The 144179-nt window shown below is 38.2% G+C and overlaps 3 protein-coding genes, 1 non-coding gene and 2 pseudogenes across 4 annotated transcripts; 1 reads left to right on the top strand and 5 right to left on the bottom strand.

Annotated features, from left to right (window-relative positions):
• Positions 1-35657: 35657 nt before the first annotated feature.
• Positions 35658-36766, bottom strand: LOC127095989 (uncharacterized). Its single transcript, XM_051034621.1, has 6 exons — positions 36703-36766; positions 36547-36638; positions 36385-36463; positions 36194-36288; positions 35875-35970; positions 35658-35786 (listed from the first exon to the last, which is right to left on the bottom strand). The coding sequence occupies exons 1-6, from the start codon at positions 36764-36766 to the stop codon at positions 35709-35711; spliced, it is 504 nt and encodes a 167-aa protein (XP_050890578.1). The 3' UTR covers positions 35658-35708.
• Positions 36767-38958: 2192 nt separating this feature from the next.
• LOC127092704 (GDP-fucose transporter 1-like) lies at positions 38959-40382 on the bottom strand. Its single transcript, XM_051031590.1, has one exon. It carries the CDS (start codon positions 40241-40243, stop codon positions 39302-39304), a length of 942 nt encoding a protein of 313 aa, XP_050887547.1. The 5' UTR covers positions 40244-40382; the 3' UTR covers positions 38959-39301.
• A 21808-nt stretch (positions 40383-62190) lies between these two features.
• Positions 62191-64222, bottom strand: LOC127095988 (protein unc-13 homolog; annotated as a pseudogene).
• A 190-nt stretch (positions 64223-64412) lies between these two features.
• LOC127095987 (uncharacterized) lies at positions 64413-95248 on the bottom strand. Its single transcript, XM_051034620.1, has 4 exons — positions 95075-95248; positions 94339-94909; positions 93566-94182; positions 64413-64595 (listed from the first exon to the last, which is right to left on the bottom strand). The coding sequence occupies exons 1-4, from the start codon at positions 95246-95248 to the stop codon at positions 64413-64415; spliced, it is 1545 nt and encodes a 514-aa protein (XP_050890577.1).
• A 7411-nt stretch (positions 95249-102659) lies between these two features.
• LOC127095986 (protein unc-13 homolog) lies at positions 102660-123991 on the bottom strand (annotated as a pseudogene).
• LOC127099807 (small nucleolar RNA R71) lies at positions 116450-116556 on the top strand. Its single transcript, XR_007794275.1, has one exon. It is a non-coding gene; the product is annotated as a small nucleolar RNA R71 (small nucleolar RNA).
• Positions 123992-144179: the final 20188 nt, after the last annotated feature.

The following is a 144179-nucleotide window of genomic DNA, read 5'->3' as shown; positions in this document are numbered from 1 at the left end:
TTTGATCCAAAGCTCCAAATTGAGTGCCTCTTTTTGCATTATGCTCCTCATGACATATAATTTCCAAATCCATCATTACATTGCATGAAATTTCATCACATGACCATTTTCTCATTCATGAACATTTTGGAGGGAAATTTGGAAATTTGAATTTGGTGCATCATATGAACAAAATACCATTGCCAACATGTGCATGAGATGATTTTGAATGATTTTGAGCATCCATACAACACTGTTCACGTCCAAATTTGCATGGCACCTCACATTTTCCAATTTTGGTCATACACCTTATTTTTCTTAATCTCAATTAACCAATGCAAATGTGGATTAGCAATGTGATTAGGACAGAGTATAAATGCCAAATCATAACAGAATTTCGAGGTTTTGAACATTCTAGATCCAAATTTTTTTTCCCTCCATTTTTGCTCTCAATTGAAACTTCAAATTTTTCCACATAGCACATGAATTTTATTGGATATTCTTGTTCTCTAATCATCATTGAGTGCAGATCAAGCTTTGATTTGAAGAATTCGAGCAGAAATCAAGCTGTGCCAGCTCAAGAACATGAAGATGGAAGTTGAAATCTGATCAAGATCTAGTACGTTTCAAGCCTCAATTTCTACATCAAGCTTCATAACAAGAGTAAGAGAGAAGATCTGGACGCTTTTGGCACTTGAATCGCTTGCTTTCTCATACTGCTCTTCAAGAGGTTAGAATTTCGAACCTCTTAATTCTTCAAATCATTGCCATGTTTAAGTAGATCTCATCACGCTGAGAATTCTGATGGTTATAGAATTGAAATTGGTTGTGTATTGAGCAAGATATGGTGATTTGAATGTTTGAATGCATAAAATGTTTTGTTGGATTCTCATGATTCACGAAGAATTAAGCCTAGATAATGATCGATATGTGTTCCTCATGTGATAACCTTTCGAATGATGTATGATTTGCCTGTTTCTGCAAAAAAATTCATGCACGTGCACTGTAGCACCACCGTCTTCATGAAGAAGACGGTGGAAACCACCACTGCCGCCGCCGTCTGTAACAGATTGAGCTGGCTAGGGTTTTTGTCCACACATGCTGCCACGCCTACGCTTACATGTCCAAACCATTGGTTGTTGTTCTGTTGACTCATCCACACGTTTCCTTGACCGCTGACTGGGCGCCAACTCATTTAATTGAGCGCGGCGTTTTGATACGCTACACACTTCGATTCCTGGCTGATGCAACTTTGGATTTTATTTTGGTTCAGCGCTTGATTTTTTGCCATACACAGTTCGATTCCAGCTTCCAGCATTTTTCAAATTTACTTCATATTTTTCCATTTCCCTCCATATTTTCATGTACATGATCCATTTTATTTCATTATTTTCTTCCAACTTTGAAAAATCATAACAAATTGAAAACTAATCCAAATCACCTCCAATTTTTTGCTACATGTTCATATGGATGTCTATTATTTTGTGATGCTGATTTCATGATTTTATCATTTCTGGAATTTTAAATGTGTTGGCTTCATTGGACATGTATGCAAATGTACCATGCTTCATTCATTCTATTGTGAAATGCTCATACATTGGCCAATTGCTTTGAAATTTGGTATGCTGATTCCCAACATGTTGCATGATTTTTGAGGCTTGGTTGTGCATTTTTAGCATTTTTTTCATCTCTGTTTTAGACACATGATTGCATGGTGTGACAATGTGTGTCACACAATTTGATGTCATACTTGTGCATTTTCATTCCTAGGTCAAATGAGCTCTTCTGATTACAATTTTTGGCATGATGATTATGTTTGACTTGTTGTGTGCACATAAAAATTTTCATGAGTGTTTGATTCATTTCTTTCATTCTTGATGACCAATTGTGTGCTTTGTAATTGCCTTTGCTTTCTCTTACTCATTAGATGGATTTGCTTGATGATTTGGATTTGGTCCTTTTTTGGACATGTTCTTGCTTGATTAAATGTGCTTTATGTTGAATATTGGTTGCTGTTTTGACTTTTTGCTTTGCCTTTGACCCTAGGCTTTGCCCTAGGGGTTTGTACTCACAATTTGAGCTTTGCATTTTAGGTTCAAGCAATTAGCTCTAATGATTGATGTGATCTCATTACTTGAGATGCAAGTTACCTTGGTTAACTAACCTTGCTGTTTTGTAGGTCATTTGAATGATGAAACAATTTGAATTGCTTGCACTTTGTGCTTTGCTTGGTGTAACACTGTTGATTGGTTTTGTCTGTTTTCTGTTTATCTGTCTGGGTTACTAATTGACTAGCCTTTTGTACAGGTACTTTAGCCGCTTTAGCTCATTATTTGAGCTTTGCTTTGCTTGTGGTTGGCATACCACTTAGGTAATTTCTCTAACTCCATGTAGTCTGGAAGCCTCGTCGTTTATGTTTGGCAGGCATTTGGCTGAAGTCCTCCTTAAGAGGCAATGACTGTGTTTGTTTATATTTGTGTCATGTACTTCAAGTCCTCCTAAGTGAAGAGGCAATTGGCAGATAGAAGGGATTTGCAATCAATCCCCTGCTATTCAGTTGAGTCTTTCATCTTGCTCGCACTACGTGCTGATGCATTTGAATAAACACCCAATATCATTGTATATAGAGTCAGTCATGTGGAATAGAGTTCCTCATTCTGGACTCCCACACCTTCTTTGATTCAAGCTCACCCAGGCCCGGGTCAAGAGCTATGAGGTCTAACCCTCATCTCCCATTTCATCTGCTCAACCTGACGGTCAATGTCAGTGGTTAAGAGCCTCAGACACCCCTTCCAGTATTTGGCTTGTTTGTCAAGGTCTATATGACCCCTTGACTAAAGCCCAGTCTTGTATGAGCCTCTTGGTTGTGTATAGCGTGTGATAATTGATTGCTTGTTTGCTTATTTGTGCATCATTCATATGTTTGTTTTGCATTTGTTATGTGTTTTCTTTTGAGGAGTCAGATGTAAGACCATTGATTGGCTATCTGTTTCCTGTTCCTTTTGGGGAGCTGGATATAAGACCATTGATTGGCACTCCATTTCCTGTTTTATTTCTTTTGTGGAGTCAGATGTAAGACCAGTGATTGGCTATCTGTTTCCTATCTTGTTTGCTTTTGTGGAGTCAGACGTAAGACCATTGATTGGCTATCTGTTTCCCATGTTGCTTTGTGGAGTTGGACATAAGACCATTTATTGGCACTCCGTTTCCCATCTCTTTTCGGAGTTGGATGTAAGACCATTTATTGGCAATCCATTTCCAGTTTTGTTGCTTCTTTGAGCTTGCTTCTTTGAGCTTGCTTATTTGCTTATTGCTTTGTGTTGCCTAATTCCAAAGGAACTTACTTGGATCATTTCTATGATCTTGAGAAAGGAATTCCTGTTTGGGGCTTTGTCCCTTAACCTTAACCTTCACCTTGCATGCTTAACCTTGATTCCTCCACTTGCATTTTAACCCAAACCAGAAACTTTGTGCAAACATTTTGACTTGTTTTCAAAACTAGAAACCTAGGCCTTATGCCTTTGATTTTTAAACTTCATTTTCACAATACTTCTTCTGAATTGAACTTAATGCCAACTTTGACCATCTTTGTGAATACTTCTAATTGATTAATTTCACTCACTCAATTGCTTTTGTAGCCCTTGTCCACTTCTTAATCAAATTTTCATGCATTAGCCATAGATCTGAATTATCTTAGTGGTTGATATAAATCTCACCTCATCCTTAGTGATCGAATCGCAAGTCTTCCATACTGATGACAGGGTTAACCCCTCTAGTATGCCGAAGCTATTCTCACATGGTGGATTGTTGACTCAGGTTGAGTGTTCTCCCTTTGATAATGAAAGACCTTAAGGCTTTTGTTTAAAATCAATCCACTCACTTTTTGGAAATCTTTTAGCCGAACTACGGCGTTTTGATCCTTATCTTTCATGAAAAGGTACGTAGGCAATGGGTTCATCCATTCAAACACAAAAATAACTAACTTGTACATTCTTCTCTCATCCCTTCAATCAATGTTTGCACAAAAAATACATTCATAAATAAATAATAATACAACAGTTGTGAAAAGAGGTTCCCTAGGAGTACCTAGGATGTTGTGGGTGCCTAACACCTTCCCACAACATAATTACCCCCTTACCCAGATCTCTGACCTTTTATTAGTTTTCTTTGCAAAACTTCTTAGGCTTTTGTTCGCTTTCTAGCCATTCCTTTGGATAAATAGAAGTGCGGTGGCGACTCTATCTTTGTATGCTTTGCTTTTGATTTAGTCAATAAATATAAAGGTAATGAATACACCGCTACAGAAAAGTGGCGACTCTGCTGGGGAGAACGAATCAATCCCTAGTGGGTTTGCCTACTTTTCACACTTGTTGTGTTATATTTGTTTATGACATATTTTTGGTGCAATTTGGGATTACTATATTGATTGTAATGTTTGAATTGCTTGATATATCAATTGCTTGCATTGCTTGGTGATCTCTGTGAGATGAGTTCTATACCCGAACTCGAGTGCACCTTATGATAGGAGAATGGCATAGTCTCGTCGACTTGTGTGGAGTTATTCCTTAGCAAGTTGACTTGCGAGTCCATTCACTTGGTGGAGGTCATGTTGGATTAATAATGTAACACAAGTTATTTGTGGTTAGGCATTATCTTTCCAATATGTGCCTTAGAAGCCAAGGACCTTAGTTTACCAAGCCCATCATGGCCTATTTCTAGAACGTAGTGCGGAGGTCGTTCAAATGTCAGATTTGATGCGATTGTTACGCAATACTACACTCATAAGAGTTTCTCTTGAGAATATTTTTGGAATACGAGTATTTGTTCCTCCGATAATATTCGAAAGATGGGATGATGACTATGGGAACCTCTTGTAGAACATGTTCGGCAGGTTTAAACCATAGTACACTCCCTTTGGGTGGTTCTTAACCGAGACTCCATGCTCGTGACTCACAACAAACCCGTGATTCATGGTTGATCCATTCAGACATCCTTAATATCAATGGAACTTGGGTGTTGATAAGGTGTAAACCATAATCCACCAAAATGGATGATTGATATTAAGGATGGTTGAACCGTTCATATATTGTTAATATCAATGGAACTTGGGTGTCGATAAGGTGAAAACCATAATCCACCAAAATGGATGATTGATATTAAGGATAATACGAGCTATCCCATGACCTTTGTCTGGTGTGCTTTGCTTGATCCTTGAGTGTGATTGTTGCATTCATGCATTCATGCATTCATATGCATCCATATCATCAGAAAAAAGAAAATTTTCAAGGAACTTAAGGGGTTTATTTGCAAAATTTTCAGATATGGAAAGACAAAAAAGGCATACAAAGAAGTACAGCTTCAGACAACCCGATCTGAAAGAGTTAAGGAATTTGACATCCTATGTATTAGATCCCTTGGGTTTCAAAGCTCGTTATGGGAAGCTTCTGCCTCTTCTGACTACTCAGGTTGACGAAGGGTTGATGGGTACTTTGGTGCAGTTCTATGATCCTCTGTATCACTGCTTCACTTTTCCAGACTTTCAGTTGTTGCCTACCCTTGAGGAGTATGCTCATCTTGTGGGCATTCCAATTCTGGATCAGTTGCCGTTCAGTGGCTTGGAGAGTATTCCTACTTCTCAAGAGATAGCTGACATGTTGCACATAGATGAATCCTTGGTTAAAGCTCATATGACTACCAAAGGTGGAATTCAAGGTCTTCCTTCTGATTTCCTCATCGCTCAAGCTACCGTTTATGGGAAGGCCATGAGTGAGGATGCCTTTGAGGCCATATTCATGCTTCTCATCTATGGATTGGTATTGTTCCCCAACATCGACAAATTTGTGGATGTGAACGCTATTAGGATCTTCTCTGTTCTTAATCTCGTTCCTACTCTGTTGGGTGATACCTATGTCTCTTTGCACCTGAGGAATGCAAAGGGTGGTGGCGCTATTGTGTGCTATTTGCCGCTGTTGTATAAGTGGTTTATTTCTCACTTACCTCAGACGGTCGCTTTCAAGGAGAACAAGGGATGTCTACGGTGGTCCACGAGACTCATGTCTCTCACTAATGACGATATCTCTTGGTATGATCGTGTATATGACACTGTGCAGATTATTGATTCTTGTGGTGAATTCTCCAATGTGCCTCTTCTTGGTACATGTGGTGGGATTAGCTACAACCCCGTGTTAGCACGTCGTCAGCTTGGGTTCCCCCTAAAGGATAAACCTAATAGCATTCTGTTAGAAGGTGTGGTCTTTCAGGAGGGTAAAGATCCCCAAGGCTTGAAAGCAAGAATGGTTCGCGCTTGGCGCAAGATTCACAAGAAGGGTAGAAGTGAGTTGGGTCCGAAGAACTGCATAGCTTTGGAGCCATATACTACCTGTGGTTGTGGCTGGGCCTTCAACCCTCCCTAACCAAGGCGTAGAGGAGTTGAGGGACGAAGACCTTTCACGTGCCTGGATCCGTGAAAGAGAAGAGTTACTTCAACAGCTTAAGGAGAAGGATGCTCTGATCGAATTCCTCGAGCATCAGGTCATTGATGATCCGAACGATGCATGGACTTCTCTACTTCCTCAGTCTTCCAAGTTCTGGAAAAGGAGGTATGACAGACTCGCCAAAGAGAAGGCGGATATGGAAGCAGCATATGAGAGAGAGATTAAGAGGCTTCGTGCAGCTTATCTTCCGGCATCCCGAGCTTCTAGGGATCCATAGGATGTTTATTTTCCTTTTCTCTTGTAATGATTGACAATGCTGTACTTCTTTCTCAAATATATTTGATGAGATATTTTCCATATGCGATCAAATGCTTAATATTCAAAATTTGCAAATAATACCCTAAAAGTTCCTTTGAAATAAAAATAAATCATGTGCACGAGCATTGCATGCATCATTTGCATAAGCAGGTGTTGTTCTCAGCCTCTGATCTTGTGGTCTAACTCTGTGCTCTTCATTTATTTTGAAGACAAGCTGACTCATCGGTACTACACCAGAGCCAACTCTTCTAGATTGATGGATCATCTTGAGAAAGAGAATCGTGAGCTCAAAGAGGAAGTCGCCAGACTGAGTGCTTTGATGGAGTCTTTACTGGCAGCCCAGAATCAACCGTCTCCAACACCTGCAACTCCTCCCCAGAGGACTGTTATTTCTGAGGTTGTTTCTTCTACAGTGCCAGCTGCTAGTGCCCACTTCGTGCCAACAGCCATGCCAGCCGGGTTTCCGTGGGGTATGCCTCCTGGTTTTATGCCTGACATTCCTGCTCCAACGTTTGCTTCCATGCCGGCATCTAGCCCGGTCCTTGCTATGCCTCCTCCTGTCGTGCATACCGTTCCCAGGGTAGACGACACCATCTATCATTCTGAGCCGTCTGAGGGCCCAGATTTTCATGAGAAGATGGATGCGATGAATGACCAATTTCTTGAGCTCCGCAAGGAATTGAAGAATCTTCGAGGAAAGGACCTCTTTGGCAAATCTGCTGTTGAGCTTTGTCTAGTTCCCGGTGTGAAAATACCTGTCAAATTCAAGGTCCCAGACTTTGAGAAATACAAGGGGAACACCTGCCCTCTCAGCCACCTGGTTATGTATGCCAGGAAAATGTCTACTCAAACGGATAATGATCAGCTACTCATTCATTATTTCCAGAACAGCCTGTCCGGTGTTGCACTGCGATGGTATATGAGTTTGGACAGTGCAAACATTCGTTCCTTCAATGATCTTGGCGAAGCCTTCGTCAAGCAATACAAATATAACGTGGATATGGCTCCCGATCGGGATCAGCTTAGGGCCATGTCCCAGAAGGACAAAGAGACATTTAAAGAGTACGCCCAGAGGTGGCGAGAGCTGGCAGCTCAGATTGTGCCTCCGCTGGAAGAGAAGGAAATGACCAAGATCTTTCTGAAGACCTTGAGCTCATTTTATTACGAGCGGATGATTGCTAGTGCTCCTTCTGACTTCACCGAGATGGTGAACATGGGGATGCGACTAGAAGAAGGAGTCCGTGAAGGACGTCTGACCAAGGATGAAGGCTCTTCTAGCAAGCGATATGGGGCGTTTGCGAAGAAGAAAGATGGAGAGGCACATGCTGTGCAATCCCATGTCAAACCCAGAAGACCCTCCGTGAGGAGGAAGCCTGTGCATTCAGCCAGCAATCAGCATCAGGTGGCTCACATAGCACCTGTCTTTAGAGATAATCAACAATATCATCATCAGCAACACAACAATCAACAACCATCTCAGCAGTATCAACAACAGCATCGTCCTCAACAGCAGGCTTACCAGCCTCGTAACAACAGTAATCAAGCTAGTACGAGTTATGAGAGGAAGAAGATCACTTTCGATCCTATTCCTATATCATATGCAGAGCTGTATCCCTCTTTGATAGAGCGGAAATTAATTACTCCAAGAGACCCGCCAGCTATACCGGTCAACCCTCAGTGGTGGTATAAGCCTGATTTGCACTGTGTCTATCATTCGGGTGCTTCTGGCCACGATGTGGAGAACTGCTTTCATCTGAAGACTAAGGTTCAAGACCTTATGAGATGCGGTATTCTAAGCTTTGAGGATGCAAGTCCTAATGTTAAGAAGAACCCACTGCCCGAGCATGGGAAGTCAGTTAACATGGTCCAGGATTGCCCTGGCAAATACAAGGTCAAATATGTTAGCCATATTCGACAGTCATTGGTTGAGTTGCATCGCCTACTGTGTGATTACAGTCATCTGGAGCACGACTATGACAAATGTCGTATCTGCTCTGTCAATCGTCTAGGCTGTCGCCAAGTGCGGAAAGATCTACAAGAATTGATGGATGATGGGACCATCGAGATCCTTCAAAACAGAAATGTTGATGAAGATGAACCTGAGGTTAATGTGATTTCTCCTGTGTTCAGGATCCCTGAGCCTGTTGTCATTCGATATGATGGTAGCAAGCAGAAGGTTTCTCCTGCCCTGATTATCAAGCCTGCCGGTCCTGTGCCTTATTCATCTGATAAAGCAATTCCATTCCGCTATAATGCTATTGCTGTGGAAGATGGGAAAAAAGTGCCCTTGCCTTCTCCATCTGTTGTGAACATTGCTGATGTCAGTGGGTTGACCCGTAGCGGTCGTGTGTTTTCTGCACCCCCGAAGCCTCAGGCTGTTGCTGACTCTGTTGAGCATCCGGTTGGGAATGCAATGAATCCTCCGAACCCGACACTTGTTGTTAAACCCTTCTCTGTACAAAAGACTCTTACTTCTTCTGTTGGCCCTAGTGGCGTTGTGAATGAAGACTGTGATGAGATGCTGAGGCTCATCAAGAAGAGTGAGTACAGTGTTGTAGATCAACTTCTACAAACGCCGTCCAAGATCTCCGTGTTATCGTTGCTTCTGAATTCAGAACCGCATAGAGAGGCTCTGCAGAAAGTCTTGGATGTAGCTTATGTTGATCATGATGTCACTATCGAACAGTTTGACAGCATTGTTGCAAACATTACTGCTTGTAACACTTTGAGTTTCTGTGACTCTGATCTCCCTGAGGAGGGAAGAGACCACAACCTGGCATTACACATTTCGATGAGTTGCAAAGACGATGCCATGTCCAACGTACTGGTGGACACTGGGTCATCTCTGAACGTATTGCCAAAATCCACTCTCTCTAGGTTGTCATTTCAAGGGCCTCCCATGAGGCAGAGTGGTGTTGTTGTGAAAGCTTTTGATGGGTCGCGTAAGACTGTGATTGGGGAAGTTGATCTCCCAATCAAGATTGGACCAAGTGATTTCCAGATCACCTTTGAGGTTATGGATATCCACCCATCTTATAGCTGTCTCCTTGGTAGACCATGGATTCACGAGGCTGGCGCCGTGACATCCACCCTACACCAGAAGCTGAAATTCGTTAAGAACAAGAAACTGGTTGTGGTAGGGGGAGAAAAGGCTCTCCTGGTTAGCCACCTGTCTTCCTTCTCATACATTGATGCTGAGGATGAAGTTGGAACGCCTTTCCAAGCTTTATCTATAGCCGAGCCTGTTGAGAAAAGGTCTCCTTCATTTGCTTCCTATCGAGATGCGAAACTGGCCATTGAATGTGGTGCAGTTGTTGGTCTAGGAAAAATGATTGAGCTTGAAGACAACAAGTCCCGGGCTGGCATTGGCTATTCTTCTGGGGTCTTCAACGATAAAGGGCTGTTCAAGAGTGGAGGTTTCATCCACGCCGATCAGAGCGAGGAAGCTGCTGCTATTCTGGAAGAAGATGCAGAGGACTCTAATAACTTTGTCATCCCTGGAGGGATCTGCCACAATTGGGTCGCTGTAGATGTTCCTACAGTCATTCATAAGTCAAAGTAAAGCTTCACTTTGTTTAAAACCCTTCTCCCATGCCAAAAGGAGAAGTGATGACATTGTTGGCAACATTTATACAATGATATTTCATTCAATAAATTCATGTTAAATGTTTGTTTTTCCATTGTTTTCACTTTTTGCTTTTTGCATGAAATTGGTGATCACAAAAAACCCTAAAAAACAAGAATAAAAGCAATCTTTTCATCTACATAATGATTGCCTTGTTTGATTTCTAAAAAATCTTTTCATATTCAAAATCATTATACAGGTTGATTCTAAAACCCATTGAACATAATGATCCAACGCCATCTCCTAATTTTGAATTCCCTGTATTCGAAGCAGAGGAAGATGATGTTGAAGGGATTCCTGACGAGATTACCCGTCTTTTTGAGCACGAAGAGAAGATCATTCAGCCGCATCTTGAGAATCTGGAAATAGTCAACTTGGGGTCTGAAGATTGTGTTCGAATAGTGAAGATTGGGGCACTCCTTGAAGAGTCTGTCAAGAAGGGGTTGATCAGTTTGCTACGAGAATATTCCGATATCTTTGCTTGGTCGTACGAAGATATGCCGGGTCTAGATACAGATATTGTGCAACATTTCCTGCCTTTGAAGCCTGAGTGCGTGCCTGTGAAGCAGAAGCTCAGAAGAACTCATCCAGATATGGCAGTGAAGATCAAAGAGGAAGTTCAGAAGCAAATTGATGCGGAGTTTCTGGTGACTTCTACGTATCCTCAATGGGTGGCCAATATTGTGCTTGTGCCTAAGAAAGACGGAAAAGTCCGAATGTGTGTGGATTACAGAGACTTGAATAAAGCTAGTCCTAAAGATGATTTCCCTCTACCACACATTGATATGTTGGTAGACAATACAGCTAAATTCAAAGTCTTTTCGTTTATGGACGGATTTTCCGGATATAATCAAATCAATATGGCACCCGAGGATATGGAGAAGACAACATTCATCACACCTTGGGGAACATTCTGTTATCGAGTGATGCCCTTCGGTTTGAAGAACGCCGGAGCCACGTATCAACGAGCTATGACTACCTTGTTTCATGACATGATGCACAAGGAGATCGAGGTCTATGTCAACGATATGATTGCTAAGTCACGAACGGAAGTTGAACATGTAGAGCATTTGTTGAAGCTTTTTCAGCGTCTGAGGAAGTTCAAGCTTCGTCTGAATCCCAACAAGTGTACATTTGGAGTCCGTTCTGGCAAGTTATTGGGTTTTGTTGTTAGCGAGAGAGGTATTGAGGTTGATCCTGCAAAGGTCAAAGCAATACAAGAGATGCCTGCGCCCAAAACTGAGAAGCAAGTCCGAGGTTTTCTTGGCCACTTGAATTATATTTCCAGATTTATTTCCCACATGACTGCCACATGCGCGCCGATATTCAAGCTCCTCCGGAAAGATCAGTCTCGTGATTGGACCGAGGATTGCCAGAAAGCTTTCGACAGTATCAAAGAGTACCTGTCTGAACCTCCGATCTTGTCTCCGCCTGTAGAAGGAAGACCTTTGATCATGTATCTAACTGTTCTTGAAGACTCAATGGGTTGTGTCCTTGGTCAGCAAGACGAATCAGGAAAGAAAGAATGTGCTATATACTACCTGAGTAAAAAGTTCACCGATTGTGAGTCTCGATACTCAATGCTTGAGAAGACATGCTGGGCTTTGGCTTGGTCCGCTAAGCGTTTACGCCAGTACATGATAAATCATACAACTTGGTTGATATCCAGAATGGATCCGATCAAGTATATCTTCGAGAAGCCTGCTTTAACCGGGAGGATTTCCCGTTGGCAGATGTTGTTATCTGAGTATGATATCGAGTATCGAACTCAGAAAGCTATCAAAGGTAGTATCTTGGCTGACCACTTGGCGCACCAGCCGATTGAAGATCATCAGTCTGTTCAGTACGACTTCCCAGACGAGGAGATTCTGTATTTGAAAATGAAAGATTGTGATGAGCCTACACTTGATGAAGGTCTAGAGCCTGGTTCCAGATGGACGATGGTGTTTGATGGCACTGTAAATCAGTATGGAAATAGAATTGGGGCAGTAATCATTACTCCTCAGGGCACACATATTCCGTTTATAGCAAGGCTAACTTTCAAATGCACGAATAATATGGCTGAGTACGAAGCCTATATTATGGGATTAGAAGAATGCATCGATCTGAGGATCAAGCACCTCGATGTGTATGGTGATTCGACCCTCGTTGTCAATCAGATAAAGGGTGAATGGGAAACGAATCAACCAGGTCTCATTCCGTACAGAGATTATGCGAGGAGAATTTCAACGTTCTTTACAGAAGTTGACTTTCATCATATTCCTCGAGAGGATAATCGAATGGTAGATGCTCTTGCTACACTTGCTTCAATGATTGTGGTCAAGTATTGGAATGAAGTTCCCAATATCACCGTGATGCGCTTGGATAGACCAGCTCACGTGTTTGCAGTTGAAGAAGTGAATGATGACAAGCCTTGGTATTATGACATCAAGAATTTCCTTCAGAACCAGGTTTACCCGCCTGGGGCATCTGTGAAAGATAGGAAAACTTTGAGAAGGTTGTCAGGCAGCTTCTACCTCAGCGGTGAAGTGCTTTACAAGAGAAATTTTGACATGGTTCTGCTCAGATGCGTGGATAGACACGAAGCAGACCTGTTGATGACTGAGGTCCATGAGGGTTCATTTGGTACTCATTCCAATGGATATGCCATGGCTAGAAAGATGCTGAGAGCAGGCTACTATTGGCTGACAATGGAGTCTGACTGCTGCAAATACGTGAAGAAATGCCACAAGTGTCAGATTTATACGGACAAAATTCATATTCCCATGACACTTTTGAATGTGATTTCATCACCATGGCTTTTCTCTATGTGGGGAATCGACATGATCGGCATGATTGAACCGAAAGCGTCCAACAGACACAGGTTTATTCTCGTAGCAATTGACTACTTCACCAAATGGGTTGAAGTTGCGTCGTACGCTAATGTGACCAGGCAGGTGGTCGTGAAGTTTGTCAAGAATCAGCTGATATGCCGTTATGGTGTGCCTGATAAGATCATTACTGATAATGGATCTAACTTGAACAACAAGATGATGGAAGAGCTGTGCGCTGAGTTCAAGATTGCACACCATAACTCCTCTCCCTACAGACCCAAGATGAATGGGGCTGTTGAAGCTGCTAACAAGAATATCAAGAAGATTATCCAGAAGATGACAGTCACGTACAAAGATTGGCATGAGATGCTGCCATTTGCTTTGCATGGATATCGTACATCTGTTCGCACTTCAATAGGGGCAACCCCTTTCTCCCTTGTTTATGGCATGGAGGCTGTTCTCCCAGTAGAGGTGGAGATCCCATCAATGAGAGTCTTGATGGATTCAGAGTCGTTACGACCAGTTGAATCTGATTGAAGAGAAGAGATTGACTGCCATGTGCCATGGTCAGTTATATCAGCAGAGAATGAAGAAAGCATTCGATAAGAAGGTCAAGCCTCGTGTGTTCCGAGAAGGTGACCTTGTGCTCAAGAAAGTCTTGTCTTTCGCGCCCGATTCCATGGGCAAGTGGACTCCAAACTACGAGGGTCCATATGTTGTCAAGCGAGCCTTTTCAGGCGGCGCTTTGATGCTTACAACAATGGATGGGGAGGATTTCACTCGTCCTGTGAATTCAGATGCAGTCAAGAAATAATTCGCCTAAAAAGAAAAACAGAATAGCTCGCTAAGTTGAAAATCCGAAAGGGCGACTTAGGCAAAAATGAGCGTCTCGGTGGAAAACCCGAAAGGGCGATCCAGGCAAAAATTAGAGACATGAAAAAAAAGTATATTTGCATCCCGCTAGATTGAGTACCTCACCCTGGGGCAATCTAGGAAAAAATTAGGGATTTGGCAAGTAACTGCATCTTGACAAGACTGTGTTCTACATCTGTCATCCGCCAGAGATTCTCGATTCGTCGTCAACCGAAGCTTCGAATACATCGGATTCGGAATTGGTGGAGAAATGGTCATTATGTTCAATGTAGCCCTTTCCAATATATATCACCAATTTCAAACTTGTACAGATCTATGGAGTCTTGCCATTTGCAGACCACCATCCCCTCGAATAAATTTGGGCTTTTATCCAATTATTTGCACTCTTATTTGTTTCTACTCAACAAATGTTTTGCATGTTTTTAATTGATAAAAATATCATTGTTTTCAAGATAAACAAATCTTTCACAAAACAGCTTTTAAACAAAGTGAACATTCACAATGATCAAAGGATACTCAGGAGATTCTCAGTGCTCTCCCAAGGGTGGTATGATTTCCAACAAGGTAAGGCATTTGTTCATATCTCGAGATAACTGTATCTTTTTCCTGTAGAACCTTTTATGGTTTCTCCTCAGTGAGGTTGCTCAGTGCAGTGTTGGTTGAAGTTGTTCAGCTTCATTTCCCCGGCAGTACATCATTCTTCCTCCTAGCCTCTACTAGCCCTATGGTGGTTTTCATCCCCAGTGGAGTGCTGTTTTAGCCCTATTGTGGTTTTCATCCCCAGTAGAGTGTTGTTTGAACACTTTTGTGGGTCAGTCCCAAGCAGAGTGTTTGTTGAAGACTTCAACTTTCCTCTCCAGCATTATCCTCTCCCCAGCATGGGTGCTTTTCTGTGGAAGATTCGGTATTTAGTGGGTTGACATCCCAGTACTTCGTCATTTCCTCGGATAGATCCCTAGCGGATTTGTTAGCATGATGAACTTTATCGATGCTATCTATCCCCATCAGAGATCTGGTTGCTTCCTGGCATCTCTGATCCCTAGCGTGAGTTGCTGTAGTGGCGTTTCTACCTGTGCATTGAACACTTTTCTCCGGTTGTGACTGACGATCCCTCAGGAAACCTCTTGAGGCCTTCCTCCCCTATAGAGATTTGGTGATTTCCTGATATCTCTGATCCCCAGTAGAGTTGCTTGTGTGGCAGGATCTACTTGTGTGATCTTTTCTCCCTCAGTGGATTTTTCCCCAGTGGATTTGTTTGGAGTTGCTTTCGTGGCAGTTCTTGCCTTTGCAGCGAGCTCTCTTTCCCAACTGAGATTGATGATCCATCCTTGCAGATGATTTTGTTGTCTCTGATCCCGGCATATTGGATATTCTCCGGTGATCCTGGCTTTCTCTCTCGAGATGTAGTACCGGGCGTTTGATTCCTGGACCTGTTTGTGTTAGATATGTCTGTTTTGTCAGCATTCATCAAACATAAATCAAGCATGTTCATGCATACTTTCAACATTCAGATATTCATGTTGCATCTTTTGTCATATATCTTTTGATTGTTGTCTCCTGCTAATCGGTGATATAGATCTCCCCAGTAGATCTCCTCAAGCAGATGTCGGGTGTCTAATCTCTCAATATAGAGTCAGCCCCTTAAGTAGAAAGCGTCTGCCTTTCCTTCTGCATTTCCCTACTGAGATATATCCTCGTGGATGACGGTTGTTTCCGTTCCCTCCCAACATACATAATGGGATGGGTTTTCCCTTTTGAGTTCTTTCCTCATTAGGATGAGTCTTGATTCAGTTTGCCTTTTCGGATCGTTCCTAAATTGGCTTCTTTGTGGCTGTCTCTTGTGCTTCCCTGTGGTATAAATGAATAGTTGCTTACTAACCGACACTCATTCATCTTATCCTCAGTTGGAACTCGTGGCCTTCTACCTACTAACCGGTAGTCGTAAGTCCTATCTGTGTGGTTTACTGCCTACTAACCGGTAGTTATAAATCCTATTCTTTTATCCCCTAGCAGAGGTAACCTTTGTGGTTCATTCTAGTTTATGGCGGATTTTGTGGTCTTCTACCTACTAACCGGTGGTTGTAAATCCTATTTTCTCGCTTTGTTCCTCAGCGGAATCTTTGGTCTTCTACCCATCATCTTGGTAGTTGTAAACCCTATTTTCTCTCCTTGCAGAGTTAACCTTGTTGTTCATCCCGACCGATGACGGTTACTCTTTCGTGGTTTTCTGCCTACTACCCGGTAGATGTAATCCCCTCTTTGCGGTTATCATTACCTAGTTTGCGGTATTGATATTCCTTCTCCCTTTTGGATATTTGCTTTGATTAAGCAATTTTATCTCCAGCGGGTTTTCCCCCTTCCTTGTGGGTATTTGCTCCGAGTAAGCAATTTTATCCTCAGCGGGTCCTCTTTCATTCACCGTTTGCCGGTAATGTTTGTTGTCCCTTTCAATTGGTCATCATTATACCTAGCTCCGTATCCTGATGCCTTTCTTTTTGGTTGATTTATCCTTTAACAACCTACAACCCGGTTATGGATAATCTTCCATGCGAGTATATTATCTACGTTTCCACGGCTATAGATAATATATCTCATGCACTCTTCGGTTGAAGCCTTTCGGGTTTCCCCAGCCGAAGCTATTCTCACATGGTGGATTGTTGACTCAGGTCGAGTGTTCTCCCTTTGATAATGAAAGACCTTAAGGCTTTTGTTTAAAATCAATCCACTCACTTTTTGGAAATCTTTTAGCCGAACTACGGCGTTTTGATCCTTATCTTTCATGAAAAGGTACGTAGGCAATGGGTTCATCCATTCAAACACAAAAATAACTAACTTGTACATTCTTCTCTCATCCCTTCAATCAATGTTTGCACAAAAAATACTTTCATAAATAAATAATAATACAACAGTTGTGAAAAGAGGTTCCCTAGGAGTACCTAGGATGTTGTGGGTGCCTAACACCTTCCCACAACATAATTACCCCCTTACCCAGATCTCTGACCTTTTATTAGTTTTCTTTGTAAAACTTCTTAGGCTTTTGTTCGCTTTCTAGCCATTCCTTTGGATAAATAGAAGTGCGGTGGCGACTCTATCTTTGTATGCTTTGCTTTTGATTTAGTCAATAAATCTAAAGGTAATGAATACACCGCTACAACTTCCAAATTGCATTCAACACTTCTTTAAAATTATGATTGTGCATTCCAAAACTCTCTTGCCCAAAAATTCTACAAAACTAACAAATATGTGAAATAACTATTCAAAACAAAATAAATTAAACCTAATTGCATTTATACCAAATAGTGAGAATAAAAGTGTGTAATTTCATCAAAACTTGATAAAAGGGACCAATAAAATGATATAAAAAGTAGTACTAATTGGTCCCTAACACCTGCCTGGTCACATTTGCATATGATGCCGCTTCAACCCATTTGGTGAAATAATCAATTGCTACGAGAATAAATCTGTGTCCATTGGACGCTTTCGGCTCTATCATGCCAATCATGTCGATTCCCCACATGGAGAAGGGCCATGGTGACAAAATCACATTCAGAAGTGTCGGAGGAATATGAATCTTATCCGCATAAATCTGAAACTTATGGCATTTCTTCACATATTTGTAGCAGTCAGACTCCATTGTCAGCCAATAGTAGCCTGCCCTCAACAGCTTTCTGGCCATGGCATGTCCATTGGAATGAGTACCAAATGAACCCTCATGGACCTCAGTCATTAACAGGTCTGCTTCGTGTCTATCCACGTATCTGAGCAACACCATATCAAAATTTCTCTTATAAAGCACATCACCATTGAGGTAGAAACTTCCTGATAATCTCCTCAGAGTCTTCTTATCTTTCACAGATGCCCCAGGCGGGTAAATCTGACTTTGTAGGAAACACTTGATGTCATAATACCATGGCTTATCATCTTTTACTTCTTCTACTGCAAATACATGAGCTGGTCTGTCCAAGCGCATCATAGTGATATTGGGAACTTCATTCCAAAGTCTTACCACTATCATCGAAGCAAGTGTAGCAAGATCATCTACCATCCGATTCTCATCTCGAGGAATATGATGGAAGTCAACCTCAATAAAGAACGTTGAAATCCTCCTCGCATAATCTCTATATGGAACGAGGCCAGGCTGATTCGTTTCCCATTCACCCTTAATCTGATTAACAACGAGGGTCAAATCACCATAAACATCAAGATGCTTGATCCTAAGATCAATACATTCTTCCAATCCCATAATACAAGCCTCATACTCAGCCATATTATTCGTGCATTTGAAAGTTAACCTTGCTGTAAAAGGAAAATGTGTGCCCTGAGGAGTAATAATCACTGCCCCAATACCATTTCCATATTGATTCACAGCGCCATCAAATACCATACTCCATCTGGAACTAGGCTCTGGCCCTTCATCGAGTGTAGGTTCATCACAATCTTTCATTTTCAAATACAGAATCTCCTCATCTGGGAAGTCATACTGAACTGACTGATAATCCTCGATCGGCTGATGTGCTAAGTGGTCAGCCAAGATACTACCTTTAATGGCCTTCTGAGCTCAATACTCAATATCATATTCAGATAACAACATCTGCCAACGGGCAATCCTCCCAGTTAAAGCAGGTTTCTCAAAGATATACTTGATCAGATCCATTTTGGATATCAACCAAGTCGTATGATTCAACATATACTGGCGTAAACGCTTAGCAGCCCAAGCCAAAGCATAACATATTTTCTCAAGTACTGAGTATCGAAACTCGCAATCAGTAAACTTCTTACTCAAATAGTAAATGGCATGCTCTTTCTTCCCTGATTCATCCTGCTGGCCAAGGACACAACCCATTGAGTCTTCAAGAACTGTCAGATACATAATCAATGGTCTTCCCTCTACCGGCGGAGACAGGATCGGAGGTTCAGACAAATACTCTTTAATACTGTCAAAAGCTTTCTGGCAATCCTCGGTCCAATCATGAGACTGATCTTTCCGGAGGAGCTTGAATATCGGCACACATGTGGCAGTCATGTGGGATATGAATCTGGAAATGTAATTCAAGCGGCCAAGAAAACCTCAGACTTGCTTCTCAGTTTTGGGCGCAGACATCTCTTGTATTGCTTTGACCTTTGCAGGATCAACCTCAATACCTCTTTCACTAACGATAAATCCCAATAACTTGCCGGAACGGACTCCAAATGTACACTTGTTGGGATTCAGACGAAGCTTGTACTTCCTCAAACGCTGAAAAAGTTTCAACAACTGTTCTACATGTTCAACTTCCGTTCTCGACTTAACAATCATATCATCGACATATACCTCAATCTCCTTATGCATCATATCATGAAACAAGGTAGTCATAACTCGTTGATACATGGCTCCGGCGTTCTTCAAACCGAAGGGCATCACTCGATAACAGAATGTTCCCCAAGGTGTGATGAATGTTGTCTTCTCCATATCCTCGGGTGCCATTTTAATCTGATTATATCCGGAAAATTTGTCCATAAATGAGAAGACCTTGAATTTAACTATATTATCTACCAACATATCAATATGTGGTAGTGGAAAATCATCTTTAGGACTAGCTTTATTCAAGTCTCTATAGTCCACACACATCCGGACTTTTCCATCTTTCTTAGGCACGGGCACAATATTGGCCACCCACTGAGGATACGTAGAAGTCACCAGAAACCCTGCATCAATTTGCTTCTGAACTTCCTCCTTGATCTTCACTGCCATATCGGGATGAGTTCTTGTGAGCTTTTGCTTCACAGGTACACACTCAGGCTTCAGAGGTAGGAAATGTCGCACAATATCAGTATCTAGACCAGACATGTGTTCGTACGACCAGGCAAAGACGTCGACAAATTCTCGTAGTAACTCAATCAACCCCTTCTTAACAGACTCTTCCAGAAGTGCCCCAATCTTCACTTCTCGCACATAATCCTCAGACCCCAGGTTGACTGTTTCCAGATTCTCAAGATACGGCTGAATGATTTTCTCTTCATGCTCGAGTAGACATGTAATCTCATCAGGAATTTCTTCAACATCATCTTCCTCCGCCTCAAATACAGGAAATTCAAAATTGGGAGATGGTGTTGGATCATTATGTTCAATGGGTTTGATTAATCTGCATAATGATTTTGGATATAAAAGAGATTTTAGAACTCAAACAAGGCAAATCATTATGCAGATGAAAAGATTGGTTTTATTCTTATCTTTCGGGTTTTATGTGATCACCAATTTCATGCAAAAAGCAAAAAGGGAAAATAATTGAAAAAACAAACATTTAACATGAATTTATTGAATGAAAATATCATTGCATTTATGCGCCAACAATGTCATCACTCCTCCTTTTGGCATGGGAGAAGGGTTTTTTAAACATAATGAACATTACTTTGACTTATGGATAACTGTTGGAATATCCACAGCGACCCAATTATTGCAGATCCCTCCAGGGATGATGAAATTGGCAGAATCCTCTTCATCCTCTTCCAAAATGGCAGCAGCCTCTTCTTCTTGACTGGTGTGGATAAATCCACCACTCTTGAACAAACCTTGCTTGTTGAAGACCCCAGAAGAATAGCCTATACCAGCCCGGGACTTGTTGTCTTCTAACTTGATCATTTGCCCCAATCCAGCAGTTGCACCATGCTCAATGGCTAACTTCGCATCTTTGTAGAAGCAAATGAGGGAGTTCTCTTCTCAACAGGCTCAACAATAGATAAAGCTTGGAAGGGAGTTCCAACTTCATCCTCAGCATCTATATATGAGAAGAAAGACAAATGGCTAACCAGGAGAGCCTTTTCTCCCCCTACCACCACCAGCTTCTTATTCTTTACAAATTTCAATTTCTGGTGTAGGGTGGATGTCACGGCGCCAGCCTCGTGAATCCATGGTCTGCCTAGGAGACAGCTATACGATGGGTGAATATCCATAACCTGGAAGGTAATCTCGAAATCACTTGGTCCGATTTTGACTGGGAGATCAACCTCACCAATCACAGTTTTGCGAGACCCATCGAAAGCCTTCACAACTACTCCACTCTGCCTCATGGGAGGCCCCTGATATGATAACTTCGCGAGAGTGGTTTTTGGCAATACATTCAACGATGACCCAGTGTCCACCAACACATTGGACATGGCATCGTCTTTGCAGCTCATAGATATATGTAATGCCAAGTTGTGGTCTCTTCCCTCCTCGGGGAGATCAGAGTCACAAAAACTCAAATTGTTACAAGCGGTGATATTTGCAACAATGTTATCAAATTGTTCTAGCGTGACATCGTGATCTATGTATGCCACATCCAACACCTTCTGCAGAGCTTCTCGGTGTGGTTCTGAATTCAAAAGTAGTGATAACACAGATATTTTGGATGGCGTTTGTCGAAACTGGTTTACAACGTTGCACTCGCTTCTTTTGATGAGCCTTAACATCTCATCGCAATCTTCTTTCGTATTGCCACTCGGGCTAACAAAAGCAGGAGTTCTCAACGTAGAGGAGGGCTTAGCAACAAGTGTCAGATTTGGAGTGCTTACAGCATTCCCAATCGGGCGTTCAACAAAATCAACATCAATACTTCCTCGAGCATCAGCTTAAGGCTTCAACGGGGCTGAAAACACACGACCTGAAACCACTATGGACCATAGATGTAGAGTCGATTGCTTTGTTGCTGATCAAACGTTGTCCGTAACTGGATGACCATAAAGACAGTTTATGGGTGCTCCACGAAGCATGCTGAGAGACATGAGTGACCTAGATAGAATTTGCCCATCCTACGTAACAGGATAAATGTCTACGGGCCCAATATTGAACTGGACAAAGATGGCACGGTCTATGCCTTGTGTTCAATATAGACATAGGGGCAAAAAAAGGTAATTGTACACATAAGTATTATCACAAAAGGATTTGTCAGATCACATGACATTTTCGTGTCTTGGGTAGCAGTGATGTGTTGCTAGATATCGCTCACTGTTTATTATATTAAATACGTGATTTAATATAATTGCTAATGTCGCGAAAACCTACAGGGTCACACACAAAAGGACGGATTGATGAGATATAGAGTAACTAAGGAACACCGTAAGGTACAGTGCACTTAAGTGAATTGTAGAACATCGTAAGGTACGGTGTACTTAAGTAGAATACGAAATATGGTAAGGTATCACACACTTAAGTGATTTTGGCATATCATAAGATATGGGCCACATACACTTAAGTGGGCTTTTTAGCTTGCAGACCACACAAATGATTCTATAAATAGAACCCTTTTGTAGAAGCATTTGATTAGATGAAATTTTGCTTCTCTCTCTCTCTCTCTTTCTCTCTCTCTCTTTCTATCTTTCTCTCTCCATCTCTCTCACTCAAAGCCTTCATTCATAGCAGCTAGAACCGAGCTTGAAGGAATCCGCTAGTATGGACTTAGGAGAGGCGTTGTCACCATTCAACGTTCATGATCACTCCTTAGATATGCATTCTCCTTCATACACAACTATAACCATGACAATAACTTATGACACTTTGCATAATATTCTATATAGTATTCTCATAGTAGGTCAATCCAGTATAAATATTACTCCTAATATTCATACCTATGTTTAAGACTTGATAACTCCTTATCCATGATCCATGATATGTGATCATCAGTCTATATACATAATAGTCTTAATGCTTTAATGTTATCCCACTTCACAACAAAGCTCGACTACAAATACTTTAAGAATATTTTCCTTATGTTTAATGGGATCTCATGATTAAGTCACACTTGATACATTAAACGGACTAGCTATTCTAGGGATTTTATTCAACAAACACAATAAAGAAAAAAGCCTTTTTATTATGAATAAATAATTCGATACAAGTACCAAAAGTATTGGCATCTTGGGCTTACACCAACAATATATTGTGATTGTGATAGAATCGTATGGGAATTGTGATATAAACCCACGGTGATTGTGATGTGATTACATGGTGTTTGATGAGAATAATCATGTCGTGGTTGTTGAGAACTAGTCACGTATTTGAAAATTACCCTTGATCGTGCATATCCCTATTGATATGCTTATGTAAAGTAGAATTATGGATGTAGCACCAATGATTTGTGCCTCATAATGGGTTTGAGTCCTAACTATAAATTGGATCCATGGAGGAGAGGTGGACGCCTAAGTGGGTTCGAGTCCCATACAATGAAAGATACTCTAAGTGGTTTGAGTCCCATACAAGTGACAGTTATTGAAGTGGATTCGAGTCCCATGGAGAACCAGAATCAACAAGAAATTCGAATCATATGAACATGAGTTAACTGAGCCTTGCCCTAGACGTATGTCCGGCCGGGGAACAATCTTTTGTGCTTCCGAATGGTGATTCTTTGAGTTTTTGTGAACTCATGTTGTCTGTTTTCCATACGAGGCATAAATTCTCTTAGATGCTTAAGTCATTGTTATATTGTGTAAGTGTACACAAGTAGGATGAAGTTAAATGACTTAAGTTAAGAATTAATAAGAGATCCCTTTAAATACGTGTGGGCCCATAAGATAGGGAACCCACTGAGATTATCATCTCACCCCATTATTATTGTTGCTTTTCAGATGGTTATTTGCAGGTTAAAGGTAAGGATGAGCTTGTATGATTATGTTTCAAAGACTTTTGTTATCGTGATCTTCCGTTGTGGATTATGTGCAATGTGGATATTGTACATAGATCTTAGCTTTTTTATTAGTAACCCATGTATATGTACCATAATTGTATTTTCTTTTGGACATATATATATTATATATATATATATTATATATATATATTATATATATATATTATATATATATAATATATATATTATAATATATATATAATATATATATATATATATATATATATATATATAATGATGTCGTTAGGCACTTGTGTTGTGTCAGTACCAATTAACATTGTGTATAATGTATTTTCTAGATGTATATTATACGAGGTGTTACAATAAATATTCAAGAACTATTTTAGAACCTTGTTTTAGAGAATTGAGTTGAGATCTATGTGTTGAAACTCAAATACTATCAACTTTGAAAATCTTTCTTTCATGTAATCCCATACTTCAATTACATTATCATGATATAAAATTGTTTGATCAATAAAATCATAAACGAAATTTATGATCCAAGAGTGTATTAGATGGTTGCGTCATTCCCAAGATGATATATTGAAATCATCATCATCTGGCACAATTACTGAATGGTCAACCATGGAAAGCTTGTTCTTTGCATCAAGAAATCTTCTCATAGATCTGTTCCAACCAACATAATTGGTGTCATCAAGCTTGGGTGTAACCGTGACTGTATTTGGGTCATCGCTGGTGAACGCAATATACTTAATCAAGTTGAGGTTCAACGAGAACCATATTTGCGTTTCCAGGTGACAATTGAACACAAAAAAGATGAACAATTGAATGAAAAAAAATAGATGAACACTTGAATGAACAACAAAAATGGAAAAGAAAAAACGAAATCATAAACCATCAAGATGAACACTTGAATGAACAACAACAATGGAAAAGAAAAAACGAAATCATAAACCATCAAACTGAATCATTCACACAAATCATCAACCTTGCAGTGGTTGAATGAATCAATTGCAGCTGAATCATTGAATGAAAAATAAAGATCCAAAGATGAAAGAAGAAGAAGTATGAAGAGAAAACTTCTTCATGAAGACTCTGAGTAGGATATTATGGTTAAGTGACAAATTCTTCATTGATGTGAAAATAGAGTACAAAATGTATTTATAGATGAATAAAAGACTATCCTAACTATAATATAGTTGATCATAGATGATAACTTCTCACTTACTAACACTTAACCGTAACTTTTCATAGAAACTTAACGATAAAGAAACTAACTATTGTCTATATTTAGAAATGTGCTGAATTAACTAATGTGTAATAATTTATTGAGCATATACATGTGATACTTCTTCTCAAATTTTTCTAAAACTAGTTGATACTTGGACACAAATATATCAATTTTGTCAACTATTTCTTGGTACTGTTCTTGAATTTTGACTTGAGGTTCATCTAGCAACAATGAGTTGAGTATCAACTTGAAATCTTGAAAGTTTTTAAACACCATGTTGAGTGTCATCTTTATATCATTAAACTGCTTCTCCACCTCCGGTATTACTTCTGCACCTCCTGTATCAATTCTTAGAGCTTTAAAATCGTTCATCACTTTTAAAAACTCATCTTCTGGATCAATTCTCATAGCCTTTAAATCGTTCATCAATTTCAAAACCTCGCCATCTTGAATTTCACCTTTATGACCAGCATTATCACTACAATCCTTCATCGCCAAGACAATTATAATTAACAAAATAATGATTAAGTCGTATTCATTCCGATTCTAAACAAAAAATAAATAAAAAGAAAATAACATTGAAGAGGAGGGACATACCATTTGATTTGAAGATGTGAGATGAGCTTAAGAGAGAAGAGAAGGCTTGATTGCTTGTGTTTCTCAAGTGTAACTATAAACCCTAAATTTGTTACTTACATGTAACCCTATTTTAAATAGTTTTGGATTGAGATTTCAAATAATTTTAAAAGAATCTTATATTTGATCTCTTAAAATTTAAACACATCTCGAGTTATTTTGGGGAAAAAATTAATTAGATTTGTTATTTTAATATTTGAGTAAATAAATTGTTTAAAATTTTTCAAAATATATTTGATAAATATTTTTGGATATTAGATTTAAAATTATAATTGTGATTTAAAAACTACAATATGATAGAAGAATCTATTTTTGATTATAATTCTTAACATTGTATCGGTGAGGTTTGTATTTAGAATATAAATTAATTTTATAATAATGAAAATTATTCATATATATATATATATATATATATATATATATATATAATATATATATTATATATATTATATATATATATATATATATATATATATATATATATAACCTTTCGAATTGAATTAGATAATTATGTTATGAGATATTAAGTTATATTAGAAAACTAACGTACATTAGAAAATTTACAAAATACTCTTAACATTTTATGGTTCATCCAAATCAGGACTTTCCACTAAGTATTTTTTCCTATATAGTATATTATGTCCAGTAGTAATTAGAGTTGTTGTGACATGTTGTTCTTTCGGTGCAACAGAGTCTGAAAAAGTGATAATAGCTGGCTCAGGTGCAACAAAATCATGAATGGTGATAACAACATGCTCTGGGACAATAGGATCATGAACAAAGATAACACATGGTTTAACTTCAACGGGATCATGATCAGGAATAACGACTAAATCTAGCATAGTGTTGATTTTGTTTCCACTTCTTTTCTTGCATCTGAAATTCCATAAGAAGTTGTTCTTTGTCATTTTTAAGTTTTTTTATCTCATCTTTATAATTCCGACTTTTAGATTATGTTAACAGAGCAACCGACACCCGTTGGCCATGAGCACGAATGACTATGAACTTAGATGCGCCTGTGGATATTCTTCATAAGATGCTGTTGATATCTTACAAAATCTTCATTTGCGAATTCTCATTGTTCTTTATCAACTTTTCTAAAGCCCTAGTCAAACCAAAAACTATAACACAGTTCGACAAATAAATTAAAAAACAAACAACAATTACAACAAAAGAGCAAAGTTTATTTTGATAAGCAACTTAAGTGCTTATAGCATAATAATTTATCATATAAGCATTACTGAAAATAAGTTAAAAAGTTATCCCTGATGATCTTGCTAGTGTTTGTGGCGATAGATAAATCCAAATAAATTAATCCAGACATACCCTAAAATATGTTAACAAATTCATGAAGATTAATTATACTAAAGTCTTAAGAAAAGGATATGAATCTCTATTGCGGGAAAAACATTAGAAGCAAAATCAATTTATTTGAAAAGTTAATCTTAAATCAAATGGTTTAAATTACACAACAACAAAAGATTGTGTGTTGAAGTCATTGTCCCAAATTCAAATCCCTAATCAAACAAAAAAACTATAACACAATTTAAGCAATTAAAATTCCTTACGAGGATAATCTAAATTAGCTATTTTAACAAAAAATGTCATGTTTGGATAATCATAATCATGCGCTTTTACCACAAGATATTATCATATAATTTTATGTATAAGTCATTTCAGTAACAAAATATAAAATAAGTGCAAATACTTTTATAATATATTTTATAGAATTTATGAGGATGTCAAGCGCACTTTTCAAAAGTTTTCCTATTCTTTTCATTTATCCATAGAGAAATTTGTTTACAGAGCCCTCATCAAATCAAAAAGCATAACACAATCCTTTCAATCAATCAATTTTTTTTTAATTGTGGTGATTAAAAGGAATTAAACAAACAACATTAACAAAATAACCTATCAAGTTAATAAAAAATCAATAAAAACTATGAAGGAGATTAAATTTGTTTACATAGATGTTAAGAAACTCGCGAAGTTATTATGCTTCAAGAATTTGGACAATAAATTCTTTGAAAAATCAGGTTGATTTCAAACAATTAAACTTTTATTGATAGAACTCCATGAAACAATGTAATCAGTTGAAAGATCATTAAACATCTCATAAGTTTCAAAAAGAAAACGAGGAATAGAATTTGAACTACTCTGACCTCTCTCCATCATAACACAACCTCAAACTCAAAATCAATATAAAAAATATTCCTCAAACACCCTTTAAATAGTAAAAAAAATCTTTTGAAAATTTTCAAAAATAAAAAAATCAGCAGAAATGTACCTTTTTTAAAAAAGATAATTTTTAAATATTGAAAAACAAGGGTCAAATTGTAAAGAGTATAACCAGAACATAGAAATGGTTGTTAGTTTCATCTTCTTCAAAATATTCATTAATTTTTCTTATTCTTATTTGCTAAAATTTTAAAATACTTTGACTACTTTTTGAATTGTATGTTTCATTGAATTTACTCTTTCTAGATAGAATTGTATGTATCATTGAATTTACTCTTTCTAGATAAAATAAAATAACTTATTTTATAAATAATATAATATAATATAATTTTTTTAAACTTATCAACTTGGTGAACAAGTCATAACAAATGGTTATTCAAATACAATTTTTAACAAGAAAATTCTTTTTGTATCAATTTTAATTTATAAAATTTAAAATTTATATCTAAAAAATTAAAAATTTATTTATAAAAATTAAACTTAAAATTTACAAATATATAAATTTATATTATAATTTTTTTTATAAATTATATTATCACAGTCAAAGAAAAGTAATATAGTATTGTGAAAAAGAATAATATTAAATTATTAAAATTAAATAAGGTCTTTTAAAATATCTTTATTCATAGAAGAAAAATTTATTTCTTTCTTTTAAATTTGCTTTATTTTTTTTTACCAAAAAATAAAATAAAATAATTATCCAAAATATTAAATTAAATAAATTTAATTTTTTTTCTCACACTTATCTAATGGAGATTCACAAAAGCATTATATTTATTTAAAATTCAAACAATTTTGATATTTCTTATATTTTTGCACTTATATTTTTGCACTTAAAATTAATACGTGTTCATTTATAAAATATGAAAAATCATCATATTAGAATCTTAGTAAAATTTTAAAGATAAAAAAAATATAAATTTTGAATAGTTAAAAAATAGAAATTTCAACAATTTCTCTGCAAAAATGTGAAATGGAATTGTTATGTTATGGAATCAAAAATGAGTTGAGAAGCGGTGGTGACGACAGATCAAGAATTGTGATGTGGTGGAGTGAGGGAACATGCAATGTTAGCACTCCAACACTCATATTAGTATGAGAATAAGAAGAGTGAAGTAAAGGAATGTACATTCCATCAATTCTCTAAATCCAATGATATTAACTTGACAAAGTCAAATCAACTTTGACTAAGGCCCAACAACAAGAGTCAAACTTATACAAGTCATCACAATAGGTCAACACAATTATTTGGCATTTATTCAAATTAAAAATACTAAAATAGTATATTAAATTAAATATGGTTTGTCAAATTCCTAAAACCTCATCAAAACACCAAAGAAATGGCCATTAAAAATATTAAAATAATACATTAAATTAAATATGACTTTAAAGTATTTTTAAATAATTAAAAACAATCACAAAATCAATTAAATCATGAAAATATTAATATTGATCCAAAAAAATAATTTTAATTCAAAATATGAAAGAGGAAATTATTTAAAATTTTTTGGTGAAACTCTCATATTTTTTAGATCAATATTTAAATCAATATGAATTAATGAAAATAAAAGGAATAAAAGAAAAATCAGAAAATATCAAAAAACGTGGACCACTTGATCTCCGTCATTATTGAGGTGGCAGATCAAGCGGATCAGCGCGCGCGTTCCATGGTGCACTGTAGTCAACGCGACATAGGCTTGGTATTTCAAAGCAACGCACGATATTAAGACATTTCAAACTCATCTAATGGCTCTGAACACTTCCAGCTCATCACCGGAGCCAAAGGTCGGTCATCTTCTCCGATGACCCTGGCCGGACTGGTTCAGTCATCACCACATCATAAATGACAAAAGAGGACATGATCTGAAAGATAAAATGGTGTAGATCATGAATATCACCTTAATTTTAACTAACTCCACAAATATAGAAAGATATGAGGAGTTGAATTTTAAGGTGTGTCAACTGAGTTACTTCGATTTAACCTCTAAGCAACTCAATCTTCTTGCCTACATTGGTAGGACTTCAGACAACCAAAGATCCAAGAGAATTGATGAGAATTGAGTGAGAATCGAAGAGATGAAGTTTTCTGAAAATTACCTTCAATGATGTGTAGAACTTGATGTTGCTTGCTTCAAACACGATCTGATCACACTTGAGAAGCTTTCAGGAAGTGATTAGCAAGGGTGCAAGGCTTTGGATCCTGGAGTTTTTGAATCTCCAACAGTTTAGATTCAAACTCAATTTTCAAATTGAAAATTCTCAATTTTACTTTAGAATGAGAGGGTTTGAATTGGGGGGCAAAGTTGGCGTGCAAGGGGTGTTTGAATTGAGCACAGAGGTCATGTATTTATAACATGAGGGAATGATATTTGCACACTTGAAATTTTGTCTAAATTTAGAAATGTGAATGGCACAAGTGCATGGGCATGTACAGACCCATGAGGTAATGCATTAAGGTCCAAAATCAATCATGTTGAAGTCTGAATGAAGCTTGATTGGCAAGGCAATGTGAAATGAAGTTTGTACATTTGATTTCCTCCAATGATGCAGCTCTGTTAAAGCCATGCGCAACCCTAGCAAACCTCATCCAAAATGCATGAACTTGGGTTCTTTGGAAAGCTTGGATCAAGGGGAACAAGTTTTATGTTCAACACTTTTCATTTGGAGCTTGGATCATGGTGAATTTTGAAGTGGAAGTTTGGAATTTTCAACATGTTGAAAAAATTTCTAAGTGTCAAGCCATATATCTCAATATTCCATGTTACTTAACTTTTTATGTGAACTTCAAATGAGAAACGTGTCTTCATAAAAGTTGTATATCTTTCAAAGACCTTCAAAATGGTCACCAATTTCATGTCATTTGGATTTATAATGATAGAGTTATGCATTTTTGAAGTTTGGAAAAATCACTTGTTCAATGGTATAGGTCAAAAATGACCTATAATGTATCCTCGTATCACATGCTCATAAAAGTTGAATTTGCTTCCACTCCAAACATAAAAGTTGAAGTAGACATACTTAATTTGATTTTTAAACTTGGAAATATTTCATCTCATACAAATTGAGCAAGTTATGGCCTTGGGAAGTTGACTTTCAAATTAGGGTTTAGACAAAATGACCTATAATGTTTCAACATAGAAGATGATTTTCCAATCAAAACTAGATCTAGGTCTAAACATGAAAGTTGTTTGGAATATCATTTATAGTAACGTTTATCTTGGAATCATTTTTATATGGTGAAAATTGTAGGAGATAGGGTCTAGGGAGACCCAGTTTTGATCAGATGAATTCATCTGGCCAACCACCCCCAACCAACTTGCTAACCTTCAATTCTCTTGACTTTCTTGGCTCATGGTAGATCATATATGCATAATATGATGAATTTTGAAGCGTCCCTTGAAAAATTTGATCAATTGGTGAGATAGCTTGTTGGAGAAGTTACTCAAGATACCCAGTCAAACTAGGGTTTCCAAGGCAAATCACCCTCAAACTCTTGAAGAAAACTTGATCAATATGACATGTAGAGATTAATGGAACTCATATATGATGCTCATAACCATTCTTGGATCAATTAATGGTTGTGCTCTTTGTCATGAGGGTCTCAAACCCTAGATATTAACTTGATAGATCAATGGTGATCATGCCCTACCTACAAAAGAGTTAGGCAAATACAAAGATATATTTTTGGTATTTTGGTTAGTAAAATGATAAGATACAATCACATGATGCTTGGTGATCTCTCCCAAAACAAACCCAATGAAAGAGGGGTAAGGAGGATACCAAGGTATGATCTCATTGCTAATGCATATGATGAAATTGCATGAGGGATCTTAGGGTCAAAATTGGGGTCTTACACATATCGATATGTATAATTGTTTTTAGTTCACTATCATTCAGGCTCCAATCATATAACAAAATATTTGTTTTACTTGTACCAAGTATGCCACGAAATTATTGAATTCGTAGCATTTTTACCATTAACACTTACCACTTTGTAAACAAAAATAGTCTGACATCCTAACACTGGTGTTGTGGACTTGTGTTAACATGACCATCATCGTGGTACCTCTAAAATTTCTTGTACTTTTAGTTTAGTAGAGGTGGTTATAGAAGAGGTGTTGGTTATATGAGAGGAGGTGGTTCAATCATCCATCTTTATTTAAATGACAACAACAAAGACAATAAACATTTTACTTAACATAATAACAACACTTCCTAAAAGCACTTCTTAAGTATATTCTCATAACCATTTTACTTAATACAACATTAAAACACTTCCTAAGAATAGCCTCAACAAATACACCTAATGTGAGGTTCATGGTCCATATACTTCATAACATCATAAATAGTTTACTTAACAAAATATCAATAAAATCAACACTAATAAGGAAAAACCTATTTTATTTAACTCATGGTACATATGGACTTTTGTCAACATCAATACTAAAAAGAAAAAATATATTTCTATTTTTATCAAAATAATAAGAATAACGGAATCTATAATAGAAAAAATAACTTTCCTCAACATGATTTATAAGAAATGAGCAATTCACATAGCAAAAATTAATATTTCTAAGTTACCGTGCATGGACAAATTGAGTTATGTACCCAATACGTAATAAATAAGATACGACAATGGTGAAAAATACTTTATTGATATTTTGTTGGCTTTCCTACGTTTCAAGCTACATTGGTGCTTCAATGGTGTTATGGCTTTCGAAGCAGGGAAACATACCTTTGTTTGGAGATGTGATGTTCGAACACTTATGTGTGTTGGAGGAGATGAAGTTTCAAAATCGATTATAAAAAATGGATTTAGATTTAGGGCATTTAGATGGAGAAGATGAAGATGAAATTGTCATGGGTATATTTTCTTAAAAATCTTTCAATTTCTCAAGAGAATAAAGATGAAATAAATGTTGAAAAATAAATGAATAGTTAAAGTCTAGTTCTGAGAAATACATGCAAAAGAGATTTCCTCTCAATTAAACAATTCAACCAAGGGAATATATAATTTTAAAATAAATAAATAAAAAAGATAAAAGCGCCTTGTTAAATAGATAGTTGATATTTCCACTTTGTTAGAAGTCCCAACCGAGGCAATATATAAATTATATATAGGCTTAAATAGTCTTTTTGTCCCTGTAAGTTGGCGTGTTTTTGTTTTTAGACCCCTAAACCATTTTTTTCTTGGAAATAATCCCTGAATGTTAAACATTTTTGGTTTTAATCCTTGAAAACAAAATCCGTAGGAAAATCCGCAGGCTTCAAACTTTCCTATGGATTTAAAATATGCATGTTTCATGTTAATTTTCCTTCGGATTTTTACTATAGAGACTAGAACCAAAATAATTTTAACATTCAAGAATTATTTCCAAGAAAAAATAGTTTAGAGACTTAAAAACAAAAATACGCTAACTTATCGGAACGAAGAGGCTATTTAAGCGTTATAAATAATAATAAAAAATAAGAAATTCTTCATTTTAAAAAATTTAAAAGTAAAAGTGCTAAATCTAGACTACTACAAATAATACATTTTATGACAAAGTTTTCACCTCGACTAATCAAACACCGAAGTATATTTTTTAGGAGCGCCATGATTGAATTTTTAAAAAATATATATACAATCTATTCCCTCATTTTCCCCCAAAATCAAATGAATATATCTACTAGTGACCTTACTTCAAATCCAAATTATTACATTTTTTTCAAATTCCTTAGGGACCAAGCGTTACCATTTCACAGTTGCCTCCCTTTCCTTTTCCTTTTTTTTTAAATTTATTTTGACTTATGAAATTAATATTTTCAATTGTCTTTACTTTTCTTTTCTTTTTTTTATTTTTAAATTTGTATTATCCCTTGGTTACTTTTCTCAACCGAGTGGTAATATCCTTTGTATGAATTTCCTAATATATGGCGCTTTTCTATTATTTTTTTGTTTAATTAATTTATTCCCTTAGTTAATCCTCAGAACAAATGCCTTTCCCTATCATTTGGGTAAGGAATCATCAAAAGCAACATAAATAAACTCTTCTAATTCAAAAAATTAATGTGAATAAGATAAGTAAAGTGCAACTACACAAAGATAAAGGAGAGTGAAAAGATCATACCAATTACGATGATCTAGGACTAAACTTTCTGCACAAGTAACATTAGCAAGTAACAACACTAGTGCAATAAAAATAATACAATACGATCAAAAATATGATTGGAAACATCTTCCTTCACCTGTCTTGAGAATTCATAAAGATTCCTAGACACTCATGCATAAAACAACAATAGGTAGAGCTAGATATCCAATTTTAGTTGGATCCTTGGGGGTTAGTTGAGTTACATTTAGGAATCCATGTCATTTTATCATTGGAAACTTGAATGTTCCTAACATGATAAAGAGGCCTAATGTGACCCTTACCTCCACAATTATTGCAAATAGCTTCAGATGAAACACTCCTTCTATTTCTCTTAGTGACATGAGGGTTTTTGTTAAAAACCTTCCCTCTTTCACTTGAAGAACTAGAACAAGTATTAGATATTGTGGCATCATGTGTTAATTATCCCTTAGAGTTTTAATTTAAAGTTTTAAAATTAGACATTCAACACATTCCATAACTTCTATCTTTTCAGCTAAAGTATCTGAAACAACACAATGCTCTTTCATATGAGATGTATGAGCTTCCTTTAAACAATATAAAGCATAATTAAGATTCTTTATCTCTTGTTCAAGAGTTTCAATGATTTCTTTTTAGAGAGAAATTTTCCTAAGCACTTTAATGGAATCAACATATATGACATTGAAAGCATTAGACAATTCACTATAAGTATACTCATTTTCAAATCAGAGTTATATATCTTTGAAGTTCCATGTTTCTTTCGATTTTACATACAGACCGGTTGCATCAATTTCTTAACCATGCGTGAAATTAGTGAACAGTTTTTCAGGTTTGGCCATGTAACTGTTTGTTTTATTGATCAGTCTGAGCCTTTTCATCAGAGTATTTTTAACTGAAGGATTTGATCTTCGACTGTATATTTTACTGAACTTTATTTCGCGTATATTATTTTAATGCGTTCAATTCATATTTTCGCGTATTTTCGCGTTTGATTTTTATTCTTTTTTTTTGTTTTTAATTCAAAATATTAAGAAAAAATAAATAGAAATAAATAAGTAATCGAGTTAATTTTATTTGCTTTATTAAAAACATATTTGTGATTTTATTTCATCTCATTTTAAACTCATTTTGATCCTAAAAATATCTATGGCTACTATTGAAATAAAATTAAAAAGAAAATCCTAAGTGAGTGATCACTACAACAAACAAGACCTTAGACAGCGCTTTTAAAGCGCTGTCTAAACCTCCGCTGCTAAAGGTTTAGACAGCGCTTTTTTAAATCTTAAAAGCGCTGTCTAAGCCCCCCCCCCCCCCCCCCCCCTTAGACAGCGCTTTGGCCAAAAGCGCTGTCTAAGCCCCTCCTATTTTAATTTTTTTAGGTATACCTTAGACAGCACTTTTCAAAAAGCGCTGTCTAAGCCCCCCCCCCCCCCCTAGGCAGCGCTTTTGCCTAAAGCGCTTTCTAATCCCCCCCTTAGACAGCGCTTTTTACAAAAGCGCTGTCTAAGGTATACGCAAATTTTTGAAGCTTTTGTTTTAAACCACATTTTTTCCAGGTTTATAAACCAGAATTTCTACCTGTTTTCAACCAGATTTTGACAGACTATCACATTTTATATATGCCATTTTGGCCTTTTTTCTACCAATTTTTGGCTAACAAATATATATATATACCAATTCAAACCAATTTTGCCTTAAATGTATCAAAATATATACAAATTTATGTACACATTTACAAGTCATAACATATACTACAAATGTACACATTAATTACACAAATTTATGAACAAACATTGAGCTTTATCAAAATTAACCTAAATATTTGTACTAATCACCATGTTAATGCCTATTATTAGGTTGCCATGGCAGTAGTAGCAGCTTCAAGCAGCCTCCTAGCATCTGTGCCGTGTTCAGGTAACTCTGCAGGGGTCTGCCAAAAATTACAAGCAAGGAATTAATTGTTATTAAACTCCTTTAAGAGCAAGGAATGGATAGTTATTTAAAAACAACAAATATACCTTTCCATATAAGTTTTCCTTTGTGGCTGATGCACCATTAGAAAGCAACAACCTAATTACATCAGCATGCTTACCTCTTGCAGCATGATGAAGAGGCTGCAAAAATGGTGACAAAATATGGCAAACAAATCAGAAGAAATTAAGTAAACAAAGATGAAATAGGACTAGGAATTGGGATTGAGCCAGTATCTCTAGACATTCGACTCCCCCACCCCATCCTAAAGAAACACAGATATTTATAGTAGATTATACTATTAGTAGGATTGACTTAAGCCTCATGAATAGAAACTTAAATTTTAAGAAGGGTAAAAAAACTCACAGTATCACCCTCAGAATCGACTGATTCTAACATCCTTTTTATATGCTCGGCGTCATTAGCTCTGTTAAGTAGAAGTTGGACTATCTCCAAAAACCCTGATATTGCCATTCAAAGTAGAACAACATCACAAATCTCAACCAAAAATACAAAGAGATTTCAACGTATAAAACATGATTTCAAGTTAATTCCACCTCCTGCACACGCATCGTGTAAAGGAATTGCTCCATCCTCATCTTTAGCCTCCAAATCAGCTCCTCTTTCTAGTAGAAGCTGTCGTTCATTATACAAGATCAATAATTCACGTGTTTCAAAACAATACAAGAGAAAAAAATTGAAGGAGCAAAATAACAAACCTGTGCGCATCCAAAATGGCCGTACAAAGAGGTCAAATGAAGAGCGCTATCCCCATCCTCCAAAGGTTCATCAATACTACCACTCAAGTTATCTGAAATTATGCCAACACGTGGATAACCATCATCAGAATTAACAAAATGACATCCATTAGTTACCCAATATTCTAGTTAGCGTGTCTTTTAGCTCACATATCAAAACATAAAAGCTATAGTAGATCATTCAATGGTCATGGTTCAATTCTCAAAAGAGACTAAACCAGGATCAAAATACTCAAAATTACCGAACATTAGACAGTGTATTCATGGTTCAACCAATTGCAATATTCAAAATAATGAAATAACCATAATTTTCTCTGCAAATCATCTCAAACCTCCTCCAATTTAAAAATATATCCTCTACAATTATTCATATCAAGAATCAATTTCCATAAAAAAATACAGTTTATCTAAAACAATAAAATTCATAGAGCTACAACCATGTTCACTCATCATTGGCAATTGACAATAATATATCTCACAAGTTATATATCTATCAAATAACAGTAAAAAATAGGGTTTTGGATTCATAATTTTCTATGGAGAAGTAGGGTTTAAGAGAGAGGTAAACATTGAAGTAAAACAGAGACTAAAGAATTATGATGTGGAAGAAGAAATTGAGAGAAAGGAGAATAGAAACGATTTGTAGCACTTATTCTTTGAAAAACCAAGCTTGATATATACCTGTATCATACTTGTTGCTATCAATATCTATGCCAATAACCCGTGATGCACCAGCACTTTTTGCACCCTCTGCAACCTGTCAAGTACAAATTATGAATCATAACAGTAGCACACAAACAGGGAAAAACATGAACATCTGATATTGTAACTTTAGAAACTTACAGCAAGACCAACAGTTCCAAGGCCGAAAATTGCAACAATTGACCCTGGCTCAACTTTTGCAGTGTTCCAGACAGCTCCAAGGCCTAAAAAGTGAAGAAATAAAATAGTAACCATAAACTCGCAATAACAAGTGAACCAGGTTTAGGAAGGATACATATCCAAGAACACGTATTAAGGAAGAAATATAACAATTAACTAATAAGACAATCAAAAGCAAACTTCTTATTTCAACCCACCAATCTCCCCCCGGTATTGCACCCCTGGTTAAACCATCATTCTCCATGGAGCCATGACCTACAAATGGTGAGAAACAATGCCAAGGTAAAGTCAACATGTGAGTGAATGCCTAATGAAACAAAGCAAGATATGAAATGCAAGAAAATGGTCAAGAAATTCGGCAGCATAACCAAAGTCAGAACCATATTGTACTGTAAGCCAAAGCATATGATACACAAGCTGCACTACACATGATCATGGTTGTGGAATACAAGAGTTTAACAAAAATTCAGAATCATGAAAGATCCTTGCAAGGCATACTGACCTGCTATGATCTTACTGAACTACATGAAGCTAGGGATACACATTCTGAAAAATCACTGAGTTAAGACCAACATGTCCTAGTCCCATGAAGCATTGTCCTCCATACCTGCACATAATGGGACCTAGCAAACCAAAGTTGCACATCAAGCAAAATCCTGCTACCAGTCAGTAAACATTGGAACCATTCACAACATGAAACTAGTCAACATGCTCAACCACTATGGACAATCCAACAATCACATGGATAAGCCAAGGCATTATGGAATTACCTTGCAAAGCTGCCAACAGATACTTATTATACCAGCCAGGATCTTGCAGCTAGCCATGAGCAAATAAGACCATGCCACAAATCCTGCAATGTCAAGCCAGTTCCAAAGTGGTCAACCAGAAGATAAACCCTGAACAAATGGAGATAGTGTTACAGTACAGAACATACCATCAAAATCAGGCTACAATGCTGACCAAAGCAATATACTCATAGAAGTCTTCGACTACTTGGGTCTCTTTAAAAGTCTCTTGATGTCTCGTCCATGCTCACTTCAATAGAATCAATAAATCAAATATTGAGTCTTCAAATTTCAAATTTGGATAACAAGCTTCACCATCCTATGATAGAAGAAAAAAAGAATAGAGAATGCTAACTGTGATATGGTATAACATATATAGTTAATGGAAATTTTTAAACTACTATAAGAATCAATAAACTAATTAAATTACGAAGTGCATGATCAGGGTTAAGCAATGAGAAGAAAATTCACAATCCCAATCAGATAAGTGTATGACATGGCAACCGCGATAAACATTAGCGAAACTGTTTAGAAGATCTTATAGAAATAGCTTATGACATGTCCATAAGTTGTTTTCAACTTATAACGGTTTGTTCGGCCTTAAGCTTGTGCCGACCCTAACCCTCCACTCGTTATTGCAGGAAGGTGACAGTGAGGATTCAAAAGTGGAAATATCGATTTGAAAATGACTTCTTAAATAAAAGAAAACTCACCGGTGGTAACAGGTCCAAGAGTGGCTTGCTTGTACAATCCATAAAGGATAAGCAAGTTTTCATTTGATGGACTCTCTTTTAGAGTCTTGACTTTCGCAGCATGCTCCTCAAAATCCTCCTGCATCACATTAACCAAGTGTGTAATGCTTGAAGTAATCATTTACTTATACTTATAAGCATAATATCAAGCACATGCAGAATTTTGATACTATTTCTATGAAAATGAAAAACATCACATGTTATGTTCATGTTCAGTACAGAGATCAGATTTAACATTCCTGCATAAAATTCAGCAAACAGTTTGAATCACATCATTTGAATAACAGGGTTTTTTCATACTGATAGCATTGAACAATTCCCAGTAACCGATTGCTGATAAAGAACTCCCCCAATTATAGTAAAAAGCAAACAAACCAGACCAGCAGGACTAGCATGCTTATCCCAAATCGTCACATTAATAGCCACCGTGAGAAACTTATTCACAACCCCAGTAACCGTAAAAGCAGTAGCCGAAACCGCTTTTCTCGCAGCAAATCCAAAGAAACTAATAAGCAAACCAAACACACAAGACAAAGAAACCGCAAGAAACGCATTCATCTCAAACAAACTCCCGGTACTCGAATTAATCGCATTCGAAACCTCAAAATTCTCTCCAGTTAGAAACCAAAAGAAAGGAGCAATCATTAAAGACAAGACATTGTTATAAAGAACAAAACCCCAAGTATTCAACCCAAGACTCATAACCATATGCTTGATATAAACCATCTCAGTAGTAATCGTAACCAAATAAGCAAAAGCCCATGAATAAGCGGTAAGAGTAAAACCCGAATCGGTAGCAACATAACCAACGGCACCAGCAAGAATAACAACAAGCGAGAAAAAAGTAAGGTTAGAAGGCGAAGGTTGACCTCGAAAAGCGGTATCAGCGAGAGCAACAAGAAGAGGGGTAAGAGATCTGAAAACAATGAAGGTATCAACGTTAGCGTGACGGAGTAGATTCGTGTTGGTGAAGATAGCGAGGAAGAAAACGAGTGCGGCAGGGAAGAATTTCTTGGCGATCGGAATGGTGAAAGGATCGTGATGAAGAAACCCTAATTTTCCGAAAAGGTAAACGCCGAGAGCTGAAGTGAGGTACTGTAAAGCGGTTAAGAGACCAGGGTAGTTGAATTGAATGATGGCGTATTTGTTGATTATCGCTAACAAGCTTGAACAGAGAGCGTAACCTATCACCAAACCGCTTGTGGCGTAGTGCGGTGGCTTGGTTGATGATGACATTGTTGCGGTTTTTTTTTAAGGATTCAACAATGGTGTGAATTGGTTGGGATTTTTTTTATGGTGTTTGAAAATGAAGTGGATCACCGACACTAGAGAAAAATGGGGTTTTTAGGGTTGATTGGATTGGAGGAAATTGGTGTTTGTGTGTGTGTGTCAGTGAAGTGTAAATTGGGAGCAGAATGAGTAGAGGAAAAATGAAGAGGGAAAGAGGACAGCGCTTTTGGTTTTAATTTTTTTTTTAATTTAAAGACTTTAGACAGCGCTTTATCAAAAGCGCTGACTAAGGTCTATATTTAAAAGCGCTTTCTAAAAGCGCTGTCTAAGGGGGGGTCTTAGACAGCGCTTTTAGAAAGCGCTGTCTAAGACCCCCCCTTAGACAGCGCTTTCATTATTTTTTTGGAACATTTTCCGTGTTTTATTTTAATTTTAACCTTAGACAGCGCTTTCTTTTAAAAGCGCTGTCTAAGATGCGCTGTTAAAAGTCATTTTTGGCGTAGTGGATATAAATAGTAGTAACTAGTTAGCTTGCATTTGATGAACACCAACCGCCCTTCATACACCATAAGAAAAAACAAAAAGCTTCTTGGGAGAAGGTGAACCAATCCACTTGCCTTGAATCTGCGTTGCTAACAACCCTCTCTCACCATTTTCAATTTCAACCATCATTTCATCTAAACATAACTACATCCATCTCTCCATACCACATCATACCACCTTCCATATCCCACTCCAACACAAAACTCACTGTCAAAATCCTCTTCATTTTCACGCACACAACCTCATCTCAACCTTTCTCTTCTATACTCGAAACAACCATCTACACATCTTCATTCGCCTACTGTTCATTACTGTTTCCAAAACTCCCTCCTTCGACTACCATCCAAACCCTCCTTCACTTCATCCTTCAACATAACTCCCCGTCCATTTTTCATTTCACAGCAGCATGACACTCACCCTCTTTCATCTCTTCCCAATTCACACATAACAACCTTCATCTTGTTCATCACTTTTCCACCATTAACTCTATTTTCACGTCAAACCTCCATACAACACTAAGAAAACACTTCTGGCCGATCACCTATAACACGTCACTAACCACCGCCGACATCCTCACCACCAACCTCATTTCCTATTTCCTCATTACACCGAGTAACCACCCTTTCCGGTGAGTTCGCTTCATTTTCTGACGATTCCGTCACCATCATCATAACTCTGGCAGCGACACACACTCCTTCAAAAACAACCACACAAACTCCAACTCATTTCCATTATTCATTGTGATCTCCAGCGACATGAGCATCAACACCAAGACAGAACCACCACGCCAAACTCATATCACTAACAACACAAGAGAGAAACAGCATCCATAGTCGACTCGATCGATAACGATTTGTTTTTTATTTTATTTTTGTTGTGTTGATGAGTATGTGTTTTTATTGTATATGTAAATTTCGATTCGATTGTGTTGTTGTCGTTGTATTTTAGGATTATTTTTTGTTTGGATGCTGTAATGTTCTGAAATGGTGTAATATTGTGAATATTTTTTATTGTGATTGTGTTGTTGTTTTTATTGTTCGTTGCATTGAAATCGATCCGGATTGATCCGTTGGTTCAACATGATCTATATGTTGTTACTCTGCTGAATTCTCTTTTGATATATTGATGTAAATATTTGGTACACACGCTGTTTTTTTGTTATTTATTATTGTGTCGAGATCAGATCCAAACATATAGTGTATTCAATTTAGTTTTGTTTATCAGTATTGCATTAAGTGTCTTTTATTTCGATTGCGATGAGCACATTTTGCATTAGCAAGTTGCTGGCTAGTTTAATTTTGTTTATGTTCGACATTGCAATTTGTTGTCGTCACATTTAATACAGACTTGTACACATTTTCGTCAGGTGATGTTGCTCTCGTTATGATATAAGTTATTGCGTTCGATTTATTTGTGATGATTTCACTTCACGTTAACAACCTATTGTTCGACTTGTGGTAGCATGCAACATTTTGATTTTATTTCATTTAAATCAAATTTTAATTATGTGTTGGCAACTTTGCATTACACGCCCTTGCATTACCTTAACCCAATTTGCGTCCTCGCATTGCGTTTATGTTATTACACACACATTTACTTTTTTATTCATTTGAAATGAATGTGTAATGTTTATGATTGTTATATGCGTATTGTTGTCCTATCATTTTGTTGTGTGTGTGCATGAGACATTGCATTTCGCATAACTTGTGAAGTTAAATTACACCCTCGTGTTAGAATTTGTGCCCCCGCGTTTGAACTTGCAGTCTTGCGTTTCCATTTGCGCATCTCATTATTCGACCAATTTCATCATCGATTCAAAATCATTTCAATATCAAAATCATTTTCACATCGAAACTTAAAACTTTTTTCGCAATAAATAATGAGATGATAAATGTTAGGTAGGACGTACTTGTCCCTCCTAATCCCGAATATTTGGGTGATGCTCGTACTTAGCCTACCATTCGAGTACTCGTATTCCGTTTAAATCATCTTTTAAAATAAAAAAAATGCTTGATCTCATCAAATCCCATTCAGATGTAATCGTCTTGAAACTCTTTTTCATAATAAATAATCGATTGAAAAAGGTTAAGTTAGGCGTACATGTCCCTCTTAATCTCGAGTACTTAGATGATGGTCGTAATTAGCTTACCGTTCGAGTATTCATCATCCGCTATAAAACACATTGATTAATCGAATTGAGCTCATTCTTTCGTGGAAGAAAAAGGCTAGTTGAATGTAATTGTCATCTTTAATCCCGAGTATTTATGTGATGGTTGTACTTAGCCTCACGTGTGAATACTCGTCATCTGTTAAAGAAATGTGACTTAATTTGCCACACAAATTTCATAAATGACTCGGACGAAAAAGGTTAGGTTAGAAGTGTGTGTCCCTTCTAATCTCGAATTTTCGGATGATAGTCGTAATTTTCCTACCGTCCAAATACTCGTCATCCACTCAAAAACGCATTCAACCAAATGAACATTATTTAGTTCATTCTCCCGTAATACAAACAAACGCTTAAGCCTCCCCTGTGAGCATACAAGCAATATTTAACTACTTAAATTCGATCTAAATATTCGTTCACTAAAATCAATCAACAAACATCATTTGCAACCAAGAAATGTAGCTTTGAGTTCTCGATCGCATCTGGGTATTACATAGGCGCGAGATTCTACATCTCGTCAAACACTATAACAAAAAACCAAAAAATATCTTTTGTCTTACCCAGAACTGTGTAACTTTGAATTCCTTGTTGCAAATGAGGATACGTAGGAGCAAGACCCACAATCTTATCAAGCACCCTAATGAAAACCTTTTTACGATTCTTTTTCTTTTTCCTTTCAACTTTTCAATAACTAGAAGAAAACAATAACATAAGATAACATTTAATTCGTAAATCTAACTAAATGGTTCATGTTGAGTGCAACCGATGTGAGGGTTTTTAGACCTTCCCATTGTATAACCGACTCCCGAACCTGAATTTGGTTGCAACGACCATTTTTTTTTGTTTTAAGGATTCTATCAATATTTTACCTTTCCTTTTGGAATAAATAAAGTTTGGTGGCGACTCTATTATCATCTCGAGCGTACGAGCGCTCCAGTTCATTTTTTGTGTCGCGGCAGGAAGCAAGCGCAACCCAGACGTACATACAAAATAAGTTGATTGATGAGAACAAAGAATGTTACATGAGGCTATTTTACCATGACTAAGTATATATTGATTTGTTTCTTTTTTATAAATAAATTTTATATGCATTATTAATTATTTTGAATGTTTATGCAGTTCTCATTGACAACTACTTGTTATATGTCTCAAGCAAAATATTATAATTATGTTATGCTCGTTACACTATAATCTTGATGAAACAATGCATAACGCTTTGAGCGGGTAAGTGGAATTATTTGTAATACTTAAATTTTACCTTTAATTTTGAATAGTTTTATTCATGTTTAATTTTTACCGACATGTAGAGCTATGGAGGGATAAAATTTTGTGAAATGTAATATAAAAGGTAAAAACCCAAAGTTCCTTTTCACAAAAGTAAGTATTACTTGTGCTTTTTGACATTCTTTTATTTTTGCTAATGTATTACTTGTACTTTGTGTGTATTAGTAACTTTATGAAAATCATTTATATTCGCAAATAAAACTCGACATCCATTCGTGTGGATACTATGTTATGAAATATATGTTTGATATTGTCCCCTGAGGCATCAGTCACATATGGGTTCATTCATGTTGATATGAATCGCTGCCAATTCATGTTTTGGGGTCTATTAAATTTGGATGAATTGATTGGAATGATGAATAGACGTTAGGGGATGAAGAGGATATTAATCGTACATGAAATATTGGGTTTCTAGGAAAAAACAGCATAAACCAATCGATTGGCCTTCTTGAGTAATTGATTGGTTCACTCAAAAAATAAAAATAAATGAAGGAAAAATTGATTGATCATGATGTGTAATCGATTGGTCCAGTTAAATTGTGAAAAAAGGAAGTCAGTAGGTTCGGGAAAATTTATTGGTCCCTTGGATCACTTGATTGGTCCCTATTTTGGTTGTTTGATCCACTTGTCAAATTTGGCCGTAACTTTTATTCCGTAAGTCCAAATTAGATGTCATTCGAAGCATTGGAAAGCTAACATGCAAAGATAACTCATGGTAGTGCTTGGTGAATTGTTTGAATTATAGTCATGTGTCTACTGTGGTAATGTTTGTGATGACTTCTATGATCGGTTAGTAAATTATTGTGTTTACCCAATGATGTGTTGTTGTTTTGGTGAATTAACATGAATGAATGCTTATGAAGTGCATTTGTTGAGTTGTTGTTGTCTTTTGTTTTTTGTTGAATGTGGCATTCATTAATTGTTGCATATGATGAATGATGTTATATATAAACGGTGAAATATGCATGGTGATTATTTTGGTGAACTTTATGGTGATAATGCATGTTGTTAAGAGTCATGCATCATGGTGTACGAGCTTCGGTCCAGTTTTTGGTGTGCTCTGATCTAGTGGTATGGATTAGAAGGGAGCAGTTAATTCTAATAAAGAATTAGTGAAGTGTTACCTATGATGATGATAACGAGTTTTGGTGTGCTTTGGTCCGGTGGTATGGATCGGGAGCGAGTAGCTAATTCTAATGAGGGATTAGTGAAATATTTCTTATGGTGATAAAAATGAATTATTAGTGTGCTCTGATCCTATGTTGGGGATCGGAAGCGAGTAGTCGGTTCTACATGGGAACTAGTGAAGTGTCACCTATGGTGATGGTAATGATTTGATGTGCTCTGGTCCTATGGTGGGGATCAAGATCAAGATGGACATGTGTTGTATATAATGGTACCACATGCATAAGGAGTCAGTTGTTGAGTATATTATGTACATGTTTGCATATGTAGTTAATTTTTCATGATGTTGTTGATTGATTGAGAATATATAGATGTTGTTATGAATGGGTGTGAGACTGTGTTATTGTTGATTGTGTTTCGAATGTGTGGTTGTTGTATATTATCTACCTTAACATTCTTTATATTGTTTATATTGAATGTTGTTTCTCACCCCCTTGATTCATGCTGTCCTCCATGGACATCTTCCAGATACTCAGGAGTAATCCTTGTTGTTGTGTGTCAGAAGGTGGCTTGTTAGAGCTACTCTTCGTTTTCATTTTAATCGTTAATGATACATTAGTGGATTTCTTCTCTAATCGTATAACATCAGGGATATAATTTATTATGTTCTCGAAGGTTATATTGTTGTTGTTATTTTGGAGTTTATAATTTATTTATGAAGTTGTATTGAAAAATGTTTTTCCGCTGCGTAGTTTCAAATGATTTTGATGTGTTTCGAAGGATTTTCGATGGTGACACCTTAAATTATCGTTTATTTCTTTATTTACAAATTTCGGGGTTTATGGTGTTACATAGTGGTATCAGAGCTTGGTTGGCCCGTCCAGTCAGGTTTTGTAATGATGTTTACTCCCCGATATGAGATGTGTGTGTAACACTATCATTACTCGTTTTTTTTCTTACCGCTTTCATATAGGAGACAGATTGAAACACGTGATGGGAGAAGCTTCTCCTTCTCTTAGATGTCTCAGGTGTGGAGAGTTGGTTCATTATGTCGTATTTTGCAAGAGTGCAGATTGTTCGATAAGTCAGTGTTGTTTCCTAAGTTTGTTGAAGATGGAGATTCTATGTTCATACCAACTGTTTCTATAAGACGATGTCATTTTTAGATTTTGATACAAGTGATGAGTTGTTTGTGTCTTCTAAGCAAGCAGATGAGTGCATGAAAGATGATGCTGAGGTTTTTATGATATTAGTTTATATGAAGGCCGAAAGCAAACCTGCGATTGGCGAGTTACCTATGGTGTGTGATTTCCCAGAAGTGTTTCCAAATGATATCACTGATTTTCCGCCGAAGCACGAAGTTGAGTTCTCCATAGACTTAGTAGCTGGTACTAGTCTGGTGTCGATGGCTCCTTATATAACAGATGCTTTATAATTTGGTGGATTGAATAACCAATTAGAAGAATTGCTTGAGAAAAAGTTTTTTTGGCCAAGTGTTTCACTGTGAGGTGCGCCAGTGTTACTAGTCAAGAAGAAAGATGGTAGCATAAGACTATGTGTTGATTATCGACAGCTAAATAAGGTGACTATCGAGAACAAGTATCCATTTTCGAGGATCGATTATTTGATGGATCATGGTGGGTGTTTGTCTGTTTGGAAGGATTTATTTGCGTTCGAGTTATCATCAGATTCGTGTGAAGCCTAAAGAGATTTTGAAGACTATATTCAGAACGAGGTAGTCATTACGAGTATTCAGTGATCTTCTGATATATTCCAAGTATGATGAAGAGCATGTGGTGCCTCTGGGGGTTGTGTTGTAGATCTTGAAAGAAAAGAAGTTGTATGTGAAGTTGTCCAAGTGATAATTCTGGTTGCGGGAAGTAAGTTTCCTTGGTCACGTGATTTCCAGTGGTGGTATAACTACGGATCCATCGAAGATCGACGTTGTGTTACAATGGGAGACTCTGAAGTCTGTTACCGAGATTAGAAGTTTTCTTGGGTTGGCTGGTGTAGCGGTAAATTCATGATTATCAAGCTATGGATAAGCTAGACATCAAATAACAAGAGTCACCGCCGCGCTTTTATTGTTTCCAAGGGAAAAGGGAAAAGTACGAACAAAACACACAAATAAGAAGTTTTCAAATCAAAACTAATAAAATTCCAGAGATTACAGGTAAGGGGGTTGGTTACACAGAGGGAAGGTGTTAGCACCCAAAGTGTCCTAGGTACTCATAGGGAGACCTTTCTTGTGTGCATATGTATTTTTGTACAAATAATGTTAGCAAGCAAATAGAATGGGGGGATGAGAAAAGAACTCATTAATTATATTTTTGTGTTTGACAAGACCTTCGGACTTGTGCCTACGTACCAACATAAAAATGAGGGATCAAAACCTCGTAGTTCGTGGTATCAATTTCAAAGTGGATGCATTGCTTTTAACAAAAAATAGGTTTGAAAGACACAAAGGCCTAAAAATGGTTTGAATGAGTTAATTCTTTTTGGATTTCTGAAAATGTTAAGTCAAGTATAGTTAAGTATATTCACAAGTTTGATTCAGAAAAGAAGTTTGAAAATGCAATGGCTTAAGGTCAAAATTTCTAGTTCGCAAAATGGTCTAAGTTTAGCAAAACAAGCACATACAAAGAAGTTTTTAAAAGGAGGGAGAGATTTTGAAATTAAAGAAATGGGGAGGCGATGGAGAGACTAATCCTAAGCATAAATTTAAAAGTTAAGAGTTGAAAAGATCTGACCAATGGGCTGCAATCCAATAGACAAGAATGTCATATAGAAACCCAAATTCCCTTGGATATTAGAATCAAGCAACAAATAATGCACAATATATCAACTTGAGAAGCAAGGCATCAAATAAAGATAGCCACATCCAAGCTTATCAACTCCATGATCTTCTTCAAATTTTCCCATGTAGCATATGAATTCCACAATGCCACAAGTCATAGGTTCAAAATAACAGCTTCACAATGATCATGTTGTAAATGAACTAAAATGGATCTTCAATGATGTATCAGATGAAGTTTCAATTTGCAAGCACTGGGTTTCATAATAGTTGGCATTGGCCAAGTCCTTTGCATAGGGAGTGTTGCCTAAATTCTAAGTCCAATTGTCTCAGATCAAACCAACAGTCCACACAAGATTTTTTTTATGGTTTTTGTTCTTATTATGTACATTAATGTTCAAAGACCACACAAACAAACACAATATACACAAGCAAGATATATCACAAAATATGGTCTAAATGGACAAAGTGAAAATGACATTAACATAAACAATTAGAATGGTATGAATAATGGCAAATGAATAGAGCTTAAAAAATAAAGTGCATTAAAAATAAAGGACTTGAAAGTAAATGTTAGTTGTTAATGAGTTAGAAGTTAGTATTGCTTTTGCTTTTTTGTTTAAGTCATTCTTTGGAGAACACTCAACCCACTTATCACAAGCATGGATCCTTGAACCAAGACATCTTCCAAAGGAAGGAAAAAAGGTCAAGTTTCCACACAATACCAAGAAAGAGAGGAGACTTACAATCTCACTAACTAGAATGTTATGCCTTTTGTGTCAAAATTTATGGCTATGTTAAGCAATCGTAATTGGACTTATGTAGAAGTCACAACTATTTAAGGTTGGGCAATAGAATTTTGGTGTTAATGCATGTTAGAGACATAGTATAATGGACCATGCTCATGAAACATACCCCACACAAAAAGAATATGCAAAAGTGGTGGCCTAATCTCATTCATACTTATGTTGATTTTGCAATCAACTAACCTTAGAATGTAGAGATATCATAGGTCCATGACATGAATACATAAAGAAGGGAACTGAGATGAAGAGGGAGGGGAAATGGATCAAACTCAAATTGGACAAAGGAGGACTTTTACTAAATTAAGATCATTCATTCATTTTGGGAGATGGAATGTACATTCCATCAATCCCTTAAATCCAATGATCTTAACCTAGCAAAATCAAATCAACCTTGACCAAGGCCCAACAACACAAGTCAAACTTATAAAGTCAATCAAAATGGCTCAACATAATTATTTGACATTTATTCAATTTAAAAATACTAAAAATAATGCATTAAATTAAATATGGTTTGTCAAATTCCTAAAACCTCATCAAAACACCAAAGAAATGACCATGAGATTTATCATAGGTCAAACAAGGTCAAAGGACCTTGGAGAAAAAAATTTAGAATTTTTAGAAACTTAAAAGTATTTTTAAACAATTAAAAATATTCACAAAATCAATTAAATCATGAAAAATATTAATAATGATCCAAAAAATAATTTTAATTCAAAATATGAAAGAGGACTTTATTTAAAAAAATTTGGTGAAACTCTCATATTTTTTGGATCAATATTAAAATTAATATGAATTAATGAAAATCAAAGGAATAAAATGAAAATCAGAAAATACAAAAAACGTGGATTACTTGATCTCTCTCATTAATTGAGGTGGCAGATCAAGTGGCCACAAGCGCGCATTCCATGATGGAACTTAGTCAGCGCGCTGCACATGTGGTCATCCAAACCAACGCGTGAGATTAAAACAATTTAAACTGAATCAATGGCTCAGAACCTTGCCACCTCACTGCCGGAACAAATGGTCGGTCACCTTCTCAGGCGAACCTCGTCGGACTGGTTTAGTCATCACCATGATTAAAATAAAAAAAAGAGGACATGATCTGAAAGATAAAATGGCGTATAGCACGAGTATGACCTCAATTTTAACTAACTCCAAATATATAGAAAGATATGAGGAGTTGAATTTTGAGGTATGTCAACTGAGTTGCTTCGATTTGACCTCAAAGCAACTCAATCTTCTTGCCTACATTGGTAGGACTTCAGACAACCAAAGATCCAAGAGAATTGATGAGAATTGAGTGAGAATCAAAGAGAAGAAAAATTCTGGAAAATACCTTCAATGTTGTGCATAACTTGCTCTTCCTTGCTTCAATTCTTGTTTGATCTTGCTCCACTGACTTGCAGAAATGGATTAGGAATGGTAAGAAGCTTTGGATCCTGGAGTTTTTAAATCTCCAAACAGTGAGATTCAAACTCAATTTTCAAGTGAAAATTATCAGGTTTTCCTTTGGACTGTGAGGGTTTGAAGAGAGGGAGCAAAGCTGGCGCGCAGAGGTCCCTTTGAAATGAGCTCAGGGGGTCTCTATTTATAGCAATTTGAAGTGTTATTTGCACACTTGAAATTTCTTCCAAAATTGGCAATGTCATGCACAAGCTTGCATGTGCGTGTACAGGCCCATGAAGCAACTCACTAAAGTCCAAATGCAACTGTTCTGAAGTTGGAATGAAGCTTGAATGGCAAACCAATGTGAAATGGTTATTTGAACTTTTGATTTTCACCAATGATACAGGCATGTTAACACCATGCGCAGCCCTAACAATCTTTGTCCAAAATGAACGAAATAGGAGTCTTTGGAAATCTTAGATCAATAGAAACAACTCTTATGTTGAACACTTTTCCATTTGGAACTTGGATCAAGGTGAATTTTAAGGTGGAAGTTTGGAAATTTCAACATGTTGAAAATTTTTCTAAGCGTCAAGTCATATACTTCAATGTTCCACCTTACTAAACTTTTTATGTAAGCTCCAAATGAGAAAAATGTCTTCATAAAAGTTATATCTCTTTCAAAGACCTTCAAAACTGTCACCAATTTGACATCATTTGGATTTAGAATGAGAGATTTATGCATTTTTAAAGTTGAGGAAAATCACTTGTTCAATGGTATTGGTCCAAAATGACCTATAATGTATCCTCATATCACATGCTCATAAAGGTTGATTTAGCTTTCACTCCAAACACCAAAGTTGAATTCAACATCTTGAATTTGATTTTGCAACTTGGAAATCTTTCATCTCATAAAAATTGAGCAAGTTATGGCCTTGGGAAGTTGACTTTCAAATTAGGGTTTAGACAAAATGACCTATAATGTTTCAACATAGAAAATGACTTTCCAGGCAAAATTAGCTCTAGACCTAAACATGAAAGTTGTTTGGAATGTCATCTAGAGTAAAGTTTCTCTTGGAATAATTTTTATATGATGAAAATTGTAGGAGACAGGGTCTAGGGAGACCCAGTTTTGATCAGATAAATTTATCTAGCCAACCACCACCAACCAACTTGCTAACTTGCAATTATCTTGACTTTTTAGGCTCATGGTAGGTCATATATGCATAAGATGATGAAATTTGAAGTTTCCCTTGAGAATTTTGATCAATTGGTGAGGAAGCTTGTTGAGGAAGTTACTCAAGACACCTAGACAAACTAGGGTTTCCAAGGCAAACCAACTCCAAACTCTTGAAGAGTGCTTGACCAAAATAACATGTAGAGATCATTGGGACTCATATATGATGCTTAGAGACATTGTGGATCATTCCTTGGTTGTGCTCTTAGCCATGAGGGTCTTAAACCCTAGATATGAACTTGATGGATCAATGGTGATCATGCCCTACCTACAAAAGAGTTAGGCAAATACAAAGACATATTTTTGGTATTTTGGTTATTAGAAAATGATAATATACAAGTATGATACAATCACATGGTGCTTCGTGATCTCTCCCAAAACAAACCCAATGAAAGAGGGGTAAGGAGGATGCCAAGGTATGATCCCAATGCTAATGCATTTGATGAAATTGCATGAGGAATCTTAGGGTCAAAATTGGGGTCTTACAGCTGCCCCTATTTAAGGACATTCTAACTGAGGAGTTGGAGGTTAAAATCTTCATATCGACTTGGTAGAATGGGCTTAAATAACAACATATAGAAATAAAATTTGGTCCCTAAGAGACCTCATGATGTATATGATATGAATGTAAAATAAACTCTTTGTGGGGAGATATTGCCACAAAGGAAAAGGACTCAGAGAGACCGAAGGCCCACAGAAGCATAATGCGTTTCGTAAGGAAAACTCACTAGGGAGACAAAGACTCTGAGGGGATAAAAGAGGTTATGTGTAGGCCAGGCTACGACTTAAAAATTGTTGGGGGACTATAGGAATTCCATAAAATGGAAAGACTGAGCCGGGGAAAAAACATCTGCAGGGGAAACGAGTAGATCCGGATAAAACTGAAGTACTTGAATCATGCAGGAAAAGTGATTTCACTGAGGAAATACACACTCAACTCAACTGGGGAAGAAATGAACTTCAACACGGGAGGAGCAGAAATCTATTATCCACTACCTGTTAATGGGTAAGGAAATAATAAAGATCTGACAGAGAGGACACCCGTCATCGGTTAAGATGAACATATCAAGGATGACTCACTAAGAACCGCCAGGAGGGTGTATTTGTTACCAGTTACTAGGTAAGAATAACCTTGTTGGGGGAAAACTGCAGAAATAGGATTTACAACTACCGGTTACTGGGTAGAAGACCAAAGATGAGAACACATGTCACCAGTTAAAGTGAACATATCAAGGATAGACTCAAAGGAAAGAAAACCCGTCATCGGTTAAGATAAACATATCAAGGATAGACTTACCTTAGGATGTCAAGGAGGATACCCGTCATCGATTAAGATGAACATATCAAGGATAAACCAACTGAATAAAAAGTAGAAATTACATCTATCGGATGCTGGATAGAATACCAGCGAAGAGAAAATCCGTCATCGGTTAGGATGAACATATCAAGGATAGACTCTGCAAGGAAGAAACAGGAATTACTTCTATCAGTTACTGGATAGAATACCAAAGAGAAAATATATGCCACCGGTTAAAGTGAACATATCAAGGATATATTCTGCAAAGGGGAGAAAAGCAGGATTTACAACTACCGGTTATTGAGCAGAAGACCACAAAGAGAAGGAAACATGTCATTGGTTAAGATGAACATATCAAGGATTAACTCTCTGGGAAACAAAAAAGAATCCACTGGGAACTCCACTGGGGAGAAAACAGGGGTACCTTTTCCGGGTATTGGGCAAGAAGTAACAACTGCAAACCAAGAATAATATTACCAGTTACTGGGTAATAAACTCTTAGGGGACCCAAAATATCTATTTAGGTAAGATCTGGAAAGAAACGGTCAATCAAGACTCAACCCAGTGAGGATATAACTCAAGGGGAGTGGTTCCATCCAGATAACCAACTCGGGAGGAAACTGAAATAATAATCATCCACGAGGAAATAACTCAGTGGGGAAAGGAGAAAGGTTAAAGTATTTCTGCTTAAGGGGCTGACACTCTACAATGGAGGGAGGAAAAACACCAAATTTTTATGGGGATAAGGTACCGCCATAACAGAGAATAAGAGTCATATAAGTAAATCAACAATAATGATGATGCAATAATGGAATATGTGAGTGTATATGTACATGTATATGTATATGTGATGATTATGCTGACAAAACGATCGCAAAGGATACAAAGGTGTCGCAAATTTGAATCATCGGTACAATTTTCGGTCAATCCACAAAAGAGGGAGACAACTTGCTGGAGAAAAGAGAGATCAACGTCCCAAAGGCTCAAACCTAGCTAGGGAAAGAGGAGATCTGCTAAGAAAAACTGTTATCGAGTCTGCGGGGAATTTTAGGTCAACACCATATCAAATGGGAGACAATCATGTAGAGGATAAACACAAATAGCTGCTCAGAAACCAGGAGGAAACTCTGACTGGGAGCGAACCAGATGGCGATTGGTGGGGAAACCAAAGTTATACCGCAACCACGCGAACTGCTGAGGAAACCGTTCTCAGCTGGGGAATAAATACTAACTCCGCCAAGGAATAAACACTCTGCAGGGGGACTAATCAACTAACCCAGATGGCTATCCTCTGGGAAATAGCAGACAACACTTGCCGAGTGCTAAAAAATGTCGTTGGGGATGAAAGAGAAATTGTGCCTACTGCTTGAGGAGAACCAATAATGCTCCACTCTTAGGGTTTACTGCATTCGAACCACTGTTGATATTCTTTTTAAATGAAATCGATTTTAAAGTTACTGCTTTTAAATGTTTAAGAAAGATGATTTTGATTACAAAGATTTTTAATTTCAAAAATGATCATAATAAAATTTAAATCTATTTGGCTGAAATAAATAAGAGTAGAAACAATTGGATAAAAGCTCAAACTTTATTTAATGGAATGGTAGTCTGTAAATGACAAGACTCCATAGATTTTTACAAAGTTGAAAATGGTAATTTACATGGAAAAGGGTTACATTGAATACAAATGATCACTAATCCTTCTACCAACTCTTGATATTCACTGTGCTTTTCGGTCGCTACTGGGGATGATGAACTACCGTCTATCGTTGTGCTTAAAAGTGTCTTCAACACTGAAGATCAGCAGGATGCAGTTACTTGCCATAATCCCTAATTTTTGCATAAATTGCCCCAAGGTGGGGTACTCAATTTATTGGGATAATTTTTCTGTTTTATGCCTCTAACTTTTTCCTGGATCGCCCTTCAAGTTTTCAATCCACCGAGACGCTCATTTTTGCTTGAGCCGCCCTTTCGGGTTTTCAACTTAGCGAGTTGTTCTTTTCTTTTTTAGGCGAAGTATTTCTTGATTGCATCTGCGTTCACATGACGCGTGAACTCCTCACCATCCATAGTTGTAAGAATTAAAGCATCGCCTGAAAAGGCTCTCTTAACAACATATAAGCCTTCATAATTAGGAGTCCATTTGCCCCTAGAATCTAGTTTGAAAGATAGAATCTTCTTGAGCACAAGGTCACCTTCTCTGAACACACGAGGTCTGACCTTCTTGTCAAAAGCTTTCTTCATCCTCTGCTGATATAACTGACCATGACACATGGCAGTCAATCTCTTCTCTTCGATCAAATTCAGCTGATCAAACCTGGTCTGACACCATTCAGCCTCAGTCAACTTGGCTTCCATAAGCACACGTAATGAAGGAATCTCAACCTCTACGGGGAGTACTGCTTCCATGCCATAAACAAGAGAAAAAGGGGTTGCCCTTGTTGAAGTGCGAATGGATGTACGATATTCATGTAAAGCAAATGGGAGCATCTCATGCCAATCCTTGTACGTTACAACCATCTTCTGGATAATCTTCTTGATGTTCTTGTTTGCAGCTTCAACAGCCTCATTCATCTTGGGTCTGTAGGGGGAAGAATTATGATGTGCTATCTTGAAGTCTTTGCAAAGAGCTTCTACCATATTATTATTCAAGTTCGATCCATTATCAATAATGATCTTACTTGGCACACCATAACGGCATATGATCTGATTCTTGATAAACCTTACAACAACTTGCTTGGTTACATTCGCATACGATGCCGCTTCAACCCATTTTGTGAAGTAATCAATTGCCACCAAAATGAAACGGTGTCCGTTCGAAGCTTTGGGCTCAATCATGCCAATCATATCGATTTCCCACATGGAGAAGGGCCATGGAGAGGAAATGACATTCAACAGTGTCAGAGGAACATGAATCTTATCCGCATTGTTGATTCTAAGTGTTGGCAGCAATTTTGGTAAAACAAAGAGTGTTCACAAGATGTCATATGTGATGTCTTAACATAAGATATCCTATGTACCTGCTGGAGTTCAAGATCATGTGCAAGCAGGATTGTTTCAGAATGCCACATATAATGCCATGGCTTCTGATATTGGTTGTACCTGCTGGAGCTTAAATGAAAGTCATGTTCATGCAGGATTGTTTCAGATGACATCCACAAGATCATGACATCTGATATGGCTGTACCTGTTGGAAGTTATAAAAGGAATTATTGGATTATGCAGGATTTTTCCAGGATGTCAGACCCGATGTCATGACATCTTGTACATAGAACATTCAATATGAATGTCTGGTGTTTTGTGATTGCACAATTAATGGCAATCTTTGGATGATTGAAGATATGGCTAGCTGGCGCATTCAATCATGGATTACAACCAGATTTACTTATTTTCCAAGGAGATCTATACAGCTGTTATAAAAAGATTTGATTGGAAAATAGATTTAGGGTTTTCAAGATGTCCAAGCCCAGCTGAGTGCTTCTATAAAAAAGGACTTAGAAAATCTGTTTGAACACACAACCAAGACTGAGCGAAATACATAGTGAGAGCTAGGGTTTATGTCTGTTTAGTCGTAAGACTTGTAGGTCATTCAAGTCATCCATTGATGATTGAATTGGACTGATTTGTGGTTGTAATTTGTCACTCTAAAGCTGTTAAGCAAGAGTGTGTGTCTTCTTGATCAAAGCTGTGAAGCAAGATCAAGAGTGTGTCTTCTTGATTGAAACTGTGAAGTAAAATCAAGAGTGTGTAATTGAAATGTATTTTCTTTTCTCAAGGGATTGTTGTTTAAAATCACTGGTGTGTGATTGTAAGGGAAGTGAGTGGGTTCTCATATCTAAGAGTGCTTAGGTAGAAATTTCACGGGTAGAGATTAGGTGAGAAAGACTGTAACTTGTTGAAGTGTACGGAGAGTCTTTGAACTAATTCTATTTTAGTGAATTTCCTTCCTGGCTTGGTAGCCCCAGATGTAGGTGAGTTGCACCGAACTGGGTTAACAATTGCTTGTGTTATTCGCTTTACCATTCTGTATTTTTTTTATCCGTTGTGTGTTAACAGATATTAGTGTCGTGACATTACCTTCGACATCTTATATCTGATACCAGAATTTCACGCATATATTTGACACTTGTGGCATTTCTTCACAAACTTGCAACAGTCAAATTCCATTTTCAGCCAATAGTAACTTGCTCGCAACATCTTCTTTGCCATTGCATGTTCATTGGAATGAGTACCAAAGGAACCTTCATGGACTTCAGTCATCAACAGGTTCGCTTCGTGTCTATACACACATCTGAGAAAAACCATATCGAAGTTTCGCTTATACAACACATCACCATTCAGGTAGAAATTTTCGACTAATGTTCTCAAAGTCTTCTTATCTTTCAAAGATTCCCCAGATAGGTAAATCTGACTTTGGAGGAAACACTTGATGTCATAATACCACGGCTTCTCGTCTTTGATTTCTTCAACAGCAAACACATGAGTTAGCCTATCAAGACGCATCACGGTCAAATTTGGAACTTTATTCCAATATTTCACTACTATCATTGATGCCAACGTTGCAAGAGCATCTGCCATCCGATTTTCATCTCGAGGGATATGGTGAAACTCAACCTTTGTAAAGAAAGTTGAAATCCTCCTCGCGTAATCTCTATATGGTATCAAACCGGGTTGATTCGTCTCCCATTCACCTTTGATTTGATTCACAACCAAAGTTGAATCTCCATAGACGTCCAAATACTTGATTCTGAGATCAATGTCCTCTTCAAGCCCCATAATGCAAGCTTCATATACTGCCATATTGTTTGTACACTTGAAAGTCAATCTAGATATAAACGGAAAATGCGTGCCTTGAGGAATAATGATCACTGCCCCAATGCCATTACCATACTGATTAACAACTCCATCAAATACCATGCCCCAACGGGAACCATGTTCTGGCCCTTCTTCAAGCAATAGTTCATCACAATCTTTCATTTTCAGGTACAAGATCTCTTCATCAGGAAAATCATACTGCATTGGCTGGTAATCTTCAATTGGTTGGTGAGCCAAATGGTCATCCAAGACACTACCTTTGATTGCTTTCTGAGATCGGTATTCAATACCATACTCTGATAACAACATCTGCTAACGGGCAATTCTCCTAGTTAAAGCAGGCTTCTCAAATATATACTTGATTGGATCCATCATGGATATCAACCAAGTGGTATGATTCAACATATATTGACGCAGACGCTTAGCAGCCCAAGCCAAATGTGCAACAAGTCTTCTCTAGCATAGAATACCGAGTCTCACAGTCGGTGAATTTCTTACTGAGGTAGTAAATTGCAAATTCCTTCTTTCCAGTCTCATCTTGCTGACCTAGAACACAACCCATACTATCTTCGAGCATAGTCAAATACATAATCAACGGTCTTCCTTCAACAGGCGGAGACAGAATTGGAGGCTCAAGCAGATATTTTTTGATATTGTCAAAAGCTTTCTGGCAGTCTTCGGTCAAATCACAAGACTGATCTTTCCGAATAGCTTGAATATAGGCGCACATGTGGCAGTCATGTGTGAAATGAATCTTGAGATATAATTCAAGCGGCCGAGAACTCTGACTTGCTTCTCAGTTTTGGGCGCAAGCATCTTTTGTATTGCTTTGACCTTAGCAGGATCAACTTCAATACCTTTCTCGCTGAAAATAAAGCCCAACAACTTACCAGAACGAACACCAAAAGTACACTTATTGGGATTCAAGCGAAGTTTATACTTCCTCAAACGCTGGAATAACTTCAACAAATTCTTAACATGTTCCTCTTCATCAATTGATTTAGCACTCATATCATCAACGTAGACTTCAATCTCTTTATGCATCATATCATGAAAAAGAGTAGTCATTGCTCTCTGGTAAGTTGCACCAGCATTCTTCAAACCGAAAGGCATCACTCTATAACAGAATATTCCCCAAGGTGTAATGAATGTGGTCTTCTCCATATCTTCGGGTGCCATCTTGATCTGATTATATCCGTAAAATCCGTCCATAAAAGAAAAGACTTTGAATTTAGTTGTATTGTCTACCAACTGTCGTACCTCGAAAAAGAATTGAGAGAACGACCTAGCGAAGCGCAATCGCACGCTCGCAATGATGGACTGAAAAGAGTCGCCACTGAACTTTATTTATTCCTAAAAGAAAAGGGGAAATATCGATAAAACCCAAGAAAGAACGACAATGATATTGGTCGTCGCAACCAAATTAGGGTTCGAGACTCGATTACGCAAGGGGAAGGTATTAGCACCCCTCATGTCCGTTGTACTCAACGGGAACCGTTAGGTTAGTTGTGCGTGTTAGTGTTAGTTTGAAATGTTAGGCTTTCGAGTTATTAGGTGGGAAAGAAATAATGGATGAGAGGAAAATGTATTTTTGGATTTTCGACAAAGGACTAAACCTAAGTATTTTATTAGTGTGCCTGACAAGATTTACAAATCCTGCTCCTACGTATCTCAATAGAGAAATTAATACTTACGTAGTTCTGGGTAGAAAAATGTTTGTTTGTTGGTCGATTTTAGCGAAAGCTACTTTGTGTCAATCGACGAAAACATTGTTGGACTACCTAAAACAGGCGGAGAAACATTGCCTTGCATTGTTTTGAAACAAAGTACCTTTCGTTTAAGAAAGGGTTTGAAGGGTCAATCGCACGGCGGCGAGAAAATAAATTGATTGGTTTGATGTGTTTTGAATAATGGCGAGAACTTGGATGGGCGAGACATCCATCTCGAATCCTAGTCTCAGGAGTGCGTGGTATCCACCACGTTCCATTTCCATCTTATTTGCAAAAGTGTTTGATAAGGATTAAGTGTTTTGAATTTGATGGAGACAGGGTTTGAAGAAATTGTATTGACAATTTTAAATGATGGCGAGAGCTAAGATAGGCGAGGCATCCACCTCGAATCTTAATCTCAGGAGTGCACGGTATCCACCATGTTCCATTTCCATCTTTATTGAAAAAGTGTTAAATAGGAATTAAGTATTTTAAGTTTTTATTGTGAAAATGGCTTGACATTGGATCAAGTATTGATGGACGTTTTTTGAGAGAAATTTAAATGAATGTTTGAGAGAAACAGAATAGATAGTTTTGGATGACAGCGAGAACTAAGATAGGCAAGACATCCATCTCGAACCCTAGTCTCAGGAGTGCGTGGTACCCACCACGTTCCATTTCCATCTTTATTGAAAAGGCCTTTAAATATGAATTAAGTTTTTTTTGAGTTTTTATTATAAAAATGGCTTGACGTTGGATCCAGCATTTGATGAAGGTTTGAAAGAAATGGAATGGATAGAAATGGGTTGATAGAAATGGATGGATTTATTTATTAAGAAAAATACTCGACGTTGGATCGAGTCTTTATTTTTGATCTTTTGGAAATGGTTGATTTTATTCTTGTGTTAGCAGCTAACTAAACAGTCAAGCAAATAAAGAAATAAAACAGTAAAATTATTACACGTCATGGGAGTTGGGTACATTTTGTCGAATGGGGATTCAAAATAATGGAATAATTAAATCGGGCCCAATCAAACGAATAAATAATGCATGAGCGTAGGTGCAAGAGAACTGTCTCATTGTAAGAAGGCCCAAGAGTAAGCCATGTGAAGAAAACAACAAATACAAAATTATATTTATAAGATAATAAAAAATTAAATCAAAAGGAGTAAAATCGGGATTTGCACGGATGGAAATTGAAGGACACGCAAAACCTAAATAATGTGCTCAAACCCGATTTGCACATATTGATAACAATCGAAATGTCATATGCGATTAATCATAATGCGTCAAAATACTATGAATTTATCGATAAAAATAATCATGGATAATTAACATGGGAATTGCCAAATCCATAGATTAAAAATTGACGTTTAAGCAATAAAATAAATCAAGGACAAACATTAATATCAACAAGTGTCGGAAAAATGGAAATGAAACATAAAATATTAAAAGAGAAAATAATAATCAAAAATGATAAAATAATGAAATAACATGCACAAGGATCGAACCCACCACACAAGGGGAGATAAGACTCCTTCCCCTCCACCCAGCCACAGGCGGTCAGCTGTTAGTTAGGCTAACAGCGACCAAACATATAAACAAGAAAAAATAAAAAAAATAATAATAAAAAAAACTAACTAAAAAAATAAAATGGGCCGCTGGAGTATGTCAAACCCAAAGCCCGCGAAGCAGTGGCCATATCACAAAAATGGGAAAAAGTCAAAAGCCCAACGGTCACCCTAGCCGCATGACCATGCCAACTGTCAGCATTTATGTTGGGTGGATGATAATAATCAATTAGTATACAGGAAAACAAAAAGCCAATGCATTGGGTAGCAAGCCTTGTTCATCGGTGCAAACACCTTGACCTTTTGGATAAACCAAATAAATGAAACAGCATAGAAAATGAACAAATAGGAGAGGGAATAAAGCTCACAATCAAAACATCATCTGCGATTTCCGAAAGAAACAAACTCATTTATTCATCCCCAAATATTCATTTTCTTTTAATTTTGAACATTAAAAATTTTAACAGCAAGATAACCAAACAAACACACATGGGTGACGGATACAAAGCTAAACCAAATGGAAGCTTCAAGGAAGCTAAATCGGAATGCAACCAGTCCTCTCAGAATAATGCAAAGCGAAATCGAAAAAATGGAAATAGAAACTCAGAAAGGAAGCTAACCGGTTGCGGCGAGATTCACCGACGGATGAAGGTAGCTCTTCTCGTTCGTCCTGTGCTTTTTTTGTTTTGCAGAATTCTTCCTTTCTTGTTTCTGAATAGTAGCGGCTACTCTCTTCTTGTTCAGTGGTGGCGGCTGGAAATTAGTAGGTTTTCAATTAGAATTCTTTTAGGGTTTTTTTTCTTCTCTTGCCGTCGAATTCAATTTCTAGCATTTTGGCTGATGCTCTTTGTTCTCCTTTTGTAGTCGTCCAGATTGTGAGAGGCCTCCAAAAATCCTCTATGTGGTCCCTCTCTTCTGTCCTTTTCAATGTTGGTAGTGGTCAAAAGTTTAGGCAACTGTCCCCGTGGTGGAGCGTGAGTACTCTGACATTGTTCTCCCAAACTTGGTAGTCCCTCTCCAATCCTTGTCCTAACCTATTACTGTTGGTAATAGGTGAATTACCGCGGTGCATTTTTCTTCATCCAAAGAAATTCTGCAGCAGTGAAATTTGGTAAATGTTTCAATTAAAACATCAATTATTACAAAGCCTGTTTGGTCATGATTTGGTTGGTATGTTGATGTTGCTATGATTTTGTTATGGATTTATTGCAGGGTTCTTGTATCAACTGAAAGCTCCGAAAGAAAGAGCACGAGCAAATTCCCCATTTGTTGCAACCTGAGAGTTTCTCTTCTGAGGATTTGGAGATTTCTCTTTTTTCTTCCCAAAGCCTTGAAATTTTGAGCCAATAGTGCATCTCGTCAGTGCCGACATTGTTGGAATAAATGTATTTCGTGATCCACAACCAGATTTTGACTTATCAACATACTCCCTCCGTTCCTTTTTAAGTGTCACATTTTGACTTTTTACACATACCAAGAAAGTTAATTATTATTGTTACTTTTTAAACAATAATTCTCATTTTATCTATAATACCCTTAATTATATTCTACATTCATTTTACTTTTTCTCTCTCTATAATAATTACATAGGGGTAATTTTGACAAAAGTGCATTTAATACTACCTTGAATTCTACAAGTGACAATTAAAAAGAAACACAAATTTATCAAAAAAGTGACACTTAAAAAGGAACGGAGGGAGTAATATTGAAGGCATCTATCAAGGCCATGCATCACATCAAGAAGCAATGCAGGATGCATTGGTATTGGAAGATGAAATAATGCATCCAGAGTCTCATTTATGATTCGTAGAACTTCAACAGAACACGGGGCGTATCCTTCCTGATTTGCTTATGGACTCCAAAGCTCTTGTTGAAGATTTCTATCAGTCTAATCTTTTAGTCTGTCTATTCTAGTCTTTATCCATATTTTTACAAGATTGGAAATTGCACCTTCAGCCTCGTAAGGAGGCATCTCAGAATTACTGCTTTGCCATCATCATCACTGTCTACTGAATCCTCAACAGCTATCTGCACAAGGTCTTTCTCCAACTGGTCTGCTACTCTTAACACTTGAACAACATCTGGGGTCAATCCTGTGATACCTACAATGAATTGCTTCATTTCATTTCCATAGCATTCATGAAGGGTAGACACAACAAGACCTGCTGCCAAAGGATGCCATCTCTTGAGTATCGGGCTGAACACTAGCTTTTCATTCATTGCCAGGCTGCGTACATCCTTTGCAAGAATGGCAAGGAGAGGGAGGGAATTTAGCTGGTTTCTTGATGCCCTCCTACTTGAGTCTGCTTTCTCCATTATCTGGGCAAAGGCTGTACTGAGAGATGACCTTATGTAACTTTCAATTCTTTCCCGGGCCATGTTGACTTCAGTTTTTCTCCTCCTGCGATACTCATTAGATATGTCTTCAAGCAATATCTTAGCTGCTGCTACCCCTAAAGAGACTATGCCCTCCATAGTTTCAACATTACCACTATCAAAAGTTTCATGGTATGCAAGAAGCCTTTTCTCTGCCCATCCTAATATTGAAGTCAACGTCGAACTCAAAATTTTGGAATACTTGGAATCTTTTGTTGTCTTTGCATCTTTTGCAACTTCAGCTAGATGGCCATCAGCATCAGACAGAAGCTCCAAATGCAACTGGCCAGTAGCAACAAATCGATGAAATAAAACCCAAGTAAAACAAAGATTATGATACATCTGGTTTAATCCAAGTATTCCCCAGGTCTTCTTAATTTGTTCCATTAGCTCATCAAAATCATCAATAATTGATGATCATCATTAACATCAAAGCAAGACTATAGAAGCATTTCATAAAGCCTGAGATTCAATGGAATCCCATCTGCCCAGTGGCATGAATCAGTGAGAGATCCATCATAAGACCAATTTGTAAGAGTCATAACAGCACTACGAAGAACCTGCATGGGCTCATTGTTCTTCCCAGTTTCAATGGGCCTATCCAAAGCACCATGAATAATCTGTCGTAGCCTCTGCCCAACAGAGTTGGATTTATCCAAAGGTATATAAGGATGCAAAATTAAACCAGCCTCCAGAACCTTGATAGTCCTCTTCTGCCATTCATCATACTCCTGTTGATCCGTAAAGTCTGAAGCCTTGAGCCGCTACATTAGCTCAAATGGAACCACCAAAGACTCAATCCTTCTTCCAACCTGTCCAGCAGAAATCCTGAGTAACGCACGTCTAACACACAAATCCATAGCTTCCGAAACCCTCATTTGATTCCTCTTTGGAGACTCTGCTTGAACTCCACATTGCTAATCTACCCTCAAATATGATTATGATTATCAGCTTTTAATGTTTAGATTTTTGAAATTATAAACTTTCCCTTTCAACTTCTTTATCAAGTGTAACACAGATGTTGAGCCCTGTACGACACTCTGACTTCCATATGTTGAGTTCAACAGACTAGAATCTTTCATTATTATGAGTTTTTCCACCAAATCCAAAGGTAACCATAGCATGAGTAGGACGCCCAGAAGATGATATTCCAACATGAGGGGCATAAGAATGTTGTTGTCCACCGTGTAATGATTGATTGCAGTAACCAATGGACTGTTGACTTTCAGCAGCATAATTGTTTAAGAAATCCTTTTTTGTTCATCAAACTGTATATTTGAACAAATAAAATGTTGACCAAAGTTCCCACTAGGGGCAAAGCATTGTGGTTTAACAGTTCCATTTAGCTAAACCGTGATCATGGTTAAATTTATTATTCAATGAAACTGATCCAAGTGAGGGTTAAATTTATTATTCAATGAAACTGATCCAAGTGATGGTTAAATTTATTATTTAATGAAACTGATCCAAGTGAGCTAGACGCATTTTGTAGATCTTTGCTGCCAGAAATAATAGAACCAAATGAATGATCATGCTGCCAGAAATAATAGAAACAAATAAATGATCATGTTGCTGGAAATAATAGAAACAAATAAATGATCATGCTGCTGGCCTCCAACGTAAGTTGCACCATTCCCACTCTAGAAGGCTATCCAACCAGTAGTTTCCTCTATCAGTTGCAGACGGAAATATATACTTAGTAATTAGGTGATGCTCTAATGGTCCACTATGGCCCTCAATAAAGTGACTAATAACTAGTGCAAATTGTTCGTCCCCAAGGGTCTTAGCACAAACATTTACAGTAGAAGAAGTGATTGATTGGGACAGTTTTTTTTCCAGGACCAAAATCAGGGTATGACAGTTGCCCCTATTTAAACATCCTCTACCGGAGGAAAATGAAGCGGCGCTTTTCATTGGATCACAGTGGGGGATGGTTAAATACCATGGAGACCCAGATTTTGCCCTTGAAAAAAATGAAAATGCTATGATATGATATGCATGGGTGAAGGAATTATATATTTTTTGAATTCATCTATTAGGGACATGGTGAACCCTTAATAAAAGATGTTAAGCCAAACAAACCAATCTGTGGGGAATACTGATGGTCCACAGGGAGATAGAGAAATAGGGTAAAACCAACTCGCTGGGGATAAAGATCTTGCTGGAGAGTCAGACATACACTAGGGAGTACTCAAAGTGAAAGTTGACAAACGACACTTGGAATACAAGAGGTTTCGACGGTAAGTGCACACATGACTTACTAATAACCCAAATATTTTTAAGGAAAAGTCCTACAACAGGTTCATACATGACCTGACAACACTGGAATAATCATAGAGAAAGATTCTTCAAAACAGGTTCAGACATGACCTGGTAATACTGGAATAAAGGCTCAATAGCAGGTTCATACATGACCTGACAATGCTGAGGAATATTAAGAAGATCTGACAGCAGGTACATACATTACCTAACAACATCAGAAAAATCAAAGAGAGTATATCAACAAGTTCATACATGACCTGATGACAACTTGAACATTCTTGACAAATCTGGAGATTTCTGACAATAAAATCATCCGATCAAAAAAATTGGAATTTACTGTCAATGAAAGAGTCAGAATGACAACTTTCTAGGAATCCAGGGTCAACAGGATAGGAAACTCTCTGTAGGTGCCAACAACAATTGGACTTACACCATAAACATAGATCACAAACAACCTCCAACGGATTGGTGTCGGTTAGAACTGGACTTCAAGGGTGCTGGTAACGACCAGACTTAAAGATACCATTTACAAATGGATTGGCTTATGCTGGTGACGACCAGACTTTAAAATGATACCAGTTATAACTAGATTTGACAGATGCTGGTGACAACCAGACTTTAAAAGGATACCAGTTACAACTGGATTTGATCAAAGACACTGGTGACAACCAGACTTTAAACGACGCCAGTAACAACTGGTCTTAACAGGTAATGCCAATAACAATTGGACTTGCAAACAAAAATGGTGATAACCCGACTTATCATACCATTTACAAATGGATTTAAGACAGTGTCGGTTACAACTCTGATTTGGGATACCAATTACAATTGGATTTACAATAAGATGCTGGTGACAACCAGATTTTACAGAGCCACCAGTTACAACTTGATTTTAACATTTGAGCGCCAGTTACAACTGGACTTAACGGATCATGCCAATAACAATTGGACTTGCAGACAATGCTGGTTACAACCAGACTTATCATACCATTGACAAATGGATTTTATCAAAGCGCCAGTTACAACTGTGCCCAAGGTACCAATTATGATTGGATTTGAGACAAGATGCTGGTGACAACCAGGCTTTAAAGAGATACCAGTTACAACTGGATTTCAACATTCGAATGCCAGTTACAACTGGACTTAAAGGGTAATGCCAATAGCAGTTGGACTTGACAGAAAATGCTGGTGATAACCAGATTTAAAGAGATACTAGTTAAAACTAGATTTGATCAAAGACACTTGTAACAACCAGATTTAACAAACGACGCCAGTAACAACTGGACTTAGATGTCAAGGGATACGATCAACGACGAGACCTGAGATTATGCAAATGAGCATGAAGCACTTCGGGCTATGCATGATTTGGATTTTTCTTATGTGCATGATATATGAATGATCACGATATGCAAATGCTGACAATATACTGACTAGAAACTAGGGAAAAATTTATGGAGGTATTGAATCCTCAACACCAATAACTCAACCGAAGGAGTGAGTAAAATGTATTAAAGGGGGATCCATCGAGCTGAACAGTTACAACTGGCCCATGGAGAATTCTAAATTCGTGCTCTCTGGAGATATATGTTGATCATCCAAGAGAAGTCTTGCAGCTTGAGACTTAAGGGAAAAGGCGAAAGGTTTCCTTTTTAATATTTCCACATGTCAAAGCAAAATTGTGTTCCTCAATATGTTGAAAAATTCTTTTTGAGTTCAAAATTTCATTATTAACAAATAAATGACATTTTGCATAACAAAGAAAATCAGAGAAAAACAGCAAATGATAGAATTTGATAGGCCAACTTGTATTTATTCAAGAATGGTAGCGCACAAATGGTGTAGCTCCATGGAATGTTACAAATTTTAAAATGGCAATAGGGAAAGGTTTACATCGAATCGCAATGACTAATTATCCCTAATAGCAATGACTCCACAAAACCTCGCTTTTGAAGGGAGCAGTTGGATTGATTTTCCATCTTTAGCTCTTCTATGTTGATTAGTGACAATTGATGCAGTCTACGCCTTTTGTCCCTAATTTTTGCCTGGATTTCCCTTTCGGGTTTTCAATCCACCGGGATGCTCTTTTTTTCCTAAGTTGCCCTTTCAGGTTTTCAACTTAGCGAGCTACCATTTTTTTTTAATTATCCCTAACTTTTTCCTGGACTGCCCTTTCGGGTTTTCAGTCTACCAGGTTTTGTTAGGCATAATATCTTTTGACTGCATCAGAATTCACAGGGTGAATGAGCTCTTCTCCATCCATAGTTGTGAGAAATAGAGCACCTCCTGAGTAGGCTCCCTTTACAACGTACGAGCCTTCATTGTTGGAAGTCCACTTCCCATGTGAATCTTTGTGTACTAGCAAGATCTTCTTGAGCACGAGATCCCCTTCCTTGAACTCTCGAGGCCGAACCTTCTTGTCAAACGCTTTCTTAATTCGTTGCTGGTACAATTGTCCATGGCACAGAGTGATCATACGCTTCTCGTCAATGAGGTTGAGTTGATCATAGCTGTTTTGGATCCATTCAGCTTCGTCTAGTTTGGCCTCCATCAATATTCTCATCGAGGGTATCTCTACTTCGAATAGGAGAACTGCTTCCATCCCATAGACTAAGGAGAATGGGGTTGCCCTTGTTGAAGTGCGGACTGAGGTCAGGTATCCATGCAGAGCAAAGGGTAGCATCTCGGGCCAATCCTTATAAGTTTTCACCATCTTTTGCAGGATCTTCTTGATATTTTTGTTGGCGGCTTCAACAGCACCGTTCATCTTTGGACGATATGGAGAAGAATTATGGTGCTCAATCTTGAAACTCTCACATAATTATGTCATTGTCTTGCTGTTCAAGTTTGAACCGTTGTCTGTAATGATCTTGCTAGGGATTCCATAGCGGAAGATAATCTCCTTCTTGATAAAGCGAGCAACCACATGTCTCGTCACATTGGTGTAGGAAGCAGCCTCCACCCATTTAGTAAAGTAATCTATGGCAACCAGGATGAAGCGATGACCATTGGAAGCCTTAGGCTCTATAGCACCAATCATGTCGATGCCCCACATTGAGAAGGGCCAAGGCGATGTCAAAACATTCAGCATAAATCTGACATTTATGACATTTCCTAGCATAGCTGAAACAATCAGACTCCATGGTCAACCAGTAATAACCAGCTCTCAAAATTTTCTTGGCCATGGCATGTGCATTGGCATGGGTCCCAAAGGATCCCTCATGAATCTCCTTGATCAACAGGTCTGCTTCGTGTCTATCCACGGATCTGAGCAGAACCATGTCATGGTTTCTCTTGTAAAGCACATCATTGCTCAAAAAGAATTTGGACGATAACCTCCTCAGAGTTTTCTTATCCAACAATGTAGCATCTTCTGGATACTCTTGACTTAAAAGATATCACTTGATGTCATGAAACCATGGTTTACCATCAGTTTCTTCTTCAATCAGCTGACAGTAAGCAGGCTCATCTCTTTACTCGATTCGAATAAGTGGAGCTTCATTACGGAATCTGACTTGGTACATTGATGCTAATGTTGCCAGAGCGTCAGCCACTTGATTTTCTACTATCGGGATGTGATGGAAAGTGATATCGTCGAAGTATTCTATCATCTTCACAACATGAGTGCGATACAGGATTAACTTCGTATCACGGGTCTCCCATTCACCTTTGACCTGATAGATCACTAAGGCTGAGTCTCCATACACCTCAAGGATCTTGATTCGGAGATCAATTGCAACTTCAAGACCAAGGATACAAGCTTCATATTTGGCGACATTATTCGTACAATCAAAGCACAACCTTACTGTGAAAGGGGTAAAGCCACCATTTGGATTCATCAAAACAGCTCCCACACCATGACCACTGTAATTGGAGGAACCATCGAACGCGAGCTTCCATCGAGATCCTGGTTCTGGTCCTTCATCTGGGCCTGGGATTTCACAATCCTTTATCACCATTATATCCTCATCGGGGAAATCAAACTTCAACGGCTGATAGTCTTCAACTGGTTGACGAGCAAGATACTCTGCTAAAACACTTCCCTTGATTGCTTTCTGGGTTACGTACTGGATGTCGTACTCTGACAAGAGAATCTGCCAACGGGAAAGTGTTCCAGTTAAGGCAGGTTTCTCAAAGATATACTTTATTGAGTCCATTTTCGAGATCAACAAAGCAGTATGGCAAATCATGTACTGCCTCAAATGACGAGCGGCCCATGCTAGCGTGCAACAAGTCTTCTCCAAAAGAGAATATCGACTTTTACAATCAGTAAACTTTTTACTCAGATAGTAAATAGCATGTTCTTTCCGACCAGTTTCGTCATGTTGTCCCAGCACACAACCCATTGACCCTTCAAGCACAGCCATATACATGATTAATGGCTTTCCTGGGACAGGTGGAATCAAAATAGGAGGCTCTTGCAAGTATTGACGAATCTTCTCAAAAGCACTTTGACAATCAGAATTCCATTTGATAGCTTGATCCTTTCGAAGAAATTTGAAGATAGGCTCACATGTGGCCGTCATGTGTGAGATAAACCTTGAGATGTAATTCAAACGTCCAAGGAAACCTCTGACTTCTCGCTCGGTGCGTGGAGCAGGAATTTCTTGTATAGCTCAGACCTTGTCAGGGTCCACCTCAATTCCTTGTTGACTAACGATGAAACCAAGCAACTTCCCCGAATGGACACCAAATGTGCATTTTATAGGGTTTAATCGTAATCTAAACTTTCTGAGGCGTTCAAATAGCTTCTTCAGATGGCTCAAATGATCTTCTTCACTCTGAGACTTAGCGATCATGTCGTCAACATAGACCTCCATCTCCTTGTGCATCATATCATGGAAAAGAGTGACCATAGCTCTTTGGTAAGTTGCCCCGGCATTTTTGAGACCAAAAGGCATTACCTTGTAGAAAAACGTGCCCCAAAGGGTAATAAAAGTGGTCTTCTCCATGTCATCTGAAGCCATCTTGATTTGATTGTATCCAGAAAAACCATCTATAAAGGAGAATACGGCAAAACTCACAGTGTTATCTACCAGCGTATCAATGTGTGGGAGAGGGAAATCGTCTTTTGGACTAGCTCTGTTTAGATCCCTATAGTTAACACACATCCTCACCTTGCCGTCCTTCTTAGGCACAGGTACAATATTAGCTACCCATTGTGGGTACTTCACCACTGCGAGGAAACCATCATCAAATTGTCGTTTGACTTCTTCACGAATCTTCAGAGCCATATCTGGTCTTGTTCTTCGGAGTTTCTTTTTTATTGGGAGGCAGTCTAGCTGAAGTGGCAGCTTGTGCTCAACGATGTCGGTGTCTAGGCTTGGCATATCTCGGTATGACCATGCAAATACATCCACATATTCTTGTAGCAGCTTAACCAATCTCTCTTTGACGCTTGCTTCCAGTGTGGTGCCGACTTTGACTTTTTTCTTCTCTTCCTCTGTGCCAAGGTTGATTGTTTCCACTGGTTCTTCATGTGGCTGAAGGGCTTTGGACTCGTGCTCGAGCAGCCTTGTCAATTCGTCGGGGATGTAACAATCTTCTTCACCCTCTTCTTCCGCTTGGTAGATAGGGGAGTCAAAGTTATGAGAGGGAGTAAAGTCATTAGATTCAACGGGGTTATCATTTATTCTGCATGTTTGAATGATTGATTTCTTTTAGAAAAGTAAAAATAAAAGATGCATAAATGAAAAGTTTTTTTTTGTCTTTGTTTTTGAAAAGATTGCCATTTTCTAAAGAGAAAGCGAAATAAATGAATAATAAGAATTTAACAAAATGCCTTTCATTCACTGATAATGATTATTTGAAAATGAAAAGGGGCCCTACAACATGATCCATTAGCCTTGGGAAGAGCTAAGGATTTGAAAAGAAAAAAAACAACAATTATTACTTTGACAAAGGAAAATTTTCGGGGATCTCAACCACCTTCCATTTGTTCAAAGTTGTCTCACACCTGTAAACCAAACATGGCTCATCTTCGTCTTCGGTGTTGTCTTCAATTGCATTGACCTGATCTCCATGGATGAATCCTGTGTTGAGGAATACTTCTTGGATGCTTCAGGTGTTGTCCTTTGTAGGGACTCAGGCTCCTTTCGCAGCGGAAGGTACATATCCCAGACCAAAGCGATCATGCTTCTCACGAATATCAATAAGCTGACCCCAACCTTCAGGGTTTCCTCCTTCAATGCTAGACTTTGTGCTTTTCAGAGAAGCGAAAGACGAACAAGCTTTCCCAACCGGGTCCTTCATTTCCACAAAAGTGGCGTTGGCTATTTCAAGAGCTTGGAAAGAAGTTTCCAAAGCATCATCATTAGCCTCAATATATCTGAAGGATGAAAGATGACTAACCACAAAGTCTTCTTCCCCAGAAATGATGATCAATTAATTGTCTACCACAAACTTCATTTTTTGATGTAAAGTGGAGGTGACTGCCTGTCATACCCCAAAATTTTCCCGTTAGTATTACAAGGCATTTTTAAGGCACCCCAACTTACTTTTCAAGGCATTGACCCTAAAAGAACAAAGGCCCAGCTCACAGGTGGCCAAACCGAGGAAACGACTCCAGCTGGCATGCTCGCTAGGCGAGCAAACCCTTCGCCTAGCGAACCCCTCGCTATACCGCTCGCCTAGCGAAGCTTGCGGATATCAGAAAATTCTGGGCTTCATTCTGAGCCCATTAGGTCATAAAAAGAGCATTATAAATAGCAGAGCTTCATTCAGGAAGGAAAAAAAAAGAAAACGGAGACGGGAGATAGAGAGAAGGCACGGCAAACCCTGGAGGCTAACCCAGAGAATTCAGAGCAACCCCAAAGGAAACCCTGAAGGAAGCTCATCCGCATCAAGGTCACCTCCGCCCAACTCAATCCGACTTGCCAATTCAAGGTTGCAATTCGATTGCAAACAGGGCGTGAAGCATGCGGAGATCGTACTGTTCTGAAATTCAAAACCCGCAGCCGCTCGCTAGCACATCGCTAAGCGAGCATGTAGCGAGTATTCGCTAAGCCTTCGCTAGGCGAGGCAGAAGTGAACATGACAGTCTCTAATATTTTGGTTGTTTTATTCTATGCTTATTTGATCTGTTCTATTGTAATCATGCGTTATTTTGCCTGACATTCCTACTGCTGTGTTTCTTTGGCGGTGTAATCCTCGATTGCACCCCCATTTGGTATTCTGACCTGTTTGCTGAATATTGTAAGGACTCATATACTCCCGAAGAGGGTAGCTTGCTAAGTATCCCACTTTATTTGTGGGATACCCTTGTGGAGATTCATCATAATTATTTAATTGATTTTAATGTGGAGATTCATCCTAATTACTTAATTGATTTTAATGTGGAGATTCATCCTAATTACCTAATTGATTATAACGTGGACCTAATTACTCAATTGATTACAACTACCTAATTGATTATAAAATAGTGCCTTTGATTTTGTGATCTTGGACCTCTCTTTGTTGCCCTACAGTATTACGGTATTATGGTCATGTCCCGCGAATGTGGGGATACACTTAGCAAAGACCCTTCGTTTAAATCATCATAGTCCCTCGAATGTTGCCTTTGTCCCTCGATGACCCTTCGGTATAGCCTACGGTTAAATGATGATCGTCCCTTCGAATGCTAAGGTACCCTTACAAATGTTGCCTTCAATGACCAATCGATGACCCTACGATGTCCCTTTTACATCCCAAGGATAAAACTACTTACTTCTCAATAGTAAGGACAGTTTTACCCTCATAAGGATAGGAAATGCCCATAAAGACCTTGGGTCGGTATAACCCTTAATTGCTGGCTCACCACCTAAAAACATTTTTCACACCTTGCAAATATTAGAAAATCACCACTTGGTATACATTCGTACTAGAATCATTGCCAAGTTGTATTTTTCTAAACGACTTTCAAAACTAAACGAGATAACCACTTTGTATACATTCATACAAGAATCATTACAAAGTTAAATTCTCCTTTTCAAAACATTTCCTAAACATTCCTCAAACACTTTTTTCAGACAAACATAAGTGATCCAGCAATTAAGAGCCCATGGATAACCATGGATACAAAGGGTGCTAACACCTTCCCTTTGTATAATGTACCTCCCGAACCCAAAATCTAAATTAAGGTCTTTCCTGTTCTTTTCCACCTTTCCTTATTGGATAAAAGAAAAGTCGATGGCGACTCTTGCTATCCGCGACATTTGCTTTCAAAAGCAAAACACGAAAAGTCAGTTCACCTTATGACAGAACTGGCGACTCTGCTGGGGATCTACAAAGAGAGGTCACCTTAAAAAAATCATTTATGTTGTCAAATTGTTCCTTCTTTTAAGGGTATTTTCGAGCGAAAGATCCTACACCCGGATCTAGTGTACCTTAGGTAAGTAGCAATAGATCATCGCGACTATCCGACGTATACTGGAATGGTTAAAATGATGGCTACGGTTAATGTGACGCTTTGGGTGTCCTGATGTTCCTCATGTTTACTTGAGGAAAAATTTGGCTTCCGCGTGGTGTCATCAAAGCATTAACCAGACCTTTAGAACCCTAATTGACTCATCCTAGCCATTAGAAAGTAGTGAGATAACTGACTTCGGTTCCGACTGGGGTTGGTTGAGACTCGATACTACACTCTTTGAGATTGGACTTTAGAGAAACTTCGGTCAACCACTTGGTGTTGCATTGAAGTGGACTTAAAGAAAGGTCAATGATTTGAGATCCTTCTAGAACCCGGTTACTATTCTAGGACAGGTTGAACCAACCAAACTTCAGTGGGGAGGGTACTTACCTATGGAACTCATGCAAGCCTTAAAACCTAGGAATGATTGTGTGACTGGTTTATGCTTATTATTTGCATAACATCATAACATCATAACATCATGACATTGTACTAACCATTTCAAGGACTTAGGGATTTAGCTTTGCTCTGTTAGACAGGTTATGGCTTCCAGGAAGACTATCCGGATCAATTTTGTAGCAATCTCTCCTCAACTCAAGGATTTAGTGTCAGAACTTCCCAATCACGCTCAGTTCATCAAGAGACATGGTTCCCTCCTCAATTTGGTTACTACTGGTTTCAAGGAAGATATGATGAGAGTTCTATTCCAGTTCTTCGATCCTAAACATCATTGCTTCACCTTCCCGGATTATCAGTTGGTGCCCATGTTAGAAGAGTTCTCCAGGCTGCTTGGGATACCTATCCTTGATCAAACACCTTTCAGTGGTTTGGAAAAGACTCCGAAGCCTGAAGAAGTTGCCGCGGCTTTACACATGACAAAGTCCGACATTGACACTAATTGGGTAACAAGAAGTGGAGTTAAGGGTTTGCTGGCCAAATTTCTGATAAATAAGGCCCGAGAATTCCTAAAAACTATGAGTGTTCATGCTTTCGAAGATGTTCTAGCACTACTAATCTATGGTTTGGTGTTATTTCCTAATCCAGACCAATTCATAGACATGAATGCTATTAAGATATTTCTCACTCATAACCCTGTGCCCACCTTGCTTGGAGATATTTTGCATTCCCTTCACACTCGTACTATGAAAAGGCAAGGGACTCTCATGTGCTGCGTACCTTTATTATCCAGGTGGTTTATTTCGCACCTTCCTCAATCAGTCTTGAAGAACGAACAGAATTTGAAATGGTCTCAAAGGATAATGTCGCTCTCCCATTCAGACATCTGTTGGTGTCCTAATCTCAAAGAAAATGTTATCATCATTGACCGCTGCGGAGAATTCTCTAACGTACCACTCCTGGGGATAAGAGGAGGTATTACTTATAACCCAGCTTTATCCCTATGTCAGTTTGGTTATGCTCGAAGAGATGGTCCACATGAACTAATCCTTCAAGGCACTGTGTTTGACTATGACAACGAATCTCAAGGTCTCCGTCAAAGGTTCGTACGAGCTTGGGGCATGGTAAAAAGAAGTACTTTAGGGCAGAAAAACTCTATTCCTATGGAGCCTTATCTCAGATGGGTACGTGCCAGAGCTCGTGAATTGGTCATGCCATATCTTGCAGTCGGACCGCTGATTGTTGAACCAGAAGTTGAAGGAGGTACTCCTCAGATCATTCCTTATCCAGATATGCCTACCAATGTTGAAGAATTAAAGAGATCCTGGATCCAGTTGAGAGAGGAAAGGGATACTTTTGAAACTCAGTTCGGTGCTGAAAGGAAGAAAGTGGTAGAACTTACCAGCCAGCTTAATGAGGAACGAAGACTCAATGCATATCTTCGCCCAAAAAGAAGTCGTCCCTGGGAGACTTGAGCTTTCATTGTATTTTTATTATTATTTTTTTTGTAATGAACATTGATTAAGAAATCAGTAATAAAAGTCCGTCTTTTTTGGTAATTTACGCAAAGTTAAATTCCAAAAGTCCTTGAAAACATTTCATACATTGCATAGCATAACATAACATTGCATAACAGGTATTCCAAAAGATCAATGTTCTCACGGTCTTCCTTCTAAACAGAAAAATGGCCCTCGAACAAACTGTCAAGGATCTCCAGGCTCAGAATGCTCAATTCCAGGAGATGATCTTAAGCTTATCCAAGGGGCAGGAGGAACTGAAGGCTCTCTTGCTCGAGCAGAAGAAGGACAAGAAACCTGTGAGTTACATTAATCCGGGAAGAAGGCTTAAAGGACAAACTGCAGGAGTCAAGATTAGGATTCCGAAGGATCAAGAAGAGGGGACAGATTCAGAAGAGGAGAATGCTGATCCTTTCAGCCAGGAGGACGACGATGAAGATTATGAAAATGAACAGTACTCTCCAAAAGGTGATAAGTATAAACTGCTGGAAGAACGTATGCTAGCTATGGAGGGTCAGAAGGCGCCCGGTCTGGATTTCGAAAGCTTGGGTCTAGTCTCTGATGTGGTCATTCCTCGCAAATTCAAGATCCCCACTTTCACTAAGTATGATGGTGCATCTTGTCCTCAGATGCATCTGAGAGCTTACGTGAGAAAGATTCAGCCGTATACCACTGATAGGAAGCTATGGATCCATTTCTTCCAAGAGAGTCTGTCTGGCACACAGTTGGAGTGGTATTATCAGCTCGAGAGCTCTAACATCCACACCTGGACTGATTTAGCGACGACATTCTACAAGCATTACCAGTATAATTCTGAATTAGCACCTACTCGGCTACAGTTGCAGAATATGGCTATGGGCTCTAAAGAAAGCTTCAAAGAATATGCCCAAAAATGGAGAGATTTGGCTGGCAGAGTCAAACCCCCTATGACTGATCGAGAATTAGTAGACATGTTCGTGGGTACACTGACTGGCCCATTCTACAGCCGTCTACTGGGAAGTTCTTCATCGGGTTTCACTGAACTTATATTGACAGGTGAACGGGTGGAGAGCGGCATTCGAAGTGGAAAGATACAGGCGGCTACCTCTGCAAGCAGCAAAAAGTCCTATCCGGGGAAGAATGAATCAAATGCGGTGTACGGTCAAAGGATTCATAACAAGAAAAATAGTGACCATGCTGTTGGAGTAGTTACGATTGCAGCCCCGCCAGCTCAAAACTTCCAGCACAGACAGGACAGGCCGAGAAGGCAGTTTACCAAGATCAATATGACTTTAGCACAAGCACTACAAAGTATGCTAAAGGCAAATTTAATCACTCTCAGAGGCCCTCCTGCAAATGTCAACACTACTTCTCCTCGTTATAATCCCAATGCCAGGTGTGCATATCACTCTGATAGCCCCGGGCATGATACAAACGATTGTTGGTTGTTGAAGAATAAAATTCAGGATATGATCGACGCTGGGGAAATTGAATTTGAGCCTCCGGAGACTCCTAATGTCGTCACTGCACCTATGCCCAATCATGACAAGGCTGTTAATGCTGTCAATGACAATTCCCACATCACTACTGTAGCAGACTTAACATCTCCTCTCCTGATCATCAAGAAGAACTTATTGCGAGCTGGTTTATTTCCAGGTTGTGCGGAAAATTGCGATCTCTGTATGCTCCGACCCAATGATTGCCTGAAATTGAGGAATGGTATTCAACGGCTGATAGAGGATCGTACGATTCTCTTTGAAAGGATTCCTAAGGTGGAAAACACTGTTGAAGAAATATCTGTGAGTTCAAGGTCCAAAGTTCCAGTGAAGATTACTGCTACCAGAGCACCTGTGAAGATTACTGCTGAGCCCAAGGTAGCTCCCCTAATCATTGCCGCCCCTGGCCCAGTACCGTATTCCTCAAGCAAAGCCATTCCGTGGAATTATGGAGGTGATGTTTACATCCATGGCGTAAAGCAAGTGGGTAATTCTGCTAATACTAATGACATTGTTGGGACTAGTAAAGTTACTCTAAGCGGAAGGATCTTCTCTCCAGAAATCTCACCTCCCGCCCCTGAAACTCGAGGAAAGGAACCAGCAGTCCACCCTTCTCAGTCAGAGACATCGGTCGAAGTTACTACTGAAGATGTTTCCAAACAAGAAATGGAAGAAGTGCTGAAGATCATCCGCAAGAGTGATTTTGATGTGGTAGAACAGTTAGGGCATACTCCGTCTAAGATCTCGATGTTATCCTTGTTGTTATCTTCTGAATCTCATGCCAATGCCTTGATAAAATTCTTGAAGACCGCTCATGTACCTCAGGAGACATCCGTCGATCAGTTCGAAAATTATGTTGCCCATCTGGCTATCGACAATGGCCTAGGCTTTTCCGATGCTGACCTGACACCAGCGGGAAAGAATCACAATAAAGCTCTGCATATCTCCATTGAGTGTAAAGGGATCACTTTGTCTCATGTGTTGATCGATAATGGCTCTTCTTTGAACGTGCTACCGACAGCTGTGCTCGATAAACTTTATTGTAAAAGTATTAAACTGAAGCCTAGTGACATTGTGGTGCGTGCTTACGATGGTGCGAAGAGCGTTGTCCACGGTGAAGTGGTCCTCCCCATCAAAATAGGACCTCAAGTCTTCAACACTATCTTTCACGTAATGAACATTCGTCCTGCCTATTCCTGCTTGCTGGGACGCCCTTGGATTCATGGGGCAAGTGCTGTAGCTTCGTCTCTCCATCAAAAGCTGAGGTATCCAATAGAGGGTAAAATCGTCACTGTGTGTGGGGAAGAAAAGTATATTGTCAGTAGTGTGCAAGCCTTCAGATACGTCGAGATGGACGGCGAGTTCTTTGAGACTCCGTCTCAGTCATTTGAAGTAGTTCCTCCAATTGGTCCTGTCCTTAAGCCAACTGCCCGTGTGCCCAAGGTTATTCGTGCTCCTCCTGCCATGATTTCTCTGAAAGATGCTCAAGCCGTGGTTGAAGATGGTGGTCGTACTGGCTGGGGTCAACTGATCAACGTACCGTACAAGTCTGATAGATGTGGCCTGGGATTTAGCTCTGAGAAGGTAGTCAAGAATCAGATTAATGTTGTAGAAGATGCTGACAGCGATTGCGACCTGGATAGCTGGATTTACCCAACAATTGGTGACGGACTCAATAATTGGAAGGCTGAAGACGCTATCCCGATTTCCTTTAGTCAGGAGTAATTGTTATTGTCTATTTTAGTGTCGCAAATTTTTTTAATTTTTACGATTGAACTTCTTAAGGCATTGTGTCTATGCCCGGGGCACAATAGCTAATTTGTTAAGGGTTTTGTCATTTTCATAAGCATATTCACATTCAATAAATCAATGGACTTTTTGCATTCAAATATTGCGCTCTTTATCTTTCCTGTCCTCTTTCAAACAAGCTATGCTTTCTTACATACACTCACGTAACAAATTGCAGATCCATACCCACTCTGGATCCTGTTGATAATAGTTCTACTACTGTTCACTATGACTTTGAAAACCCGATCTACCAAGCCGAGGATGGAAGTGAGGAAGATTGTGAAGTACCTGGAGAACTTGCCAGACTGTTACTGCAAGAAGAAAGGACTATACAGCCGCATGAGGAGTCAATCGAAATTGTAAATCTGGGTACTGAAGTAGACAAGAAAGAAGTCAAAATAGGAGCAGGTTTGGAAAACAGTATCAAAGAAAGATTGATTCAGATGTTACATGACTATGTAGAGATTTTTGCTTGGTCTTATGAAGACATGCCCGGATTGGATACTGATATAGTAGTGCATCGTTTGCCAATGAAGGAAGATTGTCGTCCTGTTAAGAAAAAGGTTCGCCGCATGCGTCCTGATATGTCTGAGAAAATCAAAGTCGAAGTTATGAAACAATTCAATGCCGGTTTTCTAGCCGTTACTTCTTATCCTCAATGGGTTGCTAATGTGGTACCAGTGCCGAAGAAGGATGGTAAGGTGCGAATGTGCGTAGATTACAGAGATTTGAATAAAGCGAGTCCCAAAGATGACTTTCCACTCCCGCACATCGATGTTCTGGTAGATAACACCGCTCAACACAAAGTGTTCTCCTTCATGGATGGATTCTCGGGTTATAACCAGATTAAAATGGCACCTGAGGACATGGAGAAAACTACGTTTGTGACGCAATGGGGCACTTTCTGTTACAAAGTAATGCCATTCGGTTTGAAGAATGTAGGAGCAACATACCAGCGTGCTATGGTAGTTTTGTTCCATGATATGATCCATCATGAGATAGAAGTATATGTGGATGACATGATAGCCAGATCTCATACTGAAGAAGAACATCTCGATCATTTATACAAACTGTTTGAGAGGTTGAAGAAATACAAGTTGAGATTGAACCCGAACAAATGCACCTTTGGAGTAAGATCCGGTAAACTCTTGGGCTTTATTGTCAGTGATAAAGGAATTGAGGTTGACCCGGCTAAGGTGAGAGCTATTCAAGAAATGCCAGTTCCTCGTACGGATAAAGAAGTCAGAGGTTTCTTGGGACGGTTGAATTACATCGCCCGATTTATCTCCCATTTGACCGCTACCTGTAAACCCATCTTCAAATTACTGAGGAAAAATCAAGAGATGATATGGACTGATGAATGCCAAGAAGCTTTTGACAAAATCAAGAAATATCTCCAGGAACCTCCAATTCTGGTACCACCAGTTGAAGGAAGACCTCTAATCATGTATTTGACCGTGTTAGAAAATTCAATGGGGTGTGTGTTGGGGCAACATGACGAGTCTGGTCGAAAAGAGCATGCCATATACTACCTTAGCAAAAAGTTTACCGACTGTGAAACAAGATACTCACTGCTCGAGAAAACTTGTTGTGCTTTGGCCTGGGCTGCTCGCCGACTAAGACAGTATATGTTGAATCATACCACTTTATTGATTTCTAAGATGGATCCTATCAAATATATATTTGAGAAACCTACTCTCTCCGGGAGAATAGCAAGATGGCAGATGATTTTAACAGAGTATGATATCCAGTATACTACCCAGAAAGCAATCAAAGGAAGCGTGCTAGCTGACCATTTGGCTCATCAAGCAGTGGATGATTACCAATCTATGAATTTTGAGTTCCCAGATGAGGATGTCATGCTTGTTACGGATTATGAAAAACCTGGACCGGATGAAGGACCCGAACTGGGATTACGATGGACTATGGTTTTTGATGGATCTTCTAATGCATTGGGCAATGGTGTTGGTGTTGTAATTATTTCTCCCAGGGGTTGCCATACCCCTTTCACTGCTAGACTATGTTTTGATTGTACCAATAATATGGCTGAGTATGAAGCATGTATTTTGGGACTCAAGGCTGCTATAGACTTAAGAATCAAGTTTTTGAGTGTGTACGGAGACTCAGCATTAGTAATCAGTCAGATCAAAGGAGAATGGGACACTAAACATCCGAATCTCATCCCTTATCGAGAGCGGGTGATGACATTAATCCCATACTTTGAAGAGATTACATTTGAACATATTCCACAGGAAGAGAATCAGTTGGCAAACGCATTGGCTACCATGTCATCTATGTTCAGAGTCAGATGGGACAGTGAAGCTCCCAGGATCACCATTGAACGATTAGATGAACCGGCATATTGTTATGAACTTAATACTGAGGGAGTACAGGAGAAACCTTGGTTCCACGAAATAAAAAGATATTTAGAAGCTCATGAATACCCTGAAGGGGCATCCATCAATGACAGAAAATTCCTGAGGAAGTTCTCCGCTAAATTCTTTCTGAGTAATGGAGTATTATACAAACGTAATCATGATTCGGCTCTGCTTCATTGTGTGGATAAAAAGGAAGCAGAAAGGATTATGGAAGACATGCATGACGGTATCTTTGGGACTCATTCTAGTGGACATACAATGGCCAAGAAGATTCTAAGAGCAGGGTATTATTGGTCTACCATGGAAGCTGATTGCCACCATCACTCCAGAACTTGTCACAAGTGCCAGATCCATGCGGATAAAGTACATGTTCCTCCTGCTCCTTTAAACGTGTTGACAGCCCCTTGGCCCTTTGCAATGTGGGGCATCGATATGATTGGAGAGATTAAACCTACTGCTTCTAACGGACATCGTTTCATTCTTGTTGCTATTGATTACTTTACAAATTGGGTAGAGGCAGCCTCATTTGCTTCTGTTACCAAGAAAGTGGTGGCACGGTTCATCAAGAATAGTCTTATTTGTCGATATGGCATCCCTGAAAGAATTATCACTAACAATGGTACTAATTTGAACAACAAGATGATTACTGAACTCTGCATGCAGTTCAAAATAAAACACCATAACTCTTCCCCGTACCGGCCAAAGATGAACGGCGCCGTGGAGGCTGCTAATAAGAATATCAAGAAGATCATACAAAAGATGACAATAACGTACAAAGACTGGCATGAGATTTTACCATTGGCTCTTCATGGTTATCGCACTTCAGTGCGCACTTCGACAGGGGCAACTCCGTTCTCTTTAGTCTATGGCATGGAAGCCGTTTTACCAGTGGAAGTCCAGATTCCCTCTCTAAGAATTATGAAAGATGCAGGCTTAGATGAAGATGAATGGATTCAGACTCGACTCGATCAGATAAATTTGATTGATGAGAAGAGACTTGCGGCTGTTTGTCATGGGCAGATATATCAGAAGCGCATGACCCAGGCATTTAACAAAAGAGTCAAGAGACAGGTGTATCAAATTGGTGACTTGGTGATCAAGCGTATCATTCTGCCACAAGGTGATCCCAGAGGCAAGTGGACACCCACATTGATCGCGACTTTATGAGTCGAATTTGGGGTACAAACTGCAAGTGCACAGTTCTATCGCGTAGTTTTAAAAGATATCGATCCCACAGGGACTTATGAATCGATATACCGTTATCTAAGGTTACTTCGTAAAGCTAAGGTGGATAATGTTTGATTGTTTGGGGAAAAGCTAAAACTAAAAATAGAATCTAAATTAAATATCAAATAAACGGATATCGATATGTAGTTCGTCGTAATTAGGGAATCAATTCTTTGTCGGTTTCTTGGTTTTAAAATAAATCATTTCAGTTGACTTTATTGATTAAAAGTTCTATCTCAAACTCTCGCTCTGTTGAATAAACCATGATTTTATGTTAACGTAGATGTCACTTATAATTAAGTCAAAAACCATTTTTTGAAAGCAATAAAGTCCGTAGAAACTCTTTTTAAGAAAACACTAACCATTTAAACACCCTTATCTCAAACTCTCGCTCTGTTGATTTAGGTTATACAATTAAATTCGAATGCTTAACTCTCGTCCTCACATTCAATCTTTAAAAATACTTTTTGGAAAAGATTAGAATTTAATTAACTCTAAAAATTGCTCTCGCCCTGATCTAGAATTAATATCCAATTTACACTGTCCAGTTAAAACCTCAAACTTTCGCTCTATTGATTTTAACCTCTTTATGTCCTTTACTCTCGTATAAAAACTTTACCTGTAAACTGAGACCGTAAAAAGAGTGATTTTAATTTTAAATTTAATTAAACCGACTTAGTTTTGATCCCTTATTCCGCTTACTCTACATACCGATATCTAGGCGAATTAGCCAGACATGCTAAACGAACTTAAATAATTATCGTGCATAAACAGACTCATCTCAAGCAAATAATATAAATGAATAATAAAACAAAGCATTAAACAATAATTAAAGAACCTGAATTAAACAGTAGTCTTGAACACTCCACCACAAGCCGGTAGGATTTGTTCTTGAATTCTTCAATTAACCAACAAATTAAAACGAAGGAATAAAAAAAACTAGATTCTAACGTAAGGTTAGATCCGGTGAAAAAGTACACAATAGTTTCCGGTGTAGAAACTATTATGTGAGAAACTAATTAAGTTCTAGAGAAGAAAAGAAAATAAAATTGCCAAAGAAAACAATAAAAATTTGCAAAAGCGGTATGTAAAAGGTATGCTTAAACTGCTGAAGAAAAGAAAATTGGAAAATGCCGAAATCTGGAAAAAACGTGGAACCTTGGAAGTGTGGCAGCGTTGCTATTTATATTGATGCTTTTCGTAACGGTTTTCAAAGCAGTCCGCGTCAAGGAGTCTTCACGTAACGGATGCATCGCCGTGGAAATAGGATTCAGCGTGTATATAGGACTCAACGTCTCTGAAGGCAGAATTGTAGGGGGATGGTGTGACGTCCGTCACACCATGTGTGACGCTCGTCACATAAGTGTATGCAGCGTGACGTTCGTCACAGCATCCGTGGCGGTCGTCACAGGCACGACGCCTGTGTCTTCTTTGGGATGGGCTTGGCTTTTGCTATTTGTTTCTTTTCATTCCTTTTTGCACCTCCTTTTCTTCCTTTTTTACTTGTGCTTCAAATAAGACACCTAAGACAAATAGAAAGGAAATACCGCGTAATATCTAATAAAATGCAGTAAATTGAAATGAATAATAATATAATTTAATTGAATTAAGTCCTAAAATATGATATAATTTCATGTTATCAAATTCCCCCATACTTAGATCTTTGCTTGTCCTCAAGCAAAATTCAGTATAGAACTCGTTAAAGGTTTTAGCCAGATGAAATTTCAAAACACACGTCAATTCGTATTAGGTTGCATGTAAACTTTGTTTAGAGGTAACTTGAGTTAAATCTTGACATCAACAACCACCGTCACAACCTAGATAACCCTGCCTTATGCAAATCAGTTCAAGTACACTATGATAGCTATCCTAGTTCCTTTACTCTTATTTCACCCGTTTTCATTCTAGCGAAATCACATTAAGCCCTTTATCTTTTCGCGCACATAGTGGAGTAACCGGTTAGTGATTCTGATTCCCTTTTTAGCTTGAAGTTCTGGTACATAAGTCGGATAACTTCGTTATTCAGTCCATTGCAAATTGCGGGGGATCGGACCGTAGTCTGCCCTACCAAGTTCAGTACCAGATACCTGCTGAACCAACTCATAATGGATCTTTCATCTTATGCTTTTGTATGATCTGCAACCTTTAGATTAAATGATCTGGTAAGGATCACCTAACTTACTTAGTGCATTTCCTGATATATTTATATTTTTTATGTTACTTTGGGAATCATTCACTTATATTCATCGGCCCTCCACGTAGTTTGCTATTAAGATGGTGCTGACTTCTTGTATAAACTACTCGGGGTTACTATAAAACTAAAAGTTCAAGGGATTGGTATAATAGGTACTTATCCTGATCTAACGTGTTGAGGTTTGTTTGGAGTGTTTGGCGGTAGTAGTTTTTGTCTTAATTCGTCTCAAGTTCGGTAAAATGAGCAACCTTTATACTTATTGGGTGTTGAATTTTTGTTGTGGCTCGTGAAAATTTGAGGGGAATAGATAATAAGATTTTTTCACACTAGGGACTTGACTTAAAATAAATATATATTATAATAATTTTTTATTTTTTTTCATAATAAGAAAGGGAAATAACAATGAAAGGGAAAATAACATACTTGAAAAGGGAAGGTTGAAAGAACAAGGTTTTCCCCCCCACACTTAAATGAAACATTGTCCCCAATGTTTCAAAGAAAAATGAATAGAAAAAATGAATAGAAAAATGAAAGAAAAAGTCAATGCTGCCTTCCGCCTCGTGTTCTGGGACCTGGTGATCGTTGACGTACTCCTAAGTCGTCAAACCTGCTAAGTAACTCAGTGAACCGCTGGTCGGTTATTGCATTCCTTGCTTCATGTTGTTGTTGCATCTGGCGCATCAGTTGCATCACTTCGACATTCTGCGCCTGCATGGTATCAATGGCGTCCATGATATCCTCATTAGTTGCTGGCCTCCTTCTGCGACGACGTCAGGAGGATGGAGGTGGATCAATAGGGTGTTCATCTAAGTCATAAAGTCAGCTATTGTGGTTGTGAACACTCGTTCTCTCATGGTTAGGCAAGGTAAATAGTCGGGCCACTAAGGTGTTATTCTCTTCCTTACCAAATAAGGTGTGGGCTAGTATTTTATGAAAATATCGGATAGCAGGGTTATGGATCTTTTGTGAGTGCATCTCATTCGGGTTTGGGTTGGGTTCGCCGGATATGCAACCCCAGAAGTCATCGAGATCAATGTCATCAATAAGGTCCTCCTGGCGGGTATTAAAGACGAAAGGGCCGCTAGGGAATCCTAAGAGGTCAGCAAGGTCTCGACGGGTGTAGGTGAAGTCCATGCTAAATAACCTAAAGGATATTAACCCTTTGTTAAGTCCGTAACCATGTTCAGGGATGTATACAAGGGAAATCAGGAATTCTAAGGTTAGCTCACGGTACGTGACAAACCGTCTCTTAATGGCTGCCTTTTCCCACCCAAGCTGGTTAAACATAAACAGGAATGATATCTCAGATGCCTAATTTATCCATGGTCGGTCCATCATAATATATGGTCAGTGCCATATCCTTCTGGGCTAGATAATCATATCGCCTTCTCTGAACACTGCCTCTGAAAATGGTATCTACTGGTTGCATGATGAAAGTCAGTAGCTCGATGAATTCAAGTAGATACTGGCATTAAGTCAGTAATGGTTATTAAAGAAAAATACGGATTGACTTTATGAAAGGGAAGAAAAAAAAATGGATAGAGAGAAAAATTGACATTAATAGAACTGGAAATATTCGCTATGTTTTACGTCGATAGCGCAGCAACTCAGGAGTGTAAGTACTCATGGTGGTTCTTTCGAGGATGAATCCTCGGTCAAACTTTTAATTATCCTTGATTTCCATGGCCACTTATCAATCCATCTCTCATAACCGTCACTTTTTCTTCTTTTTCTTCTGCGAGGTAGTTTATCCTCCTGAACTTGTGGTGGTGGTTCTGGCTCTATTATGGGAGCTAGCTTTTCAGGTTTAGGTTCAATTTTTGAAAACACCACCTCAAAGTCTGGTTTTCCCCTTTTTATACTAATTAGTTCCCTAATTTCATGGGCTTCAAATTCTCTCTTCTTGTTCAGGGTGGCAAATAAAGGTGCATTGGTGTGGATATTTTATGATAGCTCCTCATTTCTTTCGGATTTGGGGTCTACCTTAACTTCCACAGACCTTTGCGGGAAAGGAATTGGTGATTTATAGGGAGGAGGGACAACACATAGCTCTTCCTTCTCTACCTTTTTGACAACCTCCCTTTCGGGTGGTGTTTATGGAACTTTCTCAATCTCTACTTCTTTCTCACCTGAACCCTCCTCATTATCACTATCCTTAGGATTTTCGGTAAATCTCTCACTGGTGGTTGTTACCATATCCGCATGTTTCTCAGGGAAAGGTCCTAGAGGTGTCTGCGCAAGTAGGGAGATTTGAGTCTCCAATGCCTCGTTGTGAGTGACGAGGGACTCGACCACAATGTTCAGTTGCGTAAGGGTTTCATTGGTATAGAGATCCTTTGTTTTCTAAATTCTTCATTCTGAAGAGTTTGTGTAGCCACAAAGCGTTCCATCATAGATTCTATCCTTGAGTGAGTTTGCGTCTCAATGAAATCCTCCATTAATATTTCCAGGTTGGATTTATAGGAATCTTGCGATTCCTCAAAATACTGGGAGTGATAATCGTAGAGAAAGTTTGGGTGATACATAGTAATAGAGAGAAAAGAAAAAAAAAATTGCCTTAGTCTCTACAGCGTAACAGAAGAGTTACGATATCGACTAAATAAAGTCCCCGGCAACGGCGCCAAAAACTTGATCGCGACTTTATGAGTCGAATTTGGGGTACAAACTGCAAGTGCACAGTTCTATCGCGTAGTTTTAAAAGATATCGATCCCACAGGGACTTATGAATCGATATACCGTTATCTAAGGTTACTTCGTAAAGCTAAGGTGGATAATGTTTGATTGTTTGGGGAAAAGTTAAAACTAAAAATAGAATCTAAATTAAATATCAAATAAACGGATATCGATATGTAGTTCGTCGTAATTAGGGAATCAATTCTTTGTCGGTTTCTTGGTTTTAAAATAAATCATTTCAGTTGACTTTATTGATTAAAAGTTCTATCTCAAACTCTCGCTCTGTTGAATAAACCATGATTTTATGTTAACGTAGATGTTACTTATAATTAAGTCAAAAACCATTTTTTGAAAGCAATAAAGTCCGTAGAAACTCTTTTTAAGAAAACACTAACCATTTAAACACCCTTATCTCAAACTCTCGCTCTGTTGATTTAGGTTATACAATTAAATTCGAATGCTTAACTCTCGTCCTCACATTCAATCTTTAAAAATACTTTTTGGAAAAGATTAGAATTTAATTAACTCTAAAAATTGCTCTCGCCCTGATCTAGAATTAATATCCAATTTACACTGTCCAGTTAAAACCTCAAACTTTCGCTCTATTGATTTTAACCTCTTTATGTCCTTTACTCTCGTATAAAAACTTTGTTATTAAACCTGTAAACTGAGACCGTAAAAAGAGTGATTTTAATTTTAAATTTAATTAAACCGACTTAGTTTTGATCCCTTATTCCGCTTACTCTACATACCGATATCTAGGCGAATTAGCCAGACATGCTAAACGAACTTAAATAATTATCGTGCATAAACAGACTCATCTCAAGCAAATAATATAAATGAATAATAAAACAAAGCATTAAACAATAATTAAAGAACCTGAATTAAACAGTAGTCTTGAACACTCCACCACAAGCCGGTAGGATTTGTTCTTGAATTCTTCAATTAACCAACAAATTAAAACGAAGGAATAAAAAAAACTAGATTCTAACGTAAGGTTAGATCCGGTGAAAAAGTACACAATAGTTTCCGGTGTAGAAACTATTATGTGAAAAACTAATTAAGTGCTAGAGAAGAAAAGAAAATAAAATTGCTAGAGAAAACAATAAAAATTTGCAAAAGCGGTATGTAAAAGGTATGCTTAAACTGCTGAAGAAAAGAAAATTGGAAAATGCCGAAATCTGGAAAAAACGTGGAACCTTGGAAGTGTGGCAGCGTTGCTATTTATATTGATGCTTTCCGTAACGGTTTTCAAAGCAGTCCGCGTCAAGGAGTCTTCACGTAACGGATGCATCGCCGTGGAAATAGGATTCAGCGTGTATATAGGACTCAACGTCTCTGAAGGCAGAATTGTAGGGGGATGGTGTGACGTCCGTCACACCATGTGTGACGCTCGTCACATAAGTGTATGCAGCGTGACGTTCGTCACAGCATCCGTGGCGGTCGTCACAGGCACGACGCCTGTGTCTTCTTTGGGCTGGGCTTGGCTTTTGCTATTTGTTTCTTTTCATTCCTTTTTGCACCTCCTTTTCTTCCTTTTTTACTTGTGCTTCAAATAAGACACCTGAGACAAATAGAAAGGAAATACCGCGTAATATCTAATAAAATGCAGTAAATTGAAATAAATAATAATATAATTTAATTGAATTAAGTCCTAAAATATGATATAATTTCATGTTATCACACATACGAAGGGCCATTTGTAGTTAAGAAAGTATTCTCTGGTGGAGCCATGATGCTTGCTACAATGGACGGCGAAGACTTCCCGCATCCCGTGAACGCGGACATAGTTAAAAAATACTACGCATAAAAGAGACCCGCTAGGTCGACGTACCTAGGCAAAAGTAAGGGCGTCCCGGCGAACCAAAAGGGTTCGGGCAAAAATTAGGGATAAACATATAAAGACGTACACCCGGCAAGTCGAAAACCTGAAAAGGCGGCTTGGGCAAAAAAGGGTATCCTGGTGGACTGAAAACCTGAAAAGGCGGTCCAGGCAAAAATTAGGGATTAAAGCGTATGACTATGTCCCATTCTCAGTCAGCTTCACCCAAGTTCAAAGGACCAAACAAGCTAATCACTTTTATCCGACCGCAGGAGATGAGAGGCTTGAAGACATAATGACAGTAGTGGAATTAAAATCAATAGGACTTTTTTCTGCATAGCTTTCTCTTTGTTTTCTTGACAATTTCCTCTTACTAGGATTTCTGTCTCCTTGTACACAAATTGCCTGTTTATAGGCCCTCTTTTAAAATCAATACAATTTTATTTCAAAAAAATGCTGTTGTTTTACTTCCTCTGTTTTGTTTGCGTAAACGTCCATTGATTTAGTTTGAATTAATATATGCATTTGAATATGATTGATACTTACCAAAAATACATGCATAAAATAGCAATAGCAATTACTAAAGGACTTCAGGATCGAGGAGAAGGTCTAACCATGCGTTCCAAGGAATCCGGTTGCTAATTCCATTCCTCCGGCACAAAAACCAGCTATTTCCCAGAAGAGGTCGGCATCACCAGACAGACGGGTCATCTCTTCTATCCCCAGCCAGGCTCTGTTGGATATTTCCACCATCAGACGGAAATAAAGTATCCTCAGCTAAGAAAGGGTCATCAATACAAATATCTCCAACCAGAACATGGGGATTTATTTTCCCCTGGCAAAACTTTTCGGATGCAGAACTCATTCATGCATCATTCCACATCATATACATGCATACAATGTTCGCATTTATTTTCAGACACATAATTCATTCATTACATCATTTCACAGCATACGCATGCATACATTGTTCGCACTTAGTTTCAGAAGCATAAAACATCCCATGCATCATGACATGGCATGAAGCTAACTTTATTTTTCAGGTTGATTATCCTCCTGATTCAGTCAAGGTAAAGATCCAGTCAGACGGATACTCCTATTGATTATATCATCTTTCAGATATACTCCATGTCAACATTCATTCTGACATCTAATGATGGCATCTTTAAGCCCATCCCAGATATTCATTGCAAATACAACAACAAATATTATCAGATACAGCCTAACGTACGGTTCATTCTGATTCAGCCCAACATATGACCCCTTCAACTCAGATACGATCTAACGTACGATCCATTCTGACTTTCAGCAACTCCAATACGGTCTAACGTACGACCCATTTGGATCTTCAAACCCTCAGATACTGCCTAGCATACGGTACATTCCGAGGTGTAGTCTAGCGTACGACTACTTTCTTCTCCAGATACAGCCTAACGTACGGCTCATTCTGCAGCTCCAATACGGTCTAACGTACGACCCATTTGGATCTTCAACTCAGATGCGATCTAACGTACGATCCAATCTGACCCCTTTTTAGATACAGCCTAACGTACGGTTCATTCTGCAACTCCAATACGGTCTAACGTACGACCCATTTGGATCTTCAACTCAGATACGATCTAGCGTACGATCCATTCTGATTCTACCTTCGTCAGATACAGCCTAACGTACGGCTCATTCTGCAACTCAAAGACGATCTAGCATATGATCCATTCTGATCTTTCATCCCCAGCGAAGTCACCCGCCTAATGGATAACTCATTCTGCTACTCAGATACGATCTAGCATATGGTCCATTCTGATCCTTTATCCCCAGCGGTGTATGACCCGTTCTGGTCTTTCATCATCAAACTTCCTGGATGGCATCTTTAAGCCCATCTCCATCTAGATCAACTCTTGATTAACAAGTGCAAATTTTTGGGGCATTCTAGTGTTCAATAATCTTCCACCTCCAGACCACGAATGGCATACATACCATTCTAACTCTCTCGGTTCAAGAATATTGAACAGGGGCAGCTGTCATACCCCAAAATTTGCCCGTTAGTATTACAAGGCATTTTTAAGGCACCCCAACTTACTTTTCAAGGCATTGACCCTAAAAGAACAAAGGCCCAGCTCACAGGTGGCCAAACCGAGGAAACGACTCCAGCTGGCATGCTCGCTAGGCGAGCAAACCCTTCGGCTAGCGAACCCCTCGCTATACCGCTCGCCTAGCGAAGCTTGCGGATATCAGAAAATTTTGGGCTTCATTCTGAGCCCATTAGGTCATAAAAAGAGCATTATAAATAGCAGAGCTTCATTCAGGAAGGAAAAAAAAAGAAAACGAAGACGGGAGATAGAGAGAAGGCACAACAAACCCTGGAGGCTAACCCAGAGAATTCAGAGCAACCCCAAAGGAAACCCTGAAGGAAGCTCATCCGCATCAAGGTCACCTCCGCCCAACTCAATCCGACTTGCCAATTCAAGGTTGCAATTCGATTGCAAACAGGGCGTGAAGCATGCGGAGATCGTACTGTTCTGAAATTCAAAACCCGCAACCGCTCGCTAGCACATCGCTAAGCGAGCATGTAGCGAGTATTCGCTAAGCCTTCGCTAGGCGAGGCAGAAGCGAACGTGACAGTCTCTAATATTTTGGTTGTTTTATTCTATGCTTATCTGATCTGTTCTATTGTAATCATGCGTTATTTTGCCTGACATTCCTACTGCTGTGTTTCTTTTGCGGTGTAATCCTCGATTGCACCCCCATTTGGTATTCTGACCTGTTTGCTGAATATTGTAAGGACTCATATACTCCCGAAGAGGGTAGCTTGCTAAGTATCCCACTTTATTTGTGGGATACCCTTGTGGAGATTCATCATAATTATTTAATTGATTTTAATGTGGAGATTCATCCTAATTACTTAATTGATTTTAATGTGGAGATTCATCCTAATTACCTAATTGATTATAACGTGGACCTAATTACTCAATTGATTACAACTACCTAATTGATTGTAAAATAGTGCCTTTGATTTTGTGATCTTGGACCTCTCTTTGTTGCCCTACGGTATTACGGTATTATGGTCATGTCCCGTGAATGTGGGGATACACTTAGCAAAGACCCTTCGTTTAAATCATCATAGTCCCTCGAATGTTGCCTTTGTCCCTCGATGACCCTTCGGTATAGCCTACGGTTAAATGATGATCGTCCCTTCGAATGCTAAGGTACCCTTACAGATGTTGCCTTCAATGACCAATCGATGACCCTACGATGTCCCTTTTACATCCCAAGGATAAAACTACTTACTTCTCAATAGTAAGGACAGTTTTACCCTCATAAGGATAGGAAATGCCCATAAAGACCTTGGGTCGGTATAACCCTTAATTGCTGGCTCACCACCTAAAAACATTTTTCACACCTTGCAAATATTAGAAAATCACCACTTGGTATACATTCGTACTAGAATCATTGCCAAGTTGTATTTTTCTAAACGGCTTTCAAAACTAAACGAGATAACCACTTTGTATACATTCATACAAGAATCATTACAAAGTTAAATTCTCCTTTTCAAAACATTTCCTAAACATTCCTCAAACACTTTTTTCAGACAAACATAAGTGATCCAGCAATTAAGAGCCCATGGATAACCATGGATACAAAGGGTGCTAACACCTTCCCTTTGTATAATGTACCTCCCGAACCCAAAATCTAAATTAAGGTCTTTCCTGTTCTTTTCCACCTTTCCTTATTGGATAAAAGAAAAGTCGGTGGCGACTCTTACTATCCGCGACATTTGCTTTCAAAAGCAAAACACGAAAAGTCAGTTCACCGTATGACACTGCCCCTACAGCATGAATCCAAGGACGCCCTAATAAGCAGCTATATGCTGGATTAATATCCATGACTTGGAAATTAGTCGAGAATACATGAGGGCCAATCAATATGGGCAGTTCCACCTCTCCAATCATGGTTCTCCTGGAACCGTCAAAAGCTTTCACTACCAAGGGACTAGGTTTCATAGCTGGTCCTTGATAAGATAACTTGGCGAGTGTTCTCTTTGGCATAACATTCAGAGAAGATCCGGTATCAACCAAAACTCTTTCCAAAGCATCATCTTTGCATTTTACCGAGATATGGAGAGCACGATTGTGATTTTGTCCATCCTCAGGTAATTCCTCTCTACTGAAGCTCAAAGTATTATAAGTTATGATGTTTGCAACCACCCCATCAAACTGGTCTACTGTTATGCTTTGTGTTACATGAGCTTGGGCAAGCACCTTTAACAAAGCCTCCCTATGGGCTTGGGAGTTCAATAGCAGAGACATAATAGAGATCTTAGAGGGTGTCTGATGCAGCTGTTCCACAATTTTGTAATCACTTCTCTTGATCAACTTCAAGAATTCAACAACATCCTCAGATGGGACCACTCCGGGTTCTTTAGTGGGAGCTGCGACCGTTGATTCGTTGTTTGGCCCTTGAGGAGTCACATTGAATTCAGGCGTATAGATTCGACCATTACGGGTCATTCTGCTCATTCCTGCAATATTGGTGACGTCCTCACTTACAGTTTCTGTCACTTCAACGTTTGTACTTCCTTCAACAACCTTGTCCACAACGGTAATCTCATATTTCCAAGGCACAGCCTTGGTGCTCTCGTATGGAAAAGGCATGGGCATACATATCTCAACAGGCGACGGCTGACTATTCGTAAGAACCACTCCACCACTGTAATATGGGATTTCAACTGATTCAGGTAAATTGAAACAAGGTTCAATTACCAACACGTCTTCGTTCTTTGCAACATTGGAGATTTGAAGCACTCATTTATTCATCAAGTTTTGGATATTATCTCGTACCATCTGACACCCTCTTGGGTGTATGGCACACTCTTCACAGTTGCCATGGCGAACATTAATCAGGCCAGCTTCCACCAATCGGACATGGAATGCTGCCAAAGGAGTCTTAACATCATCCACCTTATCAAGCGTAACACCAACATAGGCATCTTCAATGGCGTTTACTGCAGGATCTCCATGGGGAGGAACAGGATTGTTCTTCACATTCGGTCTCATATCCTTAAAAGGCAGGATCTTGCTTTCAATTAGTTCACGAACCCTATGCTTCAGAGCGTAACAACCCTCTAGGTCATGCCCGGGGGCACCTTCATGAAAAGGGCAGTGTGCATTAGGGTTGTACCATGGAGGAAGACGATCAGGTGGAGGTCCCATAGGTCTGGGAACCACCAAACCCTTTTGCAACATGGAGGAATAAAGCTCAGTGTACAACATTAGGATTGGATTGAAGGTCGCCCTATCCTCTTGCCTCCTATTCTGGTTCTGAGCATTTTGCCTTGGAGCTTGAGCTCTCGGCTGTTGATAGACAGGAGCTGCCGGTGCTTGTTGATAAGCTGGAGGAACCGCAACACATTGTTGAACTAGAGTCGGTCGATAAACCTGAGGCACTTGATAAGCCTGAGCAGGTTATTGATTGAATGTGGGTGTCACAGCAGCTACGTATAGTTGCGGGGCGTACTGGACGGGATACATGGGCTGCTGATAGGGAAAGGGTTATTGAACATACTGCTGTGGTGAATATTATTGTGGTCTCCTTCTTGGAGGGGCTTTTCCTTGGCCAACAGTCACAACATTTGTTTCCGCTTCCTTCTTTCTGGGAAACCCTCCAGAGAACTTCTTTGGATTAGCATTTGAAGTTCCAGGTACAACCGCAAGTTTTCCATTTCTTAAACCATATTCGACGCGAGCCCCTATAGCAACAAGCTCGAAGAATCCCAAGGAAGCACTTCCAACCATCTTCTCATAGAATTAGGGTTGGACAGTGTCGATGAACAGTTCGGCCAATTATTTTTCAGCAAGAGGTGGTTCAACTTGAGAAGCCAGTTCCCTCCATCTCTGAGCATATTCCTTGAAGGACTCTTTGTCATGTTGGAACATGCTTTGCAATTGTCTTTTATCAGGCGCCATGTCCATGTTATATTTGTAGTGTTTTATGAAGGCGTCTAACAGGTCTTGGAAACATCTGATCATATTCTGATCCAGACTTAAATACCACTTGGAAGGAGCCCCACTCAAGCTATCTTGAAAACAGTGGATCATCAGCTTATCGTCTTCCACGTGTGCAACCATTTTTCGGTAATACATGATGAGATGGCTCTTTGGACAAGTATGCCCCTTGTATTTGTCGAAGTCTGGAGTTTTGAATTTGGCCGGAATCACCAACCCAGATACAAGGCACATTTCTTTGGCGGCAGATCCAAAGACGTGGTCTCCTTCTAAATCTCGGAATTTCTTCTCAAGGAGTTGCATGTTCTCCTTTACTTCTTTAAAATCCTCAAATCTTACTTCGTCACCAACAACGGTTGATTCGACAGTATGATACATGTGATGTTGATCTTCAAAGTGCGAAATGTGCCTAGCATTGGCAGCTGGTGGAGCAATGGTATGGATGACTGGGCGTGCGTCGGTGTAAACCGGTAATGGCACGGCTTGTTGGACAAATCACCCCATGTCGTGCACTACTTCCGCTCGAGGGACGAAGTCATAAGGTAGCCCATATGGAGTAAGGGTTAAGGGTAACGTCCTCTGAAGTTGAACTTCCACTGTTGGGCCCGTGGTCTCTGAAATCACGGTCGCTTGCGGAACCTCAAATCTAAAGGTTAAAGCTTGCAACATCTCTCTCATCTGGGACATGCCTCCCTTGATCTTGTCTAGTTTAGCTCTAACTCGGGCGCTCTCTTGCTCTTGTTCAGCCATCCTTTGTCTTGCTCGGGTGCGAGTATTGTACTGGTGTTGAAAATTCAGCGTGAAACTGAAGGAAGAAAGGGCGGAGTGAGACTCTATTTTGACAATGTATGAATGCATGCATGGATGCATCTTGTTTGCAAAACTCTTGGTTAGTTTCAGTCATTCATTTCAGAAATGCCACAACATTTGTTCACAAATATTTAAAGTAATAAGGAAATAAACACAATAAAGTGAATCTCAAAAGCGATTTTTCATTAATTCAGAGCAAAGTTCAAATACAAACAAAATTCCTATGGCTTATGGGCTTTCCGAACCGTAGCAAGGTCGACAACATCGCCTTACAAAATTTAATGAAATTAAAGACTTGATGTGGGGTGTTCTCTGGACACATGCACCAATCATCTTCTTGCATTTTCTCAGGTAGCTCTCGCATGACGGAATTCACAAATCTGGACAGCCTCAGAAATTTGCCCTTCCACTCAGTGTAAAGCCCTTGGAGGTCTTGAATGATGCGCAAATCTTTAGCTTTGGTTACCTTTATGTCCCTATAGAGGTTTCTCCAATATCTGCACTCACCTAGCAACATCATATAGGCAACATCCTGATCCCCACCTTCAAGTGCCTGGATTCTAGCATCGGCTTGTTCCAACTGATATTTTAGCTGTGTGCAAACTCTTTCTGACTCTTCAGTCCTCAGCTTCTCGCGTTCCAGACTAGCCTTATATTTCTGAATGGTATTCTCCAGTTCACGAGTACGAATCTCAGAAATCAGTCGTGCTTCCCTTTTCATTTCAAGGGTCAATTCCAGAGTCTTGTTGAGTTTTTGAATCCGGAGTAAAGCTCTATCCAACTCCTCCTCCTTTGACTTGAACACAGATTTAGTGTTGTAAAGCGCTTGTCCGAACTTTTCTCTTCTTGCCTCAGACTCCCTAGCTCTTTTGTTGGAGATTTCAAGCTCGTTGTCCTTCTTCTGTTGACCGTCTTTCAAATTCCCATTTTCTACCGAGACTCGGTCGAGCTTAATCCTCAAGTCAGCATTCTCCAACTCTAACTCCTTAATATGGGCATTGAGCTTCTCCATATCTTCAGGTAATATGGGTTCTGGCTCAGGAACCAACAGATAGATAGAAGGATCAAATGGAAAAGGGAGTTTAACCATCTGAACCCTCTCTCTAACCCAACAAGTATAAGGCTCTCGAGCGATGACATTTCTCTTACCCAACTCCTTACCCTTTCTGATAACTACTTGCCAAGACCTCTTGATCTTCTTCACCATGGGATGATCTACTTCAACATTGTGTAAGATAAAAGGCTCTAAAGCTTCAGCTTTTGGAGGGCCATTCATAGGGTAATCGTGCTGCCTCAAAGATAACACGGGGTTATAGTTGATGCAACCCTTGGTTCCTATCAAAGGTACATTGGGGAAGTCTCCAATGCCGACAATAACATCCTTGGTTTCCCAATCTCTGATATACCACATAACATGATTGGAGGTGAGAGAAGCTAACTTCTGAGAGGGCTTAAGTTCCTTTGAGACAAAAGGGCCTTCCTCGGGCATATGAGATCTAAACCATGCATGCAACAGTTGCGCACAACATAAAATGATTCCTCCCTTATTCTCATGAGAATCATGGAGAGCATAGTGGAGGTCCGTTAGGAGGAACGGTACAGGGTTACCAAAGAGGAAGATTCCCACCGCCAGGTGGTCCACAAAATAGTTAATATTTGGGAAAAGAACTATCCCATATACCAACACAACTAACACAACATAGAAAGCTTTCCAATTCCCTTCTTTTTCCATTTTCTTAGCTTGATCTTCCAAGAACTTCCTAGAAAAACCATTGAAATCTCCCTTCACATCCCAATTGTCCACGACTTCAGAAACTTTCAGACCCAAAGCTAAAGATATCCTCTGGGGAGGAATACCTTCATCGAACTTAGGAAATGGATTATGATCCCTCAGATTCCGACCTACAATCCTCTCAAATTCTTCCAAGGTATGAGCCAATTGGAAGTCAGAAAACGTGAAACAACATAGAGGTGGATCATAAAACTGAGCAATAGTCACTGTGGTCATCATGTCTATCTTCTCATTTAGGATGTCCATAATTCTTCCATAGTCTTGCACAAAGCTGTTGAGTTTGATTGGTGTTACTTTGGCACTCAACTTTTGCAGGCTGGCAAGGTCCACATTCTTGTATTTGAACTAAAAAGTGTTTCTTCTCTCAGGATTCATTTTGCTAACAAGTCTTGGATTCCTGAAACAATGCGAAATAAACTAAGAGTTTTGCTTTTTATGCATATGCAATGAATGGATGGATGCAATGTTTTTTTGGGTACAGGTTCAAAGGTCCTAGGTATGGATAAATCTGATTGCTTTCCAAAACGGGGTTCTCACCGGGTATGATCTAGGGCTTTGTTACAAAGGATCCCCAGAGTCATTGATTCACAAGAATGTTTGACGCTTACGGAAAATACTTCCCGGTCGTCAACTCCATCAAGGGAATCTATTATGGGTGAGGTTCTCGTACCGACTCTTACGAAGTATTCACCTCGAGAGTCCGTACTACGCAACCATCGACTTGGTTCTAGACAGGGTACTTAGAGTCATGGATTCAAAAGAATGTTTGACGCTTACGAAAAATACTTTCCTATCGTCAACTCCATCTAGAGAATCTACTTTGAGTGAGGTTCTCGTACCGATTCTTACGAAGTATTCACCTCGGGAATCCATACTACACAACCATCATTTCTAGTTGGCCAAAGGTTCAATGTTCTAAAAGGTTCTTAGAGTCATGGACCCCTTTGAAATATTGAAGCTTACGAGGTATCCACCTCGGGTGACAATATTTGCAAAAGGATTTACTCTAAGTGAGGTTCTCGTACGGACTCTTACGAAGTATTCACCTCGGGAGTCTGTACTACTCAACCATCGTCCTATCTTATGTTTTTTCACTCTAGACTCGGGTGTAGAGTCTTTCCCACATGGTTTGCAATCAAATATCCAAGTACCCAACACAGTGGAACCAATATACAACAAATATATCAATATAACAATAAAGATAATAAAAGCAATAAATAAGGAAAAGCCACGCAATTAAACAAACAAAGGCACACAAACGTCCTAACTAGGCTTGACTCACTTAGGGATCGAAATTTTCCCCAGCAGAGTCGCCATCTGTCGTACCTTGGAAAAGAATTGAGAGAACGACCTAGCGAAGCGCAATCGCACGCTCGCAATGATAGACTGAACAAAGTCGCCACCGAACTTTATTTATTCCTAAAAGGAAAGGGGAAATATGGATAAAACCCAAGAAAGAACGACAATGATATTGGTCTTCGCAACCAAATCAGGGTTCGGGAGTCGATTACGCAAGGGGAAGGTATTAGCACCCCTCACGTCCGTTGTACTCAATGGGAACCGTTAGGTTAGTTGTGTGTGTTAGTGTTAGTTTGAAATGTTAGGCTTTCGAGTTATTAGGTGGGAAAGAAAGAATGGATGAGAGAAGAATGTTTTTTTGGATTTTCGACGAAGGACTAAACCTAAGTTTTTTATTAGTGGGCATGACAAGATTTACAAATCCTGCTCGTACGTATCTCAATAGAGAAATCAAGGCTTACGTAGTTCTGGGTAGAAAAATGTTTGTTTGTTGGTCGATTTTAGTGAAAGCTACTTTGTGTCAATCGACGAAAACATTGTTGGACTACCCAAAACATGCGGAGAAACATTGTCTTGCATTGTGTTTGAAACAAAGTACCTTTTGTTTAAGAAAGGGATTGAAGGGTCAATCGCACGACGGCGAGAAAAGAAATTGATCGATTTGATGTGTTTTGAATAATGGCGAGAACTTGGATGGGCGAGATATCCATCTCGAATCCTAGTCTCAGGAGTGCATGGTATCCACCACGTTTCATTTCCATCTTATTTGCAAAAGTGTTTGATAAGGATTAAGTGTTTTGAATTTGATGGAGAAAGGGTTTGAAGAAACCGCATTGACAATTTTAAATGATGGCGAGAGCTAAGATAGGCGAGGCATCCACCTCGAATCTTAATCTCAAGAGTGCACGGTATCCACCATGTTCCATTTCCATCTTTATTGAAAAAGTGTTAAATAGGAATTAAGTATTTTGAGTTTTTATTATGAAAATGGCTTGACATTGGATCAAGCATTGATGGATGTTTTTTTAGAGAAATTTGAACGAATGTTTGAGAGAAATAGAATAGATAAATTTGGATGATGGCGAGAACTAAGATAGGCGAGACATCCATCTCGAACCCTAGTCTCAGGAGTGCGTGGTATCCACCATGTTCCATTTCCATATTTATTGAAAAGGTCTTTAAATATGAATTAAGTTTTTTTTTTAGTTTTTATTATAAAAATGGCTTGACGTTGGATCAAGCATTTGATGAAGGTTTGAAAGAAATGGAATGGATAGAAATGGGTTGTTAGAAATGGATGGATTTATTTATTGAGAAAAATACTCGATGTTGGATCGAGTTTTTATTTTTGATCTTTTGGAAATGGTTGATTTTATTCTTGTGTTAGCAGCTAACTAAACAATCAAGCAAATAAAGAAATAAAACAGTAAAATTATTACACGTCATGGGAGTGGGGTACATTTTGTGGAATGGGGATTCAAAGTAATGGAATAATTAAATCGGGCCCAATCAAACGAATAAATAATGCATGAGTGTAGGTGCAAGAGAACTGTCTCATTGTAAGAAGGCCCAAGAGTAAGCCATGTGAAGAAAACGACAAATACAAAATTATATTTACAAGATAATCAAAAGGAGTAAAATCGAGATTTGCACTGATGGAAATTGAGGGACACGCAAAACCTAAATAATGTGCTCAAACCCGGTTTGCACATATTGACAACAATCGAAATGTCCTATGCGATTAATCATAACACGGCGAAATAATATCAATGTATCGATAAAAATAATCATGGATAAATAACACGGGAATTGCCAAATCCATAGATTAAAATTCAATGTTTAAGCAATAAAATAAATCAAGGACAAACATTAATATCAACAAGTGTCGGAAAAATGGGAATGAAACATAAAATATTAAAATAGAAAATAATAATCAAAAATGATAAAATAATGAAATAAATAGAAAATGACATGGACAAGGATCGAACCCACCACACAAGGGGAGAAGAGACTCCTTCCCCTCCACCCAGCCATAGGCGGTCAACTGTTAGGCTAACAGCGACCAAACATATAAACAAGAACAAATAAAAATAATAATAATAAAAAAAACTAACTAAAAAAATGAAATGGGCCGCTAGAGTATGTCAAACCCAAAGCCCACGAAGTAGTGGCCATATCACAAAAATGAGAAAAAGTCAAAAGCCCAACGGTCACCCTAGCCGCATGGTTGTTGGGTGACGGAAGCAGAAGAGATCTCTCATGACCATGCCAACTGTCGGCATTTATGATGCGTGGCTGACAATAATCAATGAGTATACAGGAAAACGAAAAGCCAATGCATTGGGTAGCAATCCTTGTTCATCGGTCCAAACACCTTGACCTTTTGGATAAACCAAATAAATGAAACAACATAGAAAATGAACAAATAGGATAGGGAATAAAGCTCACAATCAAAACTTCATCTGCGATTTCCGAAAGAAACAAACTCATTTATTCATCCCCAAATATTCATTTTCTTTCCATTTTGAACATCAAAAATTTTAACAACAAGATAACCAAACAAACACACATGGGAGACGGATACAAAGCTAAATCAAATGGAAGCTTCAAGAAAGCTAAATCGGAACGCAACCAGTCCTCTCAGAATAATGTAAAGCAAAATCAAAAAAATGGAAATAGAAACTCGGAAAGGAAGCTAACCAGTTACGGCGAGATTCACTGACGGATGAAGGTATCACTTCTCGTTCGTCCTATGTTTTTTTTGTTTTGCATAATTCTTCATTCCTTGTTAGTGAATAGTAGCGGCTACTCTCTTCGTGTTCAGTGGTGGCAGCTGGAAATCAGTAGGGTTTCGATTAGAATTCGTTTAGGGTTTTTTCTTCTCTTGCCGTTGAATTCAATTCCTAGCGTTTTGGCTGATGCTCTTTGTTCTCCTTTTGCAGTCGTCCAGATTGTGAGAGGCCTCCAAAAATCCTCTTTGTGGTCCCTCTCTTCTGTCCTTTTCAACGTTGGTAGTGGTCGAAAGTTTAGGCAACTGTCCTCGTGGTGGAGCGCGAGTACTCTGACATTGTTCACCCAAACTTGGTGGTTCCTCTCCAATCCTTGTCCTAACCTATTACTGTTGGTAACAGGTGAATTACTGCGGTGCGTTTTGCTTCATCCAAAGAAATTCTGCAGCAGTGAAATTTGGTAAATGTTTCAATTAAAACATCAATTATTACAAAGCCTGTTTGGTCATGATTTGGTTGGTATGTTGATGTTGCTGTGATTTTGTTATGGATTTGTTGCAGGGTTCTTGTATCAACTGAAAGCTCCAAAAGAAAGAGCACGAGCAAATTCACCATTTGTTGCAACCTGAGAGTTTCTCTTCTGAGGATTTGGAGATTTCTCTTTTTTCTTCCCAAAGCCTTGAAATTTTGAGCCAATAGTGCATCTCGTCAGTGACGACATTGTTAGAATAAATGTATTTTGTGATCCACAGCCAGATTTTGACTTAGCAACATAATATTGAAGGCATCTATCAAGGCCATGCATCACATCAGGAAGCAATGCATGATGCATTGGTATTGGAAGCTGAAAGAATGCATCCAGAGTCTCATTTATGATTCGTAGAACTTCAACAGAAGACGGGGCGTATCCTTCCTGATTTGCTTGTGGACTCCAAAGCTCTTGTTGAAGATTTCTATCAACCCAGTCTTTTAGTCTGTCTATTCTAGTCTTTATCCATATTTTTACAAGATTGGAAATTGCACCTTCAGCCTCGTAAGGAGGCATCTCATGAATTACTACTTTGCCACCATCATCACTGTCTACTGAATCCTCAACAGCTATCTGCACAAGGTCTTTCTCCAACTGGTCTGCTGCTCTTAACACTTGAACAACATCTGGGGTTAATCCTGTGATACCTGCAATGAATTGCTTCATTTCATTTCCGTAGCATGCATGAAGGGTAGCCACAGTAAGACCTGTTGCCAAAGGATGCCATCTCTTGAGTATCGGGCTAAACACTAGCTTTTCATTCATTGTCTGGCTGCCTACATCCTTTGCAAGAATGGCAAGGAGAGGGAGGGCATTTGGCTGGTTTCTTGATGCCCTCCTACTTGAGTCTGCTTTCTCCATTATCTGGGAAAAGGCAGTACGGAGAGATGACCTTATTTAAGTTTCAATTCTTTCCCGGGCCACGTTGACTTCAGTTTTTCTCCTCCTGCGATACTCATTAAATATGTCTTCAAGCAATATCTTAGTTGTTGCTACCCCTAAAGAGACTATGCCCTCCATAGTTTCAACATTACCACTATCAAAAGTTTCATGGTATGCAAGAAGCCTTTTCTCTGCCCATCCCAATATTGAAGTCAACGTCGAACTCAAAATTTTGGAATACTCGGAATCTTTTGTTGTCTTTGCATATTTTGCAACTTCAGCTAGATGGCCATTAACATCAGACAAAAGCTCCAAATCCACCTGGCCAGTAGCAACGAATCGATGAAATAAAACCCAAGTAAAACAAAGACTATGCTACGTCTGGTTTAATCTAAGTATTGCCCAGGTCTTCTTAATTTGTTCCATTAGCTCATCAAAATCATCAATAATTGATGATTCATCATTAACATCAAAGAAGGACTATAGAAGCATTTCATAAAGCCTGAGATTCAATGGAATCCCATCTGCCCAGTGGCATGAATCAGTGAGAGATCCATCATAAGATCTATTTGCAAGAGTCATAACAGCACTACAAAGAACCTGCATGGGCTCATTGTTCTTCCCAGTTTCAATGGGCCTATCCAAAGCACCATGAATAATCTGTCGTAACCTCTGCCATAGCCTCTGCCCAGCAGAGTTGGATTTATCCAAAGGTATATAAGGATGCAAAATTAAACCAGCCTCCAGAACCTTGAGAGTCCTCTTCTGCCATTCATCATACTGATGCGTGCTTTTCGCAAGTATACGAACGCGTCAGAGTAATATAAAAGATTGTCGAATCCACAGAGACCAAGTGTCAATCTATCGTTATCTATTGTTATGGTGTTTATCAAAGGCAATCAAAATAGGGGTTTTTAGAGTGTGCAATGAAAAGTAAAGTATTAAATAAAGTTCAATTTATAAAGACAGGTTCAAATGTAATTCACATAATCAATTAATAATCCAAGTACTTGCTAATAGAACTACTTATGGGCAATGTTTCCTACTTTGAAAAGAACTAATTTAATAGGAACTGTCTCTTTCGCGTATTCAGAACCGAGTTGTACTCCCTAATCAAACCCTTATTGTCACTTATAAAAAGGCGCGCATTGCGTTAGAGTAGTAAACCTATTTTTAAGAAATATAGTATCTTGACTAAGTTGAAAAGTATTTTAACCTGGATTTCTTAACCAAAAGAGGTTCTCACGAACCAGACTCTAAACTTATAAACGCGTCCAAAAATAGTTTTAAAATATATTTTCTTCTTAAGTTAAAAACTCCTATTGAACTAAACAAAGCGCTTTCGCTATTTTTGAAATATTTAAAAACAATTAAGTTTAAAAGGACGTTGAACGACTTTTGATCTTACCCAACGGAAATTAAGTGCGGGAGAACTTAAGTTGAAAGTTAAAATAGCCCTTAAGTGTTTCTACGAACAATTGTACGGATTATCGGTTCAATTACGATCCTTACATGCTAATCTTATAGATTTAGTTAAACATGGTAAAGTAAAGGTGAATTTAATTTAAATAAAAATAGTGCGAGTGCGGAAAGTAAATAAAAGTAGTGCGAGTGCGGAAAGTAAATAAAAGTACTGCGAGTGCGGAAAGTAAATAAAAGTAGTGCGAGTGCGAGAAAATAAATAAATTAAAGCGAGTGCGAGAAATAAATAAAGTAAAGCGAGTGCGAGTGCGAGAAAATAAATAAAGTAAAGCAAGTGCGGGAAATAAATAAAGTAAAGCGAGTGCGAGAAATAAATAAAGTAAAGCGAGTGCGAGAAATAAATAAAGTAAAGACAGTGCGAGAAATAAATAAAATAGATAAAGGCAAAGTAATAAAAACCTGCTCCAATCGGAGGGTTGAATAAAATGTGAAGTGGAAATGAAAATGGCGGCAGAATTAACTTCCTTCCAAAGTGCTCCAAACTCGATTACAGACTCGATCACAAAACTCGATTACACAATTGTGGTAAAACCCCAATGCAAAGCGATTACCACTTTAAAATACTGAATATATGCCTAAGTGAAACTAATTTTGCTCTGGATCTTCCTCTGCTCTAAGTTTGGGTGATTAAACAAATGAATTCGAGTCTCTATTTATAGGCAAGCAAAATGATGGAAATGACAAGGACGCCCTTCAGTTTGAATTTGGGAGGGAAAACTTTTCCTCTTATGGCGCCCGCCACAAGGACATGGCGCCCGCCACAAGGCAAATCTGTGGCGCCTTAGTGGAAGTAGTGGGGAACGTGGCAATTGAGGGAAGTTGAGCTAGGACACGTCATGGCAGGGTCCATGGCGCCAGCCACAGTGGGAGCCACAAGTACAAAATGTTGAATTTTAGGGTTTTTAGCTCTTTTTCACTCCTTTTCTCGATCGGGGCTCCGATTAAAGTAAAAACCTGAAAACAAAGAGAAACATAGTAATAACACAACAAAATAAAAATAAAACTACTAAAATGCATGCGAAATTGGAGTCGAAAATACGGTGAATTTCAGTGTCATCAAACTCTCCCACACTTAAACCTTTGCTTGTCCTCAAGAAAAACATTAAAAAGCTCATAGAAGAAAAACTAGTGTAAGCGACTGCTTCGGGTTAAAAAGGTTCTAAGTTCAAGTTGGGATGCAGTGATAGGTACTAACTGAGTGAACTAAGAGTATCATGATGACACTAATCCGCAAATACATGGACATAAACTCCATTCCTATATTAACCAACCCATATTATCCCATAATTCCTAGGTCTGCCTCTTCATCTCTTTTTGTGTCCTTTTCATTCATGCGCAATCACATTAAGCCCGTTATCCGTACATGCTTCATAGCAGAGTGACCTGTTAGTGATTATGATCCAAACATGGGGTTCCTGGCACATAAATATGTGTAAACCCTTTTATTTGACCCAACTGCAGTTGTGGGGGATCGGATCGTAATCCTCCCTACCGAGTTCAGTGCCAGATACCTCTGAACCAACCAACAGCGGGTAAGTTTTTCTTTTTCTTTTTCTTTTTCTTTTTCTTTTTCTTTTTCTTTTTCTTTTTCTTTATCTTTTTCTTTTTGTAGCAAATTTTTACAATTCTTTGGTTTAAATGACTTTGTGAGGGTCACCTATACCGGATTTGCCTTTTTTGCTTTCTTTTATTTATTTATTTCACTGGATCATTCACTTATGTTCATTGGTCCCCTACGTAGAGGATGCGTAGGTTGGAGCTGACTGTTGAGATAAACTACTGAGGACTTATACTGAAATGATGATTAAGGCCATGGTATATGGGATTTCGGGAATGATTCCTATATTTACGAAGTTTATGGTGCTAAAACAATACTGATGTTTCGCAAAGTTCTCCTAAGTCACCGCATCCTTACTTAAACCCGTCTTAAAAACCCAAAAACTTTCAGAATAACACTGTTTTCTTTTGCAAAATTTTTTTGGTAGGGCTAAAGGTATGGGGAGATTAGACTGTACTAAAGATACACTATATTTGATGACTCGTCAGACTCATGCATTATCTAAGACACTTAAACTAAAAGAAGAATAACAACTTAAAGGCAATAAAAATAAACAAATTATCTAAAAACAGCAAAGAAAAGCGATAAAGTCTCCTCCCACACTTAAATCAAACATTGTCCCCAATGTTTCGAAATAAGATAAGGGAAGAGTTACCTGACAACCTACTGCTGACCACTGGTGCCTTCGCCATCCTGAGGTGGGGGACGGGATCGGGTACGACGACGGTCTCTCTGATCCATCCTGGCCCGTAAGGCATCCTGAGCAGTCCTCACTTCTTGAAGGTTACCCATAATGGAAGCTTGAGTGGCTTCGATGAGTGCAGTACGTTGACGGTGGTATTGTTGCTGACGGGCTTGCGTGTTTGTGATCGTTTGCAGGTACTATAAAACAGTGTCATAGGATCTATCCGTCCTCCGCTGCGATTCTTGCATGAAGCTCATGTTATCCGCCAGTTGTTGTTGGATGGTAGAGAGTAGGTCGTCACGCCTTTGCTCTCTAGCCATGTGGTCACGCCACATCTCTTCTGTAATATAGAAGCCAGGAGCAGTACCTGCAAAAGAAGAAGATGGTGCAGTGTGTGGTGGTGAAGGATGGTGGAGGGACATATCAGGTACGGGAGATCTCTCTGTCCGATCATATTCTTCATCAGTGTCGTGTCCCTCCTCATCAGGAACATTAGGAGGAAGAGGACCCAAAACAGGTGGAGCATCTAGTGCATGGTAAAACAACAGATGGGATAGCTACACCATGAACCATAAGAACATAGCCTCCTTCTCTCCTCAATCGGCACAATTTCATGTCTCTCAGAAATTTTAGGTTAATTGTGCGAGGAGGTAAGGGGTTTAGGGTATCTATCTCATTGTTCAGGTTAAGCGCCCGAGCAATAGACATAATCAATCCTCCGAAAATAATCGGTCCCGCTTTATTTAAAGTTAAAGCCATATGCGCGAGCATGAACGGGACCGAATTAATTATTCTATTTGTGAGGCTTCCTTGCAAAAATAGAAGCTCTCTAGCATTTACCTTATTTGGATTCTCCCGGCCAAAAATAGTACATGCCAACAGATATCTGAAAACTCTGATGGCCGGGTTATGGATAGTCGAGGCAAGAATTCCTTCAAAGGAATTTATGGAAGTGTTTGACAATCTCTGCCAGAAGGAAAACACCTCGACTGACCAATCTGAATCCAAAGGGGCCTCACAAATAACACCATCCCCATGAGGGATTCCTAACAAGCCTGCTAGTTCGTCGGTATTGAATTCATATTCAACAGCAAACATTTTAAATCGGACAGTACCAACTATGCTAGCAGTGTTAGGATTGACAATATAGATTAAAGAACTTAAAAATTCGATTGCCAATCGCTCATAGGTAGGTTCTTTGTTTGAAAAGATACTATGCAAACCTAAATTATCTAATAAATAAAATATGATATGATAGATACCCAAAGTGTAGAGACAATTTTCATCAACATACCTTGTCGGGAGGATCTCCCGATTTTGCAACTGTTCGATACTCTTCCTTTTCCTATCTCCCGGTTTCCCTCCTCGAAGAATAAATCCATTAAACTACATTGTGTAGCTCTTGTAATGTGACGAAGAAGATGAAGTGGGCTTGTAAAAAGGTTGGATTTTTAAGAAATTTGACGGATGAAAATGAAAATGGAAATCGGGAAAATGATTTGTATGGTGTGAGGATGAGAAAGGTGGGAGCTTTTGTGGGGTTCCAGGACGTTTTTGCTAGGTGAAAAAATGGGTTTGAAGGTTTGAAGGTGTAAAAATGGTGAAGAAAAGGAGTCTGCCCCGAGCTTATACAGACGCTGTGGCGGGCGCCACAGGGTTTATGGCGGACGCCACAAGGCAAAATTCGGCTGGGCCGGATTTTGGTCCTTTAGCTTGGGCTTCTCGTTGTCTTTTTGGCTTGGGGGGTCCGTATAACGTTTGTCTTGTAATTTCCTAGTAACATGAGGCTTGCATAATTTTTATAAAAAATAAAATTTAAAACATTAGAATAAAAAAATTAAATAAACAATTATAATAAAAAAATAAAAAAAAAACAAACATAAATAAATATATATATATATATATAATATATTATATATATATATATAATATATATATATATATATATATAATATAATATATATATATATGTAGAAATATCAATGTGCTGACATAGTTAATAAAATATCCCAAATGCAATGATATAAAATAAGTTATGTAAATGCGAGAAATATAAGCATAAAAAGAGATAAAATGAAATGAAATGGTAAGATCATATAGTAGGGGGTTCGTCTTCCTGAGTAGATCCACGGAGCATGGCTACCTCCTGCCTGAGCTCTGCGATCTCCTGGTATAAACAATCGGCCTCGGTAGCGTGAGTGAGATCAAATACTCCCATCTGTAAGGTGAGGTCAACCACGTCCTGTCTAAGCTCTACGATCTCTCTACGAAATTCTGCAATCTGGGTGCGGATGTCCGGGGTCTGCAATGATAGATTGTTAGAGAATACAGTGATCCTGGGAGAAGGTGGTGTAGGTGTATATTCAGCAATAGGTGGTGATCTCGGCTCCTCGATAGTCTCCCCCTGGCCCTCTAGAGCATAACTCCACTTTGCTAGATCATGCACACTAGTCATCATAGGATTAGGTAGTGTAAAATAATGAATCGCCTCGCTGTCGACCAGCAATCTAAACTGACATGGGTGGAAAGAGGATCTCCTCATCAACCCTCTGGTCAAACAGAAGTCGATATCCATGGTAGTGTATCCACAATAGGTCCGGAGATGTAACAGCTCGCGAGATAGACCTAAAGTGATAGCAATCTGTGTAATGATCCCTCCAGCATGGATGACTCCTTTGGTCGATCTGGAAGCACCGCTGAGGCCAGATAACAGAAAGTTCTCACATGCTACTGGCGAGATTGGGATGCACAAAATAGTAGGAAGATCTCCTCTTCACTCAGTAATGTCTCAGCTAGGGGTGTTCGCGGTGCGGTTTGGGCGGTTTTTGCGATAAAAATCACCCGAACCGCAAGAGAAAAAAGCATGCGGTTCGGTTTGGTTCGGTTGACTTATAGAAATAAAACCAAACCAAACCAAACCAAATCAATGCGGTTTGGGTTGGTTCGGTTGGTTCGGTTTTTTATAATATTTATATTGAGTCATTTTTATAATATTTTTTATAACGACATAACTTTGTATTTAGTCATTCATATATTACTAAATAACATCAAAATTCATCATATTTAGACAAAAGTGTTTCATTTAATATACAAAAAACCAGATTAGACAAAAGTGGAATAAAAGACAAATATAAATAGTAGCATAAAATAATATCAAAGACATTATAATAAAACATAAAAAAACATATGAGATGAGAGATTAGAGAATATGAAAAAAAGAACATAAGAGATGCGAGATTGAGAAGAAAAGTGCAATAAAAACATAATTGGAAGAGAAAATAGTAACATAAAAGATAAAAAAGAAAGAACATAATAGAGAACTTATTATAGTAGAATAGGCGAGACCTACATGGAAAAGAAGATGAGAAGAATGTGTGATACTACTATGAGAGATTTAATAAGCTTGAAATTGAAACCCTAAGTGTGATTAAGAGAAAATCGTTTGTAATTGTAAGGTTAAGGCATACTAGGTTTGAGGTTTGGGTTGGATGTGGGATAAGTGAACTTTGGGTTGTAACATAATGCGGTTTGGTTTGGTTTAGTTCGGTTTGCAAAATACAAACCGCAAACCAAACCAAACCGTGCCGTTTTATTAAAAATGACCCAAACGAATCCGAATCAAATGCGGTTTTTTGCGGTTTCAGTTTGGTTTGGTATGCTTTGCGGTTTTCTATTGGGTTGGTTTGGTTTTGAACACCCCTAGTCTCAGCATCCGGTTTTTCTAGGAAGGAATATGCCAATATCATTTGGAAGTATCTAAAAGCAGGGTTATGTATAGCCTGGGACAGTTGTGTAGATGGATCCTGGCTCCCTCCACCTGATATATCACTCCAGAACTTTTCCACCTCCTTACCCAGAAAGTATCCCATAGGTGTCTCGGGGATAGCGTCAGGAGTGGTCTGGAAACCCAATAGGTCGCCGAACTCTTTCTGGCTGAAAGAGTACTCAACTCCAAAAAGCCTGAAAGTAGCATACCCATCCGGTCCAGAGTACGGGTCATAATCAAATGAACTGAGGAACTCCAATGTCAAGTTCCTGTAGATGTTACTCAGGTCGTCAGCGAACTCGTCCCAATGAAGCTGGTGGCTCAGAAATCGAATACTAGGCTCAATACCCAGTGCCTCCATACAGTGCTGATCTGGATAACGTGTGGGCGCCATAGGGCGCTGATACAGAGCGATGTAGCGCTCTCTCTGAGCATGATCTCTATAGGCTACGTGCATATCGTCGAAATCCTGCATCCTATAAAAGTTAGGAAAGGGGTCCTGAAAATACAAACCATTCAAATGTTTAGTCTTGGTGAAAATAAAAATAAAATTAAATTAAATTAAATAAATGCGAAAAAGTAAAATGAAAAACCATGGGTTGCCTCCCACGCAGCGCTTGTTTAACGTCATTAGCTTGACGATCAGAATTTATACACCTGTAGTAGTAGGAATCGGTGGATCAATCAGAGTGTGGCTTGAGTAGTATGCTGGAATGTCTCCTCCTTCGTAGAGCTTCAGTCTTTGTCCATTTATAATGAATGGACTACAGGTTTCGTTCTTGATTTCTACGGCTCCGGATCTCAGAATCTTGGATACTTCGAAAGGGCCAGTCCATCTTGAGCGTAGCTTCCCAGGGAAGAGTCGTAACCTAGAGTTAAAAAGGAGAATAGTGTCACCTATATTGAAGTTTTTCTTTACTATTCTTTTGTCGTGCCAGGCTTTTGTTCTCTCTTTGAATATTTTTGCATTCTCGTTGGCAGATTGCCTAAGTTCTTCTAGTTTATGAATGTCAAGGATACACTTTTCTCCAGCGGTTAGGTAGTCTAAATTCAAAGTTTTAATGGCCCAATAGGCCTTATGCTCTAATTCGAAAGGTAAGTGACAGGATTTTCCATAGACTAGTTGGTAGGGAGTTGTTCCTATAGGGGTTTTAAAAGCAGTTCTATAGGCCCATAATGCTTCTTGAAGCTTCTGAGACCAGTCTCTCCTAGATATTGAAACAGTTTTTTCTAGGATTTGTTTTATCTCCCTATTGGATACTTCTACTTGGCCACTAGTCTGTGGGTGGTATGGTGTTGCTACTCTATGCCTAACTCCATATTTTCTTAAAAGTTTATCAAATATTCTCGATATGAAGTGTGATCCTCCATCGCTTATGACTAAACGTGGTGTTCCAAATCTAGGGAATATATAGTTTTTAAATAGTTTAATCACCACCCTAGTGTCGTTTGTGGGTGCAGCTATGGCTTCAATCCACTTAGACATGTAGTCTACAGCTACTAAGATATACCTGTTTCCTAAGGATGGTGGGAAAGGTCCCATGAAATCTATACCCCATACGTCGAAGAGTTCTACTTCCTGAATGTTTCTTAGAGGCATTTCGTCACGCCTTGAAATGTTTCGTATGCGTTGGCATCTATCACATTTGACAATGCAAGCATAGACATCACGCCACATGGTAGGCCAGAATAGGCCAGCTTGAAGAATCTTGGCGTATGTCTTAGAGGTGCTCGCATGTCCACCATAGGGTGTAGAATGACAATGCTCTATTATACTATTTACCTCCTCTTCTGGAACGCAATGGCGAAAAATGCCATATTTTCCCCTTTTGAAAAGGAGTGGTTCGTCCCAATAAAGTGTTCTCACATCGTGGAAGAATTTCTTCTTGCGGTGGTAGTCAAGATCAGGGAGTACGATATCAGCAACTAGGTAATTAACAAAGTCTGCGTACCATGGTACGTTACTTACTGCTAAGGAATTTTGGAAGTGCTCATGAATGCTTAGGTTATCATCTTCAATGGTTTCTAGTCTAGCTATCAGTCTATCATAGGCGAAATCATCATTTATGGGTACTAGTTCTGGTTTTAGATGTTCTAGCCTAGAGAGGTGATCGACTACTACATTTTCAGTGTCTTTTTTATCTCTTATATCTAAATCAAACTCTTGTAGTAATAGAATCCATCGGAGTAACCTGGGCTTGGAATCTTTTTTACTTAATAGGTAACGAATGGCAGCATGATCAGTGTAAACTATAATTTTTGCTCCTACTAGATAAGATCTAAATTTGTCTATAGCAAAGACTACAGCGAGTAATTCCTTTTCAATTGTTGCGTAGTTAAGTTGGGCAGCGTCTACGGTTCTACTGGCATAATAAATGGCATGTAATTTTTTATCTTTCCTTTGTCCTAGAACGGCCCCAACCGCATAATCACTAGCAACGCATATTATCTCAAAAGGTTCTGACCAATCAGGTGGTTTCATAATGGGTGAAGATACTAATGCTTGCTTCAAAAGGTTAAATGTGTCATTACATTTTTCATCGAAAATGAATTCAGCATCTTTCATTAAAAGTCCAGTTAAAGGTTTAGTTATCTTGGAGAAATCCTTAATAAAACGCCGGTAGAATCCAGCGTGTCCAAGAAAGCTTCGGACTTCTCTGATAGTTTTGGGTGGTTTTAGGTTTTCTATAACTTCTATCTTAGCTCTATCTACCTCTATACCTTTTTCGGAAACTATATGTCCTAAAACAATTCCTTCGGTCACCATGAAATGACACTTTTCCCAATTTATCACAAGGTTCACCTCCACGCATCTCTCCAGGATTTTCTCAAGGTTAGCAAGACAATTGTGGAAATCAAATCCGCAAACCGAGAAATCATCCATAAACACTTCCATGATACCATCTAGGTAATCTGCAAAGATTGACATCATGCAGCGTTGGAAAGTAGCTGGGGCATTACAGAGGCCGAATGGCATTTGTCTGTAGGCAAAAGTTCCATAAGGGCATGTAAAGGTAGTTTTTTCTTGATCTTCGGGGTGGATAGGTATTTGGAAGAATCCCGAGTATCCATCTAGATAGTAGAAGTAAGAGTGTCTGGCTAGACGCTCCAACATCTGGTCTATAAATGGTAAAGGGAAGTGATCATTCCTGGTTGCTTTATTTAATTTTCTATAATCTATACACATCCGCCATCCTCCTTCTAATCGTTTTGCTACATGTTCGCCTTTATCGTTCTGCACGACTGTGATGCCTCCCATTTTAGGTACTACATGCACAGGGCTCACCCACTTACTATCCGAGATCTGATAGATTATACCTGCCTCAAGTAACTTAAGAACTTCCTTTTTAACAACATCACTCATTATAGGGTTTATTCTTCTCTGATTTTCTCTGGAGGGTTTTGAGTCTTCTTCGAGCGAAATCTGATGCATGCATACGGATGGGCTTATACCTTTCAGGTCAGAGATATTATATCCTAAGGCTGAGGGATATCTTCGTAAAATGTCTAAAAGTTGGTTCGTTTCCTCTTGGCTCAAGGTAGCACTGACTATAACTGGACGGTTCATCTCTTCATCGAGGAACTCATATCTCAGATTCTTAGGCAGTTCCTTAAGTTCTAAGGTTGGTTTCTTAGGGCATGGCATAGGATCTGGGGTAAGGGATAAACATTCGTAAAGGTTATCATCGATGTAGGGTTTCTTAAAGTCATCATCTTCCATTATGAGAGTTGATGGTAACTTAATTGTTTTTATAATTTCTTCTTGTTCTAATTCCCTAACACATACATCAATGATATCTAAGGCATAACATGCGTCTCCCATCACAGGTGCCATAAGAAATTTCGAAAGTATAAATTCAATTTTCTCGTCACCTACCTCAAAGGTCAACTTTCCTCTCTTGACATCTATTATGGCTCCTGCAGTCGATAAGAATGGTCTACCTAGAAGGATTGGTATATCACTGTCCTCTTTGATGTCCATGACAATGAAATCAGTAGGGATAAATAACTTACCTATCCTAACAGGGACATCTTCTAAAATGCCTATCAGATATTTAACAGATCTATCGGCTAACTGAAGTGACATCTTAGTGGGCTGTAATTCTCCTAAGTTTAACCTCTCACAAACTGCTAAAGGCATTAAGCTCACACTAGCTCCTAAGTCTAGAAAATCTTTTTCGATGACATGACTACCCAAAAGACAAGGAATTGAGAAATTTCCAGGATCTTTATCTTTTTTGGCTAACTTATTCTCGGAAATGGCATTGCATTCCAAAGGCTTCGGATCGTCTAGTCTACGTTTATTGGTAAGGATGTCTTTGAGAAACTTTGCATAAGAAGGTATTTGGGTAATGGCTTCTGTAAAAGGGATTTCTACGTGAAGTTTTTCTATAACTTTAATAAATTTTTGGTATTGGTTATTGATCTGGGTTTGTTTGAGTCTTTGCGGATATGGTATAGGTGGTTTATATGGCGGGGGTGGTATGTAAGTTTTATCTTTAGGTTTTTCTCCTTTTTCTTGACCTTCCTGTTTTTCAGATTCCTCTAGTTCCTTTACATTGTCCGTGGGTTCGGTATATTCCTTAGAAGTTTCGGGTTCGCTCAATCTTGGGTTTGGTGGCTCATCATAAGCGTTCCCACTTTGTAGGGTAATGGCATTGGCTTGCCCTCTCGGATTTTGTTGAGGTTGTCCAGGGAACTGTCCTCCAGGTGTAGTCTGAGGGGATTGGTTTAAAGCTACCTGAGAGATTTGGGTTTCAAGCATCTTGGTATGAGTAACTATTTGGTCAACCTTGGTCCCTAACTGAGTAATCAATTCGTTAACATGAATGTTTTGGTTCATGAACTCCTTGTTTTGTTGGGTTTGAGCAGTGATAAAATTTTCCATAATTTTCTCAAGGCTCGGCTTTGGCGGTACAAATTGCATAGGTTGATTTGATCTTGGGGCTTGGTAACCTGTTTGTCTCGGAGGCACATTATTTTGGATAGGGTTATTGTTTTTATAGGAGAAGTTTGGGTGATTCCTCCATCCAGGGTTATAGGTATTCGAATATGGGTTCCCTTGGGTGTAGTTCACTTGCTCAGAGTGGGTTTCGTTTAATAGACTGCATTCTGCAGATTGGTGTCCTTTGGTTCCACATATCTCACAATCCGACGAAACTGCGGCTGCAGTATTCGGGTTTATGCACATATGCTCGACCTTAAGGGCTAATGCATCCATTTTAGCTTGCATCATGTCTATAGAGCTTAGTTCATGCACTCCTCCTTGGGCTTCCTTCTTCTCAACTGTCGCTCGTTCGACTCCCCATGATTGATGGTTTTGAGCCATATCTTCGATGAGGGCACTAGCTTCAGGATAAGGTTTGTTCATCAGTGCACCGCCTGCGGCAGCGTCGATGGTTATCTTAGTGTTATAGTGAAGTCCATTATAGAAGGTTTGAATGATTAACCAATTTTCTAAACCATGATATGGGCATTCTCTTAACAACTCTTTATATCTCTCTCAAGCTTCGAACAACGATTCTCCTTGGTTTTGGGTAAATCTAGTTATATGATTTCGAAGAACGGAGGTCTTACTCGGGGGAAAGTATCTAGTAAGGAAAAATCTTCTAAGGTTATCCCAAGTCGTAATGGAATTGGGTGGAAGGAAATCTAACCATGATAGGGCTTTATCTCTAAGGGAAAAAGGGAATAATCTTAAACGGATTGCCTCAGGAGAAGCTCCATTGGTTTTAAAAGTGTTTGCTAATTGAAGAAAGATTTTTAAATGTTGGTTTGGGTTCTCAGTAGCGAGACCTGCGAATTATCTCTGTTGCACTAGTTGCAACATTGAGGGTTTAAGCTCGAAATTATTAGCTGGGATGGTTGGGTTTACTATACTAAAACTAGGTTATTCGTTGGATGGTTGGTCGAAGTCCTTAAGAGGTCTTTGGTTTTGATCTTCGGCCATAGCTCTCCTAATTCTATGAAAGAATAAACGTGCGTGAGCGTAACGTTCAGGTTTCGCTAGAGGGTATACTAAGCTTCCGGTGCTGCGAGCTTTTCGCATTGACCGGTGGGAAATAGCCTAAGTCTAAACGATATAACAACAGGGTAATGAAATTTTACGAAATTGGTCCCCGGCAACGGCGCCAAAAACTTGATGCGTGCTTTTCGCAAGTATACGAACGCATCAGAGTAATATAAAAGATTGTCGAATCCACGGAGACCAAGTGTCAATCTATCGTTATCTATTGTTATGGTGTTTATCAAAGGCAATCAAAATAGGGGTTTTTAGAGTGTGCAATGAAAAGTAAAGTATTAAATAAAGTTCAATTTATAAAGACAGGTTCGAATGTAATTCACATAATCAATTAATAATCCAAGTACTTGCTAATAGAACTACTTATGGACAATGTTTTCTACTTTGAAAAGAACTAATTTAAAAGTAATTGTCGCTTTCGCGTATTCAGAACCGAGTTGTACTCCATAATCAAACCCTCTTATTGTCACTTATAAAAAGGCGCGCATTGCATTAGAGTAGTAAACCTATTTTTAAGAAATATAGTATCTTGACTAAGTTGAAAAGTATTTTAACCTGGATTTCTTAACCAAAAGAGGTTCTCACGAACCAGACTCTAAACTTATAAACGCGTCCGAAAATAGTTTTAAAGTCTCTTTTCTTCTTAAGTTAAAAACTCCTAATGAACTAAACAAATCGCTTTCGCTATTTTTGAAATAGTTAAAAACAATTAATTTTAAAAGGACGTTGAACGACTTTTGATCTTACCCAACGAAAATTAAGTGCGGGAAAACTTAAGTTGAAAGTTAAAATAGCCCTTAAGTGTTTCTACGAACAATTGTACGGATTATCGGTTCAATTACGATCCTTACATTCTAACCTTATAGATTTAGTTAGACATGGTAAAGTAAAGGTGAATTTAATTTAAATAAAAGTAGTGTGAGTGCAAAAAGTAAATAAAAGTAGTGCGAGTGCGGAAAGTAAATAAAAGTAGTGCGAGTGCGAGAAAATAAATAAAGTAAAGCGAGTGCGAGAAATAAATAAAGTAAAGCGAGTGCGAGAAAATAAATAAAGTAAAGCGAGTGCGGGAAATAAATAAAGTAAAGCGAATGCGAGAAATAAATGAAGTAAAGTGAGTGCGAGAAATAAATAAAGTAAAGACAGTGCGAGAAATAAATAAAATAGATAAAGGCAAAGTAATAAAAACCTGCTCCAATCGGAGGGTTGAATAAAATGCGAAGCGGAAATGAAAATGGCGGAAGGATTAACTTCCTTCCAAAGTGCTCCAAACTCGATTACAGACTCGATCATAAAACTCGATTACACAATTGTGGTAACACCCCAATGCGAAGCGATTACCACTTTAAAATACTGAATATATGCCTAAGTGAAACTAATTTTGCTCTGGATCTTCCTCTGCTCTAAGTTTGGGTGATTAAACAAATGAATTCGAGTCTCTATTTATAGACAAGCAAAATGATGGAAATGACAAGGACGTCTTACAGTTTGAATTTGGGAGGGAAAACTTTTCCTCTTGTGGCGCCCGCGACAAGGCCATGGCGCCCGCCACAAGGCAAATCTGTGGCGCCTTAGTGGAAGTAGTGGGGAACGTGGCAGTTGAGCTAGGACACGTCATGACAGGGTCCATGGCGCCAGCCACAGTGGGAGCCACAAGTACAAAATGCTGAATTTTAGGGGTTTTAGCTCTTTTTCACTCCTTTTCTCGATCGGGGCTCCGATTAAAGTAAAAACCTGAAAACAAAGAGAAACATAGTAATAACACAACAAAATAACAATAAAACTACAAAAATGCATGCGAAATTGGAGTCGAAAATACGATGAATTTCAGTGTCATCACATACTCCTGTTGATCCGTAAAGTCCGAAGCCTTGAGTTGCTGCATTAGCTCAAATGGAACCACCACACACTCAATCCTTCTTACAACCTGTCCAACAGAAATCCTGAGTAACGCACGTTTGACACGCGAATCCATAACTTCCAAAACCCTCATCTGATTCCTCTTTGGAGACTCTGCTTGAACTCCACATTGCTAATCTACCCTCAAATATGATTATGATTATCAGCTTTTAAAGTTTAGATTTTTGAAATTATAAACTTTCCATTTCAACTACTTTATCAAGTGTAACACAGATGTTAAGCCCTGTACGGCACTCTGACTTCCATATGTTGAGTTCAACAGACTAGAATCTTTCATTATTATGAGTTTTTCCACCAAATCCAAAGGTAACCAGAGCATGAGTAGGACGCCCAAAAGATGATCTTCCAACATTACGGGCATAAGAATGTTGTTGTCCACCATGTAATGATTGATTGCAGTAACCAATGGACTGTTGACTTTCAGCAGCATAATTGTTTAAGAAAACCTTTTTTGTTCATCAAACTGTGTATTTGAACAAATAAAATGTTGACCAAAGTTCCCACTAGGGGCAAAGCATTATGGTTCAACAGTTCCATTTAGCTAAACCGTGATCATGGTTAAATTTATTATTCAATGAAACTGATCCAAGTGATGGTTAAATTTATTATTCAATGAAACTGATCCAAGTGAGCTAGACGCATTTCGTAGATCTTTGCTGCCAGAAATAATAGAACCAAATGAACGATCATGCTTCCAGAAATAATAGAAACAAATAAATGATCATGCTGCTGGAAATAATAGAAACAAATAAATGATCATGCTGCTGGCCTCCAACGTAAGTTGCACCATTCCCACTCTAGAAGGCTAGCCAGCCAGTAGTCTCCTCTATCAATTGCAGACGGAAATATATACTTAGTAATTAGGTGATGCTTTAATGGTCCACTATGGCCCTCAACAAAGTGACTAATAACTAGTGCAAGTTGTTCGTCCCCAAGGGTCTTAGCACAAACATTTACAGTAGAAAAAGTGATTGATTGGGACAGTTTTTTTTTCATGACCAAAATCAGGGTATGACACCAACATATCAATGTGTGGCAGAGGGAAATCATCTTTCGGACTGGATTTATTCAAATATATATAATCAACACACATACGGACTTTTCCATCTTTCTTCGGAGCATGCACAATAATGGCTACCCACTGCGGATACTCAACAGTAACAAGGAAAGCAACATCAATCTTCTTCTGCACTTCTTCTTTAATCTTCATTGTCATATCAGGATGGGTTCTTCTCAACTTCTGCTTGATCGGAGGGCATTCTGGCTTCAACAGCAATCTATGCTCTACAATCTTAGAATCCAAACTAGGCATGTCTTGATAGGACCAAGCAAACACATCCGAATATTCTCGAAGAAGATCAATCAACCCCTTCTTAACATCTTGACACAGTCGAGACCTAATCTTGACTTCCTTCACATCATCCTTGAAACCCAAGTTGACTAGCTCAATCTGCTCTTCGAATGGTTGAATGACTTTTCCTTCATGCTCAAGAAGACGAGACAATTCATCACTCACTTCTTCATCACTTTCCTCTTCAGCCTCAAACACAGGGAATTAAAAATTTGGAGAAGGAGAAGGATCATTGTATTCAATGGGGTTAGAAACCAACCTGCATAATGATTTGATATTTTGATTTTAGAGAATTGATTTGACCAAATACTATGCAGATGGACAAGTTTATTTATTTATTTATGTTTTTTGTGATTACCATTTTCAGAATAAAGCGAAAAGTAAAAAACAAAAACATCATAGATGTGGATGAATAGAATTATATTTTATTGATGATCAAATTTGAAAATGCCTAACAATGTTCACTTCTCCCTTAGGCATAGGAGAAGGATTTTCAAAAACAGATAAAAGCAATTACTTAGATCGATGCATAATAACAGGAATATCAACAGCAATCCAATTATTGCAAGCCTTTCCATGCATCACAAAATTGGTGCAGTCATCCTCTAGCACGACAACTAAGTGTTGTTCATTGCCATGAATGAACCCTCTACGGAAGCTAAGTTGAATATCCTCTGATCTAGCAGCTGACGAACCTTGCTGAAAACCTAGACCGGTTCTATTCTTGTTATCGGAGACCTCTACCATTCGCCCCCACTGGTCGACATTTCATTCTTCAACAGTCTTCTTTGCATCTTTCAATGAGGAAATAGGTGCCCCAACTCTCTCTTTCAACATCAATAGATAAGGCTTGGAATGGAGTTCCAACCTCATCCTCAGCTTCAACATAAGAGAAAGATGATAGGTGGCTAACCAACAACGCCTTCTCCCCGCCAACAATGACTAATTTCCCGTTCTTAACAAATTTGAGCTTCTGATGCAATATGGAGGAAACAGCTCCCTCCTCGTGGATCCATGACCTTCCCAACAGACAACTGTAGGCCGGGTGGATATCCATTACTTGAAAAGTAATCTGGAAGTCACTCGGGCCTACCTTTACTGGAAGGTCCACTTCACATATCACTGTTTTGTGTGAACCGTCAAAAGCTTTGACGATTACGCCATTATACCTCATAGGCGTTCCTTGATATGACATCTTTGATAACTTTGACTTTGGTAGCATATTCAACAAAGATCTGGTGTCAACAAGAACATTGGACAAAGCGTCATCTTTGCAATTCATGGAGATATGCAAAGCCAAGTTATGATTCCTACCTTCCTCAGGGAGTTCTTCATTACAGAAACTGAGAATATTACGGGAAGTGATGTTAGCCACAATATGATCAAACTGATCCACCATAACATCATGTTCCATGTACGCTTGCTCAAGAACTTTTTGCAGTACTTCTCTGTGTGCTTCTGAATTCACAAGCAGAGACAGTACTGAAATTTTCGAGGGGGTTTGGAGCAGTTGCTTCACCATATTGAACTCACTTTTCTTTATTAACCGAAGTACCTCATCATGTTAGTCTTCAGATTGCTGGATTCACCAAACTAACGCTTTGAAGCACTAATTGGATCTACTGCAGGCACTTCCACCTTCTTACTGATTATTGAATCTTCCACATCTTTTGGGAACACCGGCCCAAACACTCGACCACTGCGGGTCACCTTTGTAACATCAACAATGCTCACGACAGAATTGGTTGTAGGTAATGGAACCTCTTGGCCATCCTTCACCATAGTTGCATTATACTGATAAGGAACAATCTTATCGGATGAGTACGCGACTGGGCCCGCCAACCGTATTACCAACGGTGCTATCGATCTTTGGTTGATACTGTTACCGTTGCTACTATCATACTAAATCACCACTCTCTCAGGATTCTTAAACACAGGAACAATCACATTCACATTGTCACCTAAGTGACGAGATTGAACAATCTGAATCATACCCTCATCCATCAACCGCTAGATGTCCCTTTTCACAATTTCACAACCTCTTGAATTAACACTGCAGATAGCACAACCAACATGGTCATGCTCACAATCGCTCACCAAGCAAATGTCCTTATGCATCGTCACCAAAGACCTTCAAATAAAATGGACATCAAACACTTTGAACTCCCCAGGGCAGTCATCTACCATGTTAACAAATGAATTTCCATGAGCGGGTAGTGGGTTAGCTTTCACGTTGGGTGCACAGTCCTCAAAGGACACCATTCCATTTTTCACTAGCTTTTGAACTTCATATTTGAGTGGATAGTAATTCTCAATGTCATGTCCGGGTGCTCCTTGATGAAAAGCACATCGGAGTTCTGGTTTGTACCACCGGGGAAGTGGTTCAGGTACTTGCGGAGGGTTTCTTGGTTGTAGCAAGTTCTTGAGAACCAACGATGGGTAAAGCTTTGCATATGTCATAGGAATCGGGTCGAAAGAGACCTTCTTCCTCTCAAAATTCTGTTGTTGATGATTGTTGGTATTGTTGTTGTTGTAGGTGTTTGTTCGTTGTTGTGGTTGTTGTTGTTGACGCTGTTGTTGTTGAACTGGTGCTGATTGAATAGCTGAAAATACAGGGATAACCGAAGATACTTGATGATGATGTTGACGGGGTGGTGGACTTCTTCTAATCTGAGGCCTCCTCTTCCTCCCACTAGTAATTGCATTGGTTTCATTATCCTTCTTCTTACCAAAACTGCTGCCATATCTCTTGCTGGACACTACTTCCTCCTTAGACAACCGTCCTTCTCGGACACCTTCTTCTAGCCTCATCCCCATATTTACCATTTCGGTAAAATCACTGGGGGCACTAGCGATCATCCTCTCATGATAAAATGAGCTAAGGGTATTCAAAAAAATCTTGGCCATCTCCTTTTCCTCTAAAGGAGGGTTGATCTGAGCAGCGAGCTCTCTCCACCTCTAAGCATACTCTTTGAATGTTTCCTTGTCCTTCTGAGATAGTGATCTCAACTGATCTCGGTCGGGAGCCATATCAACGTTGTACTTGTACTTCTTTACAAATGCTTCTCCCAAATCGTTGAAAGTGTGGATACTTACACTATCCAACCCCGTATATTATCTTAGCGCGACACCGGTCAGATTGTCTTAGAAGTAGTGGATCAACAGTTGATTGTTGTCTATTTGGGTAGACATATTGCGAGCATACATCACTAAATGACTGAGCGGACAAGTGTTTCCTTTGTATTTTTCAAAGTCAGGCACTTTGAACTTCACTGGAATATTCACATTCGGAACCAGACATAATTCACCAGCACTCTTCCTAAATAGATCTTTTCCTCTCAAAGTTTTCAACTCCTTGCGCAGCTCAAGAAATTGATCTTTCATCTCATCCATTTTTTCATATACATCCGGGCCCTCAGATGGCTCGGAATGATAAATGGTGTCTTCCACACAAGGTAAGGGATGCACGACAAGCGGTGGCACAGACATGATCGGGCTAGATGCCTGCATGGAAGCAAATATGGGCGCAAAGCCCTCAGGCACGAAGTTTGGCGGCATTCCCCACGGGAATCCGGCAGGCATGGCAGGCGCGAAATGAGCGGCGGTTGCGGGAACAATAGAGGTAGCCACCTCTGAAATGACAGTCCTCTGAGGAGGAGGAGTTATAGGTGTTAGAGAAGACTGGCTCTGTGCGGCTAGAACTGACTCCATCATGGCAGTCAGGCGGGTGATCTCCTCTTTCAAATCTCTATTCTCTTGCTCAAGATGTTCCATAATTCTGGAGTGATTGGCCGAGTATTATACCGATGAGTCAGCTTGGCTGAAGCGTAGAAGAAACACCAATGAGACATCTGGCAAAAGAGGAACCTGCTTATGCAAATGATGCATTAAATGCAATGTTTGATTGTTTTTATTTTCAAGGAACTTACTACTTTATTTGCAAATTATATATATATATATATAATATATATTATATATATATATATATATATATATATAATATAATATATATATATATATATATATATATATAACAACAATTGCAACAATTTGATATGACCATAAAAAATCTCTTTTATTTATATAATTGGAAGGATTACACTGAGTATAATTTCAGAAACCAAATGAAAAGTACAAGAGAAAAGGAGACTAGTTATCCTAAGGATCCCTAACAACAACATCAGAAGGTCTAGCTGTAGGCGCGTACTTCCTGCGAATAACTAGTGCAAGTTGTTCATCCCCAAGGGTCTTAGCATAAACATTTACAGTAGAAGAAGTGATTGATTGGGACAATTTTCTTTTTCAGGACCAAAATCAGGGTATTACACCAACATATCAATGTGTGGCAGATGGAAATCATTTTTCGGACTGGCTTTATTCAAATCTCTATAATCAACACACATACGAACTTTTCCATCTTTCTTCGGAGCAAGCACAATATTGGCTACCCACTGCGGATACTCAGCAGTAACAAGGAAACCAACATCAATCTGCTTTTGCACTTCTTCTTTAATCTTCACTGTCATATCAGGATGGGTTCTTCTCAACTTCTGCTTGACCGGCGGGCATTCTGGCTTCAACAGCAATCTATGCTCTACAATCTCAGAATCCAAACCAGGCATGTCTTGATAGGACCAAGCAAACACATCTGAATATTCTCGAAGAAGATCAATCAACCCCTTCTTAACATCTTGACACAGTCGAGACCCAATCTTGACTTCCTTCACATCATCCTCGAAACCTAAGTTGACTAGCTCAATCTGCTCTTAGAATGGCTGAATGGCTTTTCCTTCATGCTCAAGAAGACGAGACAATTTATCACTCACTTCTTCATCACTTTCCTCCTCGGCCTCAAACACAGGGAATTAAAAATTTGGAGAAGGAGAAGGATCATTGTATTCAATGGGGTTAGAAACCAACCTGCATAATGATTTGATATTTTGATTTTAGAGAAGTGATTTGTGACCAAATACTATGCAGATGGACACGTTTATTTATTTATTTATGTTTTTTGTGATTACCATTTTCAGAATAAAGCAAAAAGTAAAAAACAAAAACATCATAGACGTGGATGAATAGAATTATATTTTATTGATGATCAAATTTGAAAATGCCCAACAATGTTCATTTCTCCCTTAGGCATAGGAGAAGGATTTTCAAAAACAGATAAAAGCAATTACTTAGATCAATGCCTAATAACAGGAATATCAACAGCAGTCCAATTGTTGCAAGCCTTTCCATGCATCCCAAAATTGGTGCAGTCTTCCTCTTCGTCATCCTCTAGCACGGCAGCTAAGTGTTGTTCATTGCCATGAATGAACCCTCTATGGAAGCTAAGTTGCATATCCTCTGATCTAGCACCTGACGAACCTTGCTGAAAACCTAGACCGGTTCTATTCTTGTTATCGGAGACCTCTACCATTCGCCTCCACTGGTCGACATTTCCTTCTTCAACAATCTTCTTTGCATCTTTCAATGAGGACATAGGTGCCCTAACTCTCTTTTCAACATCAATAGATAAGGCTTGGAACGGAGTTCCAACCTCGTCCTCAGCTTCAACATAAGATAAAGATGATAGGTGGCTAACCAACAACACCTTCTCCCCGCCAACAATGACTAATTTCCGGTTCTTAACAAATTTGAGCTTCTGATGCAATATGGAGGAAATAGCTCCCGCCTCGTGGATCCATGGCCTTCCCAACAGACAACTGTAGGACGGGTGGATATCCATTACTTGAAAAGTAATATGGAAGTCACTCGGGCCTATCTTTACTGGAAGGGTCACTTCACATATCACTGTTTTGCGTGAAACGTCAAAAGCTTTGACGATTACGCCACTATACCTCATAGGCGTTCCTTGATATGACAACTTTGATAATTTTGACTTCGGCAGCATATTCAACAAAGATCTGGTGTCAACAAGAACATTGGACAAAGCGTCATCTTTGCAATTCGTGGAGATATGCAAAGCCAAGTTATGATTCCTACCTTCCTCGGGGAGTTCTTCATCACAGAAACTGAGATTATTACAGGAAGTGATGTTAGCCACAATATGATCAAACTGATCCACCGTAACATCATGTTCCATATACGCTTGCTCAAGAACTTTTTGCAGTACTTCTCTGTGTGCTTCTGAATTCACAAGCAGAGATAGTACTGAAATTTTCGAGGGGGTTTGGAGCAGTTGCTCCATCATATTGAACTCACTTTTCTTTATTAACCGAAGTACCTCATCATCATTGTTAGTCTTCAGATTGCTGGATTCACCAGACTGACGCTTTGAAGCACTAATTGGATCTACTGCAGGCATTTCCACCTTCTTACTGACTATTGAATCTTCCACATCTTTTGGGAACACCGGCCCAAACACTCGACCACTGCGGGTCACCTTTGTAACATCAACAATACTCACGACAGAATTGGTTGTAGGTAATGGAACCTCTTGGCCATCCTTCACCATAGTTGCATTATACTGATAAGGAACAACCTTATTAGATGAGTACGGGACTGGGCCCGCCAACCGTATTACCAACGGTGCTATCGATCTTTGGCTGATACTGTTACCGTTGCTACTATCATACTAAATCACCACTCTCTCGGGATTCTTAAACACAAGAACAATCACATTCACATTGTCACCTAAGTGACGAGATTGAACAATCTGAATCATACCCTCATCCATCAACCGCTAGATGTCCCTTTTCACAATCTCACAACCTCTTGAATTAACACTGCAGATAGCACAACCATCATGGTCATGCTCATAATCGCTCACCAAGCCAATATCCCTATGCATCGTCACCAAATACCTTCGAATAAAACGGACATCAAACACTTTGAACTCACCAGGGCAGTCGTCTACCATGTTAACAAATGAATTTCCATGAGCGGGTAGTGGGTTAGCTTTCACGTTGGGTGCACAGTCCTCAAAGGACACCATTCCACTTTTCACTAGCTTTTGAACTTCATATTTGAGTGGATAGCAATTCTCAATGTCATGTCCGGGTGCTCCTTGATGAAAAGCACATCGGAGTTCTGGTTTGTACCACCGGGGAAGTGGTTCAGGTACTTGCGGAGGGTTTCTTGGTTGTAGCAAGTTCTTGAGAACCAACGATGGGTAAAGCTTTGCATATGTCATAGGAATCGGGTCGAAAGAGACCTTCTTCCTCTCAAAATTCTTTTGTTGATGATTGTTGGTATTATTGTTATTGTAGGTGTTTTGTTCGTTGTTGTGGTTGTTGTTGTTGACGTTGTTGTTGTTGAACTGGTGCTGATTGAATAGCTGAAAATACAGGGATAACCGAAGATACTTGATGATGATGTTGATGGGGTGGTGGACTTCTTCTAATCTGAGGCCTCCTCTTCCTCCCACTAGTAATTGCATTGGTTTCATTATCCTTCTTCTTACCAAAACTGCTGCCATATCTCTTGCTGGACACTACTTCCTCCTTAGACAACCGTCCTTCTCGGACACCTTCTTCTAGCCTCATCCCCATATTTACCATTTCGGTAAAATCACTGAGGGCACTGGCGATCATCCTCTCATAATAAAATGAGCTAAGGCTCTTCAAAAAAATATTGGCCATCTCCCTTTCCTCTAAAGGAGGGTTGATCTAAGCAACGAGCTCTCTCCACCTCTAAGCATACTCTTTGGATGTTTCCTTGTCCTTCTGAGATAGTGATCTCAACTGATCTCGTTTGGGAGCCATATCAACGTTGTACTTGTACTTCTTTACAAATGCTTCTCCCAAATCGTTGAAAGTGCGGATACTTGCACTATCCAACCCCATATACCATCTTAGCGCGGCACCGGTCAGACTGTCTTAGAAGTAGTGGATCAACAGCTGATTGTTATCTGTTTGGGTAGACATCTTGCGAGCATACATCATTAAATGACTGAGCGGGCATGTGTTTCCTTTGTATTTTTCAAAGTCAGGCACTTTGAACTTCACTAGAATCTTCACATTCGGCACCAGACATAGTTCAGCAGCACTCTTCCTAAATAGACCCTTTCCTCTCAAAGTTTTCAACTCCTTGTGCAGTTCAAGAAATTGATCTTTCATATCATCCATTATATCATATACATCCGGGCCCTCAGATGGCTCGGAATGATAAATGGTGTCTTCCACACGAGGTAACGTATGCACGACAGGCGGTGGCACAGACATGACCGGGCTAGATGTCGGCATGGAAGCAAATGTGGGCGCAAAGCCCTCGGGCACGAAGTTTGGCGGCATTCCCCACGGGAATCCGGCATGCATGGCGGGCGCGAAATGAGCGGCGGGCGCGGGAACAATAGAGGTAGCCACCTCTGAAATGACAGTCCTCTGAGGAGGAGGAGTTGTATGTGTTAGAGAAGACTGACTCTGTGCGGCTAGAACTGACTCCATCATGGCAATCAGGCGGGTGATCTCCTCTTTCAAATCTCTATTCTCTTGTTCAAGATGTTCCATAATTGTGGAGTGATTGGCGCAAGTATTGTACCGATGAGTCAGCTTGGCTAAAGCATAGAAGAAACACCAATGAGACATCTGGCAAAAGAGGAACCTGCTTATGCAAATGATGCATTAAATGCAATGTTTGATTGTTTTTATTTTCAAGGAACTTACTACTTTATTTGCAAATATATATATATATATATATATATATATATATATATATATATATATATATATTGCAACAATTTGATATGACCATAAAAAATCTTTTTTATTTATATAATTGGAAGGATTGCACTGAGTATAATTTCAGAAACCAAATGAAAAGTACAAGAGAAAAGGAGACTAGTCATCCTAAGGATCCCTAACAACAACATCAGAAGGTCTGACTGTAGGCGCGTACTTCTTTCGAATACGTCGGATCCGGGTCTCAAAAGAAGCCTCCATCTGAGTCTTGTCGAGGACAAGCTGATCAATAATCTTCTTCCAAGCAATGGAAGGTTGAGGCATGCTAGAAGATGAAACTTTCGGCTCTCTCTGTCTTTTCGTCACTCGGTCTTCAAGTAGCTCAATAAATGCATCTTTGTCCTTAGACTCAAGCTGCAACTCCTCATGTTTTTTTCTCAAAGCATGGAACCGCTCTTCCCACATATCCTTCTCTCACTTCATCTTGGAGAGTGCATCTTTCAACTCCTTTATGTCTTGGTTAGGGAGAGTTAATGGCTCAACCACTACCATAGACATAGGTTTTTCACAAGGATAAGGCATCTTCAATTCCAAATCTCTCTTCTTCACCCAAAGAGTGTAAGCTTCCAAAGCTACACAATTGCGCTGACCAAGCTCAGATTTTCCTTTCATATGCACATTATGCCAAGCATGCACAATCTTCTGCTTCAAATGTTGGGGATCTTTACCCTCTTGATAGAAAAGACCTTCTAACAACATGTTATTAGGTTTGTCTCTCAAGGGGAACCCAAGTTGACGACGAGTCAAAGCAGGGTTGTAGTTGATTCCTCCTTGTGTACCAATGAGAAGCACATTAGAGAATTCACCACAACTATAAATAATCTCCAAATTTCTCAAAGAAGGATCATACCAAACTATATTATCATTAGTGAGAGACATAAGTCTCTGAGACCACCATAGACATTGTTTGTTCTCCACAAAAGCAGGTGTCTGAGGCAAGTGCGAAAAAAACCACTTGTACAGAAGAGGAATGCAACAGAAAATCGTTCCACCACCCTTAGAATTCCTTAGATGCAAAGAGAAGTACATATCACCCAACAAAGTAGGCACATGATTCCCAATAAAAAATATTCTAATGGCGTTAACATCAACAAAACCGTCAATGTTAGGGAACAAAGCTAATCCATAGATGAGTAACACAAAGATAGCTTCAAAAGCATCCATACTACTGGCTTGAGTAAAGGCTATAGCTTCCTTGATGAGGAAATCAGATGGTAACCCAAACAATCCTCCTTTCTTCACCCAATGAGCCTCTATCTCAGATTTCTTCAATTGAAGAGCTTCAGATATAAGATGAAATCTAGGAATCTCTCCCAATCCACTAAAAGGTACCTTGCTAGAAATAGGTATTCCCAAAAGATGGGCGTACTCCTCCAACGTAGGCACAAGCTGATAATCAGGAAAAGTGAAGCAATGGTAGAGAGGATCATAGAACTGCACCAATACACTCAAGAGTCCTTCAACCACATCAGTAGACAAGATAGACAGAAGCTCCCCATGGAGTTGTTTGAAGTCCAAGGGATCTAATACAAAAGATGCTAGCTTCCTTAGCTCTTTCAAATATGGATATCTGAAACTGTACTTCTTAGTGTTCCTTCGTCCACAATCCATGGTCTGAAAATAATTGCAAATAATACCTCAGTTTCCTTGAAATTTTCATGTGATGAATGTTATGATGTACATAAATGCATGAATGCAACAATCACAAATAAGGGATCACACACAAGGAAAACAAACAAAGGTCAAGGGATGAATAAAGTCATAGCCAAGATCAATCATCCATTTTGGTGGATTATGGTTTTCACCTCATCAACACCCAAGTTCCATTGATATTGACAAGACTTAATTGGATCAACCAAGAATCAAGGGTTTGTTGTAAGTCACGAGCATGGAATCTGGATAAGAACCATCCCAAAGGAGTGAACTAAGGATAAAAACCTGCAGGTCATGTTCTAAAAAGTTCCCAGAGTCTTAATTCCATCTATCGAATATTACAGGTCACGATGACTGACTCATCAACCCATAATATTCTCAAGAGAAACTCGTCTGGATGTAGTATCGCGTAACAATTGTTATCAAGTCTACACTTGAACAGTCTCCGCACTACGTCCTAAATAGGCCAAGAGGGGTAAATTTTCTACGGTCCTCAGCTTCCCGGACCCCAAATCAGAGATAGTAATGCCTAACCACAAATACTTGTGTGACATTTCCAAATCCAAAAGGGTCTCCACTAAGTAGATGGATCTCAAGCCAACTTGTTAAGGACTACTCCACACAAGTCGAACATGACTATACCATCCTCCTATCTTAATTGCCCTCAAGTTAGGGTTAGAACTTATCTCACCACTCAGAGATCACCAAGCACAACAAGCAGATTATATCATACAAACAAATATACATACATCAAATATACAATTATATACACACAAAAAAGTAGGCTAAACCCACTGGAGACTACTCCCCAGCAGAGTCGCCACTTGATTTCTGTGGTAAATTCATGACCATCAAGCTATGGATAAGCTAGACATCAAATAACAAGAGTCGCCACCACGCTTTTATTGTTTCCAAGGGAAAAGGGAAAAGTATGAACAAAACTCACAAATAAGAAGTTTTCAAATCAAAACTAATAAAATTCTAGAGATTACAGGTAAGGGGGTTGGTTACACAGAGGGAAGGTGTTAGCACCCAAAGTGTCCTAGGTACTCCTAGGGAGCCCTTTCTTGTGTGCATATGTATTTTTGTACAAATGATGTTAGCAAGCAAATAGAATGGGGGGATGAGAAAAGAAATCATTAATTATATTTTTGTGTTTGACAAGACCTTCGGACTTGTGCCTACGTACCAACGTAAAAATAAGGGATTAAAACCTCGTAGTTCGTGGTATCAATTTTAAAGTGGATGCATTGCTTTTAACAAAAATTAGGTTTGAAAGACACAAAAGCCTAAAAATGGTTTGAAGAGTTAATTCTTTTTGGCTTTCTGAAAATTTTAAGTCAAGTATAGTTAAGTATATTCACAAGTTTGATTCAGAAAAGAAGTTTGTAAATGCAATGGCTTAAGGTCAAAGTTTCTAGTTTGCAAAATGGTCTAAGTTTAGGAAAACAAGCACAAACAAAGAAGTTTTTAAAAGGAGGGAGAGATTTTGAAATTAAATAAATAGGGAGGAGATGGAGAGACTAATCCTAAGCATAAATTTAAAAGTTAAGAGTTGAAAAGATCTGACCAATGGGTTGCAATCCAATAGACAAGAATGTCATATAGAAACCCAAATTCCCTTAGATATTAGAATCAAGCAACAAATAATGCATAATATATCAACTTGAGAAGCAAGGAATCAAATAAAGATAGCCACATCCAAGCTTAGAAACTTCATGATCTTCTTCAAATTTGCCCATGTAGCAGATGAATTCCACAATGCCACAAGTCACAGGTTCAAAATAACAGCTTCACAATGATCATGTTGCATATGAACTCAAATGGATCTTCAATGATGTATCATATGAAGTTTCAATTTGCAAGCACTGGGTTTCATAACAGTTGGCATTGGCCAAGTCCTTTGCATATGGAGTGTTGCCTAAATTCTAAGTCCAATTGTCTCAGATCAAATCAACAGTCCACACAAGATATTTTTTATGGTTTTTGTTCTTATTATGTACATTAATGATCAAATACCACACAAGGAAACACAATATACACAAGCATAATATATCACAAAATATGGTCCAAATGGACAAAGTGAAAATGGCATTAACATAAACAATTAGAATGGTATGAATAATGGCAAATGAATAGAGCTTAAAAAATAAAGTGCATTAAAAATAAAGGACTTGAAAGTAAATGTTAGTTGTTAATGAGTTATAAGTTAGTATTGCTTTTGCTTTTTTATTTAAGTCATTCTTTGGAGAACACTCAACCCACTTATCACAAGCATGGATCCTTGAACCAAGACATCTTCCAAAGGAAGGAAAAAAGGTCAAGTTTCCACACAATACCATGAAAGAGGGGAGACTTACAATCTCACTAACTAGAATGTTATGCCTTTTGTGTCAAAATTTAGCGCTGTGTTAAGCAATCGTAATTGGACTTATGTAGAAGTCACAACTATTTGAGGTCGGGCAATAGAATTTTGGTGTTAATGCATGTTAGAGACATAGTATAATGGACCATGCTCATGAAACATACCCCACACAAAAAGAATATGCAAAAGTGGTGGCCTAATCTCATCCATACTTATGTTGATTTTGCAATCAACTAGCCTTAGAATGTAGAGATATCATAGGTCTATGACATGAATGCATAAAGAAGGGAACTGAGATGAAGAGGGAGGGGAAATGGATCAAACTCAAATTGGACAAAGGGGGACTTTTACCAAATTAAGATCATTCATTCATTTTGGGAGATGGAATGTACATTCCATCAATCCCCTAAATCCAATGATCTTAACCTAGCAAAGTCAAATCAACCTTGACCAAGGCCCAACAACACAAGTCAAACTTATAAAGCCAATCAAAATGGCTCAACATAATTATTCGGCATTTATTCAATTTAAAAATACTAAAAATAATGCATTAAATTAAATATGGTTTGTCAAATTCCTAAAACCTCATCAAAACACCAAAGAAATGGCCATGAGATTTATCATAGGCCAAACAAGGTCAAAGGACCTTGGAGAAAAAATTTCAGAATTTTTAGAAACTTAAAAGTATTTTTAAACAATTAAAAATATTCACAAAATCAATTAAATCATGAAAAATATTAATAATGATCCAAAAAATAATTTTAATTCAAAATATGAAAGAGGATTTTATTTAAATTTTTTGGGTGAAACTCTCATATTTTTTGGATCAATATTAAAATTAATATGAATTAATGAAAATCAAAGGAATAAAATGAAAATCAGAAAATATAAAAAATGTGGACCACTTGATCTCCCTCATTAATTGAGGTGACAGATCAAGTGGCCACAAGCGCGCGTTCCATGATGGAACTTAGTCAACGCGCTGCACATGTGGTCATCCAAACCAACGCGTGAGATTAAAACAATTTAAACTGAATCAATGGCTCAGAACCTTGCCACCTCGCTGCCGGAACAAATGGTCGATCACCTTCTCAGGCGAACCTCGCCGAACTGGTTAAGTCATCACCATGATTAAAATAAAAAAGGAAGACATGATCTCAAAGAGAAAATGGCGTAGAGCACGAATGTGACCTCAATTTTAACTAACTCCAAATATATAGAAAGATGTGAGGAGTTGAATTTTGAGGTATGTCAATTGAGTTGCTTCGATTTGACCTTAAAGCAACTCATTCTTCTTGCCTGCATTGGTAGGACTTCATACAACCAAAGATCCAAGAGAATTTATGAGAATTGAGTGAGAATCAAAGAGAAGAAAAATTCTGGAAAATACCTTCAATGTTGTGCAGAACTTGCTCTTCCTTGCTTCAATTCTTGTTTGATCTTGCTCCAATGACTTGCAGAAGTGGATTAGGAATGGTAAGAAGCTTTGGATCCTGGAGTTTTTGAATCTCCAAACAGTGAGATTCAAACTCAATTTTCAAGTGAAAATTATCAGGTTTTCCTTTGGATTGTGAGGGTTTGAAGAGAGGGAGAAAATTTGGCACGCATGGATCCCTTTGAAATGAGCTCAATGGGTCTCTATTTATAGCAATTTGAAGTGTTATTTGCACACTTGAAATTTCTTCCAAAATTGGCAATGTCATGCACAAGCTTGCATGGACATGTACAGGCCCATGAAGCAACTCACTAAAGTCCAAATGCAACTGTTCTGAAGTTGGAATGAAGCTTGAATGGCAAGGCCATATGAAATGGTTATTTGAACTTTTGATTTTCACCAGTGATGCAGGCATGTTAACACCATGTGCATCCCTAGCAATCTTTCTCCAAAATAAATGAAATATGACTCTTTGGAAAGCTTAGATCAAGAGGAACAACTCTTATGTTGAACACTTTTCCATTTGGAACTTTGATCAAGCTGAAGTTTGAGGTGGAAGTTTGGAAATTTCAACATGTTGAAAATTTTTCTAAGTGTCAAGTCATATACTTCAATGTTCCACCTTACTAAACTTTTTATGTGAGCTCCAAATGAGAAAAGTGTCTTCATCAAAGTTATAGCTCTTTCAAATACCTTCAAAATGGTAACCAATTTGACATAATTTGGATTTATAATGAGAGAGTTATTCATTTTTGAAGTTGAGGAAAATCATTTGTTCAATGGTATTGGTCCAAAATGACCTATAATGTATCCTCATATCAAATGCTCATAAACGTTTATTTAGCTTTCACTCCAAACATCAAAGTTGAATTATACATCTTGAATTTTATTGTGAAACTTGGAAATATTTCATCTCATAAATATTGAGCAAGTTATGACCTTGGGAAATTGACTTTCAAATTAGGGTTTAGACAAAATGACCTATAATGTTTCAACAGAGAAAATGAATTTCCAAGCAAACTTAGCTCTAGACCTCAACATGAAAGTTGTTTGGAATGTAATTTAGAGTAACTTTACTCTTGGAATCATTTTTATATGATGAAAATTGTAGGAGATAGGGTCTAGGGAGACCCAGTTTTGATCAGATGAATTCATTTGACCAACCACCACCAACCAACTTGCTAACTTGTAATTCTCTTGACTTTTTAGGCTCATGGTAGATCATATATGCATAATATGATGAAATTTTAAGTGTACCTTGAGAATTTTTATCAATTGGTGAGGAAGCTTGTTGAGGAAGTTACTCAAGACACCTAGACAAACTAGGGTTTCCAAGGCAAACCAACTCCAAATCTTGAAGAATGATTGATCAAAATAACATGTAGATATCATTGGGACTCATATATGATGCTTAGAGAAATTTTGGATCATTCCTTGGTTGTGCTCTTAGCCATGAGGGTCTTAAACCCTAGATATGAACTTGATGGATCAATGGTGATCATGCCCTACCTACAAAAGAGTTACGCAAATACAAAGACATATTTTTGGTATTTTGGTTAGTAGAAAATGATAATATACAAGTATGATACAATCACATGGTGCTTGGTGATCTCTCCCAAAACAAACCCAATGAAAGAGGGGGTAAGGAGGATGCCAAGGTATGATCCCAATGCTAATGCATATGATAAAATTGCATGAGGGATCTTATGGTCAAAATTGGGGTCTTACAACTGGTTACTACATGAAGTTCATCGAAGGATTTTCGAAGCTAATGTTGCATTTGACTCAGTTGACTCGAAAGGGCCAAACATATGTTTAAGATGTGCATTTCGAAGAGAGTTTCCAAGAACTTAAGAAGAAGTTGACGTCTGCTTCAGTTTTAATTTTGTCAAATCCAAGTGAGTCCTTTATGGTGTATTGTTATGCTTCAAAGATGGGTATAGGAAGTGTGTTGATGCATAATAGTTAGGTGGTAAATGACGTGTCTAGACAGTTGAGAGTTCATGAAAGGAATTATACTACACATGATATTAGGTTAGCAGTAATGGTGTTCGTGTTAAAGATTTGGGGCATTATCTGTTTGGCTCCATATTTGAGGTGTTCAGTGATTACAAGAGTTTGAAGTATTTGTTCGATCAGAGGGACTTGAATATGAGACCAAGGAGATGGCTCGAATTTCTTAAGGATTATGTTTTTTGCTTGATTTACCATCCCGGTAAAGCCAATGTCGTAGATTATACTTTGAGCATAAAATAATTCCATATGTCAATACTGATGGTTCGAGAATTGGATTTGTTTGAGCAATTCAGAGATTGAGTTTGGTGTGTGAAAAAACTTCTAACACTGTGAAGTTGGGTGTGTTCAAACTGACCAGTGGTATCGTTGAAGAGATCAGAGAGGGTCAAAAAATCGATTTGAGACTGGTTGACTGACTAGTGTTAAACAATCAAAGGAAAGGATGTGATTTCATGATCGACGAGAATGATGTGATGCATTTCAGAGACAGAGATTGTGCACCTGATGTACCAAAACTTAAGAAGAATATTCTTAAGGAGGATAATATGAGTGGTATGAGTATTCATCCATGTGGTACTAAAATGTATCAAAACTTAAAGAAAATGTTTTGGTGGACATAAATGAAAAAGGAAGTAGTTGAGTTACGTATTTTTGTTTGACTTGTCAGAAGTCGAAGATTGAACATCAGAAGTCGTTGGGTCTGATTCAACCATTAAGTATTCCTGAGTGGAAGTGAGACAACATTTTCATGGATTTTATGGAAAGTTTGTCGGAGACAATGAAGGGATATGATTCCATTTGGGTCATTGTTGATAGCTGACTAAATCGACTCATTTCATTCTGATTAAGATCGGGTATCCTTCGCAGAAGTTGGATGAGTTATATATTAAAAAGATTGCTAGTCTGCATGGTATTTCGTCGAACATTGTGTCAGATATAGATTTGAGGTTCACGTCGAGGTTTTGATAGAGTTTGCAAGAAGCGTTGGGTACTAAGTTGAAGCTAAGTTCCGCTTATCACCCACAGACTGATGGTCAAACGGAGAGGATTATCCAATCCTCGGAGGACCTGTTGAGATCTTGTGTGTTATAACTAGGAGGTGCTTGGGATAGCTATTTGTCGCTAATTGAGTTAGTGAATTGTTGTGTTTATTCAATGATGTGTTGTTATTTGGTGAATTAACATGAATGAACGCTTATTATGTGAATTTGTTGAGTTATTGTTGTTTTTTGTTGTTTGTTGAATGTCGTGACATTGATTAACTGTTTCATATGGTGAATGTTGTTGTGCATAAACGGTGAAATATGCATGGTGATTCTTTTGGTGAACTTTATCGAGGTAATGCATGTTGTTGAGAGTCATGCATAATGGTGTACAAGCTTCGGTCCAATTTTTGTGTGCTCTTATCTGGTGGTATGGATCAAGAGGGAGTATCTAATTCTAATGAAGAATTAGTGAAGCGTTACCTATGGTGATGGTAACGAGTTTTTGTGTGCTCTAGTCCGGTGGTATGGATCGGGAGCGAGTAGCTAATTCCAATGAGGGATTAGTGAAGCATTGCTAATGGTGATAACAATGAACTATTGGTGTTCTCTGGTCCTATGGTTGGGATCATAAGCGAGTAGCCGATTCTATATGGGAACTGATGAAGCGTTATCTATGGTGATGGTAACGATTTGGTGTGCTCTAGTCCTATGGTAGGGATCGAGAGCGAGATGGATATGTGTTGTCCATAATGGTACCACGTGCATAATGAGTCAGTTGTAGAGTACATTGCATACATGTTTGCATATGTAGTTGATTGATTGAGATTATGTTCATGTTGTTATGAATGGGTGCGAGGCTATGTTGTTGTTGATTATGTACTGAATGTGTGTTTGTTGTATAATCTTTACCTTAGTATTCTTTAATTGTCTATATTGATTTTTATGTCTCACCGTCATTTCTTCATGTTATCCACCATGAACATTTTGCACATACTCAGGAGTGATCCTTGTTGTGTGTCGGAAGGTGGCTTGTTAGAGCTACTATTCGCTTTCATTTTAATCGTTAATAATACGTTAGTGGCTTTCTGCTCTAATCGTGTAACATCGGGGATGAGATTTATTATGTTCTCTAAGTTGATATTGTTTTTGTTGTTTTGGAGTTTATAATTTGTTTATGAAGTTGTGTTGAAAAATGTCTTTCCGCTGCGTAGTTTCAAATGATTTGATGTGTTTCGAACGATTGTCGATGGTGACACCTTGAATTATCGTTTAATACTTTATTTATAAGTTTTGGGGTTTAAGGTGTTACAAATGTCATTCCCAGAAGACATAATAAATGACATCTGATCATGTTGGACTAATTACTTCCTATCTATATATGAATCTCAGCAACACTAGTTTTTCTTGTTATTTGTAAACATTGTGTGTATGTCTTATGTTACATATGTATTTGGTTTGGTTTTGCAAATAATATATGTATATTCATTTATGTTCTGTTATAAAATAAAATGTTCTCATTCTGTTAGAAAATATATTTTTTTTTTAGTAATTTAGGTTTTCGGATACGGTCCTTAAGTCACATTTCCTCTTGATTGAAAAACACAATCGAGAAAATAGATAAATTATAAACAATAATAAAATATAAAAAATGCATTGAGTTAAAAAATTGTTTTTTTTAAGTTTTTGACACATTGCGCGCCAGGATTATACCTCAAATTTAGGTTGGTAATGTTTGGTTATGAAATGCATTATTTATATTAGGGTATCTTAGATATAAATTTTAAGGATTGGATTTAGAACTTGTTAGACACGGTTGAAAACAAAACTGTGTTTGACAATTTGGTTAGAGTAAAAAGAGATTCTCTTAATTAGTTTGAGAATATATTAGGAATTGGCATATTTTCATAATAAGTAATTTGACTGTTCATAAAATTGTCCAATATGTCAGAATTGACTCAAATAAAATTTGAACAACTTCTTTCCTATATTGTAAATAAAATATTCTAAAGCAACATCAAAATAAAGTATACAATTTGAAAACCAATGCAATTTAGTAATTGAAGGTAATCATTCTGAATAAAAAACTAGACATTTTATTAAAAGTGTAAATAAAACCCAAAATCATAATAGTATATGAACCCTAATTACTAGGTACATTTGTACTTGCTTAGTTCTTCTTCTCCAAATGGTAAAAAAATTGTTGAAACATGAACTCTAATTCATTAATACCGTCAAATATTTCCTGATACATTCCATTGGACTCAATATAATTAATAATGTCAAACACTCTCTTGTACAGTTCATGATTATGCGATAAGGAATTGAATAATAACTTCAAATCTTCATATACTTCATGCATCTTGGTGACTTTCAACTTTATATCGTTAAACTTTTTAAACTGCTCCTCCACCACAACTCTCACATCTTTTTCTTTTGTATCAATTCTTAGAGTCTTGAAATCGTTCATCAATTTTAATAACTCATCTTCTTGATCAATTCTTATTGTTTTGAAATCCTTCATCACTTTTAATAACTCATCATACTTATATTGAAATTCACCATTCTCACCACCGCGATCCTTCATTGTCAATGAAGAGAATATTGCAATTCCAAACCAAAAAATATATATATAAATGGTAAGAAGATTATTGAGGGAGAGGAGGGACATACCATTTGATTTGAAGGAGATGTGAGATGAGGTGAAGAGAGAAGGCTATACCTATATATAAGGTTTTTGTTAGGTGTTGTGTAACCCTAGTTTAGATTTGATATGGTTTTTTGATTGAGATTTTAAAGGATTTTAAAAGATTGTGATATTCATTAAATCTTTTTATAAAATTAAAATATATTTTGTGGTATCAATTAATACGATCACAATTTGTTTAGTGAAACAAAATCCGGTAGTATTTTTTTTCGCAACTTATAAAAAAATTTAGTATTTAAAAATATACGGATTTTACTAATTTGCAAGGCTTTGTCTATTGTTGGTTAAAGTCTCATTCAAGAATTTTGGAACATTTTTTTATATGTTTTCTTACTAGTTGAGTTAGAAGTTGCTTTTAAATTTTGGTTAGAAAGCAAATTTTGTTAATAAGTCCCTTCATTTTGCTTTTCTTTTCTTCTTCAATAACTAGCCTTTATTTTTAAAAAAAAACATTTTTCTTAAATTCTCGGATGATTTTTTTTATGTCTAATTAAAAAATTTATTTGAGAATTTTGAGATGTTTTAATTAGAATTTTAGTATCTAAGTTAAAAATTAATTTTAAAATTTGTTTAGAAATCAGTAATTGTTTAAAAATCATTGTTTTGTGTTGAAAAGTTGATTCGACATAGTTGTGTTAGACAACATAGTCGAAGTGAATTAAGTAGGAGTAAGTTATGTTCGACGGAATCAAATACTTAAGAAACACCAATCAAGAGGGTTGATTTTTTGACCTTTGACAGGAAACTGTTTACTAGGACACATGTCCTAGACATTGAGTTACCAATGCATTTGAGACATGCTGATAGGGAGAACTTTCCTTCTTTATCCAAATCAACTAGGAAAAAGATTATTCTAGAGCTAGAATATTTGTTAGAGGACCTTCAGGACACCATCATTCATTGTACCCTTAAGAAGAAAAAGGTGGAGCCACTTCTCAATAAACAGACCAAGGAAGAGGAATCAGATGACAATGGCAGATTATTTAGAAGTGATGAGACATAGCCCTCAGGAAGTGAAGACGATGAATAAATCTATGAAGAATAACTCTCTGAAAGGAAAGATTATTGGCATCTTAATGGGTTGGGCTACAAAAACCGATTGTTGAAGGTAATCGTTTTTTCTCTTTAATTTTGATTTTGTTGCATTGGTTGGTGTTGTAATGTCTATGTTATAAGTACTACTTTCTTTGAATACGACATCTTTATGATTCTAATGGTTTATTTTGATAAGTTTATATATGTTCTAACATGTTATCCTCTACATGTTTTACTAGTTTGAAGAACTAACCATTTGCCAAATTATGGCAAAAAGAAGGAGTAATAATGTAGCTAAGAGTGTTGCTAAGAGTTAAGGTAACACAAATTTTTGTTTAGTACTAACCATCTCTTGTGAATGTTAATATTGTGTTCACATGGTGGAGCATCGGGAAAGACATATGGCCTTATGTGAAAACAGATTTATGTTAGTAATATTCCTTGCATATTATAATAATATCAACTATTAACTGCTTGTGAGTGCATGACTAAGTATGTGAATGATTGCATACTGATATATATTAGTTAGTAGGATTGTATGCTGCTAACTATGAGCTAACTAGATTCATGCATGACTAAGTCTGTGAATGATTGCATAATTGTCTATTTGGTGTGGAGTAGCTGAATGGATTATGTGTAAGCATCTGAATGTTGATGCTACTGATATCTGCTGCTGCTGGTGACTAACCCTGATAATTGGAAGATTGTCGTTGTTGTTGATTGTATGCTCTGATAGTTCAGTAGTTCTATTGGTTGTCACTTGTTCTGAGGGAAGAGGTGTTATTTTTCTTAAAGAGTTGTTTTGCCATAATTTTCTAAATGGGAAGATTGTAGTTCCTATTAGGTTGGCTGTATTTAACAAAACAACAACATAGAGAAGTGTCCAAGTGTTCAAGATTGTTTTTTCACAACTTATAAAAAAAAATAGTATTTAAAAATATATAGATTTTACTGATTTGCAAGGCTTTGTCTATTGTTGGTTAAAGTCTCATTCAAGAATTTTAGAACATTTTTTTATATGTTTTCTTACTAGTTGAGTTAAAAGTTGCTTTTAAATTTTTGTTAGAAAGCAAATTTTGTTTATAAGTCCCATTTGTTTTGTTTTTCTTTTCTTCTACAATAACTAGCCTTTATTTAAAAAACATCTAATTTTAGTGATTTAAGTATTTAAACTGATTTTCTTGAACTCTCGTAAGATTTTTTTATCACTAATTAAAATTTTCATTTGAGAATTTTGAGATGTTTTAATTAGATTTTTTAATATCTGAGTTAAAAATTAATTTTAAAATTTGTTTAGAAATCAGTAATTGTTTAGAAATTATTGTTTTAGTTGGAAAGTTGTATTTGACATAGTTGTGTTAGACAACGTAGTCAAAGTGAGCTAAATAGGAGTAAGTTGTGTTCGACAGAATCAAATGCTTAAGAAACACCAATCAAGAGGATTGGTTCCCTGACCTTTGACAATAAACTGTTTACCATGACACATGTCCTAGACATTGAGTTACCAAGGCATTTTAGACATGCTGATAGGAAGAACTCTTCTCCTTTGTCCAAATCAACAAGGAAAAATATTATTTTGGAGCTAGAATATTTGTTAGAGAACCTTCAGAACACCATCACTCATTGTACCCTTAAGAAGAAAAAGGTGGAGGCATTTCAGTAAGCAGACCAAGGAAGAGGAATCAAATGATAATGACATATTATCTGGAAGTGGTGAGACAAAGCCCTCAGGCAGTGAAGATGATGAAGGAAGCACTGAAGAATAACTCTCTAGAAGGAAAGATGATCGACATTCAATGGGCTAGGCTACAAAAACCGACTTTCGAAGATAGTCATTTTTTCTCTTTAATTTTGATTTTGTTGCATTGGTTGGTATTGTAATGTCTATGTTATAAGTACTACGTTCTCTAAATACTACATCTTTATTATTATAATGGTTTCTTTTGATAAGTTTATGTGTTCTAGAATACTAGCCTCTGCATGCTTGACCTCTAGTTTGAAGAACTAACCGTTTGACAAATTATGGCAAAAAGGAGGAGTAGTATTGTAGCTAAGAGTGTTTCTAAGAGTTGAGGTAACACGAGTTTTTGTTTAGTACTAACTGTCGCGTTGAAAAATGACAGAGTCGTCACCATCCTTTATTCATTCCTAAGGAATAGGAAAATAATGATAAAATTTAATGGCTAAGGGTGAGAGACTAGGTTCGGGAGTCATTTAAGTAAGGGGAAGGTGTTAGGCACTCCTTACCTCCATTGTACTCAATGAGATCCTCCTTTAGTTCTAGGGTTAGTGTGTTTCTAAGGAACGTTTGCTTTAATATTTATTAATTGTTTAATTATTTATTTATTTACAAAAATATTTTATTATTTTAATAAGGGAATCCCTAAGAAATGTTTTTTATTATTATACTCACTAGAGCCTTACAACTCTATGCCTACGTACCCTCAAATTTATTGAAGGATCAGAGGCCCGTAGTTCATCTTAAAAAATGTTGGTTGGTTGATTGTTTTTATCCCTTGAAAATTCTCACGCATCGGGGGCGGAGAAGTAATTGATTTGGAGAAAATGCCTCAATACAATAGAGTAGAGGTCTTACAATTTGAAGTGTGTTGAATTTGATTGTATCCCTTTATTACTTGTACAAAAAGATATTTAATTTATTTAAGAAAATAAATTAGTGATCATAATTATGTATTAGACATAATCCTTTATCCCGATTTTATCCCCAATTTAACCCTTAAAAACCTTAGAATTTTATCCTTATTTTATCTCATGTCCTTGTCCCATTTGATTTGAAAATATAATTTAATTAAGAAAGGTAAATTAAATAAGATGCAATAAGAAATATCCTCTATCATGATTTTATCCCTAATTTATATCCCTTGAAACCCTAGAAATTATCCCTAAATTTTATCTCATATTATCCCTAAAATTATCTCATATATTCTAATTAAATTATTTTTTATTTTATTTTGTGTCAATTATAAAATTAATCATTATCCCACTTTAAATCCCTAATTA

Source organism: Lathyrus oleraceus, chromosome 6 (assembly GCF_024323335.1).
Source record: "Lathyrus oleraceus cultivar Zhongwan6 chromosome 6, CAAS_Psat_ZW6_1.0, whole genome shotgun sequence".
Classification (NCBI taxonomy): domain Eukaryota; kingdom Viridiplantae; phylum Streptophyta; class Magnoliopsida; order Fabales; family Fabaceae; genus Lathyrus; species Lathyrus oleraceus.
This window is presented reverse-complemented; position numbering and strand designations above follow the sequence as displayed.

What these genes read in the sequence shown, in the direction of transcription:
- LOC127095989 (XM_051034621.1), bottom strand. Translation starts at nt 36,766, where the DNA reads ATGATCTACTATAGCTTTTATGTTTTGATATGTGAGCTAAAAGACACG. An exon ending in ACACGATGCGTGTGCAGGAG is followed by an intron (nt 36,289 to 36,384) that starts GTGGAATTAACT and finishes TGGCAATATCAG; the next exon opens with GGTTTTTGGAGATAGTCCAA. An exon ending in AGGAAAACTTATATGGAAAG is followed by an intron (nt 35,787 to 35,874) that starts GTATATTTGTTG and finishes AATTTTTGGCAG; the next exon opens with ACCCCTGCAGAGTTACCTGA.
- LOC127092704 (XM_051031590.1), bottom strand. Translation starts at nt 40,243, where the DNA reads ATGTCATCATCAACCAAGCCACCGCACTACGCCACAAGCGGTTTGGTG.
- LOC127095987 (XM_051034620.1), bottom strand. Translation starts at nt 95,248, where the DNA reads ATGGTTGGAAGTGCTTCCTTGGGATTCTTCGAGCTTGTTGCTATAGGG. An exon ending in CCTGATTAATGTTCGCCATG is followed by an intron (nt 94,183 to 94,338) that starts GCAACTGTGAAG and finishes TACCTGAATCAG; the next exon opens with TTGAAATCCCATATTACAGT. An exon ending in ATCGTGCTCTCCATATCTCG is followed by an intron (nt 64,596 to 93,565) that starts GTAAAATGCAAA and finishes TGAACAAAAAAG; the next exon opens with GATTTCTTAAACAATTATGC.